This window comes from Malus domestica, chromosome 14 (genome assembly GCF_042453785.1).
Source record: "Malus domestica chromosome 14, GDT2T_hap1".
NCBI classification, from domain to species: domain Eukaryota; kingdom Viridiplantae; phylum Streptophyta; class Magnoliopsida; order Rosales; family Rosaceae; genus Malus; species Malus domestica.
In genome coordinates this window covers 1654572-1798750 of record NC_091674.1, presented here as the reverse complement: position 1 = coordinate 1798750, position 144179 = coordinate 1654572, and the positions used below count along the sequence as shown (strand labels likewise).

The following is a 144179-nucleotide window of genomic DNA, read 5'->3' as shown; positions in this document are numbered from 1 at the left end:
TGCATTCATGAAGGCCACCTCAGTCTCAGGCCAGAAGACTAGTTTGGTCACAGATTATGTTCTCAAGGTTCGTAATTGCCTTCATTTTTTAAGACAAACATTTTCCGTGTGCTCCTGTTTATTTATGTCCCTTAATTCTCTTTTGGATTATGATTCTTGGAAAATCTGACTAATTAGTATAGAAATTTTGACAGATACTTGGATTGGATATCTGTGCTGATATCATGGTTGGTAATGATATGAGAAGGGGTATTTCCGGTGGCCAGAAGAAGCGCGTGACCACCGGTATATTTTTTCACACCAGGTTGTTAATTTTGTTAATCAAATCTTCTTATAATTATGGTTTAGGAACTAATTGCTTGAACAATGTGCAGGGGAGATGTTGGTAGGACCAGCAAAGGTTCTTCTGATGGATGAAATATCAACAGGGTTAGACAGTTCCACAACTTTTCAGATATGCAGATACACACGGCAATTGGTTCACATAATGGATGTAACCATGGTCATCTCTCTTCTGCAGCCCGCGCCGGAGACATTTGAGCTCTTCGATGACCTAATCCTGCTTTCGGAAGGACAGATTGTGTACCAAGGTCCACGCGAGAGTGTCCTCGAGTTCTTCGAACACGTGGGATTCAAGTGCCCAGAGAGGAAAGGAGTTGCCGATTTTTTGCAAGAGGTGACATCCAAGAAGGACCAAGAACAATATTGGTTAAAAAAAAGCCAGCCCTACAGATATATCTCGGTTCCTGAGTTCGTGGAGGCCTTCAGCTCTTTTCGGAGTGGCCAGCAACTTGCAGCTGATCTCGGGGTTCCTTACGACAAGTCCAGAGCTCATCCGGCTGCATTGGTCACAGATAAGTATGGCATTTCAAACTGGGAATTGTTCAAGGCATGTTTTTCGAGGGAGTGGCTGCTAATGAAGCGCAATTCGTTTGTGTACATATTCAAGACCACGCAGATTGCAATCATGTCTTTGATTGCCTTCACTGTGTTCCTTAGAACAGAAATGCCTGTGGGCACAATACAAAATGGAGGAAAATTTTTTGGAGCGTTGTTCTTCAGTCTGATTAATGTGATGTTGAATGGTATGGCGGAACTGGGAATTCTTGTTTTATCCTGTTTTCAGACTTCCTGTTTTCTATAAGCAGAGGGATTTCTTGTTTTATCCTGCGTGGGCTTTCGGGTTACCAATTTGGGTCCTCAGGATCCCACTTTCGTTCGTGGAATCAGGGATTTGGATCATTCTTACCTATTACACCATTGGATTTGCTCCATCTGCTAGCAGGTAAATAGTAGTGTTCACATTTTTCAGTTTCCATCTTATAAATTTATATCCTTCCGGAACACCAACTCACTCGATTTTTTTTTCACTGCTCCAGATTTTTCAAACAGTTCTTGGCATTCTTTGGCATACATCAGATGGCTCTGTCCCTCTTTCGGTTAATTGCTGCACTTGGAAGAACACAAGTTGTTGCTAGCACGCTCGGTACCTTTACCTTGCTAATGGCATTTGTCCTAGGAGGGTTTATTGTTGCCAAAAGTAAGTAATCGATCTTATATCTGACCTTATCGTGTTAATGTAATTAAACCAAGCTAACGCATACTTAAATTTGTTCGAAGTTTCTTGAAAATTTCAAATTATTTATGATTGTTCACTTTCTAAGCTATCCTTCTTATCTTATGAATGCAGATGACCTTGAGCCTTGGATGCTATGGGGCTACTACATTTCTCCTATGATGTACGGACAGAATGCGATCGTCATGAATGAATTCCTTGACAAAAGATGGAGCGCGGTAAGATCTCTCTGTGGTTTGATTGTCTTCAGTTCAAGATTTTTCGTTCCATAAAAACGCTTTCATCTAATCTATTCTCATCTTCGTTTGCAGCCAAATACAGATCCAAGAATTAACGCAACTACGGTCGGGAAAGTCCTTCTCAAGTCTAGAGGATTCTTCACAGATGAATACTGGTTTTGGATATGTATTGGAGCACTATTTGGTTTTTCTCTTCTCTTCAACATCTTGTTCATTGCAGCATTGACTTTTCTGAACCGTAAGTTCATCTCACTTTGAAGCTTTACTCTCTTTTGTTAACGGAAATGAAGTTCCGGAGCTGACACACCCTCCTTTTCCTTTTCGGGGAACCAACATCAGCTCTCGGGGATGCGAAAGCTGTCATAGCTGAAGATGAAAGTGAAGGAAAGAGAAGGAAGTCGTTAAGTGAAGAAATGACAGCAAAAAGTTCTTCAGAAATTGCTGGTGCTTCGGATCATGCACCAAAGAAAGGAATGGTTTTGCCCTTCCAACCCCTTTCGCTTGCATTTAACCATGTGAACTACTTTGTGGATATGCCCCCTGTAAGTCGTTCATTTCAGACATTTTATTCCTGATGCTTCACATACTCATTTCGATCAAGAAATATACTCGTTTTGGTTACTGATTCCAGGAAATGAAGACTCATGGAGTTGAAGAAGATCGCCTTCAATTGCTACGAGATGTCAGTGGTGCTTTTAGACCGGGAATATTGACAGCGCTTGTAGGAGTTAGTGGTGCTGGAAAGACAACTCTTATGGACGTCCTGGCAGGTAGAAAGACTGGTGGATATATCGAAGGAACCATTAACATATCTGGCTATCCAAAGAACCAAGAAACATTTGCTCGTGTCAGCGGTTATTGTGAGCAGAATGACATCCATTCCCCACATGTTACTGTCTATGAATCTCTCCTGTATTCAGCCTGGCTCTGTCTTGCTTCTGATGTCAATACACAAACACGAAAGGTATGTTGCACTGGAATCTTTCTTATCTAGACTTTAAATCGTATTTTCAATTTAATCTTGAAATCTTATTTTCAATCATCTTTTTAATGGTGATACAGATGTTTGTTGAAGAAGTCATGGATTTGGTTGAGCTTAATCCAATAAGAAATTCTCTCGTTGGCCTCCCGGGACTAGATGGACTTTCAACAGAACAACGGAAGAGACTAACCATAGCTGTGGAGCTGGTTGCTGACCCCTCTATCATTTTCATGGATGAACCGACATCTGGTCTCGATGCCAGGGCTGCTGCTATCGTCATGCGTACTGTGAGAAACACGGTGGACACAGGCAGAACTGTTGTCTGCACAATTCACCAGCCAAGCATAGATATTTTTGAATCTTTCGATGAGTTACTCTTGATGAAACGTGGAGGGCAAGTCATTTATGCTGGACCCCTCAGCCGCCACTCTCACAAGCTTGTGGAATATTTTGAAGTGAGTTTTCCTTTCACTTCTTATTTCTTGTACGTCCTTCACTGGTAATTTTAGAGAAGTGATTTCCGCACAAGCCCTGTTTATTTCTCGTCTTACATTGAATAAATCAAAGGAGAATCAGGTGACAAAATAAACGAGTTGTGCAGAAGAAGAAAATGCATGTGTGGAAGTCATTTCCTGTGATTTTAATGCAGTTTGGACTCATATCTTTAACCTCTACAGGCCATCCCGGGTGTGCCCAAGATCAAGGATGGCTACAATCCTGCTACATGGATGCTTGAGGTCACTGCTCCTGCAGTTGAGACTCAACTTGATGTGGACTTTGCAGACATTTACCAAAACTCCTCGCTTTACCAGTAAGTGTCGTAATATCTTTCTCGTGTAAGCTATGATTTCTAGTTTTATGATTCTCACTCTTCCTCTTGATGTTCTTTTAGGAGGAACCAGGAGCTTATCAAAGAGCTTAGTACACCGGCTCCCGGGTCCAAAGATCTCTACTTTCCAACCAAATACTCTCAACCTTTCCCGGTTCAGTGCAAAGCTTGTTTCTGGAAAATGCATTGGTCTTATTGGAGAAATCCTCAGTACAATGCCATCCGATTCTTTATGACCATTGTCATCGGTGTCTTATTCGGTCTTATCTTCTGGCAGAAGGGACAGCAGACGTAAGCTCTGGTTTTTTAACTGCAAATTTGACTAAATCATGTTATTCTCTATTTATCATGAACGAAAATTTTCTTGTAACAGAGCACAACAGCAAGATCTAATGAACCTTTTGGGAGCTATGTATGCTGCTGTGCTTTACCTTGGAACCACGAATGCTTCTGTGGTCCGATTTGTTGTCGCCATTGAAAGAACAGTTTTCTACCGCGAAAGAGCTGCCGGAATGTATTCTGAACTGCCTTATGCATTTGCTCAGGTGATGTATAAATTTGACAAATTGTTAGAGACCTTTTGGTACACATCATATTACTTGATTGACAAGTTCTCCCCCCTGTTTTTTGCAGGTGGCTATAGAGACAGTCTATGTTGCAATCCAAACATTTATATATACACTTCTTCTCTTCTCCATGATTGGATTCGAGTGGAAAGTCGAAAAATTCCTTTGGTTCTACTACTATATCCTAATGTGCTTCATCTACTTCACGATGTACGGTATGATGGTGGTTGCACTGACTCCGGGCCACCAGATTGCTGCCATTGTCATGCCCTTCTTCCTCAGTTTCTGGAACTTGTTTTCCGGCTTCCTCATTCCAAGACCGGTACGTCATATCAAAATTAAGGGCCTATTTGAGATTGTTTCTAGAAGAGATAAAAGCGGTTTCTGACTATCAAACATTGTTCTAACTGCATTTGGTAGAAAACCTTAGCTTCTAGCTCATAGAAGCGTTTTCTGGAGAAGCACTTCTAACAAAACTGTATGCAAGTAGATATGCGGTCGATGCACATTGCTTTCATTTAACCTCACTACATGAAAGTCCATAGTTCAAAAATTAACCTTGAATTTCTATTGTGTTTGCAGCAAATACCAATCTGGTGGAGGTGGTACTATTGGGCTTCCCCTGTGGCCTGGACACTTTATGGCCTTGTGACATCCCAAGTGGGTGACAAAAATGCTGACCTTATCCTGCCTGGATATGGCACCATGCCATTGAAGAAGTTCCTGAAAGATGACTTTGGTTTTGAGTATGACTTCCTTCCGGCCGTCGCCGCCGCACACGTGGGCTGGGTTCTTCTTTTCTTCTTTGTGTTTGCCTATGGCATCAAGTTCCTCAACTTCCAAAGGAGATAGAGAAAGAACCAACTTTCAATACTACTGCAAATCATATTAGAAGGTCTTGGGGAGAGTATTAGTTTTTGTAATTTGTGTTAGTTTCTAGTTTCTAGTGTTAGTGTTTAATTAGGGTATGGCGGAAAGACCAGTGGCTGCAGTTGTGCTCCCCTCTATGAAAATAGTCCGCGATACAGATGCGTTGACAAACTAGTTTCAAATCTGGGGTACATACTTACATTGTCATATACTATACTCATAATAAAGTATCTATTTGATAGCAAAATTTGGTAAAAGCGTATAATCAACGGATGAATTGGATCCTAATGAGCTAGTACTAGAACCGTAGAGCTGATAAATTGTTTAAGTGCATCAATTGTAACGATATAATTTGTTTGAAGTTTTTGCCTGAACGATTCGTGTTGTGTTTGTCTTTTCTGCACATGTCAAGCTTGTAAACTAGAAACTTTGTTGCTTAAATAGCACTGAAATTCCCGAAAAGGTTTGGTTGTTGCATCAAGCTATTGTCTTGTATATTAGAAATTATAGAGCGGTTGGAAGTCCGCTCGAGAATTCAGGGAATTTAACGGGCGAACGTGATTCGGTCAAAAGGCTATGTATATGTGAGGATTGTTCCTTTCATATACACCACGACACAATTGAGCAGAGTTGCAGTCCATTTTTGTACTTGAACTGAAAACAGGAGCAGGATTCTCTCCTCTCTTCTCACACTTTGTTTTTTTATCTTATTGTTTCTATAAAAAAATTAATATAAGATATTGATATAATTTAACCATAACCGTTCAAGTAGAAGAAGAGAAAATGAGAATAGATTAGGAAGAGAATCGTCCTAGTTGAAAACAAAGGCCAGCAAAGTGACTTTTGTTAGAGAGAGAAAGAGGAGAGAGGCCAACAAAGTGACTTTTGTTAGAGAGAGAAAGAGGAGAGAGAGAGGGAGACACAGAGTCACGTAAAGGCTATAAAAGGGCCGGACGGAAATAGATCATGTATGTGCTGTACTTTGCGTTCCGGGAAATTACTTTATCACCAGACCCACTAATGAAAAAAAAAAAAAACAGGAGTTATTTGATAAAGCATGCCATGTGATGTACGGGAGCAAAATAGATTGGTGATGACGTCGGGTTAAGCATGTGAGAACAAAATTTCAAATCATATATTGGATAAGGAATCTAATGTTCATAGATCGTTCACATCATTTAATTACTGTCACAATTTTAGAACACAAGTAATGTAGATCTAGCAAATTTAACATCTCAATCTTTCACCCATAGATCCAAAAGAGGTAGCATACCAAAAAGAAAATTAAAATCAAGCAACTCCCCCCCCAAGAGAGCAATCAAACTAGCAAACTCGCCTAAAGAGAGAAATCGATACCAAATTCCAAGACAATTCCTGGAAATTATTAGACATTAACAAAATACAAGGTTTAATTAATGTCGCCGTTGCACATCCTCCGGACATCCAAGTGCCATATACCCTCTAAACCCTTAGTAGGAACACATAAAAGATTCGTCACTACAAAAAGGATAGGGGTGTGATATCCACACACCCCTTTTGATATCACACCCTTTTTTACTTCGCTCATATCTTTTTAATTTTCGACTATCGGATAAGATAAATTGAAGAATGTCAAATGACATAAATTAACAATGAGTGTAAGAAAAGTAAAAAGGGGGTGTGGATAGCACACCCCAAAGGATAATGGTAACTCCACCATCGTTTAGGCTAAACCCAATCCCATCACAATCCGACATCTTCCATGGCTTCCGACTTCAATCCTAAATCAAGAGTGATAATTGTATTCAACTTACTGGGTGCATAGCCCAAAGGACTATGACTATGTTATAACAATTACAGCATTTCACGATGATAATTTAACTAAGAATTGAATTATTAGATACCAATAAAAATGTAACCTATGTGAAAATAACAAAAATATTCACCTAAAAGTAGCATCACAAAAGGAACCTTTTATTTGGGTTCTATGACTATAGAAAGGTTATTTATTTGATTGGATTCGGATATAAAATTTCACGAAAGTATATCCCCTTTCACCCCCGACAGCCTTTCGTTTCTCATCCTCCCCCAACAGTCCAACGTACATCCCCTCATTATTTTATTATTTTAAATTTTAATTCCCAAAAAAAATAAAAATATCAAAAATATAAATAAATAAATAAATAAAGTTCCAACCACGATGGACGATCGAAAATACGAGAGGAGAAGCAGACTGGGTCCACCCACCCATCCCGATGCAACTCGCAACTGCACACGTGGCATCGGGCGCCTTGATAATCAACCCACACAAAAAACTCTAGTCACTCTGGCACTCCGATATCTGTGTTGCTTCACCTCAACTCACGTTTCTCCCGGGAGACGAGCTTCGGGACTCCTCCGCAGAACGAAACGTTCTTGGAGATCGATCGATCCTTCTCGCGCGCTTCCATCGGTCTGATAACGAAGGGAGGAAGGAGAAATGGTCTCGACTCTCTCGGGGATTCGCTTCCCTCTTCTGCCTTCTGCCTACACCTCGCATGCCAGTTTTATTGGCGATCGGAGGACCTCCGGCGGCCTCTCTCTCTTCCTCTCCAACACCTCCTTCTCTCGTATTCCCTCTCCCTTTCTCTCTCTATCTCTCCCTCTCTCTCTCTCTTCTTTTGTTCGTTTTTCGCTTTGGTTTCGAAAAATTGATATTCGAGTTCTATTTCTGTGTTTCAATCGGCTGCTTCGATTTTCTGTTAATTTTTCCGTAATTAATTATTATGGTATATTTTTTAATTTTAGTAAATTTGAAGTTATGCGTGGATAAGATCGGTGGTTAGTGGTCAGTGTCTTGGAAATGGAGCTTACGTAGATATGCCGTGAGCTTTTTTGGAAGCTTGGAACAGTAATGTTGTGCTTGCTTGCTATGGCTGCTAGTTTTGAATTTAATTTTTGTTGAAAAGAATTGAAATTTTTTAAAAAAGGTCATTGTTTTATCACGATTGCGTACTTGTTATTCGATGTTTTGTTGTGTGGGTGTTAAGCTAAATTGATGCTTGTTTGTAGGGAAGATCTTTGCTGGAAAGTCTTCGTGTGATTCTGATTTGCCGTCTTTAGCAGTTGCTGCATCGAAGAAAATTCTTGTTCCGGACAGCCAGAGTGATGGCTCTTCGTCTTTGACGGAGCAATTGGGAGCTACGAGTACAGTTTCAGAGGATCCTCAGGTTTATGATACCCATCTATGTGCATACCAGTTATGTTTTATGCCTTCAATTTCTGTGTGACATCTTGGGAATAATTTCTTGTATAATTTTTGTTTAGGTGATTGAGGATGTAGATAATGTAGTAATGGAAGATGAAGAGAAGCTTGAGGATGTCCCTTCATTAGTTGTGGACAATGTTGATGATGCTGAAGCCAAGGTTGAGGACGTACCTCGTCCCTTAGAAGTTACAGCAAGTACTGCTACAGGCAAAGCTAAGGGAAAGACAATTCCACCGCCTGGCAAGGGGCAAAAGATATATGAGATAGATCCACTTTTGGTGGGTCACCGTGATCATCTTGATTACCGGTATGATGCCCTTCCATATTTTATTTATAATAATAATACATATACAAGTATGGATGATTGCCTAAAATTGAAAAAAGATCAAATAAATTGATTAACGTTGCTACCCCTTTTGAGTAAAAGGGTTCATGGCTGCTAGCTGGTTGGTGTTGCAAGTGCGAGATTCTTTTTGCTCCTTTTGTGCATTGAATTATGTTTCGTTCTTTTTCCTTTTTCCAGTTACAAATTCTTCATGCTTGCTTATATCCAAATTAGGTTAATAAGGCTTTAAGTGATTTCGTTGTGCTATGGTCAGTTATGGACAATACAAAAGGCTGCGTGAGCAGATTGACAAGTGCGAAGGCGGTTTAGAGGTGTTTTCTCGTGGCTATGAGAAGTTTGGTTTCACACGCAGGTATTACTTTTTGCTTTTATCTGCTGGAGTCCAATCATTTTCCGTGTTTTTTTACTAGTTTACAACATTGAATACGTACAAGAACATTTTTGGTTGCTTTTTTTTTTTTTTTTTTTTTTTTACTATTGAACAGAACTTAATAGGTAAATATGCTAATAGGGAGGTGTATAAGGTCAGGTAGAGGAGACGAGAGAAAAGCTTTGCAATTTGACTGTTTCGAACTGCATCTACTGGTGTTATACTAAATATTGTGTTACCATTGGCGATTTCACTCGTTATAATTCTTCTAATATAGTCAAAATATGCTCTCGTCCACGTTTCTCTGGCCGTGCCCTTTACTACCTTGTTTGGTAATTATTGTCCTTGTTTACGTCTTTGTATTTATTCCGCGGGTAATAGCTTTCGTTGTTTTTGCTTTTAGGGTTCCTTTCAATTTTCATAATAATTTCCGTAGTTTTTGGTTTAAAACCCCTATATTATTATTGGCAATCTTTAATGCTCATTATTATCTCTACTGGTTTTTCAGTGCGGAAGGTATCACTTATAGGGAGTGGGCTCCTGGAGCAAAGGTTCGTTTGCCTTGTTTGGTGTTTCAAGAATTTTACTTTTTACCGTTAGTTATTCTCTGTATGAGGGTGACTTATTGAGATCAACAATTCTAGACACAGTGTGCCTACTAAGATCCTTTCCTGCTTATTTTGTTGTACTCAGTATCTTGTTATTTGATGGAAGGTTTTATTTGACTAATTTAGGTACCTTATTAAGTTTGGTCTCATGGTTGCCTTTTTTTTCGTTGGCTTTTTCAGTCAGCATCACTGATTGGAGATTTCAACAATTGGAACACAAATGCAGATGTGATGACTCGGGTATGTTTTTGGAACTTTAGCAGTGGTAATGCCAAGATGTGAATAAATGAATTACATCAAGCCACATGATTACTGTTTTTTACAACAACATTGCTCATGTACCATATCTGAACAGAATGAATTTGGAGTCTGGGAGATCTTTTTGCCAAACAATGCAGATGGCTCACCTTCGATTCCACATGGTTCTCGAGTGAAGGTAATATTTATTGTGGATAATTGTAAGTCTGGTTTTTCTGTCTTTTTCTCTATTATTGTAATACTTCATAATCCAGCAAAGAAAAAGAAGACTTATTTTTTCCTAAGTAATCCTTTACTAATTTGACCATTTACTTGTCCCTAGTGAAAATCTCAAAAGGGAGTTTGGTTATACACATTCTTTTCTAATTTGTTCTCTTCTAGAAATTTATGTGTAGAATGAGACAATCGTTACAAGGCATGCTACAATTACAAGTTTTGCCATGCAATAAATTTGTCTAATTCATTCAGTATGTTATGTGAAATTGCAGATCCGTATGGATACTCCTTCAGGCATCAAAGACTCAATTCCTGCTTGGATCAAGTTTTCTGTGCAGGCTCCAGGTGAAATCCCATACAATGGCATATACTATGATCCACCAGAAGAGGTATGTTCTTCGAAAAAAAATTAAATTATGCTTTATACCGGTAGGGATTCCAAGGGCTCTGGGTAAAAGAAAGGTTGCGGTAAGATAGAACTTAAACCATAGGATTGAATCAAAGTTGGGCAAACCTTTGTGATGCCCAAGTGATTAATGATTCCTAGGATTCTTATACTGATTCATTGATTTATGAATAGGTTACAGTTGCATTAAAATTATGAAGTAGTTAAGAGAGATCTGCTTCATTTACATGTTCATTTTTCGTATTACTGTTCCACTCTTCAACGGGCTAATGATACTCGCATACACTTCTTTTCAGGAAAAGTATGTATTTCAACATTCTCAGCCGAGGAGACCAAAATCACTTCGCATTTATGAGGCACATGTTGGAATGAGTAGCCCGGTGTGCATTGTTAACCTTCTAGCTTATGTTGCAAATTATTATGTTCTTGTACTTTTTAAAAATTCTTCTTTTTAGTAAGCCTCACTTTAGGCCAACACTTGGAGATGTGCTGTAGATCAAAATCTGCTTTTTAAATTTCTATATTTCAGCATCAAGTGGCTATTTATTTATTTATTTTTGTACTTTAAAATTATCCACTTGAAATGATCTAGAGTTCAAGGAGATTACTGTGCCACAGAGCTGTCATAGACTCTTCTTCCTTTTGATTTCCTATCATTTATTAAATTTCTACCCTCACAGTACTATTAACTTTGAGTTGCAGGAGGGCAAAATTAACTCATATGCTGAATTCAGAGATGATGTGCTTCCACGCATTAAGAAGCTTGGTTACAATGCTGTTCAGCTTATGGCTATTCAAGAGCACTCCTACTATGCTAGCTTTGGGTATTGTTCTATTAACATATGCTCCAACTGTATCTATACAGTTTTATCTTTCAGGAAGATGTATTTCTGTTGAAACAAATGGATTGGTAGGCAGTGCTACATGTGGTACTTGTTTGTGAGCGGTTGACATTCTTTAAAAATACTGAAATTTTGTATTTCTGTGGTGCAGGTACCATGTCACCAATTTTTTTGCACCTAGCAGCCGCTGTGGAACCCCTGATGATCTGAAGTCTCTGATAGATAAAGCTCACGAGCTTGGTCTGCTTGTACTTATGGATATTGTTCACAGGTAATAACTAATTGTTGAGAGCAGATAAGACATAAGTGTATGGACGCATCTATGGGTTAGTCAAATTCAACATTTGACATGCCTTTTTCTTTTAGTTGGTTATAGATTTGTACATGTCAACAATATGACAGATTTGTTTTTGTTTTCTTTTTCTTCATTTTGCATGTATTTGTTGTGGTCAGGTCTCCTTTCTTTCTGTAACTAATTACTGATAGGACAAACAGCTTATCTGCAGTTGAGGTTACACCATTACAGTGATGGCTATATAAGCTTATCCCAACCTCCCTGTGGCTGACTATGAAAGTCATGGGGCTTAACGGAAAATACTGATTATCTTTCCATAAATTACTTCTTATATTCATCATACTAACTTTAGTCTGCTTATTTTTATTGGACTTGATGATATCAAATTCTTCTTTAACTCTCTATGTTATTCAAATATTTTGCATGAATCATACTCTTGCACCTAATATTACATGTTAATTACTCTGAACTTATTCTAAATGTCTGACTGCTAATATGTAACACTACAGCCATGCATCGAATAACACGTTGGACGGGTTGAACATGTTTGATGGAACCGATAGTCATTATTTCCACTCTGGGTCTCGAGGATATCATTGGATGTGGGATTCCCGCTTGTTTAATTATGGAAGCTGGGAGGTATGTGCTTTCGTGCATTCTTTCTTTAAATAATAGTGCACCGTGAGAAATTTGGCCTTAATCTTTTGTTTATCCTATGTTTATGAGGTACTGAATTTAACTTTCCATGTAGGTTTTGAGGTATCTTCTTTCCAATGCAAGGTGGTGGCTGGAAGAATACAAGTTCGATGGGTTCAGATTTGATGGTGTGACTTCAATGATGTACACTCACCATGGATTGGAGGTACCATTTTAGTTTTCACTGAAGTTTTATGTTTCAATGGAATAGTAATTATTCCTACAAATTTTGATGGAAAACTTCCATGATTATTTATCCTCAGCACATTGACCGAAAATAAAATCTATTGTCAGCATAATTTTATATTGATTCTGATGTCCAATATAGTCTCGGTATTCCTATTGGTACCTCTGTTGCTGCTACTACTATTCGAGTTTGGTTTTATTTTTTCCATTGACAGGTTCTTATATTTATGTGTTTGTTGGTTGAGCTTGCTGTAGGTAGCATTTACTGGAAATTACAGTGAGTACTTTGGATTAGCAACAGATGTAGATGCTGTGACTTACCTGATGCTGGTTAACGATCTGATTCACGGGCTTTACCCTGAAGCTGTTACCGTTGGTGAAGATGTATGTTATCTATTCCCTTTCATAAGTAATGTTGAGCATCCTTTGTTGCAATTATCTCCTGAGTATTAGATTTAGATTTCATAGTGCACTGAACTGAAATAACCTGTTTGCTAGGTTTGGTAGCTTGAAATAAGAAAATTAAAATATTTCCACTTAGTGGGAAAAGGCTTTGTTGTTGTTGTTATATAAGTTCTTGAACTTTTTGTATGTTTTTCTATTTTCTCTCATCCTCTTTTCCCCTGATCATTAAGACATGGAAATTCATGTAGTTTTACCACTATTTCTATTCAAACGAGCATTTAATTCAGCGTGTATTGAGTTGATAACATTTAATATTTCTCATTAGAAAAGAAAATTACACCCAGATTTGAATTTCAAACGAAATTGACCTTGCTTGAGGAAGGTTTTGTAGAGGAGCTTATTGTTATATATAAAAACAATAGCCATAAACATTTCCAGTTTTGTATCGTCACTCGTTAGCTGATTAACAAGTCAAATTTATCTTATTCTGTTCAATTCATTTAAAATATTAATGATGGAAATGTCACTTTTATAGATTGTTATATTGATTATGAATATTTCTATTATTTCAGGTTAGTGGAATGCCAACTTTCTGTATTGCTGTTAACAATGGTGGTGTTGGATTTGATTATCGCCTGCAAATGGCTATTGCTGATAAATGGATTGAGCTCCTTAAGTAAGTTGTTACGAAAATCTCTCTGATCCATTTTTGAAGTTAGACGGGTCCTGTATCTCTGATGGAGGTGGCATTTGTGAATAAAACCAATCAGCTTTTGCTGACTTATTATCGCACTAAATTTGATGTAGGAAAATGGATGAAGAGTGGAAAATGGGTGATATTGTTTTCACACTCACCAACAGAAGGTGGCGGGAGAACTGTGTTGCTTATGCCGAAAGTCATGACCAAGCTCTTGTTGGTGACAAAACAATTGCATTTTGGCTGATGGACAAGGTCATAAAAGTTTTCCTTGCATTTTTCATATTACGTAACTTGAAGGATATGTATACTTTTGTTTCTTGTATTAGAGTTATCTGTCTAAATCTATTTTTCTCTCAGGATATGTATGATTTCATGGCTTTGGACAGACCATCAACTCCCCGTATAGATCGTGGAATAGCATTACATAAAATGATTAGGCTTATTACTATGGGATTAGGCGGAGAAGGTTATCTGAATTTCATGGGAAATGAATTTGGCCATCCTGGTAAACTTAGTCCGAAACGTTATACTGTATATCATCATTCTGTCAAGCTGGCACTCATTTCGGGTTTTTGTTTTCCGTTCAGAGTGGATTGATTTTCCAAGAGGTGTTCAACATCTTCCAAATGGTAAAATAGTTCCTGGGAATAATAACAGTTTTGACAAATGCCGACGTAGATTTGATCTTGTAAGTTCTTTTAAATCCACATGTTCATTGCTATATACATAAGAGCATGCCTATTAGCGTAACAAGAATTTATGTTTAGTTTGGGTGGTGGTAATTGATGCAATGCATAATATGTGGAGGCAAGGTAATATATAGGCTAGTCAAGGATGACCTTGGAACCAGAGGGCACTTTAAACTATTCCCAAGAGATTTTATAGTTGCGCTGAAAAACTGAAGAACAGGATAACATAATAATACAAAGCAAAAGCTAATTGTAAAGGAAGTACAAGTTAGTAACCTAATAGCATATTTGTGTTACTGAACAGATCAAGATATGTTTGACCTTGACATTGCTATCAGCCTATCACTTGCAAATTACTAACCGAATAGCATCCCCCTGTTGTGTTGTCCCTGAATGTTTATGTTGCACATGAAGTTCTTGAACTACTATTTTCTTATCACAGAACTTCGCATATCCATTTTCATATTCCGGATTCTTTGTTTAAGGGTAATTGAACTTGCAGCAGATAATTGTGCATAACTTTCGTGGCCTCTGATTGCATTGTGTGTTTTACGAAATTTGTTGGTTATGCATTGCCAGGGGGATGCAGAGTATCTAAGATATCACGGGATGCAAGAATTTGATCGAGCAATGCAACATCTCGAAGAAACCTATGGTGTAAGTTTACTATAACATCTACGTGTGCCAGTTACTTAGGGCATAGGTTATGCCACTTGTTCTTTGTTAAATTATAGTATGAAAAATTGGTCAACTGTTGATGCAGTTCATGACTTCTGAGCACCAATATATATCACGGAAGGATGAAAGAGACAGAATTATCGTCTTTGAAAGGGGAGACCTGGTTTTTGTCTTCAATTTTCATTGGAGTAAAAGCTATTCAGACTACCGAATTGGCTGCTTAAAGCCAGGAAAGTACAAGGTGTTTCCTCTACAAAGTTCTATGAAACCCTCGTAGTTAGCTTGCCAAATACACTAGTTTCTTTCCACGCTCTCACATTTTCCGTCTAGAATTGATCTTTTTTGGCCGAGCGCATGTCATAGAACTCCTTTTCGCTTATTCGTTTCATATAATAATGCTGCGTTGCTCCTTCCAGATTGTCTTGGATTCAGATGAAAAGCTATTTGGGGGCTTCGATAGGCTTGATCACAGTGCTGAGTACTTCACGACTGTAAGATATTTTTCCTTTGAACATCTTTTAGTGCTATCATATGCAGACTTCGTGTGAGTATTTCACGGCTGTTAAATATTACTAAACCTCGTTGTGATCTGCAGGATGGGTGGTTCGATGACCGGCCTCATTCCTTCCTCCTCTATGCACCTTGTAGAACAGCTGTGGTCTACGCTCTCGTAGAGGGACCTAAAAAAGGCTGAAAACGTCTACATCTTGCTGCGATCCTAAAACAGACGCAATGTACATTAGCTAATAAAGCGCCGTCCCTGTGGAATTACGCTGCCACCTTCGGCAGTTCTGCTACGCCAAAGTCGGAAGAACAAGATTAACAAAGTAAAGGCAGAAGCTAAACTGCTAAAGGTGAGGGAGTTTATGCAGAGTTTAGGAGACCAGTCTCTACTATAAGCCTATCAAAAAGTAGACCAATATATGGCAGTTTGAGACAATTACTTCTGTAATTATTTTTCCAAGCTAGAGATTTTCTAATGTACATAGATAGTATGTAGCAGAGAATATGGTGTTGCATTTTAGGCTTCTCGTTTTACCCCCTTGAAACTTGTTTCGTCTCACTTTGGTACCCCAGCCTTAGTTCACCCAATTTTCATCAATTCCGCCAAATAGGCCTTAAATTAATGGATAGTAAAGAAATTAACTGTCGACTAAACTCAACGATTGGATTTGCAATCCTAAATTCCTTTCTCCTCTTCCACTTTATCTTAATTTGTTCTCTTGATTTTTCTTGCCATAATTCACATGTGGCATGGTAACATGTGGTGATCAACCAAAATTCTCATTAAGCAGTGGCGGATTTAGGATTTCAATCTTCGAGGGTCCTCAAAAAGATTTTAGACGAAAAATAGAATTGAGCGACGCTAGATGAGCAGCTGAAGGCAACGGGCATGAGTGGTGACGACACGACAACAGGTACTGGGGTTTTGGGGTAAGGGTTGGGACTTGAAGTGTGCAAGTTTATAATGCATGACAGCCTCTGCTTGTGTAAGCCTTCTTTTTCAAGAGTTGAAAGCTTTCTATATTCTACAGGGTGAAAAGAGTTCTTTCTTTTATAACCAAAAAAAATAAAAAAAATCTTTCTGAATTTTTCTCTATTAGATTTAGGTTATTTAAATAAATAAAAATGCCCACTTAGTGGGATTAATCCTTTTAGATTTTTATAGGAGTTTTTATCAATAATAGCCAAAATTTAACATTCAATTTCATAAATGTACATTTTATAAAATCTTTCAAATATAACAAAAAACTTACTTAAATAGACCTAAATACCCTCAAAATTAAAACCAAATAAAAATTAGTGGCAAAACTCTTACCCCACAACTATATATATGAGCAGCAACATTGCTTAACTTCCCAATCATTTTCATGTTTAAAAATTTAAAATTTTCTGCACATGGATTAATATTTTTAGCCCCATTGTCGAGAGCAGCACTTTCGCACACGCTCACTCCATTATTTAGTTTTGATTGGTTTGTGAGATCTGGTACAATTTTGAACTTGCTAATAGGGGTTGTAGATTAATTAGAATTGCGGGGAAGAGAAGCAAGAATTTAATTGGAATGATCCTCTTGTGAAAACTGTTATGGTTTTAAATCCCTGTCATCCAACAAATTTAAGGAAAATTCATAAGCACAGTCGGATTGAAATTTGGTTTCAATGAGTTAGAATCCTCAGCTAATATCACATCTGCAAAGATGATTGTACAAATAATATTTTGTTATGAGGATACTGTATCAATAGTAACAATTGAGTTTGAGTTTTAGACATGACCAACATTTTCAAGTTGGTACTCAATTAGTTGACAGTTGGACAACACCCGCAATTGCTCCACGACATTTACCAACTGTCCTCGTGACCTCGCACTTTGAACAACGATGTAGAGGAGATCTATTCAAGTGCTTTGGCTTTTCTGTGTAAATAAGTTTTGGGATTTTGAGGGTATTTAGGTCTATTTACATGAGTTTTTTGTTATATTTGAAAGTTTTTATAAAATGTGACATTTATGAAATAAGGTGCCAAATTTTGGCTATTATTGATAAATACTCTTTTTATAGGGTAAATGAGTCCACGTGATGTAAAAAATCCCTACATCCAAAACGCTAGTTTCATTTAACATTAATTAGTAAAAGCAAGAAACGATGACATAAAGGGGGAAATAGAAAGGATTCAAACGTTTTTTCTTTGTGATCACACAACTGCACGCCTCCTCCATGGATGTACTCAAACTTCAACTAGGCTAAAACTGCTCCGAAAAGGAACCTTTGAACAAATCGCCTACACTCAACAACTCCCAACCACCACCACAACCTCCCAGACAATCGGAGGGTCCCAAATATCCTCACAGGCGTTTCTCCCGGACTCTGAAGGGTCTCAGGTCCGTATGTGGATCCACCTATGCATGTAAGTGCCATGTCGCCAAGCATGCGCTTATCTATGCCTACTTTAAAAAGGACATGTTCATACTACGTCTATTTAACGAAAATGACAAAAATGAGGTAAACTGCGACTAAATGAGACAAAAATGACTGTTTCAGGAGCACGACAAAATAAGTTTCAAGAGATAAATGAGACTAAATGGCAGTTTCGGGGGCAAATTAATTAATGATCCTTTACTTTATGTAAGCTAGCAAACATCTAGGACTCGCCAAATTTTGTAATCGCAATACGATGGATCGTTCGTGGTTCAATGGATAATTTTTTTTCTTTAAAATGATATTCTAAACACATTTAATTTTACCTAGAAATGGAATTAAACTTTTGAGTGCATGAGAGCGGGCGAACAATGTCTTTACAAACTGCAGGTCTAATTCACAGTTGAGTGCATGTGTGCGGGAACATTGTCTTTGCAAACTGCAGGTCTAATTAACATCTGTCATACTGATTATTCGGCAAAGGAAAAGCACCTTAACTTGAAAATCACTTTCCGGTAGTTAATAAGCAACTCGATGTCGAACTCGTCGAAACCTACTGGACTTAGGATACAACACAAGGATACTTGAATATCGACGATCGGCAACTCGAAAATCACCTTATTTTCAAGGTCAGAAGACTCAACCGAGACAAGTAAATTGCAACTGCACTTCTACAAGATATGGGCAACAAATTTGTTTTGGTTAAACATGCACAGAACTCGTCCAGTTGAAGTAAAAAGAACGAGAGTGATTTACACAAGCAACTGAAAGCAGCTCGCCGGAACTGTCTGATACGGAGGATAATCAAGTGCTGATAAAGCTAGTTTCGGAGGCAGAGCCACGGGGCAACCGATGTAAGACGCTGGTTGGTGAGGAATTGGAGTTGGAAGAGGACCGCAGGGCCTCTGCAAGTGGTCCTCCCATGGACGCCATTTGGTTTGTTGCCCACCCAGCGGGCCAATTTAACTGTGGCTGCCCTCGCTCGGCATGGCTGTCCTGGTGGCCTGGCTCGACCCCATTGCCAGTAGACAATTTCAACGACACATCCGATGAGGTATTTCCACGTATCGAAATGGAGAGGCTGGTGGCCGAGTTCATTGAGCTAGGTCTGCTTCCTGAATTGTCGAGTTCTTGGAGCTTCCCCTGCCAGTCATCAAAAAAAGGCCTCAAGACATGGCTGTCGGATTTGGCACTCGCAGAGAACTCACCGCGGGACTCGAAGAGGCTCCTGTTCTCAGGTTTGGACTCTGAAGAACTACAAGTTGACATGAAACAGTAGCAATTAAGAGCAAGAAATCGAACTTGAAAAAAAAAGGTTAAAGGAGCATATCAATAGAGCATCATGTACTTTTAAGGCCCATGAGATTCCTTCCATCAATTCAAAGTTTTGTCTCCAATCATAACACCAACAACAAAAGAAAAAGTTTTTTTTTGGGGGGGGGAATAAAATATTTCACCTAAATTAAGTAAGTCTAGCATTCTATAATTAAACTGCCTACTTATCTCGACAAAGTTAGCGACAAACACTTAAAAGAAACACACTAAGAGCGTGTTTACACGTATCCGTAATTTGAATGAAAATGTAAAATTGAATTCCGATTACAAAGTACTCCGATATTTACTAAACATTGAGAAATCAAAAAGTAATGGGGCCCACAGAAATTTTGGAATTCAATTCCTTGTATTAGTGGAATTGGATTCCTTAGATGTAGGTGATAATCCAATTCATGATTGCTTGGGCAATCGAAATGACACTTTTGTTCTCATTATGTCCTCACTCACTTTTTTTATTTCCAAGACTATCATTTATAAACTCATTAACCCTAGTTTAATTATGCACAACTCTTTACTTTTTTTTATTTCCATGCTTATTCACATTATACACAATTCCATGCTCATTTACATTATGAACAACTCCATGCATATGCCGAAGAGAAGAAACTACAACTTGAGCGATAAAATTTAAATATTAAAGTAAATACTTAAATTTATAAAAATAAACAAAAACATTTTAGTGTGTTTATGAAATAAAAAAAGTAATTTAATTTTTTTCTTACTATGATATCAAATTTTATTAAAAAAAAGTATATAAAATATTTCATTTGAGACAAGGGCATTTTAGTAATCATACTAGTTTATATTTTGATTCTGCCGAATTAGTAAACAGTTTTATGAAATTAGTTTCATTTCTATTCCAATTCCAAAACATTTAAACAAACAGCTTCAACAAGAATCTGATTCTGACTTCTCCTCATTCCAACTCCTCCTTAATTCAATTTTTCATATTTTCATTACGGTTACGTAAACGGCCATAAAAGAAACAAAACCCGCCCCACAATAAAAAATAAGTACTTTTTCTTGTGAGTGTTTGATTCGTTAAGTGTTTTGCACTAACATTAGCCGTTGTCACTTGTCGGGACTATATTAATTGAAATTGACAAGTGATAACGGATAGTTTTAGTAGCATTCTTTAGTTTAAATTAAATTAAACCCAAAAAATAGTATTGGTGGTGTTGTTTACCACCTTTGGTTGAGATGAAGCAGATCAACTGAAGGGGATGATGAGGACCCAGAGAGAGCGAAATGCGCCCCACTAGCTGATGTATTGGTGGTGGTGGTAGCAATACTAAGATTACTGCCACTCCCTCCGCCACAAGCGGTGGTCGTCGTCGTGGTTGTGGTTGTCACTTCCGCAGGCTTTCTTGAACGGTTTCTGCCACGGTGCACATGGCGCTCACAGTACTTCTGACCCGCCACCACATCTCTCGAGCACCGCCATTTCTTACCATCTGTCCTCCTGCACCTCGTCGGTTCCGGATCCATGGCAGTTCTTCCCCAATACCCTGATTGCAACACTGATAGATAATACACATTATGATTCAAGTCTCAAAAAACCTGGCCGCAGCCAAGTTGACTGGAGCAGGAGCAGGTTATGTAACTAAGTTCAAATCGCCCTCCTCTCAGTTTATTAGATTAAATTAGAATATAACTCCACTAAAATAAAAAAAAATAAAAACTCACAAAAGTCTGAATTTTTTTATTTTTTTTGTTCTTCCCAATCCAACCAAATGGCCATTGTTTTCTTAAAAAAAGAAAAAAAAACCAATATTCTAAACAACTCCAATTTAAAAAAATAAAAAAGGTTTCGAAGTGGAAAGATACGAACACACTAGCCTAACCAAGGTCTGCAAATCAAATTGGCATTTTAAATAGATTATCATTTGTGAAAAATCTTAATAACGAAATTTGGTTTGATTAAATAGTTTAAGTTATACTTACAAGCAGGTTGAAAGTGAGGGAACTGTTGGAGAGGGTGGTGGAGGAAATAAGGAGCAGAACGGAGGAGGCTTTTCCTGATTGGCTGAAGAAGCTCAGAAGGAACAGCCGCACCGGCCGCCATGTACCTGAATATCAAAGCCTGCAGCTCCAGCTCCTGCCACTGTGACAAGCTGAAATAGCTTCCCATTTCTACAGAAAAATAAAAAACAAGAGTTCAAATTAAAAGATAAGAGCTTTTAAAAAGTTAAAAATAAAACTTGGAAAATTAGAAAAAAAAAAGACCAGTCAAGAACATCAACTTTTCTCTCCAAAGAATCAAACTTTTTCTTGTGTGTTGGATGTATGTGTGTGTGTGTGACAGAAGAAAGAAAAGCGAAAGAGGAAAAAATCTTACTGGGAAATCTGGAGGTGGCAGGTGAGGAATCAGAAAATGCTGACAGGATTTTGGTGTTGGGTTCAGATACAAACAGAGGGAGAGCATACCCAGCAGCAGACCCAGCAGTTGGATGCTCTGAGTTTTGATGGGGATCAAGGTCAAGTTTTGGTATCTTTGCAGAATGTTGTTCCTCTGACTGCTCCTGCTGCTGGGGTTTCCATTGCTTAAGGTAGAAATCCATCTAGAGAGAGAGAGAGAGAGAGAGAGAGATGGCTGGGGTTTAAGTTTAAGTTTGTTTTTCTCCTGTGATTTAGTTGTTGTTGGGTTTAATGTGTTGGTTTGTTGGGTGTGGAAATTGGGTTTTTTTGAAGTGAGAGAAAGCTTTTGGCAGAGAGGTTCTGACAGCAAAAGCCTGCAAAGTTTGTTTGAAGGGCAGTGAAGAAGCCTGAGGCACTTGGGGAAAGAGACAAGACAATTGAGAGGTAAAATAATTAAAATAATCCAAAAAAGAGTTTTAAAATTAATTACAAATTGGAAGAAAATAGATAGCTAGAGTCAGTAAGTAGTAGTGACTAGAGAGAAAGAGAGGAAGAACACCTGCAGTCTTTCTGTCTCACTGCAAATGCTTCGGAAATAGCAGAAGGGTGTTTTATTAGGCTTGATTTCTTTTCCATTAATCTAATTAAGCTAGGTAATACATAACACAAGACCCAAGATCCATTTGCATGGTATAATTAGAGAGAGAGAGTTGCAGTGGCATTTGCTGCCGAGCTCAGCCTTTATCACTCGGCCTTCAAAGTTCATAATCTTTTATTTACAGTGCAAGTACTGTAAAAAGCATTCTTCTAATTTTTCTTCCATAGTTGTAAATTACGAGAACGTTTGGCAAAATACAATTTTATGAAATCGAAAGGGAAAGATTGTTTAAAAAGTAGGACTATTAAGTGAGATGAACCATCGATGAATTTACTTAAGTATGTATTCTCAAAATATTTATACATTTCGAATGTTGTTGCCATCACCACCATTATCGTTCCCACTGTCACCCCTAATAGCACTGCAATAATCACCATTACCGCTGCAACTACTGCTACCTTACACCCTAACACCACATCCGCACCATTGTTGTTGCCATCATGTACCATTACACCTGCCACTGATGTCTTAGCCACTACTCATGCTACTTTGTTCATTTTTACCATTATATCCAAGTATATCATTTTCCCATTAAGAATATTATCAAAAGCTTTTACACTGTTTTTTATGCTCACAACACTTTTAATAATACAGTTTATTAAAACTTTCAATTCTTTATTTTACAATTGATTATTCTTAAAGTACAATAGAAGTAGTTTGATTAAAAAAAACACAACAATTCTAAACTGGGTCTAAGTAAGTTGACCTATTGGTGAATTTATCAAGTATTGTCAAAACATTTAAATGCCTTATCTAAGAAATATAACTTTTTTTTTCAAAAAAAAAATAAATAGAAATATAACATATGAATAGTATTACAGTCGGTTGATATTTGTCTTGTTTTAAAATTATAAGTAAAAATTTGCACTTTATATGTTTGTAAGTGGTATGATCTATATTTAATTATAGTTTACTTATTATGTAAATTAGCTACCAACTCATAATCCTTTTAGGGTAATGCTAGGGAGATCAAATTTGAAAACTAAATAATGTGTCACCAATAAAAATAAGCAAGTTTATCAATGTGTAAGTAATAAATAAATCATCAACTTTCATGTCATTTAGTTTTCAAACTTTTATCTATAAATTTAATTTTCCTAGCATTACTCATCATTTTATAAACTCTTTTTTAACTAATGAAATTAAATACTCGTACATTTCCTATACAATTGGCCCACGTGGGGAGGGAAATTAAAAATTCCGCATGTAATCATTTTATATTATTCTCTATAACATTTGTCCTTTTTCTATAAATTTTAGATTCTATATTTATTGCTTTTAACACATGAAGAGATGAGAGATCTCAATTATTCAAAAGGAAGAACTACTACAATTTTGTCCTTTCGTTTAAGACCATTTGAACATATTTAATAGCATGCATGCATGTTCAAATCTATGTGAAAAAAAAATTAAATAAATAAGGTATCTCACTACACAACCAGACTATCTTCTTACTCATATAGCCACGATAACGCATGAAGGGGTATCGTATCTCTGACTTCTAAGTCAAATAGTATGCCAAAGAAGAGCATACAAACAACAACAACAACAAAACCTTTTTCCACTAAGTGGGGTCGGCTATATGAATCCTAGAACGCCATTACGCTCGGTTTTGTGTCATGTCCTCCGTTAGATCCAAGTACTCAAGTCTTTTCTTAGGGTCTCTTCCAAAGTTTTCCTAGGTCTTCCTTTACCCCTTCAGCCCTGAACCTCTGTCCCGTAGTCACATTTTCGAACCGGAGCGTCAGTAGGCCTTCTTTGCACATGTCCAAACCACCGGAACCGATTTTCTCTCATATTTCCTTCAATTTTGGCTACTCCTACTTTACCTCGGATATCCTCATTCCCAATCTTATCCTTTATCGTGTGCCCATACATCCCACGAAGCATCCTCATCTCCGCTACACCCATTTTGTGTACGTGTTGATACTTCACCGCCCAACATTATGTGCCATACAACATCGCTGGCCTTATTGCCGTCCTATAAAATTTTCCCTTGAGCTTCAGTGGCCTACGACGGTCACACAACACGCCGGATGCACTCTTACACTTCATCCATCCAGCTTGTATTCTATGGTTGAGATCTCCATCTAATTCTCCGTTCTCTTGCAAGATAGATTCTAGGTAGCGAAAACGGTCACTTTTTGTGATCTTTCGCTAGATTGCTCCGGTCATTAGTGTGGATAAGTATATAAATGGATAGAGATAGGAAAGCAAACACAAGATGTACGTGGTTCACCCAGATTGGCTACGTCCACGGAATAGAGGAGTTCTCATTAATTGTGAAGGGTTTACACAAGTACATAGGTTCAAGCTCTCCTTTAGTGAGTACAAGTGAATGATTTAGTACAAATGACATTAGGAAATATTGTGGGAGAATGATCTCGTAACCACGAAACTTCTAAGTACCGGAGTGTGGTATCGTCTTGACTTGCCTTATCTGTCTCATAGGTAGATGTGGCATCTTCTCTGGAAGTACTCTTCCTCCATCCAGGGGTGGCATCTGTAACTAGTGGAGATGCACAAGGTAATGTATCAATTTCACTTGAAGCTTACTTGTAGTTTCAGGCTTGGTCAAGCGCGATACAAACCATGTAGTAGGAGTCTCCCAAGTCACCGGGCTAGGGGATCTGCTGAAAGAGGTGACAGACAAGGTAAGCAATCAGAGCTCCGGCTGATTGTTCACATTCTCCCTATCTTGCAGGCAGCATGAAGGATAAAGAGAAGAAAAATGAGAAGATATGATATGGGATACTTTTGCTTTTGAAGAAGTAACTTTCCACAGGTTTATTCTTAAACCGGGCTGGAGGGTTTTCTGGTTTCCTCCAGAGTATAAGGCCGACTGAAGAATTTGAGGGTCAAAACAAGTCCATCAAATCTAGAGTACGTTCGACCCTGCTGATATGGGATACTTTTGCTTTTGACAGAATAGTGGATGTATCGGCACGTATGCTGTTACGCTTGTCCCCACATGCTTCCTTGTATCCTTCTCACTTGCCCTATCTGTTCCTCAGGCAGATGCGGTATCTTCCTTGGAAGCATAAGATGTTGAAGATGAGTACTCGAGAGCATGCGACCTTAAAATTTGCTTCCATGAGAGTTTGAAGTCATTTATCACTATGATAATGTGAAACGGTAGCATATTTCTGGCTTCTGAGTCACCTAGGCTTAATCAGTAGGACTTAGATTGTCTGCCCTTCCCATCTCATATCCTTCCCATGCCCTTCTATATTTTGTGGTCAATTCAAGCCACATCAATATTTTATATTAATTTTTTTATAGAAATAATAAGACAAAAAACAATGGGAATATAAAATGTTGACGTGGCTTAACCGTAACCACAGAAATACGAGGGCATGGGAAGACCCGGCAATTTCTGACACGACACGAAAACGACAAAAAAATAACAGGCATCCGGTCAACACGATAACTTATCGGATCATTATCGGATGACCCGTTAATAGGGGTTCTTAACGGGTATACACGTGGATAACCTGCTTCGATCCGTTAAGAAAAAAATTATTTTGATAATTTTAAAGTTTAATTACTAAAAGATTTCTTATAAAATACAATAGCCATATTAATATATACAATATATTCTATATTAAATATATAGTTTTGTATTATTATTCTATATAAGTTTTAAAAAAAAAGTTTTAGTCATTACTTATTTTTATTATGAGAGTTCCTTATTGTCACTACTAGGATAAATTTTACTAAACATGTTGTTGTCCAAAATTAAAATAAACTAATATAGTATTTGTATAGGCAAGAACTAAGAAGACATACATACAAGTATGAAAAATGTGAAAGAATATATAAACAGTCGTGATTTACACTTACATTATCGTTTAGATTTTTAAAATCCTCCAAACCTTCATGAAAATAACATTAATAATAATTATTGTAGAAGTGTAAAAAATGTAAAAAATATATATATACACAATCACTCATAGTGACAAACTTTACAACTTTCATGAAGGGGTCAATTTCGAAATCCAACACTATAATTCATAAACCTTACATTTATATTTAAACATTGATTGTCATTTACGCTTTATTCTTCTTACTGAATTTCATTTTTAAAATTTTCCTTTTTGAAAACATGATCATATGGCGGATGTAAGAAAATGAACGATTCAGATCTTTGATATCACGTTTCAATATTTACGGTTAACTGAAATATGAGTCGATGTCATATAGTTTGTAGAAACTTTATGAACATCAAGCAATATTTTCACTAACCGTAACTCTCTGAATATAATATCAACGATCCAAACCGTTCATCTTCCTGCATCCTCTAATAGATCAAGTTTTCAAAAAACAAAATTTGATGAGAACAATGAAACGTAAATGTAAACAACAATCAACGATTAAATTTTGATCTATGATTTATATGATTATAGTGGCGAATTTCGAAGTTAAGCTCTTCATGAAAGTTGTAAAATTTGTCATTACAAGCGTTTATATATTTTTTCTATATTTTTGACACTTCTACATTAATTAAAAAACTATTAAAGACTTTAGGTACGTTAAAATATACTTAAAAGAAAAATGTGTTTTATGTTTTTGATGTGACAATATGATATGTATATAATTATTTAGTATTATGTTTTTCATTTGATTATTTATTGGCTTAAAATATATTTTCCTTAACAGGTAACGGGTCGGATCATATTACCTATTAATATTATCGAGTTGATTTCGGGTCGGATCATTTTATCCGTTTATTTTAACAGGTGTTACACGACACGACTCGTTAAGATATCGAGTATGACATGAAAACGATACGAACACAAAAAATACGACACGAATACCAAATCTAAGGGATGGTATAAAATGGAAATGGCAGACAATCCAAGTCCTAATCCGTAAAGTATTTTATATAAGACAATCAGTTAAAAGTTAAAAGAAGTAAACAAGAGGGAGCAAGCAAGCAAAAAGAAGTAGAACTAGAAAGTGGTGGGTAGGGGGCATTCGCATGCCCTTTTACCCAACCAAAGCAGGAAGCAGCTGTCTTCCTCCTCCTCTTCCTCCTCTTCCTCCTCGTCCTTTCTTTTTGTTCTTTTTTCTGTGTTACGCAGTGATGCGTTGGATTGATTTGACCAACTACTATTTACAGCAGTGTCGACATGACAACTCAATTCCAACACAAACACCATTGACACCTACTCTCCTACTCCTAGTGTACTACTAGTCCTTTGACAAAACTTTCCACTTGCCCAATGCATGCGTTGTATTCCAGCCTACCAACTCGGTCTTCGGTTTGGACCAGGATCCTCTCTGAGCTAAGGATGAGGATCCTCCTCATCAAGAGATGTGGACCGTTAGATGAAAATTCAACGGGTACAATTATTATAATTTTAAAGGAATCATCTTGTTTGTTGTTGTTGGATTTTCATCCAATGACCCACACTCATTAACGAGGAAGATCATCATCATCCTTAACTCAGGAGAGGATCCTGGTCCCTTCGTTTTGACAGATTCTCTCTTTCAAAGCGACGAGAAATACTGAGAAAACTTTTAAAAAGTAAGAATCTCTATATGCTCTCAGTTACTTTACAATTTATTGTTAATTTTCGTCCTAATATTATAAAATAATTTACAAAAACACATAAGATGCCAATTTGTAAGGAAACATACTTTTAAAAGAATATCTTTAACATTTCTCCTTAGTGACATTATCTTACTAATAAAACATTTGTCATGCATTTAAAGGTATATTACTTATCTAACTTGTTACATATAATGTATTTAGTTATTAGTTAATCTTCGGTTATGTAAGGCCAAACATAGCCCTTACCTAACATTAGTATCTTAAGAAAATGTCATAGTTTATTTTGTTTGGGATGCACATATTGGAGCTTGTCAAGGGGTTTTAGGGATTGCTATGTACCCAATCCTTAGCTAAGTTCATTCATTATTTTTTTTAGCAGATTCATCTTGGTTCTTGTTTGAAAACGAATTCTGCTCAAATTCAAGCTAAAAGTGACATATAGCCCTTGACTAGAGATAACCTAAGCGAGTTATTTCTTTCACTTCCTCCACCAAATTTTACATCTATGCTCCAAGAAATTTAGACGTTGTATTTTGATCTCTGATCTTTCAATTTCGTTTTGGACTTCCGCAAAATTATAATTTTGGCACACTACATTTTAGCTGGGAGAAAAAACCATGATCCCATGTCTTTTTTCTGTTTTCTGTTTTCTGTTATTCAAACTTCATAGAGCTCAGAGGCTTTGCCTGCTCTACAGTATCTTTACAACTTTTACAACTAAACCAAACTCGTATACAGTTAACTATGTATATACTTGCATGGGGATTATCTTCTCTTTTTTTTTTTTTTTTTCTTTCTTCCTCTACACAAATAAAATCGTAAGCGTTTAAACAAAAAAAAATAAAAAATCTTTCTCCGTATATTTGTACCAACGACTGAATGTCAAGTTCTCTCTGTCAGATATAAAACTTAGATCGAGCTGACTACTCTCAGGCTTTCGGTAACTAGTTTCACACTTGTTATCAAATCAAAGCACGCTTTTTGTTCATAATTTAAACTAGGTTAATCATGGTTAATGATGAGCCTCGAGACCAGTAGATTTATAGGTAATTTGGTTGATGTGGTACCAGTCAACTCAATGAAAGCCATTGCTGAATGAATGGTGATGATGAACATCATGTCTCCGGCAAAAACTCCGTAAAACGGATGAACAAAACGAAACTACGAATATTATTTGTTTTAAGACATAATTACAAAGATACCCATAAACAATAAAACAAAAGGAAAATAACTTTTCTATTCCATTTTTGCTTTATACAAGCATTTTTTTTATATTTTACTGTTGACTTAAATAACTAAAGAATAAAAGCGTAAAAATTGTGAAAATTATTTTTCTAAACAAAATTGCTAATCAATCAGCACTTCCCACAACACGTTGAAAAAAATTGTATTCAATTTACTCATGTAATTTTCACGTAAGAAGAGTGACTATGATTAAGGCTAGCCTAACAATTTGAGGGTTTTAGGCGAGCCTTCAAAGTGAGGTTCTAGAGTTTTTTAACTTCCGACTCTTTGTACATTGATATGTATAAAAAATTCTTAAAATACATGAAAATGTCTACTTTTACATTAAATATTATTAAAATTAATATCAAAAGAAAAAAAATATATAGACAAACATTAATTAAATATTACACATCTCGCATTTTAAGACACAAATGTACTAATTAAGTTTACATAGTCTAAATTTTCAACCAGTTTTTTTTTACAATTGCTTATGATTTTATTTTTTGATATTGTTATTGAATTTAAATTGTAAAAATTTATACATATATAAAATTTGGGGCCCTTCCAAAATGAGGGTCCTAGGTGGACGCCTACTTTGGCTACATTCAGAGACGACCTTGACTATGATAATGCTTTATGCACACAATATGTTGTGAGAAAGTTTTGCTAGATTGCATGTCATATTGTCGCAACAAAGAGAGAGAACTTAATTCCAAGGGAGTATCTCAAAGATTAAGTAAATTATGCATTTAAACTTTTTTCAAGTAAAACATGCATTAGTGACAAGTTAATAGGTAAAGCATTTCTTCTTATACTTCCCTAATCCCATTTTCTTAAATTGTGTTACATTGACATATCAAACCAACAATATTCTGAAAATGTTTTTATTTTATATTTTCTTAAAATAAATCAATAAGTCTTTTATATTGTAGGAAAAACATGGATAATGGAAATTGAAGTGGGGGAGTGTTTGCCTTCATGTGTGTTTGAGGTAAAACATTCCCCTGCTGTTGCAAATTCAGTAGCCGCTTCTCCTTCTACCCAATCACAAATAGATACGTATTTAAATTACAAAATTGTAAACACACATCAAATATGTGTCTATCTATAATTAAATAAAAGTAAAAATTACCACTAAATTTGCAGTAGCTAAGTAGTGTTTTATTCCACTCCAAAACCAGTTTTGTTTGGGAATTTTGAAAGTTTCTGAGGGGCACATTTGTCAACCCACACCACACTTAACACCCACAGCCCACTTGCCAAAAAGACATCTTGGATCCACTGCACGTACGGATCTGGACGGGGCCCACATAAGCTATCCACGTCTTCTAGTTCGTCTTCGTCCGGGATATTATACAAAAATTCAAATTAATTAAAATAAAAATGTAAAAAAAAATAAGTGTGGTCACATGTCTGAGGAGGAACACGTTACTGACACAAAATATCATAAAAAATAGCTTCAGAGACAGCCGCTCACGTGGGTCCGAGACTTTTTCAATATTTTCTGTAGGATAAAGCAGGGGACGACGGCACGCGAGGCCTCACGTGCTTCACGTGACTTACTTTCTCGAGGCTCTTTGTTTTTATCTTTTGTTTTTCAAAAGGTTTTGAGTGTATATGCACGTACCTCTATACGATAATTTTGGGTTGAAGCATTGTAAACTACACGATGTGTTTGTTCATAATTAGATTATTAATTATGTATTAATTAACGAGTTTTTTTTTTTATTGGAGACACATCAAATAATTTATAATTTTAGTTTGAAAAATTAATCTACCTAACATTTTTTTTAAAGTAGAAACTTCATTAAACAATAGAATCAGATACATTATTGGTCAGAAATAAAATCCTAAATTACAAACACAATAAAAAGATGAAACAAAACCTAACCCACATAATCGCATTGAATAGGGCAGAAGATATGCTCACAAGGGAAAAACCTTTGCAACACTCCCTAATGAACTTGCACACAATGATGTGCCTTGCAAAGAAGCTCTGCTATGAGCATGGTCTCAAATGCCGATATTATGGGCAATATTTCGTCGATAATATCGGTTTTTCGGGTTAACGATATTTTAATGCTTATCCAATGAAATTTCGTAAAAATATCGCGATATTATCGATAATATCGCGATATTTCCTAAATTGTCGCGATATCTTGGATCTGTGCCAATCGGAAAAGAACGCCAAAGATGGATCTATGCAAACCCGAGCCAATTTCGTCCCAAAAACCTTGCAAAAACACGATTTTGAACTTAAATTTCACATATAAGCTTCAATGTGGAACAGAAAGAGGTAAACCGAAGCTTACCTAACCGGATAAATTCAAGAAACTCGCCGGAGTTCCTGCGTTCGCCGAGTTGCAGAGACGAGAAGGAGAGGGAGAAAGATGAGGTTGCTGATGACGATGGGTGTCTTCCTGAAGCAGGTGCGATGGTGTGCATGTGTGTATGTGGGTCTCGGACTCGGTGCAGAGAGAAAGGAGAGTTTCGAGAGATGGCGCCAATGAGGCTAAGGGAGAAGAGAGATCGACAGATCTCTGTGCGTGTGTGTGGGAGAAGGGAGAGAAGATAGAAGAAGGATCGAGAGAGAGACTGAGGAGTCTCTGTCTGTGTGCGTGTGTAATTTAATCAGAACATATGTGCGTGTGTGGTGGCGTGTCTGTGTGTGTGTGTGGTTGGGTCACCTCAAATCAGTTAAATAAACATCCTTTAAATCCATCGTGTTTGCCAGCTCGCAATATAATTAACTTAAATCAGTTAAATCCATCATGCAATGCATTTCCTTCCAATTTTTTTGTGATAAACTAATAGATAATTGACTAAATAAACATCCTGCAAAGTTCCAATAAAAATTTCCAAGTTTTTCTTACAATTTCCGTGGTTTCCATATAATTTTTATCGATATCGATAATATCTCGATATTTCCTGTTTTTTGGACTACCGATATTTCCGATATCATCGATATTTAATACCTTGGCCATGAGACGATGCGGAGAAGTCGATATGGTCCTTTGCTAGGCACAAACAACAAAACTACAACCTAAAAAAAATAAACAAAAATACTAAACAACAAACACAAATACAACTATAAGGGCTCTCTGCAATAAAGCGACAAAGCAATCCGGACACATCTGCTTTCCTCGAGAGTGACCCAAACGCAAAATCTCCCATCAACAAAGCGAGAGAGCACCCAAACCCAAACATGGCCAGAATGCCTTAATCTAAGATCTTAACATCTGCCATAAAACCATCCAGCTGCCATTGATCTGGACAAGGAAGGCGGCACCACCACGAATCCATCAAGAAGAGTCGCGATGCCTTGAAAAACAAACCAAAAAAGGGGGGATCCTACCCACCAACAACCAAAATTCACCCAACCCTGCAAATCTTGCCATTAAAGCAGAAGATCTTGGAAATTGGGGATAGGAAGTTGCAATAACGCCAAGAAGATTGGTTGCCCACACAGTGATCGGGAAGAAAAAATGCTTCACGGATCCAAGAACTGGAAAGAAAGGAGAAAAAGTTGGGGACCAAAGGGGAAGGGAAGATGACCGAAGACTAAAGCTTTTGCAGAGTTAGGGTATTTTTTTATTTTATTTTTTATTTTAAGAAAAAAAGTTAGGGTTTTTCCTTAAAGAGAGCAAACGAGAGCAGGGACGAAGATAAATATTTGTCTGAATAGGGGCATCCTCAAACAACAAAGTCATAATTAAAAAGCTCAAGAATTTACCAAAACACAATACTTATATATTAATCCAGAAAGTTTTTCATACAACATTCCCTTACAATATCCCTTAACGCGTTTTTATATTCTGAAAGCATTGCATGACAACATCATTACCAATACCATCAAATATCTCTCTCTATAAAAATAATCATGTTATCATTTATCCATTGATCTCCTATCCGATTTCTCAATCGATTCTTCAGAAATTTCATGGCCGAAAATGCTTTTTCAACGGTTGTAGTAGCAGCAACTGGAAGAGTTAGTGCTAATGTCACAAGTAAACCAATGAATACACCTTGTGTTTTTTGCATTGAACCATTTTTTTTGCAAGATCTCCAATCTCTTTTAAACTTGAAAACTCAATGCTAGACCGCATATCCACAACGTAAGTCTCAAGTTGAATCTTAAGTATCACCAACTCATTTATTGAAAAGTCCCTAAGATAAAACTTGGCAAAACGCAGTAGCTTTTGGCTATCAATAGCAGAGAAGGAGTCGGCTGGACATAAACAGTTAAACAAAGAAGTAACTCAGTGTTGGTCTCATTGAAACAATTATTTAGTTCTTGAAGCTGCCAATCCAAAACAACAAAAAATATCCCAACACAATAATGATGCATATTTGTGACTGCTTGTGCTTTTCGTTGCCTTCACCTTTAAGAAAGAAACGTATCATCCATATTAGGCACATCAACATCATGTTTAAGACAAAGTTTAGAGACTTCACTAAGTAAAGAATCCTAACCACTTTTCCTCATTATCTCCAACCTTTACTTACAAACTCCAACCAACTGCATGGCATTTACAATATCATGATCCTTCCTTTGCAATGCTTGTGACACTTCATTAGTTATTCCTAGTATATATTTCATCAAGTGTAGATTAAACACAAAATCAAATGATTGCATAGAATCCAATACTTCACATCTTTGTTGAAAGCTTACTCCATCTACTATTACTTCAAGTACATCAAGTATGGATGAGAACATAGTCATTATACTTACTAAAGTACCAAAGTCTGAACCCTAACGTGTTTCTCTAGCACATTTCAAAGTAGTTTCTTGATTTTTGTCTTTCCCACTTGTAAACTCACCACTGTTTAGTGCTTCAATAACTGCAATAGATTGCTTCTCTCGAAGAATATCACAACGCTTCGATGAAGCTCTAACAACATTTACCAAAATAGTAACTATACTAAAAAGAGACTCAATTTGGATATTCTTCTTTGCCACATCTACAAGAGCTAATTGAAGTTGATGTGCAAAGCAATGAATATAATAGGCACAACCACTTTCTTTCATAATAAGAGCTTTAAGACCATTGAACTCACTTTGTATATTACTGGCCCCATCGTAACCTTACCCACGCAACCTAGACATGCTCAATTTATGCCTAGAAAATACCTCATCAATGGTTGCCTTGAGTGAGAGAGCAATGGTACTAGTAACATGCTTAATGCCAATAAAACGCTCAACGACATGCCCATTCTTGTCCACAACATTTACCAAAATAGTAACTATACTAAAAAGAGACTCAATTTGGATATTCTTCTTTGCCACATCTGCAAGAGCTAATTGAAGTTGATGTGCAAAGCAATTAATATAATAGGCACAACCACTTTCTTTCATAATAAGAGCTTTAAGACCATTGAACTCACCTTGCATATTGCTGGCCCCATCGTAACCTTGCCCGCGCAACCTAGACATGCTCAATTTATGCCTAGAAAATACATCATCAATGGTTGCCTTAAGTGAGAGAGCAATGGTACTAGTAACATGCTCAATACCAATAAAACACTTAACGACATGCCCATTCTTGTCCACATAACGCAATATAATAGTCATTTGTTCCTTCATTGATACATCGTAAGATTCATCAATCAAAACAGAGAACCATGAAGTGCCAATGTCTTTAATAATAGCCATAATGGTCTCAGTTGCACAAGCAGTTACAGTGTCTTTTTGAATATCTGGTGATGTCAATTTGTGATTCTCCGGAGTATTTTTCAAAGTAACGACTGTCACATCCTCATTATGGTCGGCAAGAAACTGTAGAAGCTCAATAAAGTTTCCATGGTTGCTTGAATGTTCATATTCATTATTACCACGAAAGGCAAGCCCTAGTCTCACAAGAAAGTTTCTCCAATGTTTGGTTTAAAAAGGTAGCAACACTGACAAAAAGCAACATCTTTTTCTACACTATATTCCAACCAAGTAGCAAAATCATCAAACCAAGCATGGTTGAATCGTCTTTGCGTGTCTCCATATTTCTTGCAAGGAAAATTATGGGTTTTAGGTTGTTGAGGACCAGCTAGCATATACGCTCTTCGCACTTGATCTCGAATATTAGGATTGTAATTCAAAACTTGAATTTGCTTACCTGGATTTGATGGAAGATTTGATAAAATAAATTATGTACTATCTTGTCCCCGAGTATCATTATTTTTCTCAATAACTAGGGATGGCGGCGCTGATATTTTTTTTGAAAAACCTCTCCATGATGTTCCAGTTTGCAAAGTCAGTCATATTGATACCAATAACATATAAGGTTCATACGTAATTTGTAGAATTTATAGAATAAAAATCTCAAAATTAGAAAGCTAAAATTTAAATTGTAATGCCAAAAATGAATTAATAAAGTAAAATCATATAATAAAATACCTTGTGCAGTTGTGTAACATAAATCCAACCAATAAAATTCTTAGACTCTTAATCCTAAAGCAGACTATACTAATATGGAATTAGTTAGTGTTACTCATAGGGAATTGGAATGCATACAATTTTTAAAATTTTAAAAAATCTCAAAGGGGGCATTCATTGTAGCTCCGCCCTTGCTTCTCCGTACCAGAAGGACTTTCATGAAGCGTATATACCGTAAAAGTGACACCTTGAGTCAATATTGTGATTGTCATTATGACAGTTTACTCGTTCTTACAAATGTGTTCCTCCATACATAATCAATGAAAAATATATCCTAAAAAATGATTGAGTACCTAAAACCCTCCAAAATTTTAGTGTCACTCCAAATTGGTCTTAACGTTTTTAAACATTTCAAATAAGTACCTAACCTATTGAAAATGTCACATTTGTGAAGCCCCAATTAAATTTCTGTTAAATAAAATAGGCTTACTTTGTTTCCAACATCAATAGAAGATCATGGAAGTCTAGCTTCCACCAAGTAACGGTCACCATCACCCTATTTAGGCCATTACCTCCAAACCCAATGCACAACCACAAACTCCACCTACACCTCAAGCTGCCAACATTGAGAAAAATGTCATGGAGGTTGCTGAAATAGTATAGACTGCCATAATACGGCCACCACCTTCTTCACTGCCCATATAGAAAAACTGGGCGCTTTACTAGCCGAAAATCGGTGAATGAAGCTAGAAATCACCCAAGCATAAACAATCTCCTTAAAACCCTATCTGAATTCTTAACCCTCTTCTTTGTTAGGAGATTTTTTTATCTTCATTTTTGTTTTCCATTTTATTCATGAATTTATTTTTTTATTTTATTTTTTCTTCTTTTTATCATTTTTTGGAGTTATTATTATTATTTTTTAGTGTCTAAGTAAGCAAATAATTGAGACCCATTATCACCACATGTACATTTAAAAAAAAATTAACTGGGACTTAACGAATGTGATATTTCAATAGTTTGAGTACTTATTTGAAAGGTTTAAAAATGTTGAGACCAATTTAGAATAGTACTAAAAATATAGTGCGTTTTAGGTACTTAATCCAAAAAAAAATAAATTGCAATTAACCCGCAGTGTTATGACATGTGTATATTTATTAACGGTTTACTTCAAAGTATATATTTGTTACTTGTTACGATAACATGCAAATTATTTAGTAATCCTATCTAACAACGTCTTACATACTCTCATTTCCTTTTACATTTTACACAAACTCTCACTAATTTGTTAATTACTCGTTACTTTTTTGTAATGTTTTACACTCTTATTTTCTTTCAGTTGTTTGATTGAGCAAATAAAAATAAATAAAATAACATCCGGTAAGAAGCTCATTGAATCATTTTTCCTCTGCAATGTTATTCAATAAGAAACTCATTGAATCATGCAATAACAAAATCGTTAATTGTTATTAAACATGTTTTCATCTCTCTTCGTAATCTCTAGTCACTATTTAAATCCAAGATACGATGAGATATCATAATTTTAGTTGAGCATTGCTTAAAAAAATAATTCTCTAAACAGACAACCACTGTCATTAGAGTTATTTACGAGTTGATTATTTTTCTTCCTAATTAACTGGTCTTGAATGAACATAAGAAAAAGCAAAAGAATTCATATGCAAAGCCTATGTAAGAGTCAGTCACATAGAGGCGTAGGATTATAGTATCATTAATCATTTTGATTTTGGAAAAATAATACTTCTTCAATTCAATTATGATTTTTCATTTTTTTAAATTATTGATTGAGAAATGCTAATGGAACGTTCACAGTGAAACTCTTAATGGACATTATGAATCTCCCAATTTAATGTCATTTTTGTGCCGACATTATAAATATTGTTCTAAAAATATCGGGTAACAGAGTTTATTTAGAGTCTCACTTTTGAGACAGTTTTTTAACATTTCTTTTATTGAGTAGTCCATATTATTAAAGAAAATCTATTTGGTCATATCAAACGGTTTCAATTGTGAGCAAGAACCTGATATGGTATTAGAGCTTTCCCTCGGCTTGGCCATATCAAACGGTTTCAATTGTGAGCAAGAACTTGATTGTACTCTACTTTGGGTTGAGTCCACTTTCTTTTGCTTTTTGATCCAAAATCCATTGACTAGTATATATCATCTTATTTCACATCATGGTTCTAAAAGACGCTGAGCGCTAGTCGAGTGGCGGGCTGGGACCTAAGCGGACTTGATGGATTTGTATTTTACAAGCAATAGACAATCCCCATGTGATTACGTCTTCATCATAAAGAACAAGGTACTGATCAATATTTCATGGGAGCGATAATTTCCAGCTGAGAAGCAAGTTTCCCCTCTGCAGCCTCTTCTGCTTTCACCCTCAGCTTGTTCAACTGTTTCTTCCTCTCGTAGCAAGCTGAGCCCTCTCCTTCCCCTTCGCCTCGAGCTCCTGCAGACATATTCATTACTGAATATCAGCAAGTGCAACAAACCAACAACAAAACAAGTAAACCAAGAACACATTACAAACTGGCAACAAGTACATTCATATATGCATCGATCTTCGACAATGAGGCCAACATGTATGCACAAAAGGCCAATCATCAAATTTATCGTCATTACTTTGATACTAACATTCTTTTACGTGGACCTACAAATTGGCCTAGTCAACTTCGACTGGTCAAGTGGTCTAAATTTGAAGTATTGACCACCAAAATTTTGATGACTACAAAAACACTTGAGATATTTCATTACATATATGTAGCTTTTGGCCATGAACATTCTACACTGAATCACTATTGGATTTACTTGACTTACTCATGAACGTAATGTTTTGAACTGTACAACCGTTTATGTAAATCAATACAAAAATAAATTAGTATTCACACAATCCTTCCAAGCACTCATTGATTTTAATTATGTTCATTTAGACTTGACCAATTCTCGATTTCTCGTGATTGTTTTAGATATGTTGCTTTTGGCCTTGAACATTATGTATTGAAATTTCTCATAAGTTAAGCTAAGTTTTTATTATGATGACTCTTAAGATATATAAGCTTATAACTTATCATCCTCGATGATACAACTAATTCCCTCATCAAACTCTTTATATTGGATTCATTATATTTACTCTTCATAATATATGACCATTATATATCTTATCCATGCTTGGAAACAGATCACCAAAAATAACGTAAATGTGTGGATGGTAATTAATTATTTAATTGATGCAATTCATAGGTTTTAACATGAGTTTGCCACAAGCTAGGCCCAAAATCTTTTCAAATTGGGCCAGATGAATTTGGGAGCCCGTTTATAAACATAAACAAAAACAAGTGGTTCTTTCTATACCTAATTTTAACTTTTGAACACCCTAATTCTTTGGACACCCATAAGAGCAAGTCCACCCCTAACAATTGAGTTGGCCCAAAGTCCACTTTTCCAGCCTAGCCCGCTGGCCAGCTTTGAGCCCAGCACATAAAAGGTTGAGCAAGAAATCGGGCCATCTGACATCAGCCACGTGAACCCTTTTTTTGCGCCAGCACATAGAAAACACTCACGTGTGGGCGCGCATTGCTGACATCCTGCAGGGGGCCCGCCGTGCAGGCGCACTATGGGATGCTGGGCGTGGGGATACATGGTGCGTTTGTGTCCATTGGATTTCTAATGGCTAGTTTTCTAGGCTGTTGGATTTCCAACGGTCAAAATATTTTGAAATTCAAGCCCAACGGCTAGTGGCGTGGCACAATCTGGACCGTTCAATTTTCAGATTAACGATCCAAACTTTTCGGCCAAAAAACTTAAAATTAAATAAAATGTCATAAATTAATAATTTTTTTATAAATAAAGAAAATGTCAGAAATAAAAAATATTTTTTTATTAGTTTATAATAAAAAATAATAATATTTTAATAATAATTGACTAGGCTATTTAGATTAGAGATGAAGATGCACTTGGCACATTACTATTCATTGCAGTCAATTACTATTTGGTGGATTGAATGGACTCTTGCCCAACTTGGTTTTTCAGGATGGAGTTGCTCTATTAAATTTACACTAGCATATGGGCACACACAAAGTGTGAGAAATTTTTTATTTTTTTTTATTTTTTTATTTTTTGAAATAGAAGGAGAGAGGAAGACAGTGATAGAGAATGTGGGAGTGGGAAGTTTTTTTTTTTTTTTTAAATTAGAGATATGTTAGGATTACATGTAGGTGAAGCTTTGAAAAAAAACAGCAAAATTTGGTTGTGTGAAATTACATTTCTGCCCCATATTTCTTATTTATGTTCTGTTTTAATTAGAGGGTTAAATTGGTAATTTTATAAGATTTTGGTTGACAATGAGTGTTTTATTAAGAGTGATGTTAAGCCCAACCCGGTGTCTAATTTCCCCACCCATTTTGAAATGATAATTTTATTGACAAATTTATCCTAATATAAAATGACCTTCAAAGACTTAAGACCAACCAATCATGTTTTGCCACATAATTATTAGATATCTTAACAAATAAAACCTAAAATATCATAAATATGAAAAAGGAAATAAATATCATAAACCCAACCTCCACAAGCTTTTATGGGGAAGGAAGTTCGAAAATTTATCAGGTGGAGGGGGAATTCGAACATGACAGAGCAAAGCCTCGAGACTCACAATAAAGTGCACGTTGTGGAAGATGTGATGAAGCTTCGCACGAGGAGGGGCGCAGGGTGTTGGGGTGTGGTGGTGATAGTTGGAGTTCTTGGGTAATGATGTTTTTTTTTTTAAATTATAATAATTTTTCAAAGCAAGGAAAATTTGAAGAAGAAATACATAGGGCTATTTTGGAAATAATAGTGGGTGGAAAAAGAGTTAATGTATTTTTTTAATTTTTTATGATAGATGTAAATATAAGATGGGTGGGGAAATAAGACATTGGGGTGGGTATAACACTACTCTTTATTAATTAGTAGAAATCTTCTAGGCACGCATGTAAAATTATAATATTTCTAAATCATCCCTCCTTCAAAATAGAGAAAAAAGAATTGGCACAACCACTCAGCCCCTCTCCAAATGTCCTTATTCCTGACCTCGTTTCACCAAATGTCCTTATTCCTTGCAGGATCATGCAATCCAAGGAAGAAGAGGGTGAGAAAGGCATCTTCGAAACCTTTCCAAAGAATCAAGAGCAAGAAGTGGATGGGGAATGTCTAGAATTCATCAAAGAAGATACACTTGAGACGAAAATTCCCAAAGAAGTTGGATTTTATGACACGGGAAAAGTCATAACTCTCAAAACACCAAATCTGGCCAAGTCCCATATCCCTGAATTGGTGTTCGTAATTGAGTTTGTGTTGGAGCAAGCAAGTAAGCCAAATTCTCCAACTTTGATTTTATTATATACTAACTTGCTGATTTTGATGATTCAGGCATCTACACTAGAATTTAAACCATTGCCGGATCACGTCAAGTATCACCTTCCATTGAAGGATCAATTCCATGCTATGGGCCCTATCCAAGTTTAGAAGGAAGTTTCGTCCGGCTGGAAGACGTTAAAGCAAGCGCTTCTTGGGAGGCAACCCATGTATTCAAATAAGGAAGATTTTTGAATTGCTCCACGATTGGTTTTGCGTTCCTAAAAACCTTCCATTTTCTGCAGTTTTATTTTGCCATGATTGTCATTTTTATTTGTTGCTTGTTTAATTGTTTTTGTTGTGGGTTTATTTTTGAAACATTGACAGATATGCAAGGTATTTTACATTCATTTTCATAAAAAAAAGGGAACATTAAGCAGAAAAATACAAGAGAGAGCCTTCACAAAGGCTGCTTAGGAGAAGTCTCAGTAGTCGGCGGAGCCCCAGAAGGAAGAGGCATCAGAGGTTGATCATTTGGAGCTTCATTACGTGGTACAACCCCAGAAGACGAAGGCAAATGCTGTTGGAACAAACCCACAAACCTCTGATGATCAAGTAAAATCTGACCATCAAATTCCTGCATCTGGTCAATCTTTCTCTTCATGTTTGTAGCATAGTTATGTGCGAGCTTGTGCAACTGTTTATTCTCATGCTTAAGCCCTCTAATCTCCTATTTGAGACTCATCACTTCAGTTGCCAATGATTCAACTTGATGGGTTCGACCAAATAGGCGTTGGGTCATATTGGACACATAACCTGCACACTGAGAGCCAGAGAATCCTTAACAACCAACTCATCAGATCGTTTGGAAAGTAGTCTGTTATCTTTGGGAGTGACAAGGTTCCGGGCCACCACTGTAGCGGTCATATCATTCTTCATTACCGAATCCCCAACGGTAAGAGAACCAGTAGGGGATATGAATGATGGGCGCCATATGTTGTCTGGAGAAGGCTTGGATGCCTCTTCACCAAGGTTCAAGTCAAAACGACGGTCGGAAGGGCCAGACATTTTCAAATGTGTTGAAGAAAGAAGAGGTCGGACAAGTCAAGTTCGTAGAAGTGCAAGAAGGGAGTTTCTGCAAGTAGAAATTCAAATGTGCTTTGAAACATATTGCATACCTCTATAAAAATCAACACTCGATGGGATTTCAGAGATCGAATAGGCGAGCTCAGAAATCGAAGAGGCCAATTCAAAAATCGAAGAGGTGCTAGCTTTCTCAAAAGTTGGGCTTGCTCAGAAACCACGGGCCAATCTTTCTTTCCAGATTTGTCCGCACTTGTCACATGCAACCTCTGCACTCGACGGAGCTCAGAACTCGAAGAGGCGAGCTCAGAACTCGAAGAGGCAAGCTCAGAAATTGGAGAGGCATATGCTTTTCCAGACTTGTCAGCGCCTGTCACATACACACTCAGCTTTGCAGAAATCACGGGCAGTTTGTCGAAGCGCCGATTCCAGGTATCGAAGAGGCATCAGCTTTATCCAGACTTGTCAGTATCTGTCACATACACACTCAGCCTTGCGAAAATTACGGGCAATCTGTCGAAGATTTCTGGTGAAGTAAAAAGCACGTGAAGTTTACTGTTCAATCATCCAACGGTTGCCGACAAGAGTGAAAGAATAGTACCAGTTATTATTTCCTATAAATGTCGACCTTCACCCTCCATAGCAAGGCAGACATACATAACCTTCCGTCATCTCTGAGAATGCCTTCCCAACGAAGCCTCTCGAGTAACTCAATGTTCCTTATTCCTTGGGGTACCTCTGCAAACAACTCATCCAAAGCAAAAGTATTTCATATCATGAAGGTTGAAAGCAAGACTATCTCATATCATGCTTTCTCCTTGTCCTTCTCCTTGTCATTGTTGGGACAAGGAGAAAGAGAGCAATCAACCAGCACTTGGTATCAATCTTTCGATCTGGAACCGACTGCCTGGAACCTCTTCCTGATTGCTTACCTAGCCATACTCTCGAGTACTCATCTTCAACATCTTATGCTTCCTCTTCGTCTACCACATCTGCCTGGGGAACAGATAAGAGAAGTGAAAATGATACCTTGAAGCATGTGGAGACAATGTGCTAATTCATCCTCAGCTAGGGACAAAGAGAAAGAAAGCAAGAGGTGGGCACTTGGAAAGATTGAAGAAAGAAACAGACCATCACTTCTACCTTGTGCCTGTCTGTCGTGCAGAAGAAACAAGCAGAGAAGAATGCAGATTGCACAATCAAATCAACCCAGCAGAATGAGTCTGATTTGAAACCAAAGAACTCTCGCTCAGAATTTTGAACCAGTTCGAGATCAAAGCTGTGGAAAGACAACAAGATCATCTATCTCCAAAACCAGATTTGCGTTCTTAAACTCTACTCTGTCTGGTTTTTACTTTGCCACACTTGTCATGTTTATTCGTTGTTTGTTTGATTGTTTGCTTGTGTTTGTGTGAGTTTATGCTTGAAACATTGAGGACAATGTTCGATTTAAGTGTGAGGGGTAACCAAGTTGTTTTGCATGAAATTCGTGGAAGTTTATCACCCATTACTTCTAGTGCTGTTCCTTGCTGTTTTTAAGTGTTTTTATGCTGTTTTGGAGTGTTTTAATGTGTTTTGACATAAAAATCCGAAAATCTCAGAAAATTTTGAAAATTTGTTTTGAAAAACCCAAAAAGAGTTGCTTTTGTGTGTTTGTTTGTGTCTTAGGGTACCTTCCAACACAATGATGAAGATTTGGTTTTTAATTACATGACTATTAAAGAGGGTTATAAACATGGATGAAAATTTGATTTACTCTTTGGTGTATGCTTGGTTGTGATTATAATTTATGAATTCACATCCAATCATAAAGGAAAAATTAGTTTTTGTAACATGCTTGACAGAAGGAACTCAAATGAGCGCTACAACCTTGTGAGACTTGAGCCTAAACGTTTATTTGGAGAGTTAATAATCTGTGCATCATTGTTTTCTAAAGTCGTTGCATGATCTCATTATTCTTTGCTTGGTTGCTACTTAGAAGGCGTTTCATCATTTAGTTCCAAATGCTAGAACTCATGCCTATTTCATTCAAAGCATGCTATTGATTTGCATAACACATATTCAAGATGAAGTTGTGTAGTGACCACCAAAGCCAAATTGTTGTGCCCCTATTTCATTATGTGTTTAAGTTTAACCCCGTTGAGCCTTGTTAAGCCTATGTTCTTTGTTAACCCACATTATCCTTACCTAGCCTAGTTTTAGGACCATCCATACCCTTGTTCTTGAAGCATAGTAAAGCATGACTTAAAATGAACTCATTTTTTATCAATGTATTGCAGAAAGCAAGTGTGGGGGAAGTGATTCTTGTGTGTGTTTGTGTGCCAAAGTCCTTAATAAGGCACGGGTAGAAAAGAAAAAAAAAGAATTGAAAAAAAAATGTATGAAAAAGAGCTCTAAAGTGTTGTTTGTTAAAGAAAGGGTTCAAAACATTGAATTCGGCCCTAAGTGTTGCATAAATCTTCCCTTTGTAATTAAAAGTTGATTCTGCATTCTAAAGTGATTTCCAAGTGTCTATTTCATTGCTTTGCTTGCTATCGCTTTAAGAACGTTTGTTATCCCTATCATTTCTTTGTTAGCCATTACCCCCAAGCCCTGTTACAACCCTTGACTTCAATCTTGAGTGTTGTGTGTTTCAATTTGTGGAGTTCGAAATTGGTATGAGCATATGGTGTCACTGGTTCTCGCATCTAAGTAGTAGCATTCCATTCATGAGATCATATCTAAACATGCTTAATAACTCCAGAAAATTGCTTTCTTTATTATAACATATGTGAGTCCTAATCTTTCGTGTTTACATCAATCTTCTCACATTTACTAGTGTATGGTGTGTAGTCAGAAAATGTGTATGAAAATATAGGGTATCTTGTAAGGAATTGAGCAAATTCTCTAAGGCATGTTACTACATTCAAAACATCGTTTTAATTGGTTAATTGTGAACTAGTAAGTGGTGACTGTGATTAAGTATGTGCTCAAGTGTAAGGATGACCAAAATCTGTGGGAATGATGATTTTTAACACGTCATGTTTCATTAAAAATCCCTGAGGCAATTGTTGGAAGGTCTAGGTTGTGTTTTGTTTTGTTTTGTTTTGTTTGTTTTGTTTTGCTCGAGGACTAGCAAAAGCTAAGTGTGGGGGAATTTGATAGAAGCATATTTATGCGACTTAGTTAGCTTGTTTCTTGGCATTTATGTTGTTAGTTCGTAGTTATTTTAGTATTTTAAGCTATTTTCGTGTGTTTGTAGGTCCAAAGGATTAATGTGGCAAAGAAGTGCATTTTGGAGCATTTTTTGGCATGGAATGGATAGCATATGCTTGGAGCGAAAGGAATAGACGAAATTTGAAGTTTGTGCATCATCATCTCCCTATAAATAACCATTTTAGCACACTCATTTCACCCAACACATCCACTTATTACAACCACCCAACACATTCACCTACCACTACATCCACTCATTTCACCCAACACATCCATTCACCTACCACTACATCCACTCATTTCACCCAACACATCTACTCATTTCACCAAACACATCCACTCATTACAACCACCCAACACATCCACTCATTACAACCACCCAACACATTCACCTACCACTACATCCACTCATTTCACCCAACACATCCACTCATTTCAACCACCCAACACATTCACCTACCACTACATCCACTCATTACCACCACCCACTACATCATTTCCCTAGCCTATAAATATATCCATCCAAAGACTCATTTGGGGGAAAATTTAGGGAAAAGGGAGGAAGACACATTCTGCCGCAAGGCAGAGTCTTTTCTTCTTAACCATTCTACACATTCCCACAACAAAAACACAATTCCATGCACCTTCATTTCCTTTTCCTTGCCGTGACCTCCATCCAACCTAAACACATTCAGCCATTCCCTTCCATATATCAATATGCATCCATCAAACCACACCTTGTGCCGCAACAAAGAAAAGAAGGAGGACCTTTGGACGTGCTTGCCATTCAAGTTGGATTGTTAGAGCGTTTTTAGGTGTTTTCATTTTTTTGTTTTCAATGTCTAAATTTGTTTATCTTTGCTTTGTGAGTATGAGGAACTAAACCCCCCTTAGCTAGGGGGGAATTCAAAGCCATGAACATACTTGCAATATGAATTGATTACCTTCAGTTGTGATTTCATAAGTTGTGAATTCAATTTGTTTAACTGCTTGATTGATAATTTATTCGTGTATGTTTATTAAGAGTGCACACTTAGTTTGCATGCATGAATATGATGCTAGAGTATAAGGGAGTTTCACCTAATAGTTACAAACTTATATTCACAAGTAGTGGAGGTCGCTTATAAACGATCGCATTAAATGAATTCTTGGCAGGAGTTTCATGCTCATCATAGTAACGAATGCCTCGTCAATACTTATAGTTTTCATAATGCTTAATGATATTTGATTGTATCTTTATTGTGTTGTTCACGAAAAAGACTTTTGAAGAATGCTTGAATTGTTGTATGCGCTTTCCCATCCAATTCAATAACTTAAGGAGAACTTGAAGGTTAATTTAAGCGGACTTAATTAACCTAGGGTGTTGAGTTTCATGATTTATCGAAAGAACAACTGAAAATTGGTTTATGTGCAAGTGTGTCATGTGTGGAGAAGAACCCTCTAGCTAGCCCATCATCCATAGTTTACCCAAATTCGTCCAAAATCTGTTTTAGTTTACAATCTGTTTGTTTTGTTTTCAAATTCGTCAAAATCAAATCCCCCTTTACTTTAAAGTGTTTTATTAGTCAAAATCTGTTTTGATTTGTGTTTTTAAGTGTCTTGAGTCAAGTTAAAACCTAATTTCGTCCAAAACCATCCCTAGAGTCAATTTAGAGTCTAATTTATTGTTTTAAGTTGTTTTGAGTCTTTTAAACTAGTTTTGAGTCTTTTTAGTTTGTATTGCATCTTTTGAGTCTAGTTTGGTGTTTTAAACTTAATTTTATGTTTTTAAGTCAGTTTAGAGGTTATTAGCAAGCCCTCCTAATCCCCGGTCCAGAACGATCCTACTTACATTCTTTACTACAATTGATACAAGAGGGTTTAATTTGTGTGTTAAGTTAATTTTCGCATCAAATTTTTAATGGGGAGCACTAAAAGTTCAAAAACCAAAAATTGATCTGATTTGTTAAAAAATTCATCTTCAACCAATGTCCAAGCTATAGTCTATATATATAAAAGGAGAAGCAAAAATGATGAAACATTCGTAATCCCAAAATTACACACTCTCATTAAATTTTCAAATAAAATAATAAAATCACACCAACAAAAACAAAAAACCAACCCACATAATGGTTAGTAACTAACTTTATTATTTTTTGAGATATATTATTATTTTATTTTATTTTTCTGTTTTTCAAATAAAAGAATAAAAGGAGCCAATTGTCACATGCGTACGAGTGTAGCAAGATGCTAGTATTATGAAGCCCACTAAGCCATTATATAGCCAAAGGGGCATCAGACTAATCAAATGTAGCCACCCTCCTTGCCATTTTTTAGGGGTTAACTCCTCATTTGCAATAATTGATTCAAATTCAACAACTAGATTTTAAAACATCCAATGATAGTTTAATTAAATTAACCAACAAATTTAAGTATAAACTTAAATCTAATAAATTATTGAGGTGGCTATATTTAGCCCCTTTGTTTGGAGTATGACTTGACATTGCTTATTGAAAAATATTTTTTTGCAGGGTTATAATTCTGAATAGAGGTATGTGTAGCCCTTTCAGTTGGAGATGTTTTAAGGAGGTAGAGAATGAGCTAAGTCTTACAATGGGTTAGCCATGATAAATGTGGTTCAACTTCTCTTTTGGCGAGAATCAAACTTAAGACTTTTCACTTACAAGTTAAGAAAAATACTACCAGATTGTGGTACTAAGTGACATTTTTTATATTATTTTTAAAATGCTAAGAATTTTTCACTGAAATATAGTAACTTTAATAATGGATACAAATACAACGGTCAATATAGGATAAGAAAAGTTTGTGGTGTCCGGATATAAAAAATGGGTCTACAACCACAAAAAAAAAAAGTTTTATTCCGGACGGCCCATATCCAAAGTCCCCGTTCTTTAAAATCCCTTACTCCGTCTGACACAAAACCCTAGCCTGCCCTCCTGAGCCTGCGCGTCGTAGCCAATTTCTGATCCGATGGGTATCTCTCTCTCTCTCTCTCTCTCTCTCTCTCTCTCTCTCTCTCTCTCTCTCTCTACATTCAGTTCATATTTTGTATCGAATTCCGGTCCTTATTTTGTTTTCGTGTCCACATTTTCTGAGCAACAAGACGCATGCCAAGATGTAATCTTTTTTTCTTTCGTCTGTTAATATTTGTTGGGTACGAAAACTAATAAAAAGTGCTTGAAAATTTTGAGTTTTAACGATAAGGATAAAATAAAATGTAAAATGAATAATAACTTTTTAAAATATAATTTTTTCGTTAAAGCGAATTATACGAAGTTTTTCATTAAAGTATTGTTTTGTATGATATCCACGAAATTTGTTACAAATGATGTTTTGAATCTTCTGGTACAGTTGCTGATAATGTTCTTTTGTTTAATCCGCAATTCAGTTTTATCGAAAACGATGAGTTTGGGGAGTCCAACGTTGGAAAGGATTCTGTAGAAATCGAAGCACATTTGTGTTGTCGTTTGAAATTATGAGGAGATATTTGATTGAACAAATGAACTGTTGTTAAACATCCGGTTTTGTTTCGGTTTTGGTAATACAAGGGTTTTACAAGTACCAGTCGGAGATATGGAGGAAGAAGCAATCCGACTTGATGAGGTTCGTGCAGAGGGTGCGCTGTTGGGAGTATCGCCAGCATCCTTCAATTGTCCGAGTCACAAGGCCTACACGCCCTGACAAGGCCCGTCGCTTGGGGTACAAGGCAAAGCAGGTAATGAGAATTTCATGAATCGCGTTCTTTATGCATCTCATTGTTGAATCATGACTAAGATTAATCGGCATCCCGACTTGTTTACTTGCAAATGCATACAGGGTTACGCGATGTATAATTACTGTTGTGGATTGTATTCTTTTGTTATTGAGCCGTAGGCACAATCCAGTGAGGGGTGCTTGTCTAAAATCATCGAGTGCTTCCTGAGACTAGCTAAACAAAACCAAGCAATCGGTCTTCTACCGAGCAAGATCTTTTGGTGGTTCTTGCTTTGTCTTGGTCCGATACAGTGCACTTTTTTATCTGTATCTTTTATTTCCTTTGCCCCTTGTGCTTCTTTTGTTTCCTTTTGTTGTGCACCAGTAGGCCCAACCAGTGTATGAGCTGGTTAAGCAGCATTCTGATGCTTAAGCATTCTTCTTAAAGGATGCTTGCCTTCAATCATCAAATGCTTATTGTGACCAGCTATACTAAACCAAACAATCGATCATATACCGAGCGAGATCTCTTGGTTGTTCTTGCTTTTGTCCCAATCCAATACAGTGCACTTTTTAATCTGTACCTTACATTTTGTTTTTTACATGTTATATAATCTGTACCTTAATTAGTCGATGATTTTCTGGCTGATGATTTAAGTAAAATATATTCCAGGGTTATGTTGTTTATCGAGTCCGTGTGAGGCGTGGTGGTCGCAAGAGGCCTGTTTCCAAGGGTATTGTATATGGGAAGCCCACAAACCAAGGTGTGACTCAACTGAAGTTTCAGCGCAGCAAGAGGTCTGTTGCCGAGGAGCGTGCTGGCCGTAGACTAGGCGGTCTTAGGGTTCTCAACTCTTACTGGATTAATGAGGTTTGTGACTCAGTTTTAACGTCAATTCATATATTTGGGTTACAAAACCTGTTTCGTTTCTCTACCATTATTTTTTCAGGTGTGTCTTGGACCTTGGTGTTGGTTTTGTTTATTTCATGGCATCTTGCTTACGTATTCTGCTTTGAAATCCTTGTACGCAGGATTCAACTTACAACTACTTTGAGGTAATCCTGGTTGATGTTGCTCATAATGCCATCCGAAATGACGCAAGAATCAACGGGCTCTGCAATCCCGTTCACAAGCACAGGGAGCTTCGCGGGCTCACTTCTGCCGGGAAGAAATACAGGGGATTGCGTGGAAAGGGACACCTTTACCACAAGGCACGACCTTCTCGCAGGGCAACTTGGAAGAGGAACACCGCCCTCTCCCTCCGTCGCTACCGTTGAGTCCGGTCATATTTTACCATTTATGTCTAGATGCTATTTTTGGGTAATGTCAAGAATTTTTTTTTTGTTAGGAAGAGAAGGGCTACCTAAACCCAGGTTTTTCCTTGAGGTTTGAACTTTCGGTACTGAAATCTTGATGCTAATCTTGATACTAGGCATAAAAAATCTCAAATGAGCCAAGGGAGACCATGATGTGGCGGTGAGCTTAGTGATTGTGGACGAGTTATTCACCGAAGCACTCCACCACATAATGTTCTCTCTCGTTGTCTAATCACTCAATTTACACTGGAATTGTTTAGTAGTTTGATTATTCAAGTTTTCATTTCAATTGTGTCTAGCGAATCATATTTTTTTTCTGCACATGTTAGAAAGATGAACATACCCAAGGCTTATATAGACAATTTCGATAGTTGAAATTTATTATGAGGTTGCATTGGGAAGGAGCATACATATTGTTTAAGGAATGTATGTATATTTTTATACTATTGGCCAAAGAAACAGTACTAGAAGAAGAACATACTCCAAACTTTTAATCGTTAGATATTTGTTAAAATATACGAAAATCAAGATTTGACAGTTAAAAAGCCAAACGTATAATTTTGTGTGCACTAAAAGGCTGAAGGTTACAGATTAAATAAACCTCAAATGATTGGAAACTGACAGGCTCCAAAATAATAATGTATATTTTTGATAGTGATGGAATAGATTAATACAGATTCAGCAAAGATACTTGTATTGCCAAGCACGAAATCTTTGTCCCCACAATTTACGGAATAATGTTTTCATTATTAACTGTTCTTTTTTTTGGGTTTGACAAAGGATATAATATTGCACTAAACTCATTTATACCATCAGGAGGATGATTCGAACGTGGATATTGAAGATGAAGTACGCTGCTGCAATCAACTTGTCTAAATTTATGTTTTTATAATCTTGTATTTTATGACTCGAATATATAATATATATGGTGAAGCTACATTTATTTTCTTCTAACAAACGTTGGGATATTCTACAATATAGGAAGGGAGATGCAGATTGGACTACAGAGAGGGAAGCATAGTGCTGTAGCCAACTAAATTAAAGTTTAGGAAAAATGCTACGGCGAAGCCTTATAATTTGTACAAAATTTTAAAGACTTTTTAAGCTACAATAATTTGCTTCCTATGCCTATATATAAGTGATAACAATTGTAGGTGTTTGATATATGGAATAGGATCCTCTTTGGATTCCTTCCATCCTGCCTTGACGCCATCGGAATGAGAAGAATCTGCAATGCAACAACGGCCATGGGATCTTCCGCATCGAGGTCCATGGCAATGGTGTTGACGCCAGTAGGGTTGAGAGGGGGGTGAATGTCAGAGGAGATGACAATGTCCACAACATCGATGGCTTCGCGACCTTATTCGAGGAAGGAGAAAAAGCTGCGACGGCTTCACGGCCCTGCTCGAGGCAAGGTTTGTGGGTAACCTAGAAATCCGGAGAATTCAGATGAAAGGGAGCCGGAGAGGATCTTTTCCCTTGAATATGACACAGTAGATTAATATATTATAATATTAATAATACTCAGATTCATACATTCAACAAAAGGAAAATTAATGAAAATGACTTGAAAATTTTGAGTTTTATGATAAGGACAAAATAAAGGGTAAAGTGAATAGTACCAGGATTGACTTTTTAGTGAATAATACCGTGAGTTTTTCGTTAAAACTCTCTTCAACAAATTGATAAAATTCTTATAGAACAAAAGCAGTAGGAAGAAGACACACGAATCTTTTGTCATTGTTGTGATATGAGCAATGCCTACTTGCATCTCCTTGTTGGTTGCGGTCCTCCCACTCCAACGTACCTCAAATACAAATACAAAAGGGCTTTTCATGCCTACGTATTTTGATTTGGAGCATGTTTCAGATTGCTTTGGATCACAAGCGCTTCTATTAGAAGCGATATTGCTATAAACATCAAAATTTTGTTAAAAAAATTCAAGTGCTTGAGATTGCTTCTTATCATAAGCATTTTTTTTTAAAAAAGTTTTTTGTGAAACGTAATAAAAGTTTCTTAGAAAACGGTTTTTACCAATTCCATGCCAATCCCAAACATATCCCTAGTTTTTTTTTTCTATATATGGTTCGTGTAATCCAAAGACGATATGAATGACTTAATTGTAAATATGGGACCTCAGAACGTCCACAAACTGTTTGATGAAATGCCTATTAGACAGAATTCGGCATCAGTAGGCCTTGGGACAAGCCCTGGCAGGACACCTTGGCAGGTGATGCTTGGCCTTAGCCTTTGAAGCTGTTAGGAAGATAACAACATGCCCATTAAGAGCTTGACTATATACCTCAATGAAAAAACTGAAAATTTTGGGCGTTGCGCGTACTTGGATCTATTACACTAAGACCCTACAAGGTTAAATTCCTGAATCCACTACTCGTGGAATCTAATTGTAGAAAAATGAGAATGAGATTGAAATATGTTATATTATTCGGGTGGAAAAACGGTATCATTATCATTTAAGGTTAGCTCAAGTAATGAGGGAAGGTGAGTTACTGTGTTAGGATTATGATAGTTTGGTGTTTGATCCCTCTATTGAGTAGCCAAAAGTACGGTTTAGGGTTTTAGTCCGAGACTAAAACCTCAGACTAAAACCCTAGTGTTTAGATGCATTGTCGTGCTTGAGGTTCAACTTTTTAAATTCTAGAGTTTGATTTCTAGAGATTTGATTCGAGGTCTTGAGGTTGATATCATAATCCAACTATGGGACTCGAGATTCTTGGTCACACATCATAGTCGATGCCCAAGTATTAAAGTCATGTAGGATATCTTAGCAAAATTAGAATAAGATGAATGCTTCTTCTTCTATTCTAACATCCATTCCACTTGACCAAATGTCACTTTAGAGAATAACGGAGTATGGACTTGGTCTTCTTCTTCTAGAGAGAATGGAAGAATTTTGAATATTTCCACACCAAAAGTAGCGTCAAATGTTTGGTCAACTTATACAAATTGGTCCAACCGTCAAATGAGGCATTCTCTCTTAGAGTGTCACATAATCAGACTTTCATCATCCATCCAATAAGAAGCTATCGCGTTATTACAAACGAAGTCAAATTAATTAAATTACATAAAGTGCGTATTCGTGAGAATGAATGGAGCCAAAAAAGAAACGCGCTGTCCAACCGAAATTTTCCGCTGTGCCTTCTTAATTTCTTTAAGCCAAGATTCCAAACTGAACCGCCAATCAACCCCATAAAAAGCTACAAGAAACCAAAAGCCAAACATAATAGGAAAAAAATTAACAAATACTTAATACCTCTTTGTCTAAATTAAGAACCAATTTAACTGACGGTGCCAATTGTCACAGCCTGATTAAAAAAAAAACAGTTGGCAAATAACTGCCAACCCAACAGAAGATTCTCAGATTAGTGACAGAAACACAAGACAAACAACTAAATGTTGTAAAATACTGCAACATTTTATAGTTTGAGAAAACCAACAAAACATAACAGCCGCTCTGCAAAAATATGAAAAACTCAGACACCCAAATCATTGAAAATGCTTAATAAAGCTTGTTTATGCTGGCATTTGGTAAAAGTTACCATCTTTTCTTAATATTTGATTAATCAAACACTAATCATGATTAAGAATTCGACATCTAGGCATGCTTGGTAAGCTAATGGGTGCACTGATCACCCACCCATTTGGATTGGGACCCCACCAATGAGATTCCACAGCCCCATCATGGATTCAGTCTAATGATCTCGACCGTTGAACTCAGATATCATGTTTTTTTGTAATGAGATTAGTTTCTAGGGTTTTGAAATTGTCAAATGTTGAATTAGTGAGTTTGTCGGTCCCCTCCACAAAGAGAGAAAAAGGAAAGCAGAAAAATAAAGGAGAAAATCCATTAGCAATAGATTAGGTCATTTGGAATATTTAAAGGACGTCTTGACTCAATCATACAAAGTAAAATAAGAGTTAGAAAACTAAATATGACCAAATATTTTTTCGGTGACCAATCTCAACAAAAGAGCTAACATAGTCCATGACCAAATATTTTTTCGGTGACCAATCTCAACAAAAGAGCTAACATAGTCCGGAAAGAATAACACGCAATCAATCATAGATTAAATTTTCGATACAGTACTAATATGACAATAACCGTACGTACAGATTAGCCACGAATCGACATAACACGACATATCTGTAAAGAAATCACACTTAAGAACTCATATAGCCTGTAACTAGAACATTAAACTCGCCTAGCTATAGCGAGACTACATAACCCAAAGGAAAAAGAACAAAGGTTTATTTATTGAATTAAAAGAAAAAGAAAAGGGGAAAAAGGGGGCAGATTCTAGGGTTTGAGGGGCCATATCCCACAACGGAAAGAAGGTGAGATTGTCAAAAGGAGGGGGTAGGGAAGCTGCCGTCAATGTGGCTTGGTTGTCCAAACTTTTGCCTTGGCTCATACGCCTCTCTGTCAGCCTCGCTGGTTTTTTTATTGGTTGCAGTCAGTGTGTGTGTGTTTGCAGGTGACCCTTTCTGTCCACTCCACACCAAACTTTAGTCTTAAGCACCCTGGCTCTGGCTGTCCTCAAGGGAAAGGGAAAGGGACGGGCTTAAATTCCCAATTTACTTCTCTCACCACTTTTGGAATTCTTATATATGTATCCACTCTTTGTTGTTGAGATTTGCTTCTCAATAGTATATAAAATGGTTTCTTTAGTTTAACAAGTCTTGTCTCTCTGCAAACGTAGGTTAAGCCACTTAGTTAAGACAGAGTATCTGTCATCTTCTCGTAAATTTGATTAGTTTAGCATTTGGGGTATTAGCGACCACATTTAACATATATATGGTACAAATAACGTCACTCTTCTGAAAAGTAAAGAAACGCTCGACATATTAAAAGCATTGAATCTTGAGTTTGCATGTGAACGCTCATAACCAACTAATTAAGCTATATGGATTGATGTTGCAATGAAGGATGAATGGTTAGCTGAAGTTGCCAAAAAAGATGGTCAATGGAAATAGAATGACCAACCTAAATATATTTTGACACACAAACGCATGCACGTATGATGATGTTCTCTCTTTACCAACGCATTATGCGCCTTCCATGTACCCCATGTGAATGAGTTAACCCTAAAAGGTTAGGTTGAGGTTGTCCGTCTACCAACATTTGCAACATCGATTGGAAAGTAACAACTTCATCTTGCTGTGTTTCATACGAAGTGATATGCACGTTTTGATTTATTTTGGACTTTTCGATCGAACAACATAAAGAAGAATTAATCAACAAAAATAAACAATGATGTACAGAAAGAGAAAAATGATGTACATAAATAATTTTCTGATACAAATAAGTATAAGAAAATTGTAAATAAAAGGCATGAAACTTGTATTTTGTACTCCCATGGCTATACTTTTGGATACAAGCGTTTTTGGCCTTGCACATGAATTTGAGACAACGATAGAGACCTTACATGCGTTATATGGGGTTAGGTTTTAGCTCCATAAACATACAAAAAGAGAAAAATGATGTGCATAAATAATTTTTTCATACAAATAAGTATAAGAAAATTGTAAATAAAAGGCATGAAACTTGTATTTGTACTCCCATGGCTATACTTTTTGGATACAAGCGTTTTTGGCCTTGCACATGAATTTGAGACAACGATAGAGACCTTACATGCGATATATGGGGTTAGGTTTTAGCTCCATAGACATTGGTACAACTTAAAATATGTGCTCATCCATCTTTGACAATTACGTGTACAATGATGGACAACAATAAATCGTTTGAGTGTGAATTCCACATCTGAGATATTAAGAAACTTTACAAAGACAATGTTTACGTGAATCACTTTGTTTTATGTCACGAAGATGCTAACAACACCAGACTTTTACATTAAGAGTGTATATAACATAGCTATTATAATGCATTTCAAGTTCGAACGGTCAGAACATAGTATATTTTCATTTTTTATCGCAAGGACATTACTACAAGAGACAGTGAGGGGGAGGGGAGGATTTTAACCCCGGGCATAGAGCTTTGAAGACGAATTCTCCATTCACCAGAGCAATTCACTACTCGTAAGTTCATAACCATTTCTTAGATAAAGCAGAAATAAAAATACAGACAATTAAATGCTGCATTCAGCATTCATAACCATTTCTTAGATAAAGCAGAAATATCAAATGCTGCATTCACCGGAGCAACTCGTAAGTTCATAACCATTTCTTAGATAAAGCAGAAATAAAAATACAGACAATCAAATAATTACAGATTATTCGTTTTGTGATACAAATAATCAGAGAATGTCTACACCTCAGATATAATATCCACAACTCTAGAATCTTTATTAATGTAGAAAACTACAACATAAGAAAATATCATAGTGTAAGGGTGCGTTTGTTGCACCGGACTATCTCGGACTGGACTAGCTTTAGGGACTAAGCTGGACTGGCTTAGACTAGATTAAGCTGGATTAACTTAGTAAAGCGTTTGGTATAGTGTCAGACTAAAACCTGGACTAACTTCTAGTTCTAGTTCAATTCCTAGCCTTCCAAATTAATTCCAATTACCCCCAATGATTCAAAACTACAAATAAACAATTTTTTTTTTTAGGATCTGCCGAATGAACAGCCAACCATCTGAAGAATATAATCAAATTTTAAAGGGCTAATATTTTCACACAGCTCCATCAATCACAATCAAAATTCTGAACTTGTTCGAATTCTAAGTAGCAAGATAATTGCAAGATTCATATACATACTTTAAGTATGTAACCACAAAAGGCAAAACTTGAATTTGGCTTGCTTGAGTACAGGAGCATCACCAGTAGAACAGGAAACCCACAAAATTGAATAGCTACTGCACACAATTGAAAACCCAGACGAATAGCCACTGCAAAAGTCTCAGATGAATAGCCACTGCACAAAATTGAAAACCCAGAAAAGTAAAAACACCATCGATCAAAGAATAGGAAACCCACAAACTAAAACTAATCAAAACAGTTTAAAAGGATTTAAAACCCCAATTAATCATTGAGAATTAATGATTTTGTAAGAAATCTTATAGTCTCACCTTTTTAACAACACTCGGAGACGCTGTGTTCCGCTTCAAAGGTACAATCTTCTTCGTCAGCTCCATTTTTGATTCATTGAGTTAGCTTCATTCTTCAAGTCATGGAGATCTCGTTGTTACCATATCAAAACTTGGCGTTGGATTAGATCCAGAGCAGAGTTAAAGTCGCACCCGAAGGCCTTGCCGTTTGGAATCAAGGTCGATGAGCCCAAGGTAGTGCCTTTGGAAGATACGCAGATTGCGAAACGCAAAGCTGAGCTGTGTAGTCAGATCGAGAAGGCACTTGATGAAGCGAAACAGATGAACGCGAACGACGGTCTTAGCAATCCTATGCTTTGCGGGGGGATTCGCTAAGACCAGCTAGCGAGCTGTTTTGTCGAGGCGAGTCCCACTTAATACCATTAAAACTAGTCCGAGTAGGGAACAAACACAGAATTATCCTAATTTTTAGTGTAGTCTAGTCCAGTGAAGTCTAAGGAGGTCAAACAAACACACCCTAAGAGTCTAAGAGACGGGACAATTTGTACTTCTAGTAGAAATTACTACAACATGTGAGTAAGGTAAAGAAAAATCTTTTTTTAATAATCAATGAGATTATCTATGATAAAAGGATGAGAAAGTGGGTTAAACCTCATCATGTACTAGTAATAATATGATTTAAATTCGATTGACGATAATCGAATATAAAACTTCTTGCTTATAAGTGTGGAGAAACACTAGTCGACAAAATTTTGAAATTCCAAGGGGGGTTCAGGGCTGGTGGGTTGGCTGTGGGGGCTTACACAAACGGGTAGAGAGAGACAAGTTAATTTTTTTTTAAATATTTCAGCCAACACCCCATTTCTTTCAGTAAAGCAACAATTCCACATACACACCCCGTCTTCATCAGTGGTTGGCGGTTTTGGGTCATTTCAACTAAAAGCATTTTCCCCCTATTTTTTTCTAATTTTTTCATTCTCTTTTTCTTTTTTAATCTTTATTAATAATTGTACACATATTATGGATGTATAAAAAATTTAAAAATAAAATTTATACAGGAAACAATATATAAAATGTTACTACAACTCTTTTGTGACAAGTGATGACTTTTAAATGAATTTATGTCGCTAAAGAAGTTATTCATATTTTAACGATTATTTTTGAATAATTATTTTTTTGTTAAAAGTTTATTTTATTTGAGAAAGAAACATAGAAAAGAAACTGAGGCAAGGCAACTGATACAATTAGGTAGCTTGTGAGGCTTGGAAAAAAAAATAGAAAAATAATTTTGTGTTTAATTTATTATAGAATAGTGTCATTCACACACTAATTTTTACATTTTATACACTCTTATTAATTTTTTGTCATTGATTTTTTTCAATTCATTTTATTCGATGGATAAAAATTGAAAATGATGCATGAGAAGTAAAAAGGTTTGTGAACAACATCACCCTTACTATATTTTTCATAAATTTTATTTTGATTATTTTTTAGCTTTGTTGACAGGATTAATTTGATGTTTTTATTATTTTTTATTGACAAGGAGAGTTTTGTGTTAAATAGTTTAGATTATTATTTTAATTACTATTTTTCTTTAATTTTTTATTCTTATTTTTTGTTGGTTTATAACTTTATATAAAGAACACAATTAGCAGCTGGCTTGACGCCTTGAAACCCTTTAACGCCAGCCTCAGCCATTCATAAACTCTGCAAAAAAACAGAGCAGGAAAAAAAAAAAACAGAGCACTTCCACCACAAATTTTAAAACCCCATCATTCCAAAAGCAAAAGCAAAAGAGAAAGAGATAAGAAAATATAGAGAATTTCACGAAAAGGGCTGGTTTTTGATTTTGTGAAGAGGAAGTAGAGGAGGTTGAAGAGAAGATGATGCAGACGGAGCAGTCTCAGTCGGCGGCTCAGCCGCAGCAGCAGCAGCTGGTGGTGCAGAACTCCGCCGGAAGCCTCAGCTTCAACAGCAACATGTCGAAGGAGGACGAGGAGATGTCAAGGTCGGCGCTTTCCACTTTCAGAGCCAAAGAGGAGGAGATCGAGAGGAAGAAGATGGAGGTCAGAGAGAAGGTTCAGGCTCAGTTGGGTCGGGTTGAAGAGGAGACCAAGCGTTTGGCCACTATTCGTGAGGTTTGTGCTTTTTAAAACCCAAAAAACAAGGTTTTTGCTAATTAAACCAAGATTTTTTTACCTATTTTTTGGGTATTTTAGGCTAAATTAAAGGGTTAAAAATGATTTTATGCAAAAGAAATTTGTGGGTTTTTAAGGGAATTTAACTTTCTGAAAATTCTGGGTGACAAAAGTTGGTGGAAAAAACTAGATCTCCAGAACAGGAAATTACATTAAATTGGGGTTTTTTCGGCTTAATTTTTTTTGGATTTTTGTTTTTGGATTTTGGGTTTATGTATTTACAAGGGTGTGAATTTAATGTGGCTATGAACACTTTGATGGAAGTAATTCCATTTTTTTTACCAATTTCCACAAAGTTTATCAAATTATTTATTTCTCTCAGCTAACAGAGTAAATCTGGTGTTCTGTCCACAACAAAATCTGAAATTTAACTGAGAAATTTCAACAACGAAGTTTAAAAATTTTCAGATGGCAGAAACAGATTCTGTTCTTTCTCAAAACCCTCAAATTTGTCAAATAGTCAGGTTTTATTTAGTCATTTGTTTATGTTTGCGACAACAATATAAGTCGAAGGATGTCTTGTTGAAAATATCTGTATCCCATGTGCTTCATGTTCTGTTGGTTCAACTGGAAATATAGCCGTTGAATCGGTTGCTAGCAATTAGTAGATGTTTAATGGAGAAGTTGTAGCAAAAAGTTTCTGCAAATTTGTTACAACTCTTTAATTTCCCTTTTGTCTTAAATTATGGAACTTCCAGGAGCTTGAAGGGCTTGCAGATCCGATGAGGAAGGAAGTTTCACAAGTTCGTAAGAAGATCGATTCGATTAACAAAGAGTTAAAGCCACTGGGACATACCTGCCAGAAGAAGGTAACACATCTTGGATTTTATAATAACCACATTTTGGTGTTAATATATACTGCTATGCATATGCAATTGTGCGTGGATTGGTGCGTGTTCGTGATGAATTTTGGGTTCGTAACTTGTCACAGGAAAAGGAATACAGAGATGCACTCGAGGCTTTCAATGAAAAGAACAGGGAAAAAGTGCAGCTTATCACAAAGCTAATGGAGGTTAGTTTGATAAACTGTATTTACTTGTCGTTGCTAGGGTTGTAGCTCTTGGACGGGTTGAACTTGAAACCCGTCTGACCAGTTCGGAGTTAGAGTGAGCACAGCTGAGCTGAGCCTGCTTTGACAGATCACCAATCTTAAAATTTGGGTTAGGAGCTCAGCCCGTCCATACTCTTGCAACCGATACTAGTTATAATGTTCTTATATTTCGATTTACTAAAAGCATACAAAGTGTTGTTTGTATAATTTCAATGTTTTGAGATTGTTTTGTTGTCGCGTTACATTTGATGCAGCTGGTGACCGAAAGTGAGAAGTTGAGGATGAAGAAGCTGGAGGAGCTGAGCAAGAACGTAGATTTGTTACAGTGAAGAAACTGCAGCCTATGCGGGTAACTGATGATCCTGATTAGGTCTGTGTGATGATGTATTTAAGGTGACTTTTTTCAATATTTACATATATGGGTGGTGATTGGCTTTCGGTGTAATTTCTAAGTTGGTTTGTTTCATTAATTAGTGTTTGGTAATAACATTTTTAGCTGATTTAGGCAGGAAATACCCTCTTAAATTTAAACAGGTTTGTAACTAAAAGCATCTGGCCTTGCATTTTCCTTGTCATTTTCCATGTATCCAAACACTGCGTAACGTCTCTTCTAGACTACTTCCTGGTGTAATGTGGGGTTCTCTTTAACTTTCTTTGAATTCTTTCTCATTCATTGTTTTAGTTTTGGATGGTTTTCAAAGGCCATACATACTATTTCTGTAATAATGTAAAGCTTTTTGAGTGATTTTGGGATCAAAATACAGTACATTTCGCTCGCAAAGTCTTTCAAATAAACGAGGGATTATCGTCGGATACAGAACGTAGGCACGTGGTGCACTGATCCTCATGTTATAATACGTGGAATTATGATTAATATTGTATTCGTCTACTTATATTATAACGCATGTATTGGTGATGCTATTGTGGCTATGATCAAGTAACTTTCACTAATTTTTATAGATGATTAGTCGTTGGTTGTGTTTTCGATTTTGTTCTAGTTGGTTGAAAGAGTGCATTTAGCTCACGATCTTTCGAGCATTCCCCCTACATGGATGAGTTTACGTTTTGAGATTTAAGTGGTGTACAAATCATATCACATTCATCGGACAACAATTCACGTTATGGTAATGTGCATAAAAAAGCACATTGAGCGGAAAAACTAGGGCTTGAAGACGACTCTATATAATGCAATGATGTATCACATAACTAGGTCTACATGGTTGTATTTTGACATTTTTGGCCGTTCAAATATCGGTGCATCTCATACACCGATGTAAAAACCCTCAAATGGAAGCTTCTCGCAAATAACCTAGCGGTTAGATTTAGGTCAACCTGCATTGACCTCGTCCCAGAAATACAAGCATAGGTTGAAGCATCTGAGGAGTGGAAATGACATCACTTTTTCAACTTTTGTCATCGCTGTAATCATGAAGATGGCTGCAATTTCTGGAACGAGCAGGTCCTACTTACACGTATCCAGTTTTGATTTTTCTTTTAAGGTCAAAAGCTGGTTCAAGAAAAAGAAAATTTTCATTTGCTTTAGTACTTGCTAATTGTTAATTGGGTTAAATTTAGCAGAAAACAAGGGATTCAAAACAAAATTTTAAATTGAAATGATTCGTTTAAAAGTGTTTTTAAAATTATTAATTTTTTTTTAAAGATAATATTTTTCGGTTTCAAAACATTAAAGTATTTTCTACAAGAAGTATCAGTTAATTGGGTTACACTTTTAATAAGAATTGATTCAAAAAATATTTTAAAATCAGTTGTGTTTTTTGCAGAAAGCACTTGAAGTTCATTTTTCAGGATTTACTTACAATTTTACTAAAGATTGGTTCTATAAATATTTTCATCAAAAACACTTTTAGTCATTTTATATTATTTTCAAACGAACCCTAGTATTTATAAGACTAATTGTGTTTTTACACGGCTTTATGTTCATTATTTCACATAAATATTTACATGTTACAAACGTAATCTGCCATTTTTTCATGTAATGTAAATGTACCATGTAAAAAGAGAGACGGACATATAAGTGTATGCAACCATGTATATTCGTGCAAGTTTTCTAGGATTCTGCTCATCAAAGTTTCACACGTTTGTAAACGCTTTAGGAGACCAGCTAGCAACTTTGATCATCTTAGATATTAGGTATAAGTGTACTTTTCAAATGTTGGTTGTCGGATTAGGAAATACTTTAAATTAATACAATTATTTTCATAAACTATGCACAAAAATAATCACCCGATAATGCCAAATCTTAATTGTCACACAATAATACAAACTTTATTTCATAAGTCAACCAAAATTTTCGGCAAGAAAACTAAATAATTGGATAACAAAGACAGATTACAACTGCCTCGTTATAAGATACAAGATAAGATTCTAGTTAATACTAACAATAATGTCATATTAGTAGTAAGCAGTGGCGGATTCTAAATTTCTTTTTTTGGCAGACATAAAAGCTTAACATGGTGTTCTTGCTAGGTATCTTGGTAGGCGGGTCTTATTGATGATAGTACCCGCGGGATTAAGGAAGTTGGGTTGAAAAAAATTGAGTGAAGTGTGTGAATCTGGGTGAAATGAGTTTGAAAAGACGGACAAAAATGATTGGTGCTTTTTAGCATATAAGGTGATCTACAGCCCGGCGCCACCCTGTCTTTCCCAACTACCGAAGATTAAAATTTTGATCATGTATGGAAATTTTAGGAGTCTGATTGGTCAGTGTCCACCCCTGCCTTTGAATGAGTCTGCCTAATTGGTGAGTATTTGCAAGTGCCGATTATATAGCGAATACAATAATTTTTCGTTAAGCGATCGTTATCCACAAGCACACGTTGTATACATAATTATTTGTAGGAAGGGTCTCAATCTTTTTGTATCAATCCACCATTAATACACAACATGTAGGTAGGGTTTGACAACTTGATATGGTCCACAGCATTCTCCTTATTGTATATGCAAGAGGGTGTTAGTTATATATATATATATATAGTTCAAGCAGATTGAGCACGATTAGTTAGCCGTCGCTATACACCAAAATAGATGGTTCACCAAACTTGAAAAAGATAAACCAAAAACTAATTAGTTGACCACATGATTATGGCGTATATAAAATAAGTACCAGAAGCATAAGTTACGTAACGTGTTTTCATGAGAGGGGACAACATTGTTGATTCATTGTGACCATAACACAGAACGGTATGCTACATGTCATTTATAAATGTATAATACCTTATAGCGTACTGTCCAGTGTTTTAATCACAATAAAAAAATCTCTCCTAATGCAGAATTTCCAGATTATTCCTTGTCTGCAAAGATGTACGCATCCTTTTTCTCCCTCCATTGGACTTTTCTTGATGAGGGCTTGTTTGGTATTGTTTGGGCTTCGGACTGGATTGACAAGCATTGTACCCTAAGTAAGTGGGGCTATAGGCGGGCCAATAAGGAAATTGAATGGGCCTAATTAAATAACATAAGAGGCAAAACGAAATAAAGGAAACATTCAAGTATTCAGGTGGATTGAGTCCATTGGGTTACAAGTGGGTATTTAGGTTTACGTTTTAGTGAGTGGTCTTAAGTTTGACTTTTATAAATAAAAAGTTCGAAACATGATTCATTGTGTGACTTAACCAAGTTCTCCCACTCCAACATCGTTGTGGTATTTCTTTTCACAATTTTAAATTCAAAATTATTTAAGTTTTATTTTCCATTATTTTTCAGAAAGATGGTCGAGTAACATTTTAATCAAGAGGATCATAATACTCCTACTAATAGTATGATTACTTGTGCAAAAAGAAACCGCAATTCTTGTGTAAAACTAATTTTAGTCAGAATAGTACACGGATACATCATGATCATCACTATATATATATATAAAGGAAAAGTACTTAACAGCAATATATATCTCACAATTAAGCAAAAGCTTTTCCCCATCTCTCTCCGTCTCGTACATACAATACAAGCTTTTTTTTATCATCCAGTTGAAGATGTCGCCGGTCTTGGAACCTAGTTATACCGACGCACTTGGATTGTCTGCCCTCCCATTTCGATGCCCTCCCTGTGCCCTCCTGTTTTGTGTGGTAACGGTTAAGCCACGTCAACATTTTATATTGTTTTTTTTATAAAAATAATAAAACAAAAAGAAATAATAATATAAAATGTTGACGTGGCTTAACCGTAACCACACAAATAGAAGGGCACGAGGAGGGCACCGAAATGGGAGGGCAGACAATCCAAGTCCTATACCGACGACGCCTACATTGTGTGATAGCAGAAGATACATCAAAAGGTGTCCATCAAGACAATCAATCACTTTGCAAGTTTTAAATGTTCCACATCGGTGGGTTCAAAGAAACCCAATGGGTTTAAATATAATTACTCTACTATAACTAATACCGAGATCTTTTGTGGTAAAACCCCATACCTAACGGATTGGATGTGTGGTAAAATTAGGGACAATATCGGTGTCATTAGAATGGAGACGGGCCCGACGATCCAAAAATCCAACATGGTATCAGAGTCACGTTCGGGCCCGTGCAAGCTTAAGGCTTGTCACCAGGAAAGGCTTGGAAACAAGCTTGGACTCTTAACATAAAGACTTGTCACCAGGAAGGGCTTGGAAACAAGCTTGAACTCTCACTAATACCGAGGCCTTTTATGGTAAAACCCCACACCTGACAAATTAGACATGTAATAAAGTTGGGGACAGTTAAGGGCTTGTCACCAGGAAGGGCTTGGAAACAAGCTTGAACTCTCACTAATACTGAGGCATTTTGTGGTAAAACCCCACACCTGACAAATTAGGCATATAATAAAGTTGGGGACAATATCGGAAGCGGGCGGCGATCTAAAAATCCAACAATATGGAGATCTCAATTACTTGGAATGTCAAGAGAAAATACTATTCATGTACTGATCTCAACAAAAGATTGCCAATCGAAGAACGCGATGAACTGCACCTACATGATGGTACTTGCATACCATCAGAATTAGATTACTCATTACCGAAACTTATAGGCAGCGGGTTTTTTTATCACATCATAAATGAGAAAAAATTATTCCCATCCATCCTCGGCGATGGGGACAGTTAAAGGCTTGTCACCAGGAAGGGCTTGGAAACAAGCTTGAACTCTCACTAATACCGAGGCATTTTGTGGTAAAACCCCACACCTGACAAATTAGGTATGTAATAAAGTTGGGGACAGTATCGGGGATGGGCCTGGCGATCTAAAAATCCAACAATCTGGAGATCTCAATTACTTGGAATGTCAAGAGAAAATACTATTCATGTACCAATCTCAACAAAAGATTGCCAATCGAAGAACGCGATGAACTGCACCTACATGATGGTACTTGCATACCATCAGAATTAGATTACTCATTACCGAAACTTATAGGCAGCGGGTTTTTTTATCACATCATATATGAGAAAACATTATTCCCATCCATCCTCGGCGATCGGATGCACTGGATAGAGCGTGTTACTGACTCTTTCGGCGCCGCGGACGGAGTAAGATCAACACTGGTAGTAGTCCCAGTTGATATATTTCATAAAATATGGGATTTTCTGAATGGCATGGTTCTCTCAGGACGCAAGAAGTTGGGCATTCTTGTCACAGTTGATAAGCAAATTACTCTCTCACAGGAACAATATGAAGCAATGGCTCGGTCAACAGTAGAAGGCGATACTTGAAGGACTTGAGATATGAATATTTGATGAGTACTTTTCTCGATTTTCTTTGTTGCTAACAATTATTTTTATTTTCTGTAGTATTCTTCCTCCAAATGTCCTTTTGTTTTTAATTTTATTTTTTATAAGGATACTTTATGTTTGTTCAAGATGCCTCCAAGGTCACATCCAAGCTGGTAAAAACATAATCAGTTAGCCACCGATAATAACTTAATATCTCCATTTATACGTTCTAAGAAGCAATATATTCGTTTAATTATCAATCTCATCGATTTCATAAGTTTCATATTCATTTCCATGAATCAAATCTCTTTATGGAGAAATATAAGTCATTCAAGTACATGAGAGCTAAGTCTAGAATTCGAAACTCGAAAGAACTTGAATGACCTAATTAATCCAAACATACCTACACATGGACAAATGTCTAATAATTGACGTCCATAATATTCTAGTCTAAAGAGGATATATATCAATTATTCCTTTGTCTAGTGCGGAAATTTGATCAAGCATGACCTAAAATGAAGCCTCCACGATGTTTCTTATAAGCAATATTATTTATGATACAATAACAAGAGCATAATTAGCACAAGAATTATGGATTAGCATGGATTTATTATATATATGTGTGTGTGTGTGTGTGTGTGTGTGTGTGTGTGTGTGGAGTACATCCAAAAGTTAAGTTTAATTAATCATTTAATGAAATGTTTTGGTCGCATATTTGATCAATGCAGACAAACATGCAGCCGCGACATGTTCATTTTTGTCCCATGACAATTGAACAGTCAATCGATCAATATATATACACAAACATGAATAAATATGTATATATGTACCGATACAATGAGAATCATAAATCTGTATGTACAGATATAAGAAGAATCCTACGTACATAATGTTTTAAACACATTCTATTATCCATATTCATGAACCACCTCATGACTAGATGAAGAGAACCCACAATCCAAATTTAACCCTTAACTTTAGAGAGAGAGGAGATAGATCTTTCTTTTTCTTGCTACGAAGATACGATGTCTCCCGGTAGAGCGACCAAAAATGAGGGTTTGCCTGCATGCAAGTTCGTATACGTTTCTTTTGGGTTTGGCTCGACTCCAAAATCATCATGTTCATCGACTGAGAAAAATATGATTTGACAGAGAAACAAGATCTTGTTTTTGAGCTCGAGGTGGGTAGAGATATTACGTTGTTACACTGTATACCATAAAATCTTCCTTTAACATACATAATTAAAGCAATTCTTCAGTATGCTTGCACGTATTACTAGCGGGTTTATGTCAATATTTTAGAAGCAGGGGCATTATATATACCTATGGTTCTGTTGAAACATTTCCCGCATAAATTTGTTGATGAAATTTTTTTTTTTAATGTTTGAATAGTTTTACTACTAATTGCATCGATGTCTTTTGTAATTAAGTTGAAAACAATATCGATATTGACTAAATAGCGGACCAAGACCGTCTCTCAAAATTTACAAAGTACTAAAGAAGACTAAGCCTCTAGGTCCGACTGAACCCGTATTAGAACCACAAATTGCAAACCTTGGAGCCCCGAGTTTGGACACCCAAATCAATTCCTCAAATTCCAAATAAAAAAGGGTTAGCGATGTGGAGTTGCGCCTTCACGTGTGGCCCATTAGAGATGTGTCATAAGTGAAGGAGCATGTTAAAGCATTTCTCACATCCGAAAATTAATGAAATTAAATCTCTTTTACAATGGTTCAACTACCAATAGCACCAAGGTCTTTTGTATAAAACCTCACATCTGTTGGTTTTCGCAAGTGATTTAGTTAAAAACACTATGATGTTGCTTAATTAGTAATGAGCCAATAGACTGTCTCTAAATTTGCATGGTATCACAGTGAACTAATCCTCTAGCCCGATTGAACCTTATTGGGACCACCAATTAAAAACCTTGATGTCCCCAGTAGAGTTGCTTTAACATTTTTTCCATTAAAGATGAGTGACACGTGAGGAGACGGGTTGAAACATATCTCATATTGGAAGCTTAATGAAATTAAATGCCCCTTTTATAAAATGGTTGCACTTACCCCGAAAAAAAAATATTCTACTACTAGTTGCATTGAAATCTTTTGTAAAAACCCAAGACATTGTTTCGCATATATGATTAGATTGACCATCAATGTCTTTGTTCACAATTGGAACGGTTGTAATCAAATAGTGTCAGGATCCTACTCGAATATTAGTAAAGAGCACTAACAACTCATTATTAATGAGCACAATATTAATATTGTCACCAAATTAACCACGTTCTAGCTCAATAGATATGAGTTTTTGTTATTAATTACTTTGGTTCAATTAAAAGTTGAATCACTTAAAAAAAATAGTCATCAATGAGATATGGTTAACATGATCAACTTGCATGACACCGGTAAAAACAAATCTTGAGAATGAAGCAAATTGGGTAAAGAAATATGAAATATAGAGGTTTGTTGGTTCAAGAAAATTGAGATATAATAGTGCAATCATGGGAATCCTATGTAAAGAGTGCCACGTGGAGGAGGGCAAACCAAATGTCGTTTGACCTAATAGGAGAAGCTCCTCATACAGTCCACATCAAGGGACGGAGACAGAAATCCGACCGTATCTGACACGTGGACGGAGTTCCTCCACCGCGACCACACGTGCGAAATGGACGTCCCGGTGTTTGGCTGTATTACGTGGAGGCACTAGGTTGTGGAATTATGGAGGCCCCATGTGGATATAGAAAATATGTTAATGTCGATGACTCAAACATAATGTTAGGACTTCTGACAAAACTTTGAAGGTCAATGACCTCTAATTTTAAGGACCAATACTAACCCACGTTGCAACTTGGTACTAAGATGGATAAAGGACTATGCTATCAAAAGTTAAAAATAGAGTTAAAAATATATTAAAATGGATAATCCAAGTGATTAAAGAAGTCCCATAAGAAGGGCAGGAAATTTGCCTTATGAGATTCAATGTGTCATGTTATGCATGCGTGAAGGACAGTTTCATCAAATTGAGTGTAGAAAATTAGATGATATTTGGCTATTACATGTAAGTAGTCATTCTTCTAATTTTTTATATATGACAAAGTAGTATTACTTATAGTACGATATCATCATTTAAAGATCATTTTTAGAATTTTTTTATTTATTTAATTTAGCTATTGTCTAGCCATTTATATGTGTCGAGCAAATAAACGGTTATGTTAATAAGTAATATTTTCATTATTAATTCCCATCTAATCTGACACAATAGTGTAGTCACTTTGGGGCCAATGGTTGCTCATGACCCCAACAGCTTCCTAACCCCATGTATGTTTATTGGTAGATTTATCTTTGACCCCAATTAAAGAGAGACTGAACAACATTGGATTACAACCTATTGTTGCTTCTTCTTTCTCCAATTTTCTTTCTTTCTCGTGTCTTTTCCTTTTTCTTATGTGCAACCTAATGGTGCGCACCACATGCTCAACGTAATGCTTCACTCAAAAAGTATTAGTTGTCAAATCCTGACAATCTGTTAGCTTGGGCACATCCTTATAGATGCAAATGCTAGAAAAACACAATAGCTATCAATAGATGTCATCACAACCTTTCGGCGAATGTTGATATATTTTGATAGATGCCCAACAGATGCTCGACATAATGGTGCCATGAAATTTTTTTTGGTCGAAATCATGACGCATTGTTTTGATAAATAATTTGTGAACAAAAAGATTAAGCATCCACAAAACAGCCTTTTCTATTTATCAAGTAAAAACAAGGATTTGGTTGACATATAACATATATGTACCACTACGCTGTCACTCCCACCAACCTTGAAAAATATAAATATTTAAACCCACGTTTTTGTTTCCTTTTTAGCTCGCACATGGCCATACCCTGTTTATCGATGGGTTGAGCATATTGTTCAACCCAATTCTTATCGAGACTTTCGGTTCAAATTTGGTTGGTATAAAAGACTATAAGATTCAGGATAACTCTAAATATGTATACATTCTCCATTTGATCAATTTCAAAAAAAAGAGAGCTAATATGGTCTTGAAAGAAGAACACACAATTAACCATAGACAAAACTTTGGATTTCAACCACCAATATGACAATGGACATAATCGGCACAACATGACATATCTAACGAGAGTATACTTGACAACTTAAACTCGCTAGAACACAAAACTTGCATAAATTGAGACGGCATGCAAATAATGCAATATGAATTTCTGGACTTACTACAAAGATAATACTTGACAAAAATTTAAATATTCTCTATTTTTTTATTTTTAGGTTAAATGTTCTCTTGCTTGATAGTATGCTGTCATACTATCAAACTACTCGTTCACTTAAATTCAAATTTCTCGAGTCCAATCATTTTTAAATACCTACATGTTCCCTGTAAATTCGACAATGTGTATAAAGTAATATGAATCCCACGTATATTTTAACTTTAGCTACCTTCAACCAATAATGGAAGTTGCTAGTTAATTTATGGGTTGTGAGTTGTGTGAGTGGCAGCGAGAGGACAATCTACGACACTAGGGCACTTGCAGGGATTTTATTGGGAAGGAAACCCATGCATCTTCCCTAACGTAACTCTTTGAAAATATTTAAAATATATACATTCTACAATGCTTGTTTTACACTGCAAAATCATGTGATGATCCAACTGTTTATCTAATTAATTAGTTCAAATTAATCAGACTTGCAAAGAAACTGCATCACAAGATGTTCTTGTGGTACATAATAGTAAAATAATTTCAAAACACTATGACGATTTGCACCATATCTCATACGTACAAATAAATTCAACAGTATTCACAAATTTAAACTCTATTTTATGCAAACAAATTCAATAGTTGTTCAAAATTGTGAATAATAATTTAGGCGAATAAGTTCCACAATTTTTCACTAATTTAAACTGCTTGGCGATAAAACGTCAATCCGCAAGTCCAACAGTGAATTTAATTGACTGTATTGTTTATCTAACGGCCAGCAAATGGCTAGTCACCATATCCCGAAAAAAGAAAGCGCCATTTGAGCTGCATCTTCACATATGTAAGGAAATATGTAATTATTATCGATGATCTAACTGGAGAGCACTGAGGATAATCAAACTGGATTGCTAATTATTTAAGCTAATTATACACTCGAGCTTTTTTATCAGACAGACAGCTAGAGTGGAATCTATATATATATATATATATATATATATATTGATGACTGATAAGTGAGAGCTTTCGGCAAAAGGATAAAAACTGCAATCATTTCCTCGCATGCAAGTCCGGAATCCGGATTAGGTTCTTCACCAGAACTCAATTATCTTCCACACCTTTTGGCTATGTCAATCTAATTAATCTTGATCCACTTGTACAAGAATTAGTGGAATGATTAAATTATCAATGAATAAAATAATTAAGGAGAATATTATATGAAACATGTTCAGGTAGCAGAAGATTCTTGCTAAATAAAGTAAAGATATAAAATACGAAGGTGGGAGTCGTGGGACAAATACTTTTGGTAAATTAATAAATTATAACTTAAAGTTAACCGCGTTGTAAATTGTAATTAATAATGCTATATGTGCATGGATGATTGGCTTATTAAGATTGACCAGTTCCTCTACTCCCAATGAATTGAAGTGTAATATGAATTTAAATATTTAGGATATAACGACAAGAGAGAGATGAAGTTTTGTAAATAGTATGGAAAAGGACGAACAGTTTTAGTCCAAAAAAAAAAAAAATGATGAACAGCTTTTACCATTGGTCCTGGGTTTTGCTGGTTTTAGTGGGTATTGGGCAGACAGGTAAAGTTTCAGCGTGCACATTTCTTGTTTTCACCCTAATATCAGCATGTACGTTGTTATTTTTTGGCTACGTTGTCTTTTGAATAATTTGTTTGTTTGTTTGTTTGTTTTAAATATTTTGAGTGTTGTATGGGCGAGTGCTACAATGAGTGTTGTATGCAACAGGAAATGTTTTTAATCATTTAAGCTACACGTCCTTTATAGGCTACAGCGAACTTAATTTGCAAAATTTAAATTTAATGTAGAAACCATGTAAAATTAAAATGATTTTAAAAAGTACAGGCAGATCAATCCCCGCCTTTTTCATAAGAGTTTGGGTGGTTTAGGAAGGACGAAAGTAAATACACTTTCATATATTGTGTCATGCATGCAATATTATATGTTTTGCCTTTTCTTCTATTGGAACAAAGAGAAATGATCTTGCACGCGTTCATTTATTTATTTATTTTTATTTGAAGGAATTTCAAACCCAAATTGAAAGGAAAATTCAGCAAGTTTCATTGGGTGCAGATCATTTTGAAATTTAAACAAATCACAAATCCTTAATGGCATATATACTTTCGTTAGAAAGTTTATTCTATTATGGTTTCATTCCGTACGTTCATTTTTATTTTATTGTAGAATTATTTTTTAAAAACGATCTTATTTGTTGAATGCTACAAATGAATGATTTTGAATTGATGCAGACAGTTAAAATTTAGTCTCGAAATGTTTAACCTTAATCTTTAAAGAACAAAAAATTTTGTACGATCACACAAAAACCTATTCCAAGATATTGATTCCATTAACAATCACGGAGTGGTCTTGTGGTTGGGTATGAATTCAAGGTTTGTGTTCTACACGTCGTATTTCGAATTCAATTCTGAATGCTGATAAATCACACGATGATACTCAAAAGAAAAATGAAATACCTCTATAAACTTTTTCAACCCCTAAAAATATAAACTATCATCATAAAGCCACTAATTGATCTATCTTTTAATAGAAAAATTTAGATATTGATTCTATTTCTATAAAGAGGTAAGCATGTAATGCTCTAGCAGTACCAAAAAGTAAATAATTAATTAAAAAAACATTCTCAAGTCAAGGTTGAGTTATAGTTTCAGGTTACAAAAAGCAAACTCCAAAACTGTTAAATCAAGTCGGTCACGCGTCACTCCATTCGAAATGACTGCAACAAGAACAACCCAGAAAAAGAAGAGAAAAAGTAATATATATTAATGTCCAAATAATAAAATATTTTAAAGTTTTAAATTAAAGTTGAATTTATGTGAAGCGTACTGGACAAAGAGAGGCTGCATGGCTGATGGGATTTTCAGAATCCTTCAATCACATATGTTTATTGTATATCATACGATTAATTTTTATTAGATGCTGTTTATATTTAATTTTAAATAAAAAATTTATAATAATTTCAGATCGTATGATGTACGATAAACAAATGTAATTAAAAGATCATTAGAATCTTCACAAAAGAATCCGGCGAGAGCCTACAAGGGCATAAAAAAGATTACGACTCAGAGCCAGTAACCGAGTCAGCCACCGAGCCAAAAGCGACGGTGTACGCTCTAACCCACCCACACACACTTCCACATCTGTATTTCTGTACACTGTTTATTGCGATTTTACTGTAATTTTCTTTTCTTTTCTTTTGTTGTTCTTTATTTTTTCCTTCTGAATTGTCATATTACTCTCAGAGAAAATTCTGTATAGTAGTATACTATTGAGAATTTTAACAAAAAGCTCATGATATTGTTTATTTTAAGGAAAAATTATATTTTTACACTAAAAAGTCAATTCTGGTACTATTCACTCTACATTTTATTTTGTCCTTATCGTTAAAACTCAAAGTTTTCAAATATTTTTCATTAGTTTTTTTTATACTATTAATATGGCGTTCCATAAATCAGAAATACAAAAAGAAATTAACTTGGCTCCAAGTTCATCTTTAATTATCTATGTGACCTATTCAAGAACTTCATACTTACGATTGAAACTGTTTATATTATAAATCACCTGTAAAAATTATTTCTTAAAAAAATCAATTAAATATGAGGTCGTTTAATCAGCGAATTATATGAAAATAGATGAAGAAATTGGGTAAAAAAGTTATGAACTAACTATCTATTTGCTAACTAAACAACTTTAATTTTAAATGATTTTTCATAAAGATAATTATTTACGAAATAATTTATAATATAAATAATGTCGATTATAACCACGAAGTTTTGTGCATACAAAAGTACATAAAATTTTTTTATAGGGAAACACATGACTCTTTGACACCTCGTGTTTTTTGTACAATTCTTCGTGCCAACACTATTAAATTTTGTGCAAAAAACATAAAGTGGTGGAGAGTTCCATTTTGAAATAATCTCTTTAGCATTTATCTTTTTTTTATTTTATATATATATAAGGCATGGATGATTGGCACAAAATGTCATGACAGTGACATGTAAATTTCTCTCCCTTTTTGAAGGTCAAAATGTAAAGTAATCGGAATCGACGGCTGCCATGCTCTTAATTTATGGCGTTGACACAGGGTGAGTTAATTACCAAGAACAATTATACTCTTTACTGTATGATTGTAAGAGTTGAGATCGAAATTGATCCTCTGTATTTTTTTTTTCCTTTCTAGATTCTACCCCTTGTATTCAAATTGAAACTGCTCCCCAAATTACAATTTAACTTATATGATGTCAACATTATATTTTTTTTTTGTTACACCGATGTATTTACACTAAAAAACGAAGGTATAAATAAATTATTAGTTCGTCATTTACGAAATTCATTCTTACTTTTTACTTTCAAATAGAGATAAATAGCTACAAACAGTAGCAATAAGTGACGGTGCCATGATCATAGTTAACATGCATAGTTGTTTCGGTCATAAAAACCTTAATTATAATTAGCAAAAAGTTGTGGGCTCAACTTTTTGTATAGTTGTACTGTCAAGTCTTTAACAGGGTTAAAGTAAGATCATCTTCAATGAAGATGATTAAAGATACAAAAGTTAAAAAAATGGTCTGATTTGTTTAAAATTCATCTCCAATCGATAAATGGACTGTAATTTTATGAAGCTCACCATGTTATTATTTGGAGAAAAGGTTACATACTGGCCCAATGTAACCTCCATCTTCGCCCTTTTTGGATCCACCTATTCAGTTGTAATAATTGATTTGAATTAAAGCGCAATATTTAAAAACACCAAACTGTAGTTTAATTAAAATAACAATAAATTTAAAGTACAAACTTAACTAGTAAATTATTGAGATGACTATGTTTAGTCCATTCAATTAGATATGATATATGAGTATGACATGACATTATTTATTTAAAAATAATTTTTTGTAGAATTATAATTTTGAACAGAATTATATTTACCTATTCCGATTGAAAATGTCCTAAAAAACCTTACGAGTGGTTACAAATTCATCACACAGTTTTGCTACGCTGTAACTCATTGTTTTACAGAAGATTTGTTGTCGATTTCCCTTTACAAATTATGTGATTGATGATTAGTTCGTTAAAAGACAAAGAAAAGAGAAGACTGATGGATTTAAGGTGGTTGATTAGTCCAATTCGTCGTCACATATCATAACTTGGGACCATAGAGGTAAGGGAATTCAAATTCTCTTCGGATCTCGCTCTCCAAAATTAATAAATAAAAAAAATCAGAAGAATAGACCAATAAAAGCCATATGATTTAAAATAAATAGTTCGAATATCCGAATCTGTTAGTAACGGACACAGAGATTTAGAGAGATCTAGGAATGGACCGTCAATGGATGGTGTGTTATATTATTATGTGAATACTACGTGTCCAGCTGTAAAGTGAGGATGGAGTAATGGGACTGCATTTATGGGTAGTAGAGTACAAACACCTGTGCGCTGCTAAAAGTAAACAACAGTGGCCGAAGGCAAGGCAGGGCCTTTCCGTTTTGTTGTCGTAAACTCACAGCCTTTCACCGCACCTCCAAAGCCTATCTCCAAATGTTTGCCTCAACTGCAAGCTGTTTTCCTTTGCAATGTATCTGCCAATGGTAGGTATGTATGGAAGATCAATTTCAAAACCCATAAAAAATGTAAGTGGTTAAGACTCACTAAATTGAATTTCATGAGTTTGATTCCTATATATTGGTCGGGTTTGATTATGATGACCCTATTTATACAGTATTTTGAGTTTAATATATAGTTGTGAAATTCGTTGAGTTCACACTGAATTCAAACGCAAAAATATTATTTTATGTAATAAACTTGGATCACAATATTGGAAGTGCCTGTAGTATCTCCTATGCGGAGAATGAGATTTTTTTTACGGTGTTCTATATTATTAGATGTTTTAGATTTTTTGACAATTATAATTTTGAACAGTATAAAAATTAAGATGTAATAGTAAGTACGGAATACAAGATACTTCAAAGCACCATAAAATTTTTGTGTGGAGAATATGTTGTATACAACCAATATGGTCATCTGATGAGTAAGGTAATCAATAGTGTTTGCTATATTTATCTAAATCTTTAATCGTTAGATCCTTGCTAACACATCCAGCTGTCCATTTGTTTCGTTCATCTCATACAACTCGAAACATAGTAAAATTTTTGCCCTCATAAACTGCTAACATTGTAACAAGGTGAAGCTAGATTTTGACCAAATTAAAAAAACATATTATTCTCTCCAATTAAAAAAAACATGGGTTAAAATTAAAGAGAAAGCAACTGAGGTACGCGGAAACCTTCACCTGACCGGGTTCTTGCCCTGCACTGCACAGGCAGGCAGCTGCCTCCTCTCCTCTTCCTCTCGGGATTCTTGTGTTAATTTCATATTTGCACCTTCAACTATTGGGTTCTCCACTTTGGCCTTCAACCTTTTGGTCTCAATTTAGTAACTTAAATTGTAAACATGTAATTCAATGAAAACAACAATGATGCCAGTTTCGAAAGTTAACAAAATTATTGAATGGTTGCAATTCAGTTTCGCCTAGGTTTTAGTTAGAATGGATCATGGTGTCTAGTATGTTTGAAGAGAAACTTTCTCAGACTAACACCAAACCGCCACAGTTTCTACAAATTGAAAACAGAGACATGAGATATATATTGAGTAGGTTAAAAGGTTGTTTGAGAAACAAAATAAGAGGGGAATAGGGGTCTATTTTGATGAGGAATTTCGTGAAACTATGGAATATCGAGATGAATACTTAAATAACAACACGTATAATATCTTATTGGAATCATACTGTTCGAACAAGTTGAATATTGTTGATGTTCTAAAAACGAAAACCAATTTTTTTTGGTTCGTTAGATTTTAGTGCTAATTTACTTCGAGCTGAATTGGTTTTGTCTGTTTTAACTTTTAAAGATAGATGAGTACCTTATACATAAACGTCATATATCCTCAATGGGAGATATTTTGGTCAAAGTAGTTCTGTTACTAAAATGCCCTTCAAAAGTAGTTACGTAACATTATATCAAATTTTGTAATGACAGTTACTTTGTTTTTATCCGTTACTTTTCAGTAGTGACAACTTAGTACCAAAAAAAAAGTTTGAAGAACCAAAATGGAAACTCAAAAATTTGGAGGCAAATGCCAAAGTAACCCTATAGAATACCAGTAAGTGACAAAATAAAGAGGAGACATACGATGTACAATTTGTATTTGTATATTTTGGATTTTGGACAAACTGTGTAAACAAATTGGTATTTTTAAGTAATTTTGGCAGACACATAAATTTGTTGGTCTGGTGAGTGAGATGCGTAGAAAGACTCACCCTCCAAACCGGATCCTATTCCCTACTCTCTCACTGCTCTGCTGCTGACACCAATTTGTGACCATATTTTTTCTTTATTAATTTTTATTTTTTCACACAGATATTTTACTATAAAAACTTAATAAAAATTGTTTAAAAACTTTGAGTTTTAACGATAAAGATAAAATAAATGGTAAAATTAATAGTATCAAGATTAACTTTTTAGTATAAAAATGTGATTTTTCGTTAAAGTGAACAGTACCGAGAGCTTTTCGTTAAAATTCACTGTTTTACTATATTTATATCTCTTTTTATATTACTTTAACTAGTTTAAACAAGGAATCAATCACTAATTAAGTATCAAACATTCAAACTAAAAACAAATGTATTACGGTTTCGTTACTCATATAAGTTAAAAATGTAATATTTCCTTTATAAATGAAATATGATTCTTTATGAACTTTCTGATATCTTGTACAATTTGCATGCTAATAATGTAAAATATTATGCAAAAATATGAAGTAACGGAGAATTTACAGAATTTACTCTTTTTCAATATTTGACCCGTATTTATTTCTTCCCATTATTTTATAATAATTCGCTTATCACCATCGCAGCCTCGATTTCTACCCCCTTCTCCCTTCAGATTTGAATCATGAAGTCTCCTCATTCCTTCCTCTCTCTCTCTCTCTCTCTCTCTCTCTCACACTCTCTCTCTATCCTCCTATATTAGCTTCCATCTTCTCACCCTTCAAAACCTCCCTCTTTTGAAAGCTGAAACCTCTTCTACCTTTTGATTTGATGCAGCTGAAATTTGTCGTCCAAAATCTGTTTTTGCTTAATTTGTTACACGTTTTTGCTTAATTTGTTACACTAATCCGTTTTTTTACAAAAAGCTGCAAGCTTTTTTAGATGAACATGGCGGCACAGAAGCACTTACACGAGCTGCTAAGAGAAGACCAGGAGCCGTTTCTGCTCAAGAACTACATTGCCGATAAACGCTGCCAGCTGAAAAGTGCTTCCACCAAGAGCCAACAAAACTTACAGGTCAAAAAACGCAGACCCATCTCCCAAGTTTCAAACTTTCCCGGCAGTCTCTGCAAAAACGCCTGCTTTTTCTCCCTCCAAGACTCGCCGGACCTTAGGAAATCTCCGCTCTTTGACTTCTCGTCGCCAGCGGCCAAAAGCCCATGTAAAAGCCCCAACGCCATCTTCCTCCAAATTCCGAACAGAACCGCCGCCCTGCTCGTGGAAGCCGCGATGAGGATTCAGAAGCAGTCGGCGAATTCTAAACCAAAAACCCAGAACAAAAATCACGGGTTCGGGCTATTCGGGTCGTTTTTGAAGAGGTTAACGAATCGGAATCGGGCCCGAAGGCGGGAAGTCCACGGCGAAGATGGGGTTCAGGTCTCGGTGAATGACATTCTCCGGTGGGATTCGTCAGTCGGGAGGAGAAATATTTCTTCCGATCAGGTGGAGGAAAAGGTTGAGTCTTGTTTGGAAGTTGAGGACAAAAGTGCTTCTCTGATAAGCACTAGGAGGCCCAGCAGTGCGGTCTGGTCCGAAACCAATGAAGCCACTTCAAGCAGCTGCGGCCAGTCTGAGGACACAGCCGATACAGATTATGCCTGTAATTGTGAAAAGCTTAATGCTTTTTGCGAAAGCCCTTTCCGTTTCGTCCTCCAACCAACCCCCTCTCCGTCCGGCAGCCGGACGCCGGAGTTCACGTCGCCGGTGACGTCCCCTAGTCGCCACAAACAAGAGGTTTGTCTTTTTCTTTGGCTTTTACCAACTCTGTTGTTTATTGCCATGACTAAATAATTTAGACACCGAGCTGGGGACTCGGTCTGCTTAACGACGGTCCGAGTCAACTCACTGGGGAACATACAGAATTGTCGGCAACATGATCAATTTTGTATAGATTTGGGGTTGGAAATTTAGGCAGATTGGAGGGTTATATGTGTCAATTTGTATGATCAACAAGTGTATACTTTTTGTATGTATGTGCTGCATTGTAAATCTCTTTGTCGTAAGACACTGTCTAGTAATATTATTTGATAGGAAAAGACAAATTTGGCCTTGTATATTTTTGTGTTGGATCCCATCATGGAGTCCCGACATTTGAAAAATTATGTACTTTCTGTTGTTGGTCAGACACATTCTCTAAAATTTATAAGAAAAGTCAATCAGCCATGCAATTATGGATCTGGGATTTAACTTAAATTGTTATGTTATTACTTAATTACATATTAGTGTTTTGATTAGGGTTTTGATGTGTTAACAGGAGGAGGGGTTGAAGAAGTCCCAAGCAGAAGTGGAGGAGGAGGAAGAGAAGGAACAATGCAGTCCTGTTTCTGTATTGGACCCTCCGTTCCAAGACGACGACGAGGGACGTGACGGTGACGGTGACGGTGAGGATAATGACGACGAAGACGGTTGTGATTTGGAGTGCAGCTATGCCAATGTACAGAGTATGTAATAATTCCCATGCTGTACTAAATTTTTGTACCCTTGTTTGTTTGTGTGGTCCTTTTCATTGAGCTTGTTACTGTTTGTTATGTACTACATGAAAATGCTTGGCAAAGATTGTTTTTTCATGACACCATGCTTATCTTTGTGGGATCCATAGCCGGATTGCATCTCCATGTTCTTATCGAGTTTTGGTTCAGAAGTATCGGTCAGAACGCTTGTTTTATTGCGTTCTATACTGAAGCAACATACGTGTATTTGCAGATATAACTGCATATGTGACCCACTGTTTGGTTTGTGATTTCAATGTGCGTATGTTAGTTCAACCCTAGTCGTTCATTTCAGATTTGTGACTGTGTTTTGAAAGTTTTTGGTGGTTTTCGGTTTTGATCAGACCCTTGTTTTTCATTTATAGGCTCATTGATTCCCCTGCTTCAAAATATGGCAATCATTAATCTAGTTTCTGCATTTTTTTCTTCCTGTTTTGTGGTGGAACCCGTTGGAGGCACGAGAGTTGTTCCCTCCCCCCCGCTCTGTTTTTCCTCGGCATCATTACAACTAAATGAAGTTCTGTATATAGGACATGAGAGTAGGAGAGGTTCAGTTCAAAGTTTCGAAATTAGAACTGCACATTAATAGAAGTTGGAAGTATGCATATGTTTTTATATGTGCCTTTATTTTATTTACCCATCACAGGAACAAATGTTGGTTCCTATATGTGGTAATTAACGTAATAGGTTATTTTTGAGTGTATGGACAAGCCTAATAGCACTTTTAAAATTTTCAAACAAGTAACTAATTTGGTATTTCCTGCATTGAATTTGCAGGAACAAAGCATCACCTTCTGCAGAAGCTTCGTAGATTTGAACAATTGGCGGGGTTAGATCCAATTGAACTTGAGAAAAGAATGCTAGAAGAAGATGATGATGACGATGAATGTGAAGAAGATGAGTCTGAAACATCAGATAGCAGCAGTGAAGAAACTCTTGATGGGCTTCTCAGAGAAGTACTTTCCAAATTAAACTTTCCTTGTAACAAAAGAATCCCCGAGGATGTGCAGATATTGGCCATGGATCTCATTGTCGAGGAGCAGAGAGACGATGATTCTTCCGACAAAAGGGAAGAGGTGGTGAGACGGGTCTGCAAGAGATTCGAGTCCTGGAAAGAGGTGGAGTCGAACACCATTGACATGATGGTGGAACAAGATTTTCGAAAGGAGCTCGACGAGTGGAAGAAAAGTCAAGATCAAGTGGGAGAGACTGCAATGGAGATTGAACTTGCCATCTTTAGCCTACTGGTGGAGGAAATGGCAATTGAACTAGTTTGATTAACTCGAAAATTAATCAACCGGGAAAGGCTTGATGTTAAGGGGACCATTCGAAAGAGATTTGGCATAACGTTTTAAATTTTTGTTTCCAAATCAAAATATGATCACTTGGAGAGAGTCTGGCATGCACTGTGAAGCAGGAAATAGGCATAAGATAGTAACATGCCTGAGGAAGTAATTAGAGGGACTTGGGGTTAGGTGGGTGACATGGTATTATCAATGTATATGGATCATGTATGTAGTTGAGGGGCACCGATGTATGTATGTATCCGTACGTATTTAGACATGGCATGTACAATTCTTGGCCCTTTTAAATACCCATATTATTTCCTAAATTTTATCAGTTTAGCATTTGTAATCTCCGTTCTTCTTTTCTCGGCACTCTTTCACTTTTGTTATAACTTTTGAATTGAACAACTCATTTAAGAATCAATGCACATAAAAAATGAGAGTAGAATAGAAGAAGAAATGATGCGTGGAAATCATTACTCTTTTTGCACAAAAAACAACCAGAATAGTGTCTAAAGGAAAAAGTGCGTGAAAATCATTACCCTTTTTGCACAAAAACAACGAGAATAGTGTTTAAAAGCATAAAACTTTAGTACATCAAAGTATGATAAAACGAGAAAGACTCAAAAAGTGTCAAGGATCCAATAAAGTGGAAACCTACACTCTACCAAACCAATATTCTTTGGCAAGGAAGCCAAGCAATTGAGTTGAAGAGTGTCTTGACAAACGAATAAAGCTAAGGACTCGAGACACTTAACACAAATTGATAAGCTTTGCCGTTCTTCTTTTTGGTTTTTGCTTATATTGGATAAAACTAAGTTGGGATAATGATATGTTAATCTTGTCTTTTTGCAATAATTGACATTATTGAACCCTTTATTAGTTCAATGTATTGTAATATGTGACTAACTAGTACTCGGAGTGCTGCAACTCACTTATCTTCTGATTTCAATCTTCTTATTTCTACTCATGTCACGTGTACTCTATTAGTACGCAAAACTAATTACTATTATGGTAGTTATTGGACTATCTACTCGGCTATATTATTGACCAAGATCATAGCTACAGAACAATCATATTATTAAGTGGACACTGTTTGACTTCTTACATATAAAAAGTAATTTGTCCTTAGTTATTGATGACAATTATATATATATATATATATATATATATGTTCTGAAAACATCTCATTAAAATAAAGTTTTATTTTTTATTATTTTTTATTTTTAAAACATGTCATTACATTTAAAGAGCCAAACATTTTCATATGGAACATCAAGGGGGTGGAAGTAGAAAAACAGAAAGTAGAAACGGAAGCGGATCAATTTCGAATGGCTAGATATTCACACCCATTTAACTAATTATTGACTAGATGTGAGCTACATAGCAACCTCCTTTGCATACACATTTCTTCTTAGCATCTAAGTTCGAATTTCTTTTCATGAATATTTATACGAGTTTAGAGTAGAGTATCGTTGTTATAATTCCTCGTTTCATAAGTATCTTCTCATATGCCCCATAGGCTTCGTAAGTTTTTTGAAAACACCATAGGTCCTCTGGGTTGGTGTTAGCCTGGTTGGGTTTGTTGTGCATTTCAAGGCCCATATCTCTTGCTTCTGTCACTTATAACATGGGTAGGATAAATAACGGACCAAAACGGCCGGTTGGACCAGTCGGCTAAAGATACAAATCAAACTCTTCTTCAAAAAACTAGAACGTATGTAAAATATAGAGGTATTCGTTGATTTTTCACCCGAACTTGTAAATAGTTGTTAATTTTTTTTTATGAATTTTAATTTAAATCGATTACTCCCTCTAAACTGTTATAATTGGCCAATTTTCTCTCTAGAATTTAATTTAGCCGATTGCTTCTCTGATTTTTTTTTAAAAGTAAAAGAGAATTCCATTATTCATGATATACATAGACACACATATGAAAAACAAAACAAAACCCAATGGGAAAAAAGCTCAACGAAGGAAAAGAGGCCCCACATGCATATTAAACTTAGACCACCTACACCACAAACTCGGAGTGGCTAAGGTCCATAAGCCACAACGGACCAGTATCCACCCACATTGATAACTCATGACATTGTAGGTTGAATTGGGCTAGATGATGTGCAATCCCATTAGCATCTCTTGAAACATAGTTCATGAACACCTGGTTCACACGCAAAAAAGCTCGAATGCTATTGACATATGCACCATCAGCAGCCAAGCACTCCTTATCTTGGTTAATTAATTGGACAAACCTCAATGAATCTGATTCCACTATCAACGGAACACAACCAAAGTTCAGGGCCAATTCCAATACTTTCTTGATGGCACGAAGGATTGAAATCAGAGAAGAAGCATACATAAACAACACACATACAAGATCACCATTAGACCCACGAACAATTGCTCCAATTCCACAACATCCATTCATCACATCCACCCCACCATCAACATTTAATTTGAAAAAACCCACCGTAGGGGGGAACCACGAATTGATTCGATGTTCTGGCGATGAAGTACTCATATGGGTAGCGTTTGACACCTCTGCCGCATAGTTCCTCGTCAAGTTTTTCAAACTTTCACAATCAGAATTTATACCATCAAAGTAGAAAGAATTTCTGGCATTCCAAAGCAACCACAAACAGATAAAGAGAAGTTCCAATACTGGTCGAGAGAGGTTTTTTGATGCAAACATAAGCCATTTCAACGTTGAGTCATAGTTAGTCTCCGGTCCGGAGAGGTTCTTTGAGCTGTTATAATTGGCCGATTTCCTCTTTAGACTTTAATTTAGTCGATTACCTCTCTAAACTTTTAATGGACCAATTTTCCCTCTAAACTTTTATTTTAGGGAATTACCCCCTGAATGTAGCTGAAAAAAGCAAGACCATGGAGAAGATTCATAGTTGTTCACATTAGGGATAAAATTCAAAAAAAAAAAAATATAGAGTGAATTAGGGGAAGAGAAGAAGAAAAATACAATATGATGTCTATATTACGGATAAAAGTTTAGATGGTTAATAAGCTAAATTAGTGTTCAAGAACGATATTGGCCAATAACAAAAGTTAGGAGGGTAATTAATCAAAATTAAATTTCGTGGAAAAAATTGTCAGCTTCTTACAAATCCGAGAAGATAAAATCAACAAATAACCCTGAAACATAAGGCACCTGTTCACCTTTCTCCCACGTGTGGAACGACTAGTTGGGAACGGAATCAATTTTTTTCAGTACTGATACACGTGTCATTATTTTAAATGGAATACAATTTAAGCACATGATCTTTTGTGGGACAAGTCACGCCCAGCAGGACCAACATTTCATTATTTTTCCAAATGGTCCAAAATCTGACTTCCAGTAGCGCACTGCCAAATTCCACAAATAATGTATACAAAACTCAGTACCGGTGAATGATTGGACGCACCACCGTCCTCAACCTCTCATAGTTTAATGGGGATCTTATACTACAAAAATCCTAAAATATAAATATATGGAACGAGAATGTTAATGAATCTTTCTTTAAAGTGAAACCTTTTATAGATATGTTGTCGTCTCATATTTTTGGTACATTGTTTCATAATGTTAGCAAGATAATTAGGTTAAATTGTGAGATGGTAGATAATTCATAGAAAATCTCACTTTGAAAGAATTTCCTTAATATTTCTCTATATGGAACAGTCTACAAACGAAGAATATATTTTTACTTACTATGATTTAGTACATTTATTTTCACATAAAATCAGAAGTTAAAAGTTGAATATCGTGAATCACAAGTTCGATAAATTTATTTCTATATTGTTGCATTAAAAAAAATACTTTGCATACATTGGGAATCATTCCATGTGTTGTAATACAAGTGAGGACATAGTTGATATGGAAAATTTTTTATACATACGAAAAACGCAAAGTCACGTGGTATTTTATTTCACGTGTTATAATAAGAATGAATGACATAATTGATATGTCATATTTCAAAATATTTTAATACAAATTAATCACATGTTATAAAGTTGAATGATAAAGATGACTGCGTTTTAAGTATACTGAAAATTACCTGCTGATATTTCCAATAATTGATGACATTAGGTGTTTCGAATAAATCATAAAATCTCTTGTCGAAAAGCTAAATATACTTTAAGAAAATAATAAATAAACATTATGACATGGCCATGGTAACCTACCATCTTTGACTTGCGCATCAGATAAATGGTCCCCTATCCAGTCCAGTCTCCACCCATCAAAATACAAATCAAAGTAGATAGTATATAAAACATAAAGCACTTTAGAGCCTTTCTCTCCCACGTGGGGTTTTATATTTCTGGAACCCCCAGCATTTCCACGTTTAATATTTTTCAAATACACCTTGGAGCTCAAGCCACAAAATAACATTCAACAACGTTTAAAATACTTGCATGCAACATTGGTCACCTTCAATAGCTTTCTTTCTTCTTCTATAACTATCAATATCCCTCATTTGCAAACCCTAGCTAGATACTTCTTCATTAACAATGGCAGATTTAACCGATGATCGGTCGTCTTCAACTTCGATTATTTCTGTTCCAACCCTAATGCAAACTAGTATGGGGGTGGTTAAAAAGAGAAAGGCAGGGAGGAAGAAGTTCACAGAGACTAGGCACCCAGTTTACAAAGGTGTGAGGCAAAGGTGTGGGAAGTGGGTGTGTGAGCTGAGGCAACCGGATCACAAGAAATCGCGGATATGGCTCGGAACTTTCACTAGCCCTGACATGGCTGCTAGGGCTTATGATGTTGCAGCCTTGGCTCTCAAGGGTGAGTCTGCTTCACTCAACTTTCCTAACGAGGCAAGTGCTTTGCCGCGCTTCGAGTCGAATGCTTATACCGTAAAGGAGATACAATGTGCTGCCTTAGAGGCTGCCGAGGCATTCTTGGAGGTTAAAGTTAAAGCCTCTTCATCTTCTTCTTTGAAGTTGGAGAAGGTAGAAGAAGAAGAGATGGGAAAAGTTGTGTATTTGGATGAGGAGGAGTTGTTTAACATGCCGGGGTTGATTGATAGCATGGCTGAGGGTTTGATCCTCACTCCACCATCCCTGCAAAAGGGTTTTAATTGGAACGAATATGATGACGACGACTGGGGGAATAATACTGGTGACATTTCCTTGTGGAGTGACTGATTCTTTTCAATATTTTTTCTGGCGGGCGGGTACTTCTATTGATTCTTAATTTGAATTTGATCATCTTTTAGTTGCTCATTCAATTCAATATATGCAAGTGAGTGAGACATATATGTTGGAATTTATTAGGTTTATTTAGGAAATTAATTAGAGCTTTGATTTGATTTTGTAGTAGGGTATTTTTGGCATATACGCATTAGGGTTTCTTTGGTTTATTGCTCTATAAATAGAGCTTGTAATTTAGTTAGAGAATAAGTTATTCACAATGTAGCCTCTTAGGGTTTTGTAGCCGTTTTGACATTCTCTTTTGTTTAATAATATTTTTATTATTTTGTAATCTTTTATAGTTTTGTTCGTCGCGCACTCTGATATTCAACTTGGTATCAGAGCAGGTTTGATCCTTTGGGATTTAATCTGTTCGTATCAGTTTGTTTGTCCGTCTTGTTCGTTGTTTAGATTGTCGTTGGTCTAGTTTGTTTTAAAAAAAAAAAAAAAAAAGAAGGTGGAATCTGCCATCACCTCCGCTGCGCCTACCCCATCTGGATCTGCAGAACCATCCACCCACCATGTGCTTGAACTCGCACGGTACCCGGACTCGATTCCTATGAGTTAGATCTGTCGCAACTCATATGAAGTCCTTCTGCAATTGCATTGGAGTTGTTCTGTTGGCTGCAATCCATTTTCTTTCCCTCAGACTTGGTTGCTGCATGAAGAAAGCAGAAGTAAAAAAAAAAAAAAAGGGTTAGGTTTTTTAGGCCCATGCGGGCAAAAGAGGAAAAAAAAAAATTGTTGGATTTTTTTTTTTGTTTGTTTGTTTGGCATCGGCATCGACATTTGCACTGGTACTGGCATTGGAATCTTGCACTGGCACTAGCATGGAAATCTTGCACTGGCACTGGCATGGAAATCTGGCACTGGCATTGGAATCTTGCACTGGCACTGGCATTGAAATCTTGCACTTGCACCGATGGAATTTCGTATTGAAATTGGCATCGAAAATCGGCATCGGCATTGGAATTTGGAGGCTTGCATCCACATCTACTTGTTGGCAAACTCATGTTGTGTACCGCCATGAGTTTGACGGGGGGTGTTGGAATTTATTAGGTTTATTTAGGAAATTAATTAGAGATTTGATTTGATTTTGTAGTAGGGTATTTTTGGCATATACGCATTAGGGTTTCTTTGGTTTATTGCTCTATAAATAGAGCTTGTAATTTAGTTAGAGAATAAGTTATTCACAATGTAGCCTCTTAGGGTTTTGTAGCCGTCTCGGCATTCTCGTTTGATATCAATAATATTTCTTATTTGTTAGTCTAGTTCGTAGCGCACTCTGATATTCAACTATATAGAGTTACATTTAAATTTAATTATATTCCTTTTTAATTAGTGGGTTGTGATCCATGATTACCTATACTACATTTTATATCTCTATCAATCTACTATGTGTCACCCTTTCTATGTGTGTTATTTTTGTCATTAATAGTAGAGTAAATTGTAGCTATGGTTCCTTAACTTTAACCCAATTGGAGCAATGGTCCCTCAACTAAAAATCCATTACCATTGGTCTCTCAACTCATCAAAACGTGCAGTTATGGTCCCTCAACTAAAAATTCATTACCATTGGTCCCTCAACTTTAATTCAACTGGAGAAATGGTCCCTTAACTTTAACCCAATTGTAGCAATGGTTATTCCAACACAACTCGTTTTGACAAATTTTTTGACGTAGTTGACGAAAATGACCATAATTACACACTTTGATGAGTTGAGAGACCCTAATTATATAAATGGTTATTCCAACATAACTTATTTTAACAAAATTTTGACGAAATTGATGAAAATGACTATAGATACACATTTTGATAAGTTGAGGGACCAATGGTAATGAATTTTTAGTTGAGGGACCATTGCTACAATTTACTCTTAATAGTATGTTGAATTTGATTTGAAACATTTTCGTTATTATGAAGACAAGTAACACTAGACCAAAATCAATATATGAGAGTTGGAATTGACAAAAAATAAGGCATGACGACTGGAAGGAGAGATTCAGTATTTGAGGAAGTATTTATCAATTAAGTCTTGTCATCTAGTTATATGAATAATACTTGGCAAATTAAAAGATGAGTAGAAGTTCATATTCAAAACTCTTTGTCTTTAGTTTATAGATTTTCGTGTTTATAATCAGAACCGTTTCTAGCATAAATCATTTTATAAAGATCATGTCTACAAAAAATCAATTCAAACTAGGGTTGTTTAGTCCTTGAATTGTATAAAAATAGATAGACGAAAATAGTAAAAGTATTACAAACCATCTATTTATTTTCTACAGTTGATTGACTTAATGACCTAGTTTTAATCAATTTTTTGCAAAGATGATTTTTACAGAGTGATTTATAGTATGAACAGTTCCGATAATATGCACAAAGTCAAGCATTGCTCTAGTTATATATGAACACTGCTTGGCTACTCAACAATGAGTAGGAACTCCTACTCAAAATAATTACAGAGCATTATGTTTATAATCAGAATCTTTCATATTATCAATCACTTTGCAAAGATCATCTCTACAAAAAAAAAAAGAAAAGAACTAAAACTAAATTCATTTAGTCAATCTATTGGTAGCAAATGCATAGACAGTCCATAATGCTTTGCCAATTCTTTTCATTTATTTTTATACAATTATATGACTAAACAAACTTACTTTTAATTGATCTTTTGCAGAGGTGATTTTTATAGAGCGATTTATAGTGTGAACGGTTCCGATCGTGGACTAAAAGTTTTATAAATTGGCAACGAACAATTATAAATAGAAACTCTCACTCATTCTTTGAGTAGCCAAATATTTTTTAGTTATATATACTACTTCTTCCAAGTCTCAAATAAGTTTTTACTTTTTACTATGATTTTCCGTATGCATAATGCAGGAGCAAAAAGGGGCCAACTCTAACATGAATTTGATTCCAAGTGGGTTTACAGTTTACTAGTAATGGGCTTTAAACTTCTAAAATTAAATAAATAAAAATAAGATTTGTTCATGGGCTTTGAATTAGAAGCTTTCAAATGAGCAATTTTCTCTGGTGCACATGCCTATCTGCACATCATATATTCACATGTGAACAACAGCCCTTGGATTCAATACGAATGTTTTTTTTATATATTTGGCAGTGTACTAAAAAAGCCCACTTCAAATGAGTTCTGTCACAGATTTGTTCATGAACTTCTCAATCCAAAATGTAAGTTTTAATATATCAGATGTGGAAAATATACTGTTTTAATTCAATGGACATAGTGATATTTTTCTGGGTATCAGGAACATCACAAAGCACGTAATTGTCATTTCATGTATTATAATAAGAGTGAACAACAATGAACAACACAATTTATTTTTTTATCAAACGATATATTTTGTTAGATTAGTCATCAACGGGTTCAAACCCATGTTGTCATGTAATAACTTAACACATTTACACCATTGTGCCACTATTGTGGTAAATGGCCACTTACAAGAGAACTACATAGTTCATGCATTCCACATCTATTATATCACACTTACAAATAAAAAAAAGTTACCATTGTACCGCATTACTCAATGACAGATATATGTGCTCATCTTAATACAAGAGAAATTTTGATATAGAAAATTAAACAATAAAAAAAAATGGTAGTTGGATTAATCAAGTTTGGACCTTGGTGGTGGCATTTGATTGTATTCAATTCTCCTAGTCATTGTCTATCTGTCCTTCAAACCAACATGTCTTCCCTCTACAAATCTTCCTTTGATTAATCCCCATCACAAAAGAAAAATAGCAACTTCAAAATTTCACAACTACAATTCATCGCCACAACCATCACCACCACCTCCAAGATCACAACTCAGATGGACACCAATCCACTGCAGCAACAACAACCCAACATGGACAGCCATCCAATCAGCATCTGGGAAGTGAACAAGGATCGGTTGGCCACCATGTACCAGATGATCTCAGAACCCCCAAAACTCCTAAGAAATGCAGCAGGCAAGCCCTCCTGCTGCATCTTCAGACTCCCACAGAGCCTTCTCGAGATAAACGGCAAGTCGTACAACCCCCACATCGTCTCCATCGGTCCATACCACAGAGGAGAGCCACGGGTCAAGATGATCGAAGAGCACAAGTGGAAATATTTGGGTTCTTTGCTTGCAAGGACAGAGCCCAAAGGGTTGTCTTTAAAGGACTACTTGAAGGCCTTGGAGCCATTGGAACAACAAGCTAGAGAGTGTTACTCAGAAAGAATAAATCTTACCACGGAAGAATTTTTGGAAATGTTGGTTCTTGATGGTTGTTTTATAATCGAATTGTTACGAAAAGTCGGCCTTTTGGTTCGGTTCGAGCGTGACGATCCTCTTGTCCACATGGTTTGGATAATCCCATTTTTGGTTAGGGATTTTCTTAGGCTTGAAAATCAAATACCCTACTTTGTTCTCCTGGCTTTGTTTGATCTCACAACTACGGAAGAACATAAAGAAAATGGGAAGTCATTGTCGTTGCTTGCCTTGGAATTCTTCAACAACCATATGCAGAGGCCTGATCATGTCATTCAAAAGCACCACAATCTTACAGGCAAGCTCTCAAACTTTAATGATATTTCTAAAACTTTCTTTGAAATTTCTCTGTTCTGTTTTGTTACATTGAAAGTGATCGAACCCTTAACCTATCTTAATTAAGAAGTTTGTGGTCCTCTCTATACATTAACATCGATGTTTAATACCTTGCTTGCGCAGGTATGCATTTGCTCGATTTGTTGCGCTCAAGTGTTATACCGCCAGGCCATGAGGAGCCACGTAGTAGCAACACCATACCAACACATACCATCCATTGTGTCTCGAAGCTTCGCCGTGCAGGAATCAAGCTCAATCCGGGCAAGGGCGAAAGCTTCTTGGTGATCAAATTCAAGCGCGGAGTCATCGAAATGCCAACTATAACAATCGACGATTTCATGAGCCCCTTCTTGCTCAACTGTGTGGCCTATGAGCAGTGCCACAAGTCAAGTTCTAAGCACATCACCACCTACGCAACATTGCTCGATTGCCTTGTGAACACATACAAGGATGTTGAGTATTTGTGTGACCGTAACATCCTCGAGAATTACTTTGGGAACGATGGGGAAGTTGCTCAATTTATTAATAACTTGGGGAAGGATGTGGCTTTTGATATGGATAGGTGTTACTTGTCAAAGTTGTTCAATGACGTGCATCACTATTATGGGAATAGTTGGCATGTTCAATGGGCTAGCTTCAAGTATACTTATTTTAATACTCCATGGTCCTTCATATCTGCGTTTGTTGCTTTGATTTTGTTGATACTCACCTTGGTACAGACCATTTACACTGTTATGAGTTACTATCCTCCACTATGAATAGGGTAATACTTAGGTATTCGCTAGTGAGTACCTCATATAATCATTTTTTTTATTTGGCTCAATCAAAATATACTACATGTTCCTTGTTTTTTAAAGCTCAAGAAAAATTAAATAACATGTCTATTATTTTAAAAATAATGTGTTAAAATATTATTGGACCAAAATTAAAAAGTGAATATATAACGTACTTACTAGTGAGTACCTAAGTATTATCCATACAAATATAATTTTTTATATGTATTTATTGATTTTTATAGTGTTCATATGCTTACCAATTAGTATTATAATATGTCACTAAATACTTTTTTGTATTTTGATTTTACAATGATAAGTGTCTTATTAAATATTACATGTAAGCGTCTTAACATGATTGAAATTTGTAGATATTATCGATTGAGCTCACTTGTTGTGGATCACGACAGAGCTAAATTCTTGGAGTGAAAAGATTATGAGACTCCAAATATAAATACTAAGCATGTATATTTATGCAGTGAAATGATAATTAGATCTTCGCATAAACCATTGTATTAAAAACTAAGCATGCATGCATTTTCTGCAAAGCAAATAGGAACTTGAAGAATGTTTGGGAAAAAATATGGGCAAAGAAAAAGGGGAAAATCAAAAGGAAGAAAATAGGGAAACTAATTTGATAGGAAGAGAAATGAGAAATTCAGGGAAGAAAGCAGCCTTTAATTTTCACATACTTATTTTTTTGTTTATAAAATGGTCAAATATTAGCCCATAAAGTATACATCACGTCTTTTTGTCAAGCAGGTTAGGCCATCTAATTTTTTTAGTTGTTCACATGTTTTGTGCGCCAGATTCAACCTCTCGACACAGGATTTGCATGATTAGAAACGTAGTGGGCAAGAAATGGTGGCATCTTTTTTGTTTTTTATTTTGTTATTTATATCTTATATTATTTATCTCTTTTCGTTAATTCTTTCTTCAACAAATAATAAAAACTCATAATGTGGTACATGAAAAATGCAATGACATATATCATTCATATAACACATTGTTTATAGGCCTCGTATTTAGACATCGTATAAATACTCGAGGGACTTAAATGTAATTATGTAATAAAGGAAGGGGCAAATATGTAATTAGGAGAGGAGCCCTTATTCTATAAAAGGGCCTCCTCACCCTCACAAAAGAAGAAGCTTCCTCACACCCCCTAAGCTTTAAGCTCTCTCTCTCCCTCTTCAACAGAGAAATACAATACAATCAGTGTGGACGTAGCCCAAACCTTGGGGTGAACCACGATACATCTTGTGTTATTTACATTACTTGCAGATTCACGGTCGAATTTACGTTGTTCCAAGACATCCAGTTTTGTGCATCAACATTTGGCGCCGTCTGTGGGAATCGACACAAAAAAACTATGTCGGTTATCTTTCATTTTTTTCATCAAATCTCACCACTGTGAATCTGCAAAATCTGCAAAAACCCAGAAACAGAAACTATCCAAATTCCAACACCTATGCTCTTCCCTCCCTCTCTGTTTTTGTAAAAGCAACATCCAAATTACAAAAGCAACTTCTCCTGCACTTCTCACCAACAATATCTCCCTTCTCAATCTCACTTCTTCTCGACTTCTCTGGCACAAATTCACCATTCTCTTCTTCAATTTTGGGCCACTCCAAGATCCCCAATTCCAAACTCTAACTGTTCCCTTCCCCGGGGCTATGGATGCTCATGCTGCAAGTCGCTTCAACTGGGTCTTCCTCTCCTCTATCAGCGCACCAACCCAAAAACCCGAGAATATTGAGGAGCGGGATGAAGAGAACGGCGAGATCCCACTCACCCAAGAAGGTCCGGCCTAGGCCCAGCTCGCCGGCACTGAGATCCACCGCGTCGTCTCCGACGCCACTGGAGCTGACAGCCCCAACTTCAGTCTAGTTTCAGTCCCTGTTGAGGATCCAGAAGAATATAACAAAGGAGAAAAGAAGAACAAAATAATGGGGAGGGGTTTAGGGTAGTAAACCATCGGGCAAAGGCACTGCCATCCTTGCCGCAAATGAGAGAAACGGCGGTGTTGTTGACATTGATAGGAAGTTCTCCTCAGTCTCAGTAGCCTCCACTCTTTTCCTTGCCTCGGTTGTGTTCGATTTCTTTGACCCTCCTCCCATTTCTTTATTTATTTTTTTTGAATTTTTTTCTTCTATGAAAATAAAATGAAACTATGAAAGGAACTGAGCGGAACGAATACTAATATATATTCACATTCTTCTCATTCTCCGTTCTTTGCTCCACTCCCTTCCTTGCCTTGGTTGGAAGCTAGTCCCGAAAAGTAGAGAGCTGCTGACGTGGGCTCTGGTCAAGGTGGATCTCAAGCTCAAAATCTGCAGATGAGCATCAATCAAGAAAAGCAAGTGCTGTCACTTTAGAGAAAAGGGAAAGTAAAAGCAGAAGCAAATGAATGTGTCTGGAGGTGGAGTGATCAGAGTGAGAGAATAGAAAAGCAAAAAGAAAAAGAAAAAAAAAAGAAGGGAGAATGGATGGGCACAACCAAAGCAAATGGGTTTGCAAGCAAAATATACATTACAAAAATAGGTGGACAGAGAATGAGCGGGGAGACCAAGAAAAGCATAAAGAAAAGCAAGGAATAAACACCCCATCAAAATGATGTGATTTACTTTTGTTATTTCTGAATGATGTAATGTATTTTATCATCGGAGACATCTGTAAAAACCCCATCAGAGGGTAAAAAAAAAAAAAAAAAAAAAAAAAAAAAAAAAGGCAAAGCCCAAAATAAATGGGCTGGAATGTTGTGTGGAGGGCGAAGGCCCATAAGCCCAAAATAGCACCAACCAGGTGACCAAAAGTACGCCTAGTACTCCAAAATTATTCGGCAACCTGCCGCTATTACCACCAACCTGGTGATCAAAAGTACGCCCAGTACTCCAAAATTATTCGGCAACCTGCCGTTATTACCACCAATCAGGTGATCAAAAGTACGCCCAGTACTCCAAAATTATTCGGCAACCTACCGCTATTACCACCAACCAGGTGATGAAATGTACAACCCGTACTCTAATATCATTTGGCAACTAGCCATTCATGCCACCAACCCGGTGATGAGATGTACAACCCGTACTATAATTTGGCAACTAGCCATTTATGCCACCAACCAGGTGATCAAAAGTACACCCAGTACTTCAAAATTATACATGAGCACTACTCATGTCATTCGTACATAGACATTCATGAGCATCACTCATATCAATCATACATAAACATTCATGAGCATCACTCATGTTAACATTCATGAGCATCACTCATGTTAACATTCATGAGCATCACTCATGTTAACATCCATGAGCATCACTCATGTCAATCAAACGTTCATGAGCATCACTCATGTCAATTAAACATTCATGTGCATCACTCATGACAATCAACTTCAAAAGTTTCATTTACAGAGCTCCAACTTCAAAAGCTTCACCTACAAAGCTTCAGTGCATGGTCTACAAAGACCGCCTCCGAACAACCGCCATTTCAGCCCATACATGGATTGAATTTGAAGTCTCCAGCCAACAGCGTTTATTGACCGAAGACTTGGGGGACTACATTATGTACCATATATTGGGCCTCAACTGGGCCTTATGAAAAATACTTGGGGGACTCTAGCCCATTATTCATGTACTGAGGAGCGATCCCTTATTTTATAAAAGGGACTCCCTCACCATTATTAGAGAGCAACACCACCAGCTGAGCAACCGCCTCGCTGCCAACATCAACTCTAGCCCATTATTCATGTACTGAGGAGCGAGCCCTTATTTTATAAAAGGGACTCATTCACCTTCATTAGAGAGCAACGCTGCCAGCTGAGCAACCGTCTCGCCGTGAGCATCACTCCGAACCCATATTTATGTATTGAGGAGCAAACCCTTATTATATAAAAGGGACTCCCTCACCATCATTAGAGAGCATCAACTCTAGCCCATCATCTATGTATTGAGGAGTGAGCCCTTATTCTATAAAAGGGACCCCCTCACCTTCAAACGCCACAAGCTGAGCCAACCAAGGCAACATAAGCCACAAGCCGAGCAGTCTCGCAGCATGTGCTACTTCTGGTTGAGCATCATTTCAGATTGAGCACCGCCTTACATCGAACATTAGTTCAAGACAACATCTAGTTACTTCGGCCCACACATGGACTGAATTTCAAGTCTCCAGCCAAAAGACTCTCTTGACTGAAGACTTGGGGGACTACTGTTTATACCATATTTAGGGCCTCGTATTTAGACCTCGTATAAATACTCGAGGGACTTAAATGTAATTATGTAATAAAGGAAGGGGCAAAGATGTAATTAGGGGATGAGCCCTTATTCTATAAAAGGGCCTCCTCACCCTCACAAAAGAAGAAGCTTCCTCACACCCCCTAAGCTCTAAGCGCTCTCTCTCCCTCTTCAACGGAGAAATACAATACAATCAGTGTGGACGTAGCCCAAACCTTGGGGTGAACCACGATACATCTTGTGTTATTTACATTACTTCCAGATTCACGGTCGAATTTACGTTGTTCCAAGACATCCAGTTTTGTGCATCAACACACATAATAAAAACTCATAATGTGGTACATGAAAAATGCAATGACATATATCATTCATATAACACAAATACACTATTAAACTAAAATATAGGCACAAATCAAAATTTTAGTATTGTGAACTAACTAGAAAAACAAACATAATACACATATGTATATGTTATATATATATATATATATATATAGAGAGAGAGAGAGAGAGAGAGAGAGAGAGAGAGAGAGAGAGAGAGAGAGAGAGAGAGGATGATCATGAGGGTTGAAATCCCGTCCTTGCCTCATTAAGGCCAGTTTGTATTGTTTTTTTTTTTTCACAAAAAACTGCTTAATTTTAAAGTTAAGCAATAAAAAAGTGTTTGATAAAAATAAAATATACTGCTTATTTTCAAAGCAATGGCCTCTAAATAGCTGCTTTTAAAAGCAGCTTGTAGGTTAATTTTAAAAGCTGCTTTAATAAAAAGCAGAGTTGAGCCTTTAGAATATTTGAATTCATGTAATAAGCTCATTAATTTTAAACAATGACATTATTTATCATTCTAGATACTGTTTTTACATTGCGTTTCAAACTCACAACACTATTAAAAATACAGTTTATCAACGGTCAACTGCTTTATTTTGTAGCTGATTATTCTTAAAGTACAACAAAAACAATTTATTCAAAATGCACAACAATCACAAACTAGTCCTAAGGTAAGCCCCTACAAGAATAAGGAAGAAATTGTTATCCCTAATTTAATTTACTCTTTAAATACAACAATATTGGGGAAAGGGATTTGACGCAGATACCAACGTAAGCCTTTGAGGAACAATGTTATAAAATCTACCAAATTTTGGGAGAAAACCGAAAGGTTTATTTGAATAATTCTTGGATGTTGAATACAATAGCAGCCATAAGGCTTAAATAGACTTGACTCGACCCTTAAGAAGTTTAGGAAAGTCTTAGGGAATATAAAAGAAGTAAATCAAATGTAAAACGAAAAGTCTGATCTTTGTTGCAAACTATAAAATACGGTTTTGGAAATCTAAACGATCTCGGATGACTTTAATTGTCATCTTCACAGCATGGCATTGTGTTTGAATTGGAACACCTTGCTCTTTTCGAGAAGGTATTATGTGCCCAAAACGAAGCTCGGATACTAACTTTGTAAATTCCCACTACGTCCTTTTGTCTTCAATCCACTCAACTCTCTGTTCTATATCAGGATTAAACTAAGCGAGGATGTGATCTTGGAGCACCTATAAAAATAGATAAATCAAACACAATTTAAATACTTGCAAGTGCATAAGATTAGAAGTACTATATAGTAGGGCAAATATGAGGTCGATCCCGCGAGGGTTGCACTTGACACCAATGAAACCAATTTATTTGACAAAAAAAGTTAAACCAATTAATCAAGCTAAACTTACTTAAGCAAATGATTGATTGAATTGAATAATTGACTAAGACTAAAACTACAAGAAACCAAAAGGAAGAATAAAACGAAACACACGACACAAGGGTTTGAGAAACAATGGAGCCTAAAGTTACAAATTCATCCATAACAATTCTATTTCTTTTTCTTAGAGCCAATTACTATCCAACTATCATGCCAATGCTAAAAGTTGTTATTTGTAAGATATAAATTAATTTGTGGTTGTTGATGCACAAAACCGGAGGTCTTGGAACAACGTAAATCCGGCCGTGAATCTGCAAGTAATGTAAATAATACAAGATATATCGTGGTTCACCCCAAGGTTTGGGCTACGTCCACATTGATTGTATTGTATTTCTCTGAGAAGTGAGGGAGAGAGTGTGAGATCTTTGCTCTAGATAGGAGAGACTTAGAGTTTGTGAGGGTGAGGAGGCCCTTTTATAAAATAAGGGCTCATCCCCTTTTTACATATTTGTCCATTCCTTTATTACATAATTACATTTAAGTCCCCCAAGTATTTATACGAGGTCTAAATACGAGGCCCTAAATATGGTATAAACAGTAGTCCCCCAAGTCTTCAGTCAAGAGAGTCTTTTGGCTGAAGACTTGAAATTCAGTCCATGTGTGGGCCGAAGTAACTAGATGATGTCTTGAACTGATGCTTGATATGAGGCGGTGCTCAATCTGAAATGATGCTCAACTAGAAGTAGCACACACTGCGAGGCTGCTTAGCTCGTGGCTTATGTTGCATTGGTTGGCTCGGCTTGCGGCGTTTGAAGGTGAGGGAGTCCCTTTTATAGAATAAGGGCTCACTCCTCAATACATGAATGATGGGTTATAGTTGATGCTCGCGACGGGGCGATTGCTCAGCTGGCGGCGTTGCTCTCTAATGGTGGTGAAGGAGTCCCTTTTGTAGAATAAGGGCTCGCTCATCAATACATAAGTGATGGGTTAGGAGTGATGCTCGCGGCGAGGCGGTTGCTCAGCTAGCGGCGTTGCTCTCTAATGAAGGTGAGGGAGTCCCTTTTATAGAATAAGGGCTCGCTCCTCAATACATAAATAATGGGTGCTCTCTAATGAAAGTGAGGGAGTCTCTTTTATAGAATAAGGGATCGCTTCTCAATACATAAATAATGGGCTAAGTCCTCCAAGTATTTTTCATGAGGCTCAGTTGAGGCCCAATATATGGTACATAATGTAGTCCCCCAAGTCTTCGGTCAATAAAGTCTGTTGGCTGGAGACTTCAAATTGAATCCATGTATGGGCCAAAGTGGCGGTTGTTCGAAGACAATATTTGTATACCCTGCACTGAAGCTTTGTAGGTGAAGCTTTGCAAGTGAAGCTTTGAAGCTAGAGTTTTGTAAATGAAGCTTTCGAAGCTGGAGCTTTTGTAAATGAAGCTTTTGAAGCTAGAGCTCTATAAATGAAGCTTTCGAAGCTGGAGCTTTTGTAAATGAAGCTTTTGAAAATAGAGCTCTGTAAATGAAGCTTTCGAAACTGATTGACATGAGTGATGCTCATGGATGTTGTCATGAGTGATGCTCATGAATGTTGTCATAAGTGATGCCCATGAATGTTGACATGAATGATGGTCATGAATGTTTATGTATGATTGTCATGAGTGATGCTCATGAATGTTTATGTATGAATGACATGAATAATGCTTATGTATAATTTGGAGTACTGGGCGTACTTTTGATCACCTGGTTGGTGGCATGAATGGCTAGTTGCCAAATTAGAGTATGGGTTGTACATCTTATCACCTGGTTGGTGGCAATAGCGGCGGGTTGCCGAATAATTTTGGAGTATTGGGCGTACTTTTGGTCACCTGGTTAGTGGTAATAGTAGCGGGTTGCCGAATAATTGGGGAGTACTGGGCGTACTTTTGATGACCTGGTTGGTGCTATTTTGGGCTTATGAGCCTTTGCTCTTCACAATATGCCAGCCCATTATTTTGGGTTTTTTTTTTTTTTTTACCCTCTGATGAGGTTTATACATATTACCCTCTGATGGGGTTTACACAGATGTCTCCGAAAGATAAAATAAATTACATCATTCTGGTGGGGTGTTTATTCCTTGCTTTTACTTTCTCTTTTGCACCGCACCTTTCTTTTGCTTTTGTGTTTTCTCTGCAACTTTGAAGCTTGGCTCGCTTGAACCGACGAATAGGGGGACAACTTGCACCTCCTTTTTTTTCTTTTGTCATTCTCTTTTCACTTTCTCAGAAAATAATTTCACATGCTTTATCCTTTTGCTTTCTCCTTTTGTTTTTTGCTTTTCCGCTTGTTGGTTGTAAATGTCAGTATACTCCAGCTGTAAAAGAACTGCATACTGACCCACGCCCCTAGAGGCATCAGTAATCAATATGTTCTTCTGCTGGCTGCTTCCGTCCAGCTTGATCCCAGCAGATTCCGTGAGACACTGGTGAGCTGTGAGGCCAGCAACAGGTAAGCCTGCACCTTCAGCAACAGGTAAGCCTCCACATGCTTTAAAGCAGAAGCTCCTCCGCCATAGCTGTCGTACTGTACCGCATGCATAAGCTTTGACGCCATGTTGCCGTACCCTCCTGGACATCATCAAAGCTCCGCTTGTTGAACAGCTTTACGTCATAGTGAGCCAGTGTTGGTTCAGCTACAGGAAGAGCTACAACATCAGCAGCCATGGTTCAGGAGGCTGGATTTTTCGACAAGAGTGAGAGAGGTTGAGGAAGACAAGACGATTGCGCCGCGGATGAGTTACTAACGATTCTCTTGCCGGCCGTGAAGTCAGACCATGAGAATCGATGGCCTCCGAAGCTTTTACGAAGGCGAAGTCCTAAGTTACGATTCTACTCTCCAACCTCTCCGTCGTCGCCGTAATACCCAGAGCCTCTGACTTGTGATGAGGGTCGGATTTATTTTAGCCTCTGACTTGTGCATCGATTACAACAAAAGAAACACATGGCGGAAGGTGTCTTGGTTTTTATCATAAGATTTGCGAACAATCTTATGCTCCTGGTGCACGATTTGATAGTGTGGATCTTGAGGAGCAAGATGAGGACGTTGGCCAGGTGGGTCATGTCGTCCGTTAGTCTGAATATATTCGTTTTTGCTGGATCCGAGTGACCGGTATGAATTTAGATCTTTCTGGTTTAGCTGGTAAAACAAAATGGGTTTACTGTTTGCTTTTCTACCAAGCGGTGTCGAAAGGCACAGAGAGATCTATTTGCTGTCAGCAACTGCGTTAAATCTTTTTCCTCTGGTTTATTCGTCTCAGATGAATAGGACGTCGAGAATTGTGGACTGCAGCTGCAGCTGCATCGTCTCATCAGTTAGAGGAAGGAGAGAGAGAGTGAGATAGAGAGATCTGAGAATTGTGAAGCTTGTTCGTAGCTGTTGCCGTGACGGGGAGCTGGGGCGGAAGACATAGGTTTTGTAGTGCATATGCATGTGTTGTTTTGTTCTTCGGTTTCTGCAGATTCACGGTGGACAGTGATGAGGTCTCACGGTGGTGAGATGAAAAAATGAAAAAGAATCGACATAGCTTTTTGTGTCGTTTCCCACAGACTGCGCCAAATGTTGATGCACAAAACCGGAGGTATTGGAACAACGTAAATCCGGCCGTGAATCTGCAAGTAATGTAAATAACACAAGATATATAGTGGTTCACCCCAAGGTTTGGGCTACGTCCACACTGATTGTATTGTATTTCTCTGAGAAGTGAGGGAGAGAGTGTGAGAGCTTTGCTCTAGATCGGAGAGACTTAGAGTTTGTGAGGGTGAGGAGGCCCTTTTATAGAATAAGGGTTCCTCCCTTTTTACATATTTGCCCATTCCTTTATTACATAATTACATTTAAGTCCCCCGAGTATTTATACGAGGTCTAAATATGAGGCCCTAAATATGGTATAAACAGTGGTCAAACATCAATTTGTGTATTTCTATAATGAAATTATATCCTTGGTTCGGCATACAATTAACACATAGAAACCAATTAATCGTAGAAGAGTCATATCAACCAAGTATGACTAGCTTGATTGGTCATCCTAACTAGTTTATCTACTCTTCTTAATCTTCCAATAAACCTAATTGATTGCTCATTGTTTTAGATCTATCTAAGTTTCTAGAAACAAAGTCCCTCATGTAATAAAATAATAATTACCAAAGTACTTCACAAATATTCATTTCATGACTTCATAATAAACCTTAAAAAAATAGTTTAGAGACAAAGACAAAAATAAAAGAAAGAGAGTATAGTTATTCATTTCATGGCTCCATGGTGAGACATGTCCTAAGCTCTTTTCTTTGGATGTATAATATGGTTTAGAGAGAGAGCATCGATGTCCTAATTATATATAAAAAGTATCTAAATAGTTTGGTAAAAACTCTCCTTTAACGAAACAAAAACTTAAACTAGTGAAGAAATCAAATTAAGAAAGAACTCATTGACTTGGGAAACACATCATCTGATTTGCATGCACGTTTTGGGCCGTTTAACCTTCTAGAAAATTCTAGAAAAGTAAGAAACTTGTTGCTCTATCTCTTAACTTTCCAGACATATATGGCACCTCACTACAAAAAATCAGGAAGATCTTAAAATCTTCCTTCTTCTATAGATGTGCAGTTCTGATGATGATGTAATTTATGTGGGATTAATTTGCAAAACTAGAATGTTTGGATCAACGCAAAACTATGAAATTTGAACACAATGATCCTTAGCCTCTTATATTTCTTTTTTAAGTGTCCTTGTGTCAAAACTTAAAGTCAATATATCATAAAAAAAAAACTTCTAAGTGCGTAGTTTGGCTGAAATTGAGAAAAGAAAAATAATAAGCTCTTTTAAAACCAAATCCTTAACAAAACCCAGGTATAAATGATATGAAAATATAAGAAATAATGTACCTATTAAGCAACACAATGAGCTAGTAATAATTTTTTTACCAAACTCGCATGCATAAGAGTCAAACTTAAGATCTATTACTTACAAATGACACTACAATGTAGAGCTAGCAGCAACTTCAACCACTTTTAAACCTGGACACTATCTTTACATAATAAGGGTGTGTTTGTTTGGGCTCACAAACTTTCATTGGACTGGACTGGATTAATTGTTAGTCCAGTCCTATGTTTGTTAGGCAGCGAGATTAAGTTAAGTGGGATTCAATTGGACTCGCTTCGACTATCTCCTTTGCTAAAAGTTCTTAGCGAGCATCCTCAAATATGACGGGATTGCTAAGACCGTATTCGAAAGAGTTCGCTCTTCCTGCTTCTTGTCTTCGTGTTGCAGGTCTTGCTCTCTCATCCTCGTCATGCTCGTCCTCATCCTGCTCCTCTCTGATTTGGCGCTGTCTGTGGGAAACGACACGAAAAGCTATGTTGGTTCTCTTTCATTTTTTCATCTCACCACCATGAGATCTCACCACAACCTCCACCGTGAACCTGCAGAAACCCAAGAACCAAACACCTGCACAGTCACTGCAAAACTCAGGTCATTCGCTTCAGCTCCCGGTCACGGCGGCATCGATGGAAACACAATCATATTCCTTCTTTCTCTCTCCTCTCTCAGTCAGTCGCACACAGAAACCAAAACAAAAAGGATCTAAGACTGTGACACAATGTAAGTTGGGCAATGGAAAGAGACATCGTGCTGGGTCAATGGGAGACATGTGACTGCTGTTTATGGGCTTGGACAGTGTTAGCAAGAAGAAGAAGAATTGGCAGAGAAGGTGGAGGAGGCAGAGACATAGAGCCAAAGGAAACAAACCCTTATACTCGAAATCTCCTCAAAGCTCACCCATGGCGATCTCGAATCCAAGATTGAAGCCACCAGAGATATCAGAAACTTGGTCAGAAAGTCTTCATCGTCGTCCTCGTCTTCCATGCCTCCTAAATTCGACCCCTCTCAGGTCGTCGATGTCTACGTCCGAGTCATCGGAGGCGAGGTCGGCACCGCCAGTTCGCTCGCTCCCAAGATCGGTCATTTGGGTCTCTCCTAAAAAAAGATCAGAGAAGATATCGCTAAAGGGACTGCCAAGGACTGGAATGGCTTGAGAGTCACCGTTAAGCTCACCGTGTAGAATCGCCAGGCCAAAGGGGTTCGGGTCATCCTGGTTTAAGGGGGTTCGGGTCATCCCAGCCTTACCAGCAGCCGCAGATGGCTGCTCAGCCTTAGAAAGTCTTGTCCCAACAACCCCATAAGGGGAGATCAATGGGGCTTATGAGGACAGGTACTCTGTGCATTTGGTGATGGAGCTCTGCGCCAGATGGGAGCTTTTCGATCGAATTATAGCGTAGGGATAGTATTTGGAAAGGGCTGCCGCTGCGATTCGTTGTCTGCCGATGCTCGGTTGCCTCGCTACAGAGGCCTCTCGGTGGTTGAAGTCACCCTATAATTGATTTGTGGTGTGGGCCTTGCCGTATGATCCACCCCATAATTGATGAACTGGCAAAGCAACATGCTGTAAACCTGCAATGTAGCAAAAAAAGAAAAAGGGAAGAAAAAGAATACAGAAAGGAAAAAGCCAGGATTGTACTTTTGCTTTTGTCGACCACCAAAGAAGATGCCCACACTTTCATCATGCATGTTCCCATTTTGAAAAACCCACCTGGAGAACATGCAAAAGTATCAAAGTATGAGAGACCATGCCTGCTGACCAAACCTGCCTCCACATGAAGGTTTCCTCCAACAGCTGGACCGTTGAGTGATGTGATTTACTTTTCTTATCTTTTGGAGACATCTGTATAACCCCACTAGAGAGTAATCATAAATAAGGAAAGAAGGCAGCATGCCAAAAAAAAAAAAGGGCGAAATGTCGGCAAGCCCAAAATAGTGGGCTGGAATGTTATGTGGAGGGCGAAGCCCATATGCCCAAAAGAGCTAATAAGCTCAAATTTATATATACTTTACATCAAATTCACTTGTCTTTTCTTAGTTAGTTCCTTATATTTTTGAGCTATTTACTTTGTTATTGTGTTTTCTAGGATTTGTCAAGCAAAGAAAAGAAACATAGCACAAGTTGGATTTTAAGTAACAAATTCGTCAAAACTTTCTGTGCAGGTCAGCTGACTTTGGAAGAAAGTTATGAATAGCTCAGAATGAATTAGAGAATGATCCTTATATGCTTGGAAAGCTACAGATGTCTATTTTCTGGAGCATTTTACGGATTATTAATATCATTTTTGTAGAAGCAGTTATGGCCGTTTTAACACTGAAAGGTTCACAAGAGACTGAGCAGTTTGTAACTGCAATGAAAGCAATAAACCCAATAAGTCTAACATCCAAAACTGATGCAGCCAAGAACAAGTCAGCTGATACCTATTCAAATATCAGGAGAGGAAATAAAGATGAGAATTAAGTGGGAGTAATGGGCATAAAGGCTACCCAAAGAGCTACAATTGTTTTACCATTTTCTCTCACTTATGGTCATCACTAAATGATTGTTGGTGGGGTGAGTGATGGAAAACAAAACTGGGATATCAAGCAAGAACAAAAAGGTGCAGGTTGCAGCTGCAAAGAGGTGGGGAAAAATAGGAGAAGAAAAAAAATAGAAAAGAAAGAGGACAAGGTAGCTTTGCGGAAAGGAAGGAAAGGAAGGAGGAAATCTTGGCATTCTCTTCTCTCGGTTTTGTCTTCTCAAACTCATGTCTTTCTTTTGGTTTTATTTGATAATAATTTGTAACTAAATTTTTAGTAGTTAGGGCTATTTTGAAGCCCCGAATATGATTGCAAGTTTGTTATGACATTTTGTTTGAATTACTTTTATGAATGGATGAAAATTGGTTCACTACTTGTCTCATTGATGAATTCTTTATTTGTTTTCTATGGATGCATACGTAGTAAGCATATCTAGTATTCTAACGCTATGAATATGTGTGTGCCTGCCCTTGTCGAATGAGGACCTACATATATTATAGAGTAGTACTTGTTAATTGCGATTAACATGTGAACCAATTTCTAGGATAAGTAAGGCAACACCAGTACTTACGATGCCTTGTGATAACTCAAACTCTTTTCGTTCTTAATGATTTCTACTTGTTAAATCTATGAATACGTCATTCTAGATTGCATGCTAGGGACTAAGTTAAGTTGAAAACGCTATTCTCTTAACATACTACGTAAGAAAGACTAATAGGTTGAGTTCTAACATTGAGCCAACTTGAGCATCTTCATCCGAAAATAAAAGGAATTTGAATGAAACATAACATGTTTGCATGATTATTTGGTGGTGGATAGCAATTCCCCTAACTCGTTTTTCTTAATTTGTGAACTACCTAAAATCTATTTTTGTCCCTTTTTTATTCGATTTAATTTAAATAGAAAATCAACTCCAAAAAATACAAAATATTTGTGTAAGTGTAGTTCTGTGTGTCTAGTATCTTCATATAAAATTTCGTAGATTTTAGATAAGTGTAAGTCGGTCTAATAATTATTTTTCGGTGGTTGGTCAGTTGGGACAGCAATCGGTTTTTGTGACATTTTAAGTAGTTAGATAAAATGATCTTCTGCGGGAAAGACCCTTATTTTCATATGCTACAATTGACAAATCTTAGTGTTAATAAGGAAAATCAATAGGACATTTGTGTGCTACTTTGTGGTGTGCTTTTAATCCTATCAAATTTTTGGCTCCGTGTTGTCGGGGATTGTTATTTATAATTATTTATTTTTCTATTGTTTTATTTTCTTGCCTAATTAGTGTTTTTGTTTTTGTTTTTATTTCAACTCCGCCTATGTAAGTTTATCTTACATTGCCGGTCCCAAGCCCGGGTAAAGGAGGAGGGGGAGGGCGTCAGGTAGTCGACAGCCGGCACTCCACAGTTACGTCGAATCCTTATGAAAATGAATTCAGAACGAAATCGCGCTAAAGCTAGGGCGTCACCCGTAAGTGGCGCACTGTGTGGCCCGAGCACAGTGATAAGTGAGCAAGGGTCGCTGTATCTCCATAGGCACCCGGATGCAGTGTTAAATGAGCAAGGGGGCCATAGAAACTTAGCCGACCCCACTTAGTGGGAAAAAGCTTTGTTGTTGTTATTGTTTTTGTTTTTATTTCAGGTACTCTTCGTAGTACTTTAGTGCATACTCGAAGGTCCAAGAGCATTGATCTTGCTTCCTACGATCCTGAGCTTGAACGAAAACTTCGAAAGCTTCAAAGAAAAATCAAGCAGAAGCATGCATCGGTGTCTTTACCACCATCTTCTCCACCACATTTGAGTTCAGAATAGGAGGAAGAACCACAAGAAGGCATGGCTGATAACCGTACTTTGAGGGAATTGGCAACGCCAAATACGGATCAACAACCATTGTGCATCACATATCCAAATGCAGAAGGAAGATTTGAGCTCAAGTCTGGCATGATTCACTACTTGCCTAAGTTCCATGGCTTCTCAACAGAGGATGACAACAAGCATCTCATGGAGTTTCACGTGGTATGCTAGGGAATGAAACCATCAAATGTTGATGAGGAGCAAGTCAAGTTGAGGGCATTCCCATTTACATTAGAAGCTAAGGCAAATGAGTGGCTTTACAATTTACCTCCGGGATCAATGAACACATGGAACTAGGTGAAGCAAGCATTCTTAGAGCAATATTTTCCGGCCATAAAAGCTGCAAGCATAAGGAAGGACGTATGTGCAATCCGACAACAACATGGAGAACCCTTTGGAGATTACTATGAGCGATTCACACATTTGGTTGCATCTTGTCCTAATCATCAAATTTCAGAGCATCTTTTAATACAGTATTTTTATGAAGGATTGTGTGGTACTGATCGTGTAATGCTTGATGCAGCAAGTGGAGGAGCATTCATGGACAAGACACCAACAAATGCTAAGGCATTATTAAAGAACTTTGCTAGCAATACACGACAATTTGGAGGAAGAGATGAGCTACCTCTTAAGAAAGTTAATGAGGTAAGTGCTAATTCTAGTATTGAATTACAATTAGCTAACTTGACTAATCATGTGCAATAGGTTATGGTGGCTCCAAAACAGGTGTGCGGTGTATGTTCAATGATGGGACATGCCACAGACATATGCCCTTCATTGATGGATCAGGGTGGTCTTGAGCAAGCTAATGTGTTAGGAGGGTTTCAGGGGCAATAAAGGCAAAAATATGATCCATACTCCAACAACTATAACGCGGGGTGGCGCGATTATCCATATTTAAAGTGGAACAATCAAGACAACGGACAACAATCTGTTCCCAATAACTATAAGCATCCACCTGGCTTCTTTCAAGTAAGACCACATAAACCATTTCAACTTCAACAACACCAAGCTCCAGGTAAGTCTCTTAAGGATTTAATTGCTTCTTTAGCTAACTCTACTCAATCTCATTAACAGAAAACAGACAAAGCAATTGAAAACCTTGAGCGCCAAATGAGTCAGTTAGCAAGTTTGATAGGGCAACAACACCAACCAGGAAGGTTGCCTAGCCAGACCGTGGTGAATCCAAATGCAGAGCAGATGAATGTTGTGACTTTAAAGAGTGGAAAAGAAGTTTTTGAGCAGTCAAGGATGCAAAAGAGGACTAGAAAAGATACAAATGAGCAAGGGGAGCTACAAACCAAGAATCTTGAGCAAGATGAGGCTTCAACAGAAATTGAAAAGTCTTATAAAGCTACATAATTGAACACAAAAGATTCTGATAAGGTAAGTAAAGAAGTTCAAAATTTATTTAACTCATGTGTCCCTGTTCCTTTTCCTCGTAGGTTTATGAAGTCTAAGAAAGAGCAAACTGATAAGGAAATCTTGGATACTTTCCGGAAAGTCCAAGTGAACTTACCTCTTTTAGATGTCATAAAACAAGTGCCCAAGTATGCAAAGTTCCTTAAAGAGCTTTGTACGAACAAGAGGAGATTCAATGATTAAGAAACTGTGGCATTAAGCAAGGAAGTGTCAGCTGTTTTGCAGAGGAAGCTGCCACCGAAGTTGAAAGATGCTGGTAGCTTTACCATTCTATGTGTAATTGGAGGGAAAGAGTTTGGGAGAGCATTGTGTGATTTGGGGGCATCTATCAATTTGATGCCATATTCAGTGTATGAATCATTGAACCTTGGAGACTTGAAGGAAACAAAGGTAATAATCCAGTTGGCAGATCGTTCAAATAGATATCCCAAAGGCCTATTGGAAGATGTACTTGTGCAAGTGAATGAGCTCATTTTTCCCGCTGACTTTTTTGTTCTTGAGATGGAACATGACCTTATGCCTATTGCACTTCCTCTTAAATTGGGAAGACCATTCCTTAGAACGGCACGTACGATGATTGATGTTTACGATGGTACCTTAACCATGGAAATTGATGAAGAAAGCGTCAAGTTCAGAATCTTCAATGTTATGAGGTACTCTAGTGATTTTGAATCTTGTTTGTCTATTGATGTGTTTGACAATTTTGTGCAGGATTGTTTTAATGAAGGTGTGGGACAAGATAATTTAGAGAAGGTGTTAGTGCATATCATTACACATGGACATCCTAATTATTCCGAGCACATTAAAGAAGAATTAATCCAAACAGTTGCCGCTCTTGAGTCTCTCTCACCAATTCGTGGTAAGTCTCCTTCCTATTTTATTTCTCTTCATACTTCTAACGAAAAAACTCTTCCTTCTGTGATTCAGGCACCCAAATTAGAGCTTAAATTGATTCCTGAACATCTGAACTATGCATTTTTAAGAGAGGATGAAACATTACTGGTTATCATATCATCACAACTCACAGCAGAAGAGAGGGAGAAACTGATTCGGGTGCTGAAGGATCACAAAACTGCCATAGCTTGGAGTATTGCAGATATCAAAGGTATAAATCCAGCTACATGTATGCATAGGATTTTGTTGGAGCAAGGTGCAAAACCAACAAGGGAAGCTCAACGCCGTTTGAACCCACTCATGATAAAGGTCGTCAAGAAAGAGGTTATCAAACTTCTTATCCTATCTTGGACAACAAGTGGGTGAGCCCTGTTCAAGTAGTTTTGAAGCGATCCGGAATCACAGTTGTTAAGAATGAAGCTAATGAGTTAGTGCCTACACGTGTGCAAAATAGTTGGAGAGTCTGTGTAGACTATCGGAAGATAAACAGCACTACACGCAAGGATTACTTTCCAGTTCCATTCATTGATCAAATGTTAGAAAGGTTAGCTGGTCATTCTCATTATTGCTTTCTTGATGGCTATTATGGATATAATCAGATTGCAGTTGCTTCGGAGCATCAAGAAAAGACGACTTTCACATGCCCATTTGGCATATTTGCATACCGAAGGATGCCGTTTGGACTTTGCAACGCTCCCGCCACATTTCAAAGGTGTATGGTAAGTATCTTTTCTGATATGATTGAGAAAATAATTGAAGTGTTCATGGATGATTTTTCAGTTTATGGTGATTCTTTTGATACATGTCTACATAATTTGTCTCTAGTTTTAAAATGTTGCCAAGAAACTAATCTAGTCTTAAATTGGGAAAAATGTCATTTCATGGTTTCACATGGATTAGTTCTAGGGCATATCATATCTGAAAATGGAATTGAAGTTGATAAATCTAAAGTAGAACTTGTTAGTTCTTTACCCATCCCTACTACTGTCAGGAAGGTTCGTTCTTTTCTTGGACATGCAGGTTTCTACCGTAGGTTTATGAAGGACTTCTCAATGATTTCTAGACCCTTGTGTCATTTGCTTCAAAAGGATGTAACATTTGATATGAATGGAGAGTGTGTGGTAGCATTCAACAAGCTTAAGGAGTTATTATCCACAGCTTCTGTGATCATACCACCAGATTGGAGTTTACCTTTTAAGTTGATGTGTGATGCTTCAGACTATGCCGTCGGTGCAGTTCTAGGGCAGCGTGTCAACAAGGTGCCACATGTAATCTATTATGCATCTCGAACACTCAATGATGCACAATTGAATTATTCAACAACAGAGAATGAGCTTTTAGTTGTTGTATTTGCTTTAGAAAAATTTAGATCTTATCTGATTGGAATTAAAGTTATTGTATTTTCTAACCATGCAGCTTTGAAGTATCTACTTACAAAAAAAAAGATGCAAAACCGCGACTCATTTGATGGATACTTCTACTTCAAGAGTTTGACTTGGAGATCAGGGATAAGAAAGGGAGTGAGAATGTTGTAGTAGATCATCTTAGCAGACTTGTGCATTCAAACATAGATGAAGATCTCATCCCTTTACGTGAGAGTTTTCCGGATGAGCAATTGTTTTCATTAAAGGCTACTGACCCTTGGTATGCAGATATTATTAATTACAAGGTCACCAAAAAGATTCTGGATGATTTTACACATGCTTAGAAAGATAAGCTTGTCAAAATCGCCAAATACTACGAGTGGGATGATCCTTATTTTTGGAAATATTGCCCTGATCAATTGATTAGAATGTGTGTCTCTGAATCTGAGTTTAAATCTATTCTAACTTTTTGTCATTCTTATGCATGTGGCGGCCATTTTGGAGCAAAGAGGACAACTCTTAAGGTGTTAGAGAGTGGTTTTTATTGGCCTAGTTTGTTTAAGGATGCGTACGAGTTTTGTGCAACATGTGATCGTTGTCAACGAACAGGTAACTTGGGCCCAAGAAATCAAATGCCACAAACCCCTATTTTGATTGTTGAGATCTTTGATGTGTGGGGCATTGATTTCATGGGACCTTTTCCATCTTCTAATGGTTTTCTTTACATTTTATTGGCTGTGGATTATGTTTCTAAATGGGTGGAAGCAAAAGCCACAAAAACTAATGATTCAAGAGTTGTTTCAGATTTTATTAAGAGTAACATCTTTGCAAGATTTGAAATACCTAGAGCAATCATTAACGATAGAGGGAGTCACTTTTGCAATAGAACATTTGAAGCGTTGCTTAAGAAGTACAATGTCACACATAAAGTGTCTACACCTTATCATCCACAAACTAGTGGTCAAGCAGAAGTATCAAACCGTGAGGTGAAGCAAATTTTGGAGAAAACTGTGAGCCCTAGTAGGAAGGATTGGAGCATGCGCTTGAACGATGCATTGTGGGCGTATTGGACTGCTTATAAGACTCCTATTGGAATGTCCCCATTTTGGTTAGTTTATGGGAAACCATGCCGTCTTCCAGTAGATTTAGAATACAAAGCTTATTGGGCGATCAAAGCCTACAACATGGACATGAGTGTTGCCGGATAGCATAGAAAGCTTCAATTGAATGAGTTAGACAAAATCCGGAATGATGCATGCGAGTCTAGTCGAATATACAAGGAGAAATCAGAGGCATTTCATGACAAGATGATATCAAGGAAGAGCTTTTCCATTGGACAAAAAGTTCTTCTATTTAATTCTCACCTTCGGTTATTTCCAGGTAAACTTCGTTTTCGATGGGTTGGTCCATTTGTTATAACTAATATTTTTCCTCATGGTGCAGTGGAAATCCAAAGTGCAAAGACCAGAAACATGTTCAAAGTGAATGGACATAGACTCAAGCCTTATTATGAGTCTTTTGCGGAGCATGATGTGGAAGTTGTAGCCCTCCAAGAACCATCTCCCTTTGGATGGTTACTCTCGGTACCGTTCGGCTGCGAACGTAAAAGCAAACACTTATTGGGAGGCAACCCAATATTTCTATTCATTGTCTTTTTATTTCATTTTCAATTTTCTGTTTGTTTTTGTTTTTTGAATTTTCTTGCATGCTAAACTGAATTATTTCTTTTTCTTTGTAGGAAAATTTGATCGTGCCGACCATTGGAGTTGATTGCAGAATTGGAGTTTGGGGGTCATTGCTTGATTTTACTGCAAATTGGGGAAGTTTTCAGTCCAAATGCTTCATTTTGTTTCTTACTATTTTATTTTTATTTTATGCATTATTGTGTTTTTTTTTACATTGGGGACAATGTCCAGTTTAAGTTTGGGGGTAAGGATTGAAAAAAAAAATGACCAAATTGAAAAATTGAACTGATTTGATTTGTTTTCGTGTTGTTTCTTTTTGTTTTCTTAGTTAGTTTTATTTACTCTAAACAAAAACACAAAAACATTCAAAAAATTTGAAAATTCAAAAAAATATTATCTTGTTTTATTTATTGCTTTGAATCAGATTTTTGTTAGTTTCCCGACCCAATGATATAATTGGATTGAATTTGAACTACAGGGATCAAGAACTTAGTAAGCATGTGTGTGTGAAATTCCTTATTCTCTTGTTAGCCTTGTACATGTTTAATCATCTGTGAAAAACCAAATCCACATAGCCTTGTTGATGTGAAACTAAAGTATGACTTAAAGCTTCGCATGTGAATATAGTGACCATATACAACCTATGTGAGTTTTTGAGCCTATTGAAAGTGTGTGCATTTTTCATACATTCATATTCTTTCATGTGTGATGAACTTATGTGACTTACATCTCTAGAACTTGCGTAACGATCTTTCGAAATGTTTGTCATTTGATTGCATGAACTTGAAAAGGATAGAGGTATTAGGTTTATCACCAAGGCCCAAATAAGCATGTTTCCTAAAGAGAAATGATATCATTAGATTACCAATTTGAGCCGTATATATTGAGCCTTTTATTTCTCATCACCAGATATGTCTACCCTTATACCTTAAACATTTTTCCTTACCCTTTCCAAGCTTGCTAGTGAGCAATGTGAGATTGTCTTATGAGAAATGTTTGTGAAGTACTTTGAAGGAGTTTGGAAAAAGAATAAGTGTGGGGGTATTTCATGTTTGTATTTAGTTATGTGCAAAATTAGATTTTTTTTAAAAAAAAGAAGAAAAAGAAGAAAAAGAAAGAAAAAATAAAGTATACAAAGCAAATAAAAAGTATTTTTTTTTAAGTTTCAGTTTAGGGATGTGGTTGGAGGTATTAGTAGAGTGGTTGGAGAGCTTGAGTTCTTGTAAATCTCAACAAGGGAATTGCTTGCAATGTAGCTTGGAACTTGTGTTTACCTATCCCTTCATTTCTATAACCCTCTCCCTAAGCCTCATTACATCCAATAAAAGTCCTCTTGATTTAAGTTTTGCAATTATGATTGTGGAGATGAGATCTTTAGGCAAGCTTATGGTAGATCTTTCACATTTGATTCTTTGAGCGAAACACGTTAAACTAAAGATATGTGTGATTGAGTGTATGCCCTGTGAGAAGATCACTAGTTAGCATGTGGTGTTTTAAAAAAAACTTGAAATTGCATTAGCATGGCTATTACACACACACTACACTTCATGGATGATTAAAAGGTTACTGCTAACATTTGAATAAGGAAGATGAGCTTGGATTAGCTTGTTTGGTGCTAGCTAAGGTTCTTGATGATTTGTTTTCTTGAATGAAATTCTATGAGGGTCACATAGGGGGAAGCTATTGTTTTTCATGTTGCTACTTTTTCATATTTTCTTCGTTTTGCTCGAGGACTAGCAAAAGCTAAGTGTGAGGGTATTTGATAAGCTCATATTTATATATACTTTACATCAAATTCACTTGTTTTTTTTTAGTTAGTTCCTTATATTTTTGAGCTATTTACTTTGTTTTTGTGTTTTCTAGGATTTGTCAAGCAAAGAAAAGAAAATAGCACAAGTTGGATTTTAAGTAACAAATTCGTCAAAACTGCCTGTGCAGGTCAGCTGACTTTGGAAGCAATTTTTGAACAGCTCAGAATGAAGTAGAGAATGAGTCTTATATTCTTGGAAAGCTACGGATGTCTATTTTCTGGAACATTTTTCTGATTGTTAATATCATGTTTTTAGAAGAAGTTATGGCTATTTTAACACTGAAAGGTTCACAAGAGACTGAGCAGTTTGTAACTGCAATGAAAGCAATAAACCCAATAAGTCTAACATCCAAAACTGATGCAGCCAAGAACAAGTCAGCTGATACCTATTCAAATATCAGGGGAAATGGAAATAAAGATGAGAATTAAGTGGGAGTAATGGGCATAAAGGCTACCCAAAGAGCTACAATTGTTTTACCATTTTCTCACTTATGGTCATCACTAAATGATTGTTAGTGGGGTGAGTGATGGAAAACAAAACTGGGATATCAAGCAAGAACAAAAAGGTGCAGGTTGTAGCTACAAAGAGGTGGGGAAAAATAGGAGAAGAAAAAAAATAGAAAAGAAAGAGGACAAGGTAGCTTTGCGGAAAGGAAGGAAAGGAAGGAGGAAATCTTGGCATTCTCTTCTCTCGGTTTTGTCTTCTCAAACTCATGTCTTTCTTTTGGTTTTATTTGATAATAATGTGTAATTAAATTTTTAGTAGTTAGGGGCCGTTTTGAAGCCCCGAATATGATTGCAAGTTTGTTATGACATTTTGTTTGAATTACTTTTATGAATGGATGAAAATTGGTTCACTACTTGTCTCATTGCTGAATTCTTTATTTGTTTTCTATGGATGCATACGTAGTAAGCATATCTAGTATTCTAACGCTATGAATATGTGTGTGCCTGCCCTTGTCGAATGAAGACCTACATATGTTCTAGAGTAGTACTTGTTAATTGCGATTAACATGTGAACCAATTTCTAGGATAAGTAAGACAATGCCAGTACTTACGATGCCTTGTGATGACTCAAACTCTTTTCGTTCTTAATGATTTCTACTTGTTAAATCTATGAACACGTCATTCTAGATTGCATGCTAGGGACTAAGTTAAGTTGAAAACGCCATTCTCTTAACATACTACGTAAGAAAGAGTAATAGGTTGAGTTCTAACATTGAGCCAACTTGAGCATCTTCATCCGGAAATAAAAGGAATTTGAATGAAACATAACATGTTTGCATGATTATTTGGTGGTGGATAGCAATTCCCTTAACTCGTTTTTCTTAATTTGTGAACTACCTAAAATTTATTTCTGTCCTGTTTTTGTTCAATTTAATTTAAATATCAAATCAACTCCAAAATTCCCAACAATTTGTGTAATTGTAGTTCTGTGTGTCTAGTATCTTCATATAAAATTTCGTAGATTTTAGATAAGTGTAAGTCGGTCTAATAATTATTTTTCGGTGGCTGGTCAATTAGGACAGCAACCAGTTTTTGTGACATTTTAAGTAGTTAGATAAAACAATCTTCTGCTGGAAATACCCTTATTTTCATATGCTACAATTGACAAATCTTAGTGTTAATAAGGAAAATCAATAGGACATTTGTGTGCTACTTTGTGGTGTGCTTTTAATCCTATCAAGAGCCATGCCCTATGGCTTCAAACTCCAACCTCCATCCCTCTATTATCACCAACCAGGTGATCAAAAGTACGTCCAGCACTCCAAAATTATTCGGCAACATGCTGCTATTATCATTAACCAGGTGATTAAAAGTACGTCCAGTACTCCAAAATTATTCGGTAGCCTGCTGCTATTATCACCAACCAGGTGATTAAAAGTACGTCTAGTACTCCAAAATTATACATGAGCATCACTCATGTCAATCATACATAAACATTCATGAGCATCACTCATGTCAACATTCATGAGCATCACTCATGTCAACATCCATGAGCATCACTTATGTCAATCAACATAAACATTCATGAGCATCACTCATGTCAATCAGCTTCGAAAGCTTCATTTACAGAGCTCCAGCTTCGAGAGCTCCAACTTCGAAAACTTCATTTACAAAGCCCCAGCTTCAAAGCTTCACTTTCAAAGCTTCACCTACAAAGCTTTAGTGCATAGTATACAAAGACCGCCTCCGAACAACCGCCATTTCGACCCATACATGGATTGAATTTGAAGTCTCCAGCCAACAGTCTTTATTGACTGAAGACTTGAGGGACTACACTATGTACCATATATTGGGCTTCCGCAACTGGGCCTCATGAAAAATACTTAGGGGACCTAGCCCATCATTTATGTATTGAGGAGCGAACCCTCATTCTATAAAAAGGACTCCCTCACTTTCATTAGAAAGAACCCATTATTCATGTATTGAGGAGCGAACCCTTATTTTATAAAAGGGACTCCCTCACCATCATTAGAGAGCATTGCCGCGAGTATCACTCATAACCCATCACTTATGTATTGAGGAGCGAGCCCTTATTCTATAAAAGGGACTCCCTCACCATCATTAGAGAGCATCTCCGCCTGCTGAACAACCGCCTCACCGCGAGCATTAACTCTAGCCCATCATTTATGTATTGAGGAGTGAGCCCTTATTCTATACAAGGGACTCCCTTACCATCATTAGAGAGCATCGCCGCTTGTTGGACAACCGCATCGCCACGAGCATCAACTGTAGCCCATCATTTATGTATTGAGGAGCGAGCCCTCATTCTATAAAAGGGACTCCTTTACCTTCAACGCCACAAGCCGAGCCAACCAAGGCAACATAAACCACAAGCCGAGCAGCCTCGCAACATGTGCTACTTCTAGTTAAACATCATTTCACATTGAGCACCGCCTCATATCGAGTATCAGTTCTAGACGACATCTAGTTACTTCAGCCCACACATGGACTGAATTTCAAGTCTCCAGCCAAAAGACTCTCTTGACTGAAGACTTGGGGGACTACTATTGGTACCATATTATATTAGGGCTCGTTACTTGGGCTTCCAGACATTGAGCCCATGATTTATGTAAAAGGGGAGGAGCCCGTAGTCTATAAAAGGGACTCATCACCCTCACAATCCTCAAGCCTCACATCCCCAAACAGATGCTCTCATATTCAGAGCATCCCTCTCTCAACTCTCTTCCTTTATGAACCCAACAGAGGGCAATATCCTCACAAACACAACAACACTTTGTAATCCATACATACAATTACAGAAGAATATAATCAACATCAGTGTGGACGTAGCCCAAACATTGGGGGTGAACCACGATACATCTTGTGTTCTTTACTTTCTTGCATGATTCACGGTTGGATCTATGTTGTTCCAAGACCCCTCCGGTTTTGTGCATCAACAGTAATCATTTCCCTTTTGGGTTTTTGTCTTGAGAATCATGTGAAAGGGTTTTGATTTTTTGGTTTTTGGGTTTTTGAATTGGCGGCATATCATGGGTCTTTTGATCTTGAAGTTGTTGTCTTTGTTTGGTTTTTGGTGGCTATGTATATTTGCAAGGTTTGGATTTGTTTCTCAGGACCTCTATCAGCATGGGATTTTCAGTGCTTCCATTAAGCTGCCTGCTGATTACACTTCTGGAGTTGTTGCGTTTTATGCAAGTTCATTCTGCTTTTCTATCTGATTAAGGTTTTTAATTTGTTTCCCTCTTTGTTTGTTGTATGATTATATCTAAGGTTGTATGATTTTATTGTCAACAAAATAATATGACCCATATTTTTACTTCTCAATTTTACAGTTTAGTAAAGATTCAATCTTTATGGTTACCTGATTAATCTGAAAATTTTTTTGTTTTAAACTTGGTGGCGTGGAACCCAGAAATGTTATGAGATCTACCAATATCCCAAGTAAAAACTTGTTTTCTCAAACTTGGTGGTGTGAACAATACTATTTTTATTATCCTGCTTCTTGATATGATACTACACCAAACGCTGCACTAAATTAGTTTAGCTTAATCTAGTCTATGCCAATCCAGCTTAGTCTTTGAAGTTAGTCCAGTCCGAGATAATCCAGTGCAACAAATGCACCCTAAGTTCATTATTCCCAAAAAATGTTATTAGAATTTCCGTATTTATTTACCAAGGCTATATCGTATTTACCAATGTCATGGAAGACCAAGACCATGACCGATACCAAAAAAGTTCTCACTAATGTAAAGTACATACACATGTGCAAATAGAAGCTAGATTACGAGTATTTAATTAGGACACAAATCAAACCTTAAATTCATCAACGAATACCCAAAATTTAGTCTCTTGTCTTGTGCTTGAAGGCTTGACTGTTTCTCAAAGTTGAATTTTTTATTCTTCAACTCCACACTCGTCATGTACATTCCTAATATTGACTGCAACGTTTGAATTTTTATTTTTTGGCCAGTTGACAGTTGTCCTGCTCAAGATCCTCACGTCCCAGTCCCTATAAATATACCCGAGCATTCAAATGATTTGATATGTCATTCATATATTCTTACAGCATTTACTCTCAGAATTGCTTCAAACTTCAAACCCTAACTCTTTTCTATTGTCGGAAAACACATAGTTTATGTTCAAAGCTGCTTCCATATTGTTCGGGCAGGAATCTCACTGGGAAGGGTCCCTGGCTCGAGCACACAGCTCCCTGAGGAGTTGGCACTTTGGTTGGTTGTCGGGCTCTCGCTTGCTTGTCGGGCTGCAAGAAGAGGACGAAGTTAGTTCTGAAAGGTGCATTTGCCGGGCCTTAGGTGTAGGCCATGAGGCTCGCAATCAAAACTAAGTGTTGAGGCGTGCCATTGCCATCTCTATATGGCAGATGTAGAATGAGTGTGTTTAAGCCGATTACTTGTGCTCCAATTTATCCTGACTTTTCATTATCAAAGGATTGTTGTGGATGAGTTAAGTCTACATTAAGTTCTTTTCTATGCCTTGAGATCAAGGACTTTTGTTTATCTTGTATGCTTTAAAGGGTAGAGGTCCAGATTTGATCAAAACATCAATTTCATTTACTTTTACGATAGTAAAGGTACTAAGCGAACCATATCTGAGAGTTAATGGAACTTTGGATCATTGAGAGACCGAAAATAACTTGCATATCTATTGAGGGATACATTATAACACCAGATCTATTAATGGAAAGGCAAAAACAAAGAGAGTCGGGCAAGATTTCACCTTGTCGGGTAAGGTTACAACGTCTTGTGGTCTCTTCTCTTGGCAGTTACAAAAGGATTGAGTGCTAAAGGGGATGACTGGGAAAGAGTTTATACATGAGAGATCGATACTACAACATTTAGGAAAAAGGTAGAAGAGCTTTTACATGGACAAAAGATGTTTTTCCAAGGAAGTTTAAGGTTAGAAGGGTGTAGAGTCTGGACAAAGCACGACTTTCTGGGTATTTGCTTGGCTAAGAGACAAGTTGTATGTTTGTTTGTTTGATTGGTTGAGTGTCCTCGTCTTTGGGCCCTCTTCCCCCTTTTATAGATAAATTAGCCCAGTTGTGTTGTTTCTGTTCTTGCCCGAAAGCAACTGAAGGGTAATAAGTCACTAGCCTTTTTACGTGTTTGCCATCCAAAAAGCACTTTTGGGCTGAGAGTTGGTGATTTTTCATATGTTGTCACTTCTTGTAAGCAACTGGCCCTTTGCATTAATGGGGAGCCGCCATATTATCTTGAGATGGATGATCTGGGCTTGATTTTGGGTTTTGGGCAAAACCTTCTTTATTGAACTCTCTTGGGCTTTCCTTCCTGAAAGCCCAAAGTTTAAATATTAACCAAAACACATAATTACAAAATTCAAAGCTGCTTCCATATTTACAAAATTATGAGTTCAGAAACCTGTGGAGGGCAACCTTCAGGACTGATTCAATTTCCTCAATCCACGAGGCCAATAAACAGCTACGAGATGAACACTGCTACTAATTCCGAGTCATATGCAACAGAAGGCACACTTCCACGACAATTTGCTGATCATGAACATGTTAATGTGGCAGCACAAACAGAAGATGAAGATAGGGAAGCTCTTGATGGATTACGTGGATTCATTTCGGAGCTTCGTGAAAAAGTTCCGGCTAAATTAGCAGACCAACTACTGAAGGTGGATGGAAAGAAAAGTTCAGTCACTGTACAAAAGGGTGCTACGCACGGCCTGCAAGGATCAGTGCAGGAGTTATCAAATAAGCTTGAGCGCTTCAAGATACGAACTTTGGATTTCGGAGGGGTTGTGAAGGAGGAAGACAAGCAATAACTAAACTAACGTATTACATGAATTGCTATTAGCAATTTAAAGTAATCATCATGACTTCTTTTAGTAGTCATCAGACTGCTTGTGCTAGGAGCCTTTTCAATTGTGCGTATTTTACTTTTTTTGTATTTATATAAGAAAATATTTTGTTTTTATACTTTACATATTTTGAATATCTTAAGTTCATATGTAGCTTTTATATGTTTTAATTTTTCTACACGACACTTGATTTTAGTCGAACTCGGGTGACAAACGCAGCTGAGAAGAGAGCACATTGAATTTAATTAACTCGGCTACACCAAGATTTGTAAGTTCGCTGGTAAAATAGAAAGACCAACTATTGAATATGGATGGAAAATCGGTCATGTTTCCGTGCAAAAATTTAGTATAAAATATTGGAACGGTATTGTGTGATTACTATTGTCTTGGTTTACACAAACGGATAAGCAGTTCAGGACATCGTGTTCACTGATTAGCCAAGTAAATCCGATAGTAATTCACTACGGAAGATTCAAAGCCAAAAGTCACCTATCCCGATCAGTGGCGAAGCCAGGAATTGTTGAGGGGAGGGGCGACATTTAAAAGGTTTAAGGTCCTAAAAAATGTGGACATCCATTCAAGGTCCAAATCTTGGGTTGGCAAGAAGATTATGTGAACTACCCAGAATATTCGTAGGAGAATTTGCACTGACCAAAATATTCGAAATATTCGAAAGAGTATTTGAACTACATTATTATGTGGAGGAGGATTTAAGCATCCTTTCTTGTTGTATCATGTCATTACATAACTATATAACGAGTAAAGTTCTAAGACGTAAGTGTTGGATGAGCGGTGGACGTGACCCAACGCTTAGGTGAGGATCTAGATGAACTAGGTTGTACGTATAAATAAGTGTTTATTTATTATATAGTGATGATATCTAAAAATATTGATTAAAAAACACATAATATATAAAAATATTGACAATTTTATTTGTTATTTGTTGAATTTGATATAAGACATAAAAATTCAAAGCATTACGAGTTCATAATACAACAAATTATTTTTCAAGCTAGTATGAATTTATAGTTAATTTTAACATAAATAAGATTGGCAAATACGTAGTTTGAAAACTATGTGGGCAAACTAATTAGACAATAACTAAAAAAAAAAATATAAAAAAAGTACATGTAAATATCAAGTTCGGTGGTGCAAATTGGTTGGACAATAGTTAAAATTGGGTGAATTTTACAAGGACACATGGGATGGGATGGGAGAGAGAGAGTATCTTCTTCCTCCCTCGTTTTCTTCATTGGAACCTGAACTCCATTTCAGAAACTGCAAATTACAGGTCCCCCTTCCTCCTTTCTTTGGCCTTGGGTATTTTGAAAAAAAATAGACAGCTCGCGCACAGCCTGCGCTACGCAGCAGAAGGGAAACCCAGAAAGCCAGAGCACCTGACGGAATTTCATCACTTTCGACGGGATCAGAGAGGCAGAACCACCACTCCTGGGCTTGATTTCCGGCGAGAGGAGGGGCGGCCGCCCCTCCTCGCCCTTATGTAGCTTCGCCCATGATCCCGATGCGGTACTTTTCCTACTGAATTCTCTCTCTTGTGTCTGCATTATCATTTGCATGGTATTGAGTGAATTTCCATTCATGTGGGGGATTGTTGGAAAATTTAATAATAATAATAATATATTAAATTTATTAATTGAATGGAAATTAGAAGTTGAGCCTTTTGGTAGAAAGATGTGTCTACTCAAATGAAGAGTTGCAACTTTTGACTCTTCATGAATAGTTACATGTTTTCCAAAGAGATATCTCACATTCTATAAATAAGGAAGCCCCCTATAATCACAATATATATATATATATATATAATCATACATAGAGTGCACTAAATATTAGAGAGTCTCATTCAATCTATATGAGAGAGTTTTTAACACAATCGTGGTTCATGGAGCCTTGTGATTTGGAGTGCTACTATTACAAGGGCGTGGTCGTTGTATCTTGGGAGACATGCGCCGATCAACTATGAGCACCGTAGTGGGGAGTAAACTTGTCTTAAGGACAAAGTGTCCAACACTTGCCTCAACCGTATTTTCTAGGTTTTTCTAATCTATTATATCATGTTCATTTAACATTGGTTACTAGTGTGCATGCATTATTGTGGTATATAATTGCATGAATTATTTCTTAATTTTCTATGTGATTTATTATAGCAATTAGACCCAATTTTTCCAACATAAATAATAGTACTTATTTGATTTCATAAAAATGACTAACGTGTAGTTTTTTTTATGGGTTTTGCAAAAATGTACAAAATCATCGTTAATCCTATTTCTTTTCTTTCCAACTTAAATTTTTTCTAGAAGGTACTTATGTGACTCAAAATAAAGTAAGACAAATTTCAAATTACTTAAAACATTTTTATTAACATGCACGCAAAAAATTCTTGCAATAACACAACAATCTGGATAAATAGTCATTACAGCCTTTTTTTTCTTGGTATTTTGATTCACAATAAGCTTCTTAAAGTTGGTGATGAACATTCAGAGATATTATTGCCGCAGAATTATGTTTTACCTACGTTCTTACAAGAAATGTTGTTCTTTTTTTCTTTTTCTTTTTTTGTCAAGAGAAATGTTATTCTTCGATAGGCATAGAGTCTATACCTGCCATCCTTGCATGACTTTGTAGGTTCCAACCGCAGGAAGGTAAGGTGAAGGATCAACTTCCATCTTTGGCATTCATGGTATCTTCTATCACTAATAGACAGCCACGTCAGAGGTGATCAACTAGTTGAGAATGACACGTCAACAAAGAGTGAGGTGGGCCATAGATTTTTATGGAGCTCCATCTAAATTCTAGAATGATATCTTAATATTGGATTAATTCTGATAATCTAGAAAAGAAAGCACTATTTTATATACGCCAAAAAAATATATATATATATATCTCAAACATTTATTTGAAAAATCCAAAGAACGTCTCGATTTTTCGATTGACCAAATCTCTTAACCTGTTGGCTTTAAATTTCCAGACCAAACTATAGGCCATAGGGCCATTTGGTCTGAAACCTGAGGGAACCAAAACTGAACCATGGATTGAACGCTTAGCTAGCTTCTAGGCAATTCTAGAATTATTACCATTGTTCCATTTTAATATTTCCTGTTGCAGAATTTCGTTTTCTAATTCTTTTTTTTACATATATAAATGGAGAACTAGGCTGTATTAGCTCCTCAAAGTGTTGTTTGATTCAACTGACTTAAATAATTAGGAAAAAGAATTATCAAACAAACACAAAAGTTTCACTGCACATTATTATTATTATTATTATTTTATTTTTTTTATTTTTGGTAGATCTGCACATTATTTTTTTCGCATGAAGAATGCGTTGATAGAGATAGAAAGGTTCAAACAAGACAGCAATTCCTTACATTGGAAATCCTGCACAATTACTTAACTCTAATAAACAAAATGAAGAAAACTAGCATTATTTGATAATTTCATAAGTTTTCATGGAGACCCCCTAATGTACATCAAGCGTTAGGTCCATTTTATTCCTTATTCTTTTTCGGTTATTTTTTTCATTTTTTTTCTCTTGATATTGGTGATATATTAAGATGGGATTTTAGTACAATTTCCAAAGGTTCTGGTCCCCTTGTTCTTGATCAGCATCTATAGCATCATCACCAGCTATGTCCAAGCGAGGAGGGCTAAGCAGCATTCCCTCAGCCATGTTCACTAGAACGTTAGGCATATTAAAGATCAGATCCTCATCAACAAACTCATGATTCAGCACAAATCTGTCATCCTCATCAACTGTCTTATGAGCCTGATGAACATTATGGTGACCACCTTGCACCTCATCCCTTGAATAAGAACAGCGATCAATTGCAACTCCCATGGCCGCAGCAGCGGAGGATGCCGCCGCCTGGATGTCACGTGACGAAGTGGAGGCCGGCACGGGCAATGAAGAAGCGGAGTTGGGGAAGTTGAGCTCAGCATCTTGACCCTTGAGAGCGATAGCGGCCACGTCATAAGCAACCGCGGCCATTTCGGGTGTGGGAAATGTGCCTAGCCAAATCCTATTAGGTTTTTTGGGCTCTCGGATTTCCGAAACCCATTTTCCACTACTCCTGCGGCGTACACCACGGTATGTTGGGTGACGCCCTGGGACAATGGAAGTGGTAGAACTGCTTGATGTTGTAGTAGTATTCGTGGCGTGCATCGTGGAGATGTGGCCGTTGGAGGTTGATTGGCAGTTGGAGGTTGATGGAGGAAGCCATTTATGGAGGGACGGGATTTGAGAAATGAATCTGAATTGTGAGCTAGGTGAAGAGTTTGAGAGGGAGAGAGTGCAAACCAGGTGTTGCTGAACTGCGCTGTGAAGAGAGTTGGGGTGTAAGCCAGCTTAGTTTATGTTGGATGGACTAGTTCTGGGTTGGCTTTGCATTTTTGTATGGAGACTGCGCATCAAACGTCAATAGAACAGTGGTTTTATATATCACTTTTCCATCTTATATGTCACCCCACTCTCCTATGGTACTAAATGCGATCATCTAACAAAGATTTGATTATAATAATGAGGGGATCCATATTTTCAAGGTGGAATCCCATCAAGGGAATATATGGACAGTATAAATGTGAGGATGACGAGACGTAGGCCGGGATAATTAGTGTACTAGAGAGTGGAGCTTCCCACTCTTTCTGTTACCAATATCGCAACTTGCCTATTATGTCAAATTATAAAATAAAAGCATAGTCGTTAATTATGTTAGAAAGTGAGCACTCAACTTAAAACCAATTAAAATTACACTCTAATAATGTTTTAGAAATATAGACTCTAGAAAGCATTTCACACACACGAAAGAACTAGAGAGAAGAAAAGAGCTGAAATGTCAATAAATTGTTTTCAGTAATCCACAAGCTCAAGATCATGAGCTATACATGGGTCAGTTTCAAAGTATTTTTAAAATAATTAAAAGTAAATTCAAATTATCAAAAGTTATTATGATCATGTTTGATATAAAAAGTAAAAAGTAATTTTGAGTTTAAAAAAGCACTTAAAGTGCATTATGAAATTAATTCTATTTCTACCCAACCTTTCAAGATTGTTATGGAATTGGTACTTCAAATAGGAGTTCGGAATTCTATATCTATTTTACTAGTAGTTCAGTTGTGTGTTTAACCAAGTATCTAGAAACTATATGGTTTTCCTTATACTATATATATGAACATGAACTCAAACACTTGGGCAACTAGGATAACTTAGCAATTCTCTGATGGATTGGTTTGCCAAGTATCGAGCTCCTATAAATACCAACTAATCCATAACAAGACTAACTCGATCTCTCTTAATTTCTACATCATGTGCTTGATGAGCTAACCGAGTGAATGCTAACACTGTGGGGAGTCCCAAAATCATTTAAACTACTATGCGAGGTTTTGATTTTCCAATTTTGGATCGTCTCTATACATAAATGCCCCCACAAGAAAATGTGTGAATCTGCTTGATCATGGCTACAAGTAGGGTGAAATTCCCAACTAGCCTTCCTTGAGCCCAAAAAGAATGGATAACTAGAAATGCACACTCTAGAGTCTCAACACATGTATACCAAAAAGTACTTCGTTGCAGTTGATGTTGGCTTATGTTCAAGAATTAAAAAGTGCATCGTTCGGGGTTTAAGGATTCCATATTTTGAGTTTAAGATTTAAGATAGGATTTCATATTTGATATAAGTTGTTTATTAGAGTGCGCAACGAACAAGACTAACAAGAATAATAGAAATATTATTAAACAAACGAGAATGCTGGAACGACTACAAAACCCTAAGAGGCTACATTGTGACAAGCTTATATCTTTGAATAACAAAGCTCTCTATTTATAATAAACTAACCCTAGTCCTTAATAAGCAAGGAAACGAAAACCTAATTCTAATGGGTAAGAAACTCTAATATCCTTTACCCACAAGAAAACCACAAGCAACAATAAAATAATAACTAATTTTCCAACACCCCCCGTCAAACTCATGGTGGTACACAACATGAGTTTGCCAAAGTAGATGTGGATGCAAGACTCCAAATTCCAGTGCCAATGCCGATGCCGATGCCTATTTCCATGCCAATGCAAATTCCAACTTCCGAACAAACTTGAAAAAAAAAAACAAAAAATCCAGCTTTCGTAACGTCACTCGAATGATCACCAGTCAAAGCACTCGAGCGATCGTCGCGGTGGGCAACAACAGACTTACCAATACAAGCCAAACAAACCATATTTCTTTCTTGCCCGTGTGGGCCTAAACCTCAAACAATTTTCAATTTCATTTTCTTCCTTCCTTCTTCTCTCTGCCCTTCTTCAATTCATGCAAAACCAGCACAAGTGCAGATACGGGTTCAAGTTGCAAACAGCGGGTGTGTGATGCGAAATAGAAACAGATGCAGGTTTACAGGACTTTAAAGGGAGACGAACTCGATCCGAGTGGATCTCGGATCTGGGCTTCGTTAGGGACGAATACGGACCGCGGGGATGGTGCAGAGGGCGCGCAGTGAAGGGTTCTGGGAAAATGTGAAACAGCACGTATGTGAAATAATATTTGATATTTCATTTCTTAATCAATAAGGAATTACAATCAGGTTTATATACACTTATGTAAAATAGCTTAGTGACTAATTAAGCTTAGTTAACTAACTAAACTAGGATTAGTTACATGGACAGCTGTAACAAACTTATAACAGTATTACAGCTAGCTATGATGTAGCTCTTTACACCCCCTCAAGCTGATTGGAGGAGGACCGAGAGAAAGCTTGGACTGAAGAAATTGAAACCGAGCTTTAGACAGTGATTTGGTATGAATGTCAGCAACCTGATAGTGAGTAGGGATGTATTGCACACGAAGCAGTTGGGCAAGAACAAGTTCACGAATATAATGATAATCAATTTCCACATGCTTTGTGCGAGCATGGAAAACCGGATTAGAAGTCAGAGAGATCGTAGAGATGTTGTCACACCAGATTTTAGGAATAGTAGAAAGGAGGAAAGCCACATCTTTAAAAATTTTGCACACCCAAGTGAGTTCAGCTGCAGTGTGTGCTAGAGATCTATATTCAGCTTCGGTAGAAGATCGAGCAACAGTATGTTGCTTTTTTGCACTCCAACTGATTAGATTTCTACCCAAATAGATGCAGTAACCACTGGTGGACCGTCGATCAAATACACAGCCTGCCCAATCAGCATTAGAGAAGGCTGTAAGATGCAATGGACCTTTCTTGAACCACATACCTTGAGCAATGGTACCCTTTAAAAATCGGAGGATTCTTTTGACAGCTTGAAAGTGTGAATCCCTTGGACAATGAAGAAATTGGCAGACTTGATTCACGGCAAAGAAATTGGCATAGCTCTTTAGCACGAGCGGTGATGCAGATCAGGTGCTGAACTTGGTGGTGCGGTGATGTTGCAGTGGTGCAAAGGGGGTCGGGTTCTATAAAACACGGTGCAGGTGCATGTAAGTGTGGGTGAATGGTGATCGGATACGGTCAAACAACATCTGGTTGCGATCGTCAGGTCATGGTTCAGGCAAACGGAAAAGTCATCGTATCAAGGTTCTGTTTCACGATAGATGGGTGTAGGCGTGGCGGGTTGGCGCGGTGATGTTCCGATGGTAGCAGAGGACGATGACATGACGCAGCAAACTGATTCAATTTTTTTTTTCAAAAAAACTAATACTGAAAACTAATATCAAACAAACAACATGGATACCTATCAAGAACAAATTAAATCTCGAAAGATCAAACCTGCTCTGATACCAAGTTGAATATCAGAGTGCGCAACGAACAAGACTAACAAGAATAATAGAAATATTATTAAACAAACAAGAATGGCAGAACGACTACAAAACCCTAAGAACATTGTGACAAGCTTATATCTTTGAATAACAAAACTCTCTATTTATAATAAACTAACCCTAGTCCCTAATAAGCAAGGAAACGAAAACCTAATTCTAATGGGCAAGAAACTCTAATATCCTTAGCCCACAAGAAAATCACAAACAACAATAAAATAATAACTAATTTTCCAACAGATAGTTTAATGGAAGTCTAAAACCGGGTAGTGCTAGATATAATTCACATACCGAGTTGGAAACACACACTCTAGAGTCTCAACGTACACATATATACCAACAAAAATATAATTCACATACTAAACAAAAGACTCCAATGTAATGGTTGCATGCATGTTTTCTCTTATACATTTTTTATTTAAAATGATATATATTACTATTTTTAGTTGCACTAAAATAAAAGAGAGAGTCTTCTAATTAATTATGGTAAATTACATAAAACTATCTCAACTATTGGGTCAATCATAGTTTCATACTCTGTCTTTAAAAAATTTCAATGTCATACCTCATCTACGAATTTTTTACAATTTCATACCTTCCGTTAGTTTTCTGTCAATTCTTCCGTTAAATAGTGACATGGCTTGAGACGAGGCCCACTCTCTATTAAAAAATTATTAAAATATTTAAAAAACCTATTAATATTTTTTTTACATGGGGGACCCACCCCATATCCCTTCCCCCTCTCGTCTTCCCCAAAACCAAACCCAGACCCCACCCCCTTCTTCCCTGCTCCTATCCTTCACCACCCCATCGCCGTGCAATTCATTCATCCCCCACATTCCTCCCATCTCCCCATCTCAATTCATTCCCCAATTAATATTTTTTTTTATTTTAATTTTTCCAATCGCAGCAGGGACCTGCAATCTCAACGGCTCTCGACAGCTCTGGGACCTGCAATCGTAGTCGGGGAACAAGACCTGCATGGATTGCTCCCAATAGAACCTGCAGTGGGCTTCGGTTTTGTATGGCGTCTTCATGTGCTTACAATGCTCCGGCAAGCACCGCGGGCTCAGCGTCCACATCTCGTTCAATCTGTGACCATGGACTCATGGTTGAGGATCCAAATCAAGAAGATGGAGGCCGACGAAAACGAGCAGGGGAGGTGGAAGTAGCAGGGGAAGTGGTTTTGGGAATAATGGAAGGGGTGGGATAGGTGGGACGACGACGGTTTCAAATCGTCGAACGATATGAGGAGGGTGGGAGGGAGGGAGTCGAGTGATGGCGTGGGATTTGGGTGGTTTTGGGTTTGGGGAAGACCCCGGGGGGGCGACGGCGGTGTGATGAAGGATATGAGAGGGGAAGATGGGGGGGTGCAGTTTTGGGGAAGATGGGAGGGGGAAGAAAGAGTGAGGGGATATGGGGTGGGTACCCCATGTAAAAAAAATATTAAATGATTTTTTTTTTAGTTTTTTAATATTTTAATAATTTTTTAATAGAGAATGGGCCTCGTCTCAAGCCACGTCACTATTTAACGGAAGAATTGACAGAAAACTGATGGAATGTACGAAATTGTAAAAAAATCGTAGATGAGGTATGACATTGAATTTTTTTAAAGATGGTGTATGAAACTGTGACTGACTTAATAGTTGAGGCAGTTTTATGTAATTTACCCAATTAATTAATATTCGTTATGAAGCGCAAATATGATATTCTCTTACTAAAATTACAAGCTTTTCATAAACACATCCCCTAAACACGAGAGATTTTTCAGTATGCTAAAAAAAACGGTTCGGTACACCAAGTGTCATAATACAAGTGGATGTATACTTGAAAAATAAACTTTCAACCACTTGTATTATGACACTTACTGTACCAGACCGTGTTCTTAGAATACAGAAAAATTTATGCCTAAACACAGTGCCACACCCACTTAATTAGCAGTCCCTTTCTAATTGGGAAGAGGATCCTCTAGGATCCCCACATCCTAGCCGTTCATCGCATATCATGCGGCCAGTTTTCGTCAAATACTATTTGTGTTTAATTTTAAATAAAAAAAGTCAAATAATTTCTGAATGTACGATACACCATGAATGACTGAGATGTAGGGATCCTAGGATCCCCACAAAGTGAATCCAGATAGGATCCAATTCCCTCTAATTGTAGCACTAAGAAGCGCCTTAAGTGCATGCATTTGGTGCAATACAATCATTAGTTTTCTTGACCAAGCAGGGTGCCTTTTTCACCAACTTGCTGCTGCAGGCAACCAACTTTTAACCTAAATATATCGTTTAACTCAATATAATACCAAAATGAAAAAGCAACGAGCAAAAGAATACAATTCTTCCGCTGAAGGAGCAGACAGTTGTTCCCCTTACTAATTCTGGGAAGTACTAGAAGCAGAATTGAAAAGCCACCTTTCAAAATCTTGCTGTTTAATATAGTTTAAATGAAAGTCCTGCGTAAACTTATGTAGGAATTTGTGTGGACACGTATAAAAATGGTATCTTGTGCTTAAAATATTTTGTATGTAATATTGCGCTTAAAATTACTAATTATGTGATCCACAAAAATAAGAACATGGTTTAAACCCGCATCTTTTGGGTATAATTTAGAATAATAATATCTTTTGTTATAGTAGGGAAGAATTTCTTACAGAAGAAATTGTATACAGTTGTATGCAGATATTTTCTCTTGGTAATATAGAGGGAGGGAGACAAAATCTTAGTACGTAGTCCACTAAGTCGAGAACCAAAGGGAGCTGAAATAATATATATATATATATATATATATATATATATATATATGATAAGGTTATTGTTGAGCGAAACTTTTTACAAGAAGAAATACCTTCACATGTTCGTTGACTATAATCCGTATACTTGTCAAGATGTGCCTTCGAATGTCTCTTCCCAAGCTTCATTTAAGTGACGGCATGTACTTGCAAAGGGTACTTCGAAGCTCAAGTCAGTCTATGTGAATTGGTATTCTTAATGGGCCCAATTTGCTTGTTCTCTATCCAAACTTTCTTTTCAAATATTTCTTAAGGCTTTCGCCAGTATTTTGTTTGGTAACAAGACCTTGACATCCTTTTTCGACCTATAATTGCAGGCGTACTGGGATATTAACGCTTCACAAAAATCAATAAAAACTTTACTAACTAGCCATATATCAATGACCAATGTTTGTTTTGAACTTAATCAATGAGATGTTTTTATTAATTAGGCATAAGTTAATGAAGAATGCCTCATAAGCTTTAGGGCCTTACTAATAGTTAGAGAATGACTTTTCTACCTTTCCCTATCTCTTCACTTTGTTCCATTCCTTATCCTCTCCTCCCGTAAAAACTTCGCAACACTAATGGCCACCTAATGTCACGCCCAGATCCCAATGCACATATAAAAATCGAGCGTACTAGTATTGTCACATCAGTATGTATTGATCAACTTATACAAATAAAATACTTAAAATATAAATAACATATTGGTGGGTCTCTCTCACTTATATACAATGCAAAAGAGTCTGCAAAATATATACAAAACCTCCTCTAAAGGCACAACGTCCGTAGGCTCCCAAAAATGGAACTAACCACAAAATAAGACAGTAAGGTACAAGGTTAACCTAATCACTCCAAGCATCAATCCCCCAACACTGTTATCCAAGACACCTCATACCTATCAACACATGTCCACATGCAAACTTGCCCTCTGCACCGTGGGAATGGTGCATTAGGCAAAGCAAAAATCGGGTAAGCAACGAAGCTTGTGTGAGTGAAGTCTTACGACATATGTGATTTAAAAAAAAAAACATTATGTTGATCTCATTTATAAAATATTTCACAATCCTTTGCATATATAAAATGATCCTATCACAAATCTCGTTGGAATCTACACTGGCATTCAACGGATTTTCTTTGATATACATAATGAAATAATAGGGGTAAAGCGACGCCATAAAGTTATGTGTTCTAGAACCTCTGATCGAACCGGATAACAAGGTTACACAAAGTAGGGTTCCAAAACCTCTCATGGAACCAGATAATAAGGATACACAAAGTAGAGTTCAAGAACCTCTCGTGGAACCGGATAGAAACTATGCACTAGGTTCCTCAAACTCTCAAGGAACCTGAGTAGGATTCCAGAACTTTCCATGGAACCGAACAGAAGTAGCGTTCCATAATCACTTATGGAATCTACTGAAAGTAAAGCAGGATTCTAGAACCTCTCATGGAATCAACATGAAAAGAAGTCCTCTAGGGATTTCATATTCACAGATGAAACGAGAAAGAAAGTATTCCAACTTAAAAATCATCTACTAGCCATCTCATTTCGCAGTCATTTTAAATATACATAGATATATCATTTCAAATAGCAGATCGATGACTGGCAATAAACACATTTCAAAATCTAGTTTATATCCACAAAGTATATAACACGAAATTTTAATATGCAAAATAGTGGATCTTATAATATTAAAATCACTCACCTAGACTTAAAGCTGCTAGCAAATCTAGCACGAAGATCGAACCACTCATACACGATCAACACCAATGAAAAATATACAAGTCTTATCTTAGAATCCAATAAATAAACAAGATACCAGAATAATTCATAGCACATTGACTATAAAGTCAATCATCATCAAAGTAGCCTGACTAGGATCAATAACACTAGATTCTTAAATCAGGAAGATCTGAACGTCAGAATGTTACAAAGTTCACAAATGTCTGAAAATCAATAAATAGCATGTTGACAAAATTGCATAACGATCCAACAATCAGATTGTCGTTAATTACGAAAATCGAGCGGCGGCATAATTAATTCAAAAATTGGATAATTGAACAATCACATCAAATCTTAAAAAATGGACCTTGGATATGGGCTCAAGGCATCGTGAATATCTTTATGCCCAAAATCCATGTGATTTGAATTCTCACATGTCGTCGCGCACAATGGTTTCAGACGAACAAAACTAGAATATTTGATGTCAACTAGATTTCACCAAATTTCACAAGCATGTAGAGATCAACATGAAGAACAACTTCTATACCTGCCACGAAGTCTGGTAGTGGAAAAAGACTATGAAATCGCCAAAAAAATCGTCGGAAGGCCATGAAAGGCACATGCACGCCATGTTGTCCGATGTCCGATAAACTATTAGTGGATGAGTTTTTTAAGTTAAGGTAGGGGCGAATCTAACCTAGGTGGTGGCGACCATCCCTACTTAGTGGATTCATTGAAAAATGGTGAGAAACCAGCAGGTGCCCTAGGAAAATTGTGGCCTTGAACTGGCCCGCATAGTGGTTTCTCATATTAGAACTAAAGTGGGTTTTGTTCCTGTGTCAAGGGCTACACTTTAGTGGTGGTGGCGACGATTGTCATTGTCGAAAAAAGGGAGAAATCAACGTCGAATAAAGGGAGAAATCGACATCGAATAAAATTGGGTCAAAACTCGGGTTATGCGACTTGATCCCATCTAATATGGGTCTGCTGCGACCCGGGTTTCCATTTTGGGAAACTTGAAATTCTAAATATTGTTAGGTCAAACTTGCTATTTATAGTAAGGTCAAAGGACCAAAAAGCCCCTCACTTTCAATGTTCTTAACTTCTTCGTTTTAACTCCGATTTGCAAATGATTTTCACATAAATGCTCGTGAGATCGAGCTATATTCAAAAGTATAAGAGTTGGCCCACTAAACCAACGTAAACTTTCAAAAAGAAAGGTCAACTCAAGCTTTAAAGAGTCAAATTCAGATTTTGACCCAAAAAAAAAATGCAACAATGAACAATGAAATCCGAGAACTGTATTTCCCACCTAACAAATCAAATTACCCAAACAACAAAATCAAGTTACTTTCCTGTTAGAGTTAGAAGATGGTGTGATTCTAGACGATAAAACTAGATTTGTTGTCATTCTAAGAGATGACATCGTCGATGAGTTGATACGTCTTGGTAAAAAATGGGGTCAGTAGAGCTCGATGTGATGACCGCTAAATTTGGGCTCGTCGTTTGGCTCCATCGGCGTCGAAACCATAGCAAAAGCCGTTCGTCAACAAAACTAATCGAAACATAGTCAAATTGAACAAAAAAGGACAACAAAATTGAAATCAAATTTTGGAAGATGATGACAGGACACTAGAGAGTTAGAGGAATGAAGTGTTGAGAATGAGTCCCACATTCATGGGAGAATGGACCTTGCATGGGCTTATAAGAGGTTTGGCTACTCCACATATTGCCAATTGGTTTTATGATAGAACCCTAACTTTCTTTATGGTATCAGAGTTAGGTTGTCCCACATGTGAAGCAAAACAGCCACACGTGCTCCACATCACCTCATTGTCAATCCATATGTTAGACTTGAAAATTCACCACATGTGAGGGGGCGTGTTGAGAATGAGTCACACATTGATGGGGGGAGGGACCTTGCATGGACTTATAAGAGGTTGTGCTACTCCTTATGTTGCCAATTAGTTTTATTGTGGAACCCCAACTTTCTTCATGAAGGTGGGATCATTTGGACACTAGCAACCATGAGTTCATGGAAAATAGGGATTAAAAGTTAGCTTGCAAGTTTTGATGTCGATTCAGACATTACATTACATTGTATGTTTTGTTGTTCTGTTTTTGTTTCGATTTATATCATGCATTGTAGTGTATGTTTGATTAGGCATATCTAATGTTGGATTTTTGTTTTTATATATCGTTCGGATATTAGAGTTGTCCAATTTGACTATAATGAAGAAGAAAATATAAGATTTGCATAACAAAATTTGCAATGTAATATCTAAATTTGTATTGACCTATTCTGAAATATAAAAAGTGTGAGAAAGGGGTGTCAACAGTAGTGAAATTTTTTGTTTATTTTAGATGCATTTATATATCACATAATAGACATGATTGACCTATTCATGATTATCATAAGGATATATTGTTAACATATTATTAATATTTGTTGTAAGGATAATTTACTGAACAATTATGGAGGCCTTAGAGAGATGGGTGCGGCAATAGGTAGAGAGAATGAGAGAGATGTGTAATTGTGGGTGTGTTCTATTCCACCTCATTGTACCTTTATTTATAATAGTAGGATAGGTAAAAACCTTTCCCTTTAGGATTACAACATTTAATAGGTAATCTACTCCCAATAGGAATATAAGATACATTCCCATATCTACTAGGATTTACACAATCACATTCCTAATCTAATAGGACTGCAACACTTCCCCTTGAGTGTGTAAATACTCAAGTAAATGGCGTATCAGGTCTTCAATGACGAAGCAAGTATAGTTGATGAAGTCGTCGGCACAATGAGCGATTGCGATTCTCAAATCAACGAAAGAATGCGTAAAAAATAAAATTCACAAAACCTCGCTATGGTAAAACCCAAGGTGGGAGAAAAACCTATAGTCTAAGGAGAAAAGTGAGAAGTTGCATTAAGTCAAAACTATACATCTTTTGGACACAAGTAGAATAGCTCACAAGGGTATGATCAACCCATGATGGGTGCCTCATTAAAACCTAGTTAGGTAGCAAAAACCCAGTGGGAAAAATGCTCCTAATCGTAGGGAAAAAGAGTACATTAAAATCAAGTGAGTATACTTCTAGATACTCCCCCTGAGTTTGACATAACTTCCAAATGAGAACTACAAGCGTTGAATATGAATAGTTAGGCATACCAATTCCTCGGACAAGCTTCTGGAAGGTTGACTTCGGCAATGACATCGTGTAAAGGTCGACAAGGTTGTCTGGGATCGGCTTGCATGACTTCAATCTCCTGATGCTTTGCTGATGTAGATGTAGACGCAATATGTCTTGGTGTTGACTTTGTTGATGTATCATGGTTTGGTCGGGTGGATACATGTTGCATAATCTTCATGGATTGTCATTGGGACTCAACGATGGATGAAAAATAGCAAGTACTTCGAATATGCTCAACAAGAACTCCTAACCATGTCCCACTTGTGGCGTAGTGAAGTGAGGTGAGTCTTGGAACGATTCGAAGATTTCGCAACTAAGGTCATATCATGGACTTCCAAGATATTGCGATATCCCTAACAGTAAAGATATAACCATTTGATGATTTTGCCTTGTGCGGGTTTGATAAGTAACCTGCATCAGCATAACAATAAGACAAACATTATTTCAAGGATCAGGAGGGGTTGGATCCACTCAAGAAGCGTTAGGATTTGCCCATGTAGTACCTTCATGGTACGTCTTTAATACCAATTCAGTGGATGTGTGTAGGCGCGGTGCTGCATCTTTACCAAAATCAACAGTGAAGGAGATGTCCTGTCTAAATACAATGAGCTAAGTACAACGAAGCGCAAAGTTGAACTTCGATATGGAATTTCGGTTTCCATAACCTCTTCAAGGGTCTCATTTACATATAACGTATGGACGATCATAGGTATACTCAAAAGTGACACCTTTAGGGTGTAGTTCGATTGGTAGACCAAAATATCGTCAGAACAATGCTTCAACTTCAGGTCAAGGCATAAACGAGTATTCCCAAGATCATTCATCTCAAATTTCATCTTCAGATGTGAGGCAGTTTTCTCAAGCTCTTCCGGAGTCTTAGTGAGATTCGTGTCAATGACATAAATTGTAACTTTAGCAATTTGGAATAAAACTTCATAGTTTAACACGCAAGGGCATAATTCATATCCCTGACTGATCAAATAATCACTTAAACGGGTATACCACATCCGTCGGATTGTAAGTGAACGCCTAAAGCAAGTTAAGAGGGTGTTTCATGGTTTTAGAACTATTTGAACCACTCTATGTAATTCTTCGAGAACTTACATGTAAATCTCTGTATCTATATCCCCATGGAGAAAACAGTAACCACATTTCATAATGCTGCTATCAATTATATGACGTTTGAGAGAAACCTTGCGCCGTAAGGCATGCATCATATTGCACTATTTCATTCATCTCATCACGCTTCCTTTCTCACTTGTAACACAACAAGGCTACCTTGGGCAATGTAGGAACGACATGTCCAAAACACACTTTGTGAAGGAATTTGACCTGGATTGTAACTTTAGTTGTCCAATCAGTTCTACGTTGTCACACAGTTCGATATCGTCGCTTTTCATTTATGTCTGTAACTACCATATAAGTGAAAACATCATTGATGATAATCTCATTTCAATTCCATTTAGCTTATCCAAACTAGTATACTGGACTAAGAACTTCAAGTCTCGGGAGTAATCTGGATTAATCACATGAGATGGAAATGATTTGAGACAGCTATCGAGTTTAGATTCATTGTTGTGTCGTATCTTCCTCTTCTAGGGAAGTGAATCCTACAAACCGAATGATCTGTCATGTTCCAGGCCAAGACAGATTGATTGGATATCCGTCGATGTACCAGACCGTCCAACATGGGTGGCACACCCTCCAAGGATGTTGACTCGACGTCTGTTAAGTACGTCTATCCTTGCAGGCATGTTTACAGTTGGTATATGACCTCGTCACTTTAGCTAGATCAGAGGAATGCGTCTGGAGCAACATTCTGAAAACTAGAATTCATCGCACTTGCTTATCACACTTGTGTGGTATGAGGATCGAGATGAGACATAATGGGCAACGTCCATGCAAATTTACGCCGTTCTACAGGAACGTTGACGTTCTTATCTCCCTCTAATGGCAGGAAGACTGTCTTATTAAAGTGACAACCCGCAAATGAGCAGTAAAGAGATCGCATGCAAAGGCTCAAAGAGAGCTAGTGTGAAGGAGAATCATGATCCACAAAAGATACACATCCTTCTTTAAGGACTCATGGTGGTACATGGCGGCGGCGCAACTTGGCACATGGAATGCACACTCAAATACGTAAATACGAAAATCGTCAGGTTCGTACCAGTAACCAATTGTAATGTTATATAGGTTGGGTGGCAATGGGCCTCAATGCAGACCAACATAGCTGCGTACAAGATTGCATAACCCTAGACAGAAACCAAAAACTTGGTATGTTTACCAAAATTCGAGCGATCATTTAAATTGCACTTTATGATCACTAGACGAGGCTATTAGGGGTGAACATGGGAATTTGATGTTCAATTATAAACCCAAAATACATGCAATACTTTATCAAAAATCGTCAATGTAAACTCTTCGGCATTATCCAGTCTCCCGGACTTTAAGGGATAAGTAGGGTGGTGAACCCTTAATCGGCCAAGAGGTTTAGCAGCAATATGTGTGGACAAACATATCACCAATTTGTCGATTCATCAACCAAAACCATAAGTATTTATATGGTCTGCATTTTGGTTGGATTAGTCCACATATATTCCCTTGAATCCACTATGAAAAGAGAGTCGTGTCGTATCTTTGCAAGGAATGATATAGAAAATCAATTTCCTTAATGAGTAGGCTTCGCAAAGTGTGCTTGAAGGCACAAGATCTTTACTTCGGCTAAGGAGATGTGTCGTAGCATCATTGTTCGACCTAAGTGTACCAAATGGTTGTGCCAAAACAAGTAAACTGCTCAATCACCCAGCTTCAGGCTGGCCACATGTGGTGTGTTCCCAGTTGGAAGACAACCCATTAGCCTCAAATCCAAGCTTCAGGCTCATTTTTTGAGGTGGTGCAAAGATATTTCACTCTATTTTCTTCAATGGTTTCATTTATGATCATTGTCATCACGAATATCCTTAAAAACTCAACGTTATGGAGAATTTAAGGTCCCTTAAATGGTGATTCAATACCATTCATACAACGAGGAACGTGCCAATGCTCTTAATCAGGTGGGATAAACCTAAAGTCGTTGTTAGATATGTGATTTAGGTGTAAAGTTAGTGTGTGTAGTACGCATTCATCCAGACAACTAACTTTCTCATATTCCTACCTAATCACGTGTTATCGGTCACATGTATTAAGAAACATGATTCAATTAACTCATTTTCGAGAACAATATGAATAAGATCATCCATAAGTAAAACATACACCAAACTTGAATCCAAGAACATGAAAAATGTTCACAAAGTAAATGGTTTACTAAGGGGATTCGGCCAACAAGGTTATCCATGTCAAAATTCTGCTCTTCCAACGGTGTTCAGTAGAGCAAAATTAGTCTAACATATTGACTACTAGAATAGTAATCCTCAACGGCATTGGCAGGGGCACAAACATGTGTATAACCAATGATCTATTCCATCGATACGGAAGTAGATTCTGCAAGGGTTGAGGTTTAGGAATATTATCCCTTATTCTTGAAGTTTTAGGTCTTAGGTGCCAAGGATCACGCTTCGGGCATGATGCCACACCTTAGCAGGCCCTGATTCTACCATATGTTTGTGGTACTAATCAGATCCGAGAATGTGGTAAACTTCTGTTTTCTACACTATTGTGTCATGGGCGAGTTAGAAACATGGAAGGACGAGAAAATTATTCTTTAGTCAAAATTCGATCGGATTTATAAACTTCACAATTGTACCCATTCATGGACATAATCATGGTTTGCTTCAAGTAATGTTTTTCATGATTAGACGGTCCATAGAAGTGAGCCAAAGAGCCATGGAATCCTCGTTCAGGAGGTATTTCCATTTGTAATGCTTCGAGCATAAGTCTTCGAATGAAGATCGTAGCGGAGGCTTATTCAGCTCTTCCATGCTATTGTTGGCTTCAATGGTTTCTTAGCTTCTTGATAGTCAAGTGGAGATTCATGTCTTGTACCCACATGAAATGGCTTCTCTTAGAAACTTCCAAATCAGGAAATCAAACTTGTGATGGTTCGACGATCCACTGAATTGGAGGGAACAAGATTATGATTGATGCTATGGGAATGAATCATCCATGAGCATCAAAGTTAGAACATTTGAGTTCTAAGACATGGTTTTCATGAAAAACGTCAAGTTTTCATGGGTGTATTATTTTATGAAATCTTCGGGTTTCAAAGGCACTAAATTTGAAACTACAAGTTCAATTTAGTTTATGAACGTTTAGTTCATAAAAGAGATGTTCCTGCAATAACACAAAATGCAATATACAACTAAGTGTAGTGGATTTGAGGTTTTTCGGGAACTTAAGTGTGAGTGCTTCAGGACTACAAAAGTAAGTCAACAGTTCAAAGTAAAAAAATAAATTATTGAATCATTAATGTCCAAAAGTGATCTTCAGGTCAGTAATTTTGGATTCATTATCAGATTAATGAACTGCATGTCACTTTTAATTAATTCAATAGATCGAGACCATTCAGGGTCGATCGTAGAAGCAAGATAATGACTTCGGGTCATATTCACTTTAGATGGCTTCAAGCCAAATAATTTAGAAAATTAAGCCTAAATAAGGCTTAACCATAAAGAAGGGCCTGCAGCAAAGCTGCAGGTTTGGGCTCGGGTTATGGCTGCAAGGAGCAGCCCAATTTGCATGCAGACTGCAAGCGTGCAACAAAGATGGGCCGAGAAAAAGAAAAGAAACATTACAAGCAGCAGACTTGCTGCTGCAAAATGGGCCAAATCAAGTTGGGATAAGCCCAGCCGACTTGGCTGGTTGTGGTACACACGGGCTAGGGTAATAAGAAGCCCAGCAAGCCAAAGGCTTGCGGAGTGTGGGCTAAGGCAAAGCGGGGGCCCAACAAATGGCTTCGGGCTATGCTTAGCTTGGACTCGAGGGTGAATCAAGGGTTGCAAGCCCTTAGGTAAGTTAACCCATATTTTTTTCTTTTTCTTTTTTTTTTCTTTGCAACATTGTTAGGGTTAGGAAAACCCTAGAATTGCTTCTAATTTATTTTGATTCTTTGACTCACAAATTCCACATAGCAATTTAATTGCGAAATGCATGAAACAAATACAATATATATATATCGGAAGGAAAATAGAAACATAGGGGGGTTCATGCATCATGGGAATGCTTCATGGTCGTTTCAAATATCTTACTTTATTTTAAGCGTACCTGATTGGCAGAAAACAACAAAAGCCTTTGAATTTGTAGAAGATCATTCTCAGAAAGCCGGAATTGCATCTCCAATGCGTTGTCACGTTCAACATAGAAAAATTAAATTGAATCAATAGCATGTAGATCAATTGAATAAAATAATAAATTAATCATAAAAAACAATGATCAAAACGTAATACTCCCCTAATTGAAGATCAAACTCTCTTTAGCGTAGCGATAAGAGCGTGCTGATAACGTGTTGTAGGCATAATTTACTGAACAATTATGGAGGCCTTAGAGAGAGGGGTGCAGCAATAGGTAGAGAGAATGAGAGAGATGTGTAATTGTGGGTGTAATCTATTCCACCCCATTGTGCCTTTATTTATAGTAGTAGGATAGGTAAAAACCTTTCCCTTTAGGATTACAACATTTAATAGGTAATCTACTCCTAATAGGAATATAAGATACATTCTTATATTTACTAGGATTTACACAATCACATTCCTAATCTAATAGAACTGCAACAATATTATATTTTTTAATTATTTAATACAAAGTCACCCTATATAATATTGTTTGCCTTGTGTATCCGTACAAGCCCAGGTCCTAGTATTTTCATTACCAAGTTGACCTAAGACATGTCTCCTTCATAGTTGGTCATACATAGTGCCTCAAAATCAATAGAACAGTAGTGAACCAAATTTTATGTTATCCTAAAATCCTAATCAAAGATCTAAACGTGCTGAGTTTGTGGTTGGAGAGGAAATTGTGGGTTCTGCCCCCCACGAACCAAAGGCCATGAACACTCTGAAAGAGACACCGCCGTAGACAAAGAATTAGGGCTTCTTCAAGGAGATAATGTTAATATAATAGCTTCCCTTCTTAGCAGATTGGTCCCGTTCCAATTAGCAAAACTGGGACGGTACAAGATCAGGGTAGGTACCAACCATTTATCGTATAGAAACCTCGTATTCTGCAACAGAAAATGAAGAAAACAATGAAATATATAACTAGTATCTATCTGTTTTACAGAAACAACGCCGGATTCTTACTTAGAAGCTGTTGCTATAAGCATATATATTATTAATATCTAATATGAAAAAGGTTGGCCAACCTAACTTGAAATCTTGTGTGTCTTGGCCGTGTAGCATTTATTCGGTATACTAATTATGCCTTTCTCGAACGCTTCGAGTTTAAGCAATATTGTACGTGTTGAAATTAACACTTTTTTCAGTCGAAATGCAGCACAATTATATAGATTCCCAACCCATTTGGATTACATTATTTCGTAAGGTTAAGTTGAAGAAACCTCACATCTACTAGAATAGTAAGTGGTTAAGTTGAAGATAATATCGGTACTTGATCTATTAGTAATTGATTAACGCCCCCGTCTAAAATCTTAACAACTAGTACTTATGTAAGGTTTTTATTTTGGTCGAGTAGCCATTTGGGATGTATTGAAACTATTTATGCAGAAAATCAATTGCTTCTTGTCACAGATTAAGCCATTTCATAAATCATCCTAGATTTCTTGCTCTTTTTCAGTTTTCTGGCCAACAAAACATTGGCTAATCTGAACTATACATACTGGCATTAAGCCAGGTAACAACGATGGGTCGGGCTTGAGTGTAGTACCCCTGCAGGGTGATTTTAGGGACTCAGCAGAAAGTACTGAACACAGCCAGGCCCATAGGAGAATGGCAGTATTTGTATATGGGATGATGATTAGTAGGTTACGGCGGCATGCATAGGTTTGCATTTGTTCCTCTCTCAACGAACTATATCATGTGTCATCTCTTTAACATGTGGACCGCCTTACTTCTATTAGAAAGATAGTACATTAAGTAGTCAACTAAGATGGTACAAAGAGCTAGTATAGTGTTCAAATAAAAAACATTATCAAACAGACCCTTATTTAATATTGAGATTTGTTAGTAAACGAACATAGTTGAAACTAAATTAAAAACTCCGTGAAACCCATTGGCAAACCCACCAAAGCCCTCCACACATCATGAACAAGTTCTCAGTTTTGTTCGATATAAAAATTAACAAAGTATGAACAAAACAACAATATAAAACAAACAACTTGAAGATCGAGGCTTGCGTACCGCAATGTCCTTGAAACAGAAATTTCATTCCTACTCAGTGCTTGTAGTTCTACGAACGTCTGCTTCACCAGGATTCAATGATCTAAGTTAGAATTCTAGCACCGGAAAACTAGACTTCTGGCGAATTTGTTTGTGGTACTCTTAGTATGCTTGGTATATAAGGATTGATGATTTTCAGTAATTTGAATGATATGCAGATGCATGTATTTATAGTGAGCATATGTCTATTCGCAACAAACATGTTTTTGGGAGGCGACTGTTCAATGTAAAGGGTGTGTTGCTCCATCTGTTTCTCAGATACGCTCTCAGACTTCATTTGAAAAGATGAGTCTTTTCATAAATAAAAAATAATTTAATTAAATTTGAAATTAATTAAAAATAATTAAATAAAGAAATTAATTAATATTTAGAGCCCAAGGCCCATCTTTTGATAATTAATTATATATTAATTATATATATTAATTATCAATTAATTATTACACCCCAAAGCTCAACCCCAAGGATGAGCCCAATTTTAGTCTCCAAGGTTCATCACTTCAATCACTTTCGATAAAGGACAAAGCCTTATAAAGTGAGAAAACCTTGTAGTGGTGAGCAATGTGAGACAATAAAATTCTACTCAAAATTTCCAACAAGTTTCTTCTCAATTGCTTCTCTCACAAATTTCTCTCAAACTCTCGAAGGCACTAATTGTCCATATTTGATGGGACTCTATGATTCAAAAGAAAGGGACTTTTGCCAATAAAAAGATACTCCTTTACTAAACACTAAATCAAAACCTCCAACTTTCTTAATTTTCACG

The 144179-nt window shown here is 36.8% G+C and overlaps 10 protein-coding genes, 1 long non-coding RNA gene and 1 pseudogene across 15 annotated transcripts; 7 read left to right on the top strand and 5 right to left on the bottom strand.

Annotated features, from left to right (window-relative positions):
- Positions 1-5309, top strand: part of LOC103454000 (ABC transporter G family member 34-like) — a 7090-nt pseudogene extending 1781 nt beyond the window's left edge.
- A 1942-nt stretch (positions 5310-7251) lies between these two features.
- LOC103424236 (1,4-alpha-glucan-branching enzyme 1, chloroplastic/amyloplastic) lies at positions 7252-16032 on the top strand. Of its 3 annotated transcripts, none has more exons than XM_008362324.4 (22): positions 7252-7650; positions 8093-8250; positions 8348-8595; positions 8888-8986; positions 9513-9555; positions 9793-9852; positions 9968-10048; positions 10359-10475; positions 10789-10872; positions 11195-11316; positions 11486-11605; positions 12139-12268; positions 12381-12491; positions 12767-12895; positions 13489-13592; positions 13724-13868; positions 13974-14121; positions 14204-14304; positions 14885-14962; positions 15069-15224; positions 15400-15474; positions 15579-16032. In XM_008362324.4, exons 1-22 carry the CDS (start codon positions 7521-7523, stop codon positions 15675-15677), a joined length of 2538 nt encoding a protein of 845 aa, XP_008360546.3. In that variant the 5' UTR covers positions 7252-7520; the 3' UTR covers positions 15678-16032. The 3 variants fall into 3 exon arrangements, with proteins under 3 accessions (XP_008360546.3, XP_008360547.3, XP_070668409.1); XM_008362325.4 differs by having other exon boundaries at positions 7371-7650; positions 8098-8250; XM_070812308.1 differs by lacking the exon at positions 7252-7650 and adding an exon at positions 7829-8010 and having other exon boundaries at positions 8098-8250.
- Positions 16033-18547: 2515 nt separating this feature from the next.
- On the bottom strand, positions 18548-22517 carry LOC103424235 (growth-regulating factor 3-like). The gene is made up of 4 exons (XM_008362323.4): positions 21574-22517; positions 21180-21368; positions 20425-20755; positions 18548-19155 (listed from the first exon to the last, which is right to left on the bottom strand). The coding sequence occupies exons 1-4, from the start codon at positions 21794-21796 to the stop codon at positions 18705-18707; spliced, it is 1194 nt and encodes a 397-aa protein (XP_008360545.3). The 5' UTR covers positions 21797-22517; the 3' UTR covers positions 18548-18704.
- Positions 22518-33036: 10519 nt separating this feature from the next.
- On the bottom strand, positions 33037-34688 carry LOC139191519 (uncharacterized). The gene is made up of 5 exons (XM_070812404.1): positions 34421-34688; positions 34126-34324; positions 33857-33927; positions 33542-33619; positions 33037-33263 (listed from the first exon to the last, which is right to left on the bottom strand). The coding sequence occupies exons 1-5, from the start codon at positions 34686-34688 to the stop codon at positions 33037-33039; spliced, it is 843 nt and encodes a 280-aa protein (XP_070668505.1).
- Positions 34689-45568: 10880 nt separating this feature from the next.
- On the top strand, positions 45569-50331 carry LOC103424234 (large ribosomal subunit protein eL15). 2 transcript variants are annotated; one of them, XM_070812255.1, is made up of 5 exons: positions 45569-45847; positions 47543-48006; positions 48581-48747; positions 49399-49596; positions 49758-50331. In XM_070812255.1, exons 2-5 carry the CDS (start codon positions 48003-48005, stop codon positions 50001-50003), a joined length of 615 nt encoding a protein of 204 aa, XP_070668356.1. In that variant the 5' UTR covers positions 45569-45847; positions 47543-48002; the 3' UTR covers positions 50004-50331. The 2 variants fall into 2 exon arrangements, with proteins under 2 accessions (XP_070668356.1, XP_070668357.1); XM_070812256.1 differs by lacking the exon at positions 45569-45847 and having other exon boundaries at positions 48421-48747.
- A 6383-nt stretch (positions 50332-56714) lies between these two features.
- Positions 56715-57456, bottom strand: LOC139191426 (uncharacterized). Its single transcript, XR_011575481.1, has 2 exons — positions 57094-57456; positions 56715-56939 (listed from the first exon to the last, which is right to left on the bottom strand). It is a non-coding gene; the product is annotated as an uncharacterized lncRNA (long non-coding RNA).
- Positions 57457-58705: 1249 nt separating this feature from the next.
- Positions 58706-60969, top strand: LOC103430950 (uncharacterized). Of its 2 annotated transcripts, none has more exons than XM_029092687.2 (4): positions 58706-59210; positions 59969-60079; positions 60202-60282; positions 60576-60969. In XM_029092687.2, exons 1-4 carry the CDS (start codon positions 58956-58958, stop codon positions 60648-60650), a joined length of 522 nt encoding a protein of 173 aa, XP_028948520.1. In that variant the 5' UTR covers positions 58706-58955; the 3' UTR covers positions 60651-60969. The 2 variants fall into 2 exon arrangements, with proteins under 2 accessions (XP_028948520.1, XP_028948519.1); XM_029092686.2 differs by having other exon boundaries at positions 58713-59210; positions 60567-60969.
- Positions 60970-78176: 17207 nt separating this feature from the next.
- LOC103453939 (uncharacterized) lies at positions 78177-81704 on the top strand. Its single transcript, XM_008393534.4, has 3 exons — positions 78177-79337; positions 79858-80044; positions 80870-81704. The coding sequence occupies exons 1-3, from the start codon at positions 78486-78488 to the stop codon at positions 81367-81369; spliced, it is 1539 nt and encodes a 512-aa protein (XP_008391756.3). The 5' UTR covers positions 78177-78485; the 3' UTR covers positions 81370-81704.
- A 1688-nt stretch (positions 81705-83392) lies between these two features.
- LOC139191518 (uncharacterized) lies at positions 83393-83899 on the bottom strand. Its single transcript, XM_070812403.1, has one exon. The coding sequence runs from the start codon at positions 83897-83899 to the stop codon at positions 83393-83395; it is 507 nt and encodes a 168-aa protein (XP_070668504.1).
- A 1909-nt stretch (positions 83900-85808) lies between these two features.
- On the top strand, positions 85809-86857 carry LOC103453940 (dehydration-responsive element-binding protein 1D-like). Its single transcript, XM_029092795.2, has one exon. It carries the CDS (start codon positions 85879-85881, stop codon positions 86518-86520), a length of 642 nt encoding a protein of 213 aa, XP_028948628.2. The 5' UTR covers positions 85809-85878; the 3' UTR covers positions 86521-86857.
- A 3230-nt stretch (positions 86858-90087) lies between these two features.
- On the top strand, positions 90088-92056 carry LOC103453941 (UPF0481 protein At3g47200-like). The gene is made up of 2 exons (XM_008393537.4): positions 90088-91119; positions 91281-92056. Exons 1-2 carry the CDS (start codon positions 90399-90401, stop codon positions 91913-91915), a joined length of 1356 nt encoding a protein of 451 aa, XP_008391759.3. The 5' UTR covers positions 90088-90398; the 3' UTR covers positions 91916-92056.
- A 32128-nt stretch (positions 92057-124184) lies between these two features.
- On the bottom strand, positions 124185-124828 carry LOC103453998 (ethylene-responsive transcription factor ERF024). The gene has a single exon (XM_008393588.4). The coding sequence runs from the start codon at positions 124782-124784 to the stop codon at positions 124185-124187; it is 600 nt and encodes a 199-aa protein (XP_008391810.3). The 5' UTR covers positions 124785-124828.
- Positions 124829-144179: the final 19351 nt, after the last annotated feature.

Coding starts and splice junctions, on each gene's coding strand:
- LOC103424236 (XM_008362324.4), top strand. CDS start 7,521: ATGGTCTCGACTCTCTCGGGGATTCGCTTCCCTCTTCTGCCTTCTGCC. Junction 8,251..8,347: donor CAGTTTCAGAGGATCCTCAG/GTTTATGATACC, acceptor ATTTTTGTTTAG/GTGATTGAGGATGTAGATAA. Junction 11,317..11,485: donor TCCTACTATGCTAGCTTTGG/GTATTGTTCTAT, acceptor TCTGTGGTGCAG/GTACCATGTCACCAATTTTT.
- LOC103424235 (XM_008362323.4), bottom strand. CDS start 21,796: ATGGATTTCTACCTTAAGCAATGGAAACCCCAGCAGCAGGAGCAGTCA. Junction 20,756..21,179: donor CCCTCACTTTCAACCTGCTT/GTAAGTATAACT, acceptor ATTATCTATCAG/TGTTGCAATCAGGGTATTGG. Junction 19,156..20,424: donor CTGCTTCATCTCAACCAAAG/GTGGTAAACAAC, acceptor GTCAACTTGTAG/TTCTTCAGAGTCCAAACCTG.
- LOC139191519 (XM_070812404.1), bottom strand. CDS start 34,688: ATGGCTATTATTAAAGACATTGGCACTTCATGGTTCTCTGTTTTGATT. Junction 33,928..34,125: donor AGCATGTCTAGGTTGCGTGG/GTAAGGTTACGA, acceptor AAATGTTGTTAG/AGCTTCATCGAAGCGTTGTG. Junction 33,620..33,856: donor TATTGAAGCACTAAACAGTG/GTGAGTTTACAA, acceptor AATATATACTAG/GAATAACTAATGAAGTGTCA.
- LOC103424234 (XM_070812255.1), top strand. Junction 48,748..49,398: donor TGGGGTACAAGGCAAAGCAG/GTAATGAGAATT, acceptor AATATATTCCAG/GGTTATGTTGTTTATCGAGT. Junction 49,597..49,757: donor ACTCTTACTGGATTAATGAG/GTTTGTGACTCA, acceptor CCTTGTACGCAG/GATTCAACTTACAACTACTT.
- LOC103430950 (XM_029092686.2), top strand. CDS start 58,956: ATGATGCAGACGGAGCAGTCTCAGTCGGCGGCTCAGCCGCAGCAGCAG. Junction 60,080..60,201: donor GACATACCTGCCAGAAGAAG/GTAACACATCTT, acceptor AACTTGTCACAG/GAAAAGGAATACAGAGATGC. Junction 60,283..60,566: donor TTATCACAAAGCTAATGGAG/GTTAGTTTGATA, acceptor GTCGCGTTACAT/TTGATGCAGCTGGTGACCGA.
- LOC103453939 (XM_008393534.4), top strand. CDS start 78,486: ATGAACATGGCGGCACAGAAGCACTTACACGAGCTGCTAAGAGAAGAC. Junction 79,338..79,857: donor CTAGTCGCCACAAACAAGAG/GTTTGTCTTTTT, acceptor ATGTGTTAACAG/GAGGAGGGGTTGAAGAAGTC. Junction 80,045..80,869: donor CAGCTATGCCAATGTACAGA/GTATGTAATAAT, acceptor TTGAATTTGCAG/GAACAAAGCATCACCTTCTG.
- LOC139191518 (XM_070812403.1), bottom strand. CDS start 83,899: ATGAGTACTTCATCGCCAGAACATCGAATCAATTCGTGGTTCCCCCCT.
- LOC103453940 (XM_029092795.2), top strand. CDS start 85,879: ATGGCAGATTTAACCGATGATCGGTCGTCTTCAACTTCGATTATTTCT.
- LOC103453941 (XM_008393537.4), top strand. CDS start 90,399: ATGGACACCAATCCACTGCAGCAACAACAACCCAACATGGACAGCCAT. Junction 91,120..91,280: donor AAAGCACCACAATCTTACAG/GCAAGCTCTCAA, acceptor TTGCTTGCGCAG/GTATGCATTTGCTCGATTTG.
- LOC103453998 (XM_008393588.4), bottom strand. CDS start 124,784: ATGCACGCCACGAATACTACTACAACATCAAGCAGTTCTACCACTTCC.